General features: G+C 52.5%; 2 protein-coding genes and 1 long non-coding RNA gene across 3 annotated transcripts; all 3 read left to right on the forward strand.

The window, feature by feature from the left end:
- The first annotated feature begins 6,558 nt into the window (after positions 1 to 6,558).
- Positions 6,559 to 64,006, forward strand: GRK3 (G protein-coupled receptor kinase 3). Its single transcript, XM_057413251.1, has 21 exons — positions 6,559 to 6,812; positions 21,347 to 21,423; positions 37,112 to 37,185; positions 40,400 to 40,501; positions 41,957 to 42,031; positions 42,873 to 42,934; positions 43,890 to 43,941; positions 44,187 to 44,278; positions 47,041 to 47,140; positions 50,989 to 51,067; positions 51,940 to 52,070; positions 52,604 to 52,698; positions 53,835 to 53,942; positions 56,001 to 56,067; positions 56,290 to 56,390; positions 57,499 to 57,565; positions 57,995 to 58,090; positions 60,468 to 60,630; positions 61,268 to 61,404; positions 62,310 to 62,423; positions 62,941 to 64,006. Exons 1-21 carry the CDS (start codon positions 6,700 to 6,702, stop codon positions 63,100 to 63,102), a joined length of 2,067 nt encoding a protein of 688 aa, XP_057269234.1. The 5' UTR covers positions 6,559 to 6,699; the 3' UTR covers positions 63,103 to 64,006.
- A 2,858-nt stretch (positions 64,007 to 66,864) lies between these two features.
- On the forward strand, positions 66,865 to 67,585 carry LOC130600746 (uncharacterized). The gene is made up of 2 exons (XR_008972522.1): positions 66,865 to 66,899; positions 66,963 to 67,585. It is a non-coding gene; the product is annotated as an uncharacterized LOC130600746 (long non-coding RNA).
- A 4,550-nt stretch (positions 67,586 to 72,135) lies between these two features.
- MYO18B (myosin XVIIIB) lies at positions 72,136 to 130,828 on the forward strand. Its single transcript, XM_057412412.1, has 42 exons — positions 72,136 to 72,269; positions 72,940 to 73,094; positions 73,544 to 74,503; positions 74,631 to 74,697; positions 74,888 to 75,000; positions 75,121 to 75,291; positions 76,496 to 76,691; positions 77,656 to 77,798; positions 78,729 to 78,829; positions 79,324 to 79,387; positions 80,256 to 80,400; positions 86,336 to 86,506; positions 87,217 to 87,307; positions 89,052 to 89,244; positions 90,325 to 90,405; positions 90,815 to 90,962; positions 91,073 to 91,232; positions 92,318 to 92,501; positions 93,029 to 93,221; positions 93,737 to 93,846; positions 95,575 to 95,640; positions 97,090 to 97,362; positions 98,539 to 98,628; positions 99,292 to 99,411; positions 99,518 to 99,626; positions 100,134 to 100,258; positions 101,037 to 101,191; positions 101,705 to 101,828; positions 102,336 to 102,536; positions 102,644 to 102,754; positions 104,032 to 104,136; positions 107,109 to 107,255; positions 110,435 to 110,548; positions 110,924 to 111,040; positions 111,737 to 111,820; positions 113,055 to 113,192; positions 113,664 to 113,849; positions 121,880 to 122,013; positions 123,020 to 123,061; positions 123,712 to 123,873; positions 128,868 to 130,144; positions 130,614 to 130,828. The coding sequence occupies exons 1-41, from the start codon at positions 72,233 to 72,235 to the stop codon at positions 130,141 to 130,143; spliced, it is 7,362 nt and encodes a 2,453-aa protein (XP_057268395.1). The 5' UTR covers positions 72,136 to 72,232; the 3' UTR covers position 130,144; positions 130,614 to 130,828.
- Positions 130,829 to 139,739: the final 8,911 nt, after the last annotated feature.

Below are 139,739 nucleotides of genomic sequence, written 5' to 3' on the forward strand. Positions count from 1 at the left end.
GCTCCACTGCGCCCACACCAAGCCTGAGCTGCCAGCTGGAGGAAGGGGACATCGACTGCAGCTTCTGGTGTCGGAGCAAGGCAAAGCCTCCCCGCGCTCATCCAGCGCAAGGGATTCGCTGGCTCAGGGGTGGCTCGGCCATGGGGAGCCATGGCTTTGTGCTCTGCCACCCTGCACCTTCCGTCTGACGCTGCTGTGGTCTGTGGTAACATCAGGCACCAGGGCCAGCTCGGGGACCAGACGCGTGCTATTGGATCCGGGTGAATGATCAGCCAGGGCAGTAAACGCCAATCTGTGTGCAAATAGACTTGGAGGACTAAAAGCCAGGGGAGAGAAATGACTAGAAAGCATTTCCCACAGAACCAGACTCGTTTCCAGGGAGCACATGTCAATGGTTTCCTCGCAGGCTGCCGAGGCTGGCTCAGCACACCGGAGCCCCAGCACCCACCGGCTGCCAACTGCTCCCACCAGAGCACCGGGTGCTTTGGCATCGCCCTGGGGTGCTGCCGTGAGCTCCACACCTCCCACTGCCTGCCAGAGCTCCCTCTGAGGCACTCCTGCATATGCTGATCTATGGTGTCCTCCTGATCCCCTCCTACATCGGGCAGCAAACCCACCCGGGAGGCGCGGGAGGGCTTTTATTTCCAGCACTGCATGATTTACCTTGCATCAGACGCGGTGACAGAACCTGATTTAACTTGTGCCATTTCACTATCTGCGTCGTTGTGGGTTCGTTCCTTCCACCCCTCAGAATTTATGGCTAAATTAGTCAATTATTGACTTTTTCTTCCCCCCTTTCTCTCTACCAAGTTACATTCAAGCCAGGCTGTGGAACAGTGAATGCTCAATGGTTCCCTCTTGGCATCTGTTTGTCTAATCAGGCTGTACAGGGAAAGTGCTGCTTTAATGCCAGCTGATATTAGCTCTCACTTCTAGTGCTGAAGGGGGACTCTTCTTAGAGCTTTAAGACATTTGTTGTTACAGTCCTCATTTGGTTTATTTGCCTCAAACTGAAGCAACATCCTCTGTTGCTTTTAAATCAGGGAGCTCTGGAAGATGGGTCGGTTCTGAGCTGGGCAAAGGGAGGCACAGGCACAGGGGCATGGAGAAGGTCCCTGTGAGCCCAGGGACTGCAAGCACAGTGAAGGCTGGAGAATTAAGTGTCAAAGTAAATTGAGGATCCCTTGTTCCCCTCTTGCCCTGAGAGGTTTCATGCAGGGCAGCCTCCCTTGCAGAGGAACACAGGGTGGGTGCTCGTGGCACCAGGTGGTGATGTTTAGGGAGCAGAATAAGGGCTGGCCATAAGCCTTGCTCCCTGGATCTGCCTTCCTCCCACAGCAGGGGTTTGGTACCACCAGTGTTGTGGCTGGGCTGGTTTCAGTGTGGTGATGCAGGGATGGTGATGCTGGTTCTGCAGTCCCAACCCGCCTGGCAGCTGCTCTGCACTGGGGATGCTGTTCCTGCGTGTCTTAAGCTCGCCCCGGCCAGGTGAGAGGCATGTTTCTTCTTTTAGATGTGCGGATGGCGGGAACAAAAGCTGTTTCCTCACCTCGCTCAGGTTTAGAAACGTTCCTGTGTGCAGTGCACAGAGGTCGGAGCCAGCTCTGACAGCAGTGTGAGAGCATCGGGCTGCAGTGAGAGCACACAGCCATGGGAAGGGACCGCTGGCTGCGTGCAGCTGGGAGGCAGAGCCTGCTGGCACTCCTTGTTTGCAAGGGAAAGCTTTGGGGTTTTGCCATGCCTGCGGAGCCAGCAGTGGCTGTTCAGGTGCTAGGATTGATTTCACATCCAGCCACTGCAGGTGGCCTCCGATGAGGGTGTCTTTCAGCACACAAATGTTCCTCTCCAGAATGTTAACTCCCCATTTACAGCTCAGTTAGTAAAGCCATAAATGGTCTTTATTTCCATTCTTCTGAGCAGATCACAGAATCCTGTCCAACCTGGCCTTGAACACTGCCAGGGATGGGGCAGCCACAGCTTCTCTGGGCACCCTGTGCCAGCGCCTCAGCACCCTCACAGGGAAGAGCTTCTGCCTAAGAGCTCAGCTCAGTCTCCCCCCTGGCAGGTTAAAGCCATTCCCCTTGTTCTGTCCCTACATCCCTTGTCCCAAGCCCCTCTCCAGGTTTCCTGCAGCCCCTTCAGGCACTGGAGCTGCTCTCAGGTCTCCCCTTCAGGAGCCTTCTCTTCTCCAGGCTGCCCCAGCCCAGCTCTCTCAGCCTGGCTCCAGAGCAGAGCTGCTCCAGCCCTCGCAGCATCTCTGGCCTCACTCAAGCAGGTCCATGTCCTTCTTGTGTTGGGGGTCCCCATAACAGTGGGATTCAAACACTCTGACACTCAGTTAACTTCTGGTTCTAACATAAGTAAACAAGTGAAAAGAAGGAAATGGTGTGATGCAATTGCAAAGGGAAGGACTTGCACCTCTTGTGCCTGTGTTTTCTCATGCAAGACTTGAGACTCTGCGTGACTTGTTTTTCTCTCTGCCCCCACTGGACGTTATTATCACCAGTCAGACTGTTCAAGTACAAATGTTTGATGGTGATAATATTTGTGAGGATTTAATTGCCGTTTGTTTCCTGGTTCGAACTTGGCCTCACCATCATGTGAGCTAGTTACAAACAGGGCCATGATGGCGATGAACTACATCGTGTGATTTACCTGTCAGAGATGGATGAAGTACCTTCACTAAGAGATTCGGGAGAGAGCTGGAAGGATGTGCAGAGATGCAGAAGAGCCTCTGTGTTTCTCCAGGAGGCCAGAGCTGCAGAGCTCATTCCCCTCCTGAGATTCAGGGTGCCTGATGCATCGGCACTGTGAAGGCAGAGGCTGTCTTCTGGAAAATTGCTCCTTCTGGAATAGTCAGTGAATAAAAGCAGCAGCAGAAATGGCCATTAATTACTCTATTTTCCATATTGCCTCTCACTGCTTATTAGCATAGCATGAGATGGGATGGAACTCCAGCTTCAGTGCGGGTGCTGTAGAGGAATGCCTGGGGGCTTGCCCTGGATGTGCCTCCCACCCCGCTCTGCACTGGGTTCAGAGAGGGTCCAAAGCCTCCCAGAGCCCAGCAAACCCAACAGGCAGAGGGGATCGAGTGAGGCTGTTTCCTTGGGATGCTGGGCTAAAAACACCCCTGTCCCTGCATCCTGCTGGGCGAGCGTGGGAGTGGTGGCTCTGGTCCCTGTCGTGGGGTGAGATGGGAGAAGGCAGCAGGCTGAGGAGGGCTGACACTGCCCGGGTCCCACGGGGAATAGTTTGCATTTATGTATCTCTTGCTGTCCTCTGGGCACTTTATCATTGCTTACTAATGAATCCTCAGACAACCTCATTACGCAGGAGCGGCTGCTCCTGTGCTTTACCTCCAGGTAACCCTGTGCTCCGAGGCAAGAGCAGCTCAGCAGAGGCAGTGCAGGGAAGGGATTTCTGCCCTCTCCTTTTCAGGAGTTGCACCCCAGGTAATGCTGCCAGGAGCAGAGGAAGCAGCAAACGCAACCTCTCTGCTTGGCTGTTACACAAACAAGCCACGGAGAGTCAGATCCCACCGGGATCCATCACTGATAAATGCATTATCCCTACCAGCACTGCTGAGGAGGCGCAAGGAATAGGGTGAGATTCTGGCTGCTGGCTGGCTCTCTCTGTAGACAGCAGCATCCCATGGAGGGAACTGAGCTAAGCACTGCTTAATACTCTTAAGCTATGTGTATTTCTGGTAATAGATCAGAAATACTTAAAAAATAGCATGTAATAATCTTCTCCAGAGAACAAATACTCCTAGGTATATCATTATTGTTAGCCATGCACAGGGGCAGAGCTCTGACCTGTTTGCAGGTCTGCCTCCATCCTCCTGTGCCCCTTTGCACCATTATCTTGCTGGGATGGTGTTGGAATAGGGCACGCTAATAAATCTGCTTCAGACGCGTTACTCTCTGTAGTATCATCTGTCATCCTGCAAAGCAGAGCAGTGCAAAATTAAACATTTAAATCTCGTACAGATGGTAGGAGAAACTGGCTCCTCGCAAGGAAGGAATGCCAGAGGGGAGGCAAGGTTTCTTGGCTCTGCAAACCCGGCGCTCAACCCAGACAGGCCTCCAGACACGCTTGAATTGATTGAACAGGATCAATCAGCATGCACAGAAATGTCAGGAGGTATTTAAATGCATTCACAGTGTGCAGGAGGATCGTGTTCTGCGCTCTGCTAACCCTGGCATCGATGGAAACAGGGCTCCCTTCACCCTGGGGAGCGCTGGTTATAAACACACAAATACCACACACAAACACTGAAACCACCACAAACCAGCACACGCAAAGGCAAACCCCACATACGGAGCAAACGGGAAACCTGGGATACAAACAGTGCCACGGAAAGGGGCCACCTTGCACTGGAGGAATCGCACTTCCCTGTGTCAGATGCCTGCGCTACCTGTTCTGCTCGCTGCAGGATGAGGAAAACAATCAGGGTTGCTTCCACTCCACAATTAAAAGAAGCCCACCCAAGTGACCTTTACAACCTCTGCGTATAGAGCTGCAAGATGTGTGAGTTTTCATACTGCTGGAGCCAACAGGCACTAAGCCCTTGGTGCGACACAGCCCCGTGAATGGTGACAGTGACACCTTTCCCTTAACCCACCACTGGTTTCATTGTAGGTGCCGCTGCCACGATGCTTCGCACTGATGGAAACCCCAAAGCAGAAAGAAGAGAACAAGTTTCTGAATTAGGTTTCTGTATTGGCCATCACCGAACATGACTTCCTAGAAATTGTCACCAAGAACACCTTTGGAGGGTCCATTACAATGATACCCAGATGATAATGGTGCAAACGTGTCAGGGAATAAAAAGCACAGCATCTGGAATCCAGTAAGGCATTTCTGAGGCTCTTATTGTTACCACCACCATCACTGTAAAGTCATTTAAAAGTTTTAGACCACAAAAGGCCCTCCTTGGCGGTGGCACAGGTGGACAGTGATGGGTTGTGTTTGCTCTCCCTTTCCTTGGCGCAGCTGCATCGGGATGATGGTGTTTAGCAATGCTACCAGCAGCGCTACTGCTGCTTCTGCACGTTCCCAGCTCAGGAAATGAAAACCAGTTCTCTCCACGGCAGCAGGGACAGGCCAAGGGAACGGCTTTAACCTGCCAGAGGGGAGACTGAGATGAGCTCTCAGGCAGAAGCTCTTCCCTGTGAGGGTGCTGAGGCGCTGGCACAGGGTGCCCAGAGAAGCTGTGGCTGCCCCATCCCTGGCAGTGCTCAAGGCCAGGTTGGACACAGGGGCTTGGAGCAAGCTGCTCCAGTGGAAGGGGTCCCTGCCCGTGGCAGGGCTTGGAGCTGGAGGAGCTTTAAGGTCCCTTCCACCCAAACCAGGCTGGGGTCCTGTGAGTCCATGGTTTTATAACGCTGAGGTGACCCCAGAGGAGGCGCAGAGGAACCTCCCCGGTGGAGGAGAGACCTTCCCCATGGGACCTGCTCCGGGGGGAAGCGTTGGGTTAAATTCACGTTTCCCACAACGAGCAGGTTCTCAGACGGCTCCTCAGGAGCCGCTCGGTGCCACCCTCCCGGCTGTGTGCTCTACCTTGCTTTAATCAGATCATTAACTTTCATAAAGCTGTAGGAAGGAGGAGTGGCGGCACTTGAAAAGAGCTCAAAACAAGCTGAGTTTCAAACTTCAGACTTGTCATTGACTTAGCCTTTCATTGAGCCCATTATTCATGACATATTTGACGAAATCCAGAGCAGAAAGCAGCTGAAATCTGCATATCTGCTTGGCTGCAGCAGAGCTACTACTACAGCTCCAAGCAGGACCGCGGGGCTCTGCTGGGTGCGGGAGCACCCACAGCGCTTCAATGAGCGCCAGCGGGGCTCCGCACAGGTGCATTTGTTCACATCCCGCTTTTCTTACACGCACCGGGTTTCAATGAGCTCTGAGGACATCCGTCCCAAGGCAACGTGCCCCGAGGGTGCTGGCACCCCAGGGCGGGCCGCGTCCATGGGGCCGCGTCCAGCTCTTGCTCTGCCCTCGCTGCCAGGGGGCTGAGCCATGGGTGGCACCCGCACCCCGGTAAGCAAACAACGGGGTCGGGTCCCTGCGGTTCCCCCCGCTTCCCCCTCGGGGCAGGGGCTCTGCGCTCCGCGCCCGCACCGGGACGCGATTCCCCCCCCCCCCCCCCCAGCCCCAATCCCACCCCGGCTCCGGCCCCGCCGCCGATTCCAGGTCCGGGTTTTCGCAGCCGCCGCCGGGCAGCCCCTGCGGCCGCGCCGCCCGCCCATGGCCGCCGAGCGCCGCGGGCGCACCCGGAGCTGCCCGCCCGGCGCCGCGGGGGCCGCGTAGGCTGCGAGCCGGGGGGGGGGCCGCGCCGGGCGGCCCTGCCGCCGCCATGGGCCCGGCGAGGGCGGGCGAGCACTGAGGGGCCGCTGCGGCGCGGCGGGGGCGGTGCGCGGCCCGGGGGGGGGTTCCCGCCCGCCGTCCCCGGCGGCCGCGGGCTGAGGGCGCGCAGGGCCGGCGGCGAGCCCCGGGCGCGGAGGGCGGGGAGGCGGCCGCTGTCCCCCCCCTCCCCGCCCCGCTCGCACACGCGCAGCCGGGAGGCGCTCGGCGGCACCGGCGGAGGGGGAACGGGAGCGGGAGCCGCCGCCCGCCCGCCGCCAACCCCTGCCTCGGGGGCGGCTGCCCCGGCGGAGCCTCCATCTGCAGCCCGGCGGCGGGAGCGGGAACATGGCGGACCTGGAGGCGGTGCTGGCCGATGTCAGCTACCTGATGGCGATGGAGAAGAGCAAGAGCACCCCGGCGGCCAGGGCCAGCAAGAAGATCACCCTGCCCGAGCCCAGGTACCGGCCGCGGCCCGGCGGCCTCCCCTCCGCGGTGCTGGACATAACGGTCTGGCGGCCTCGGGCGGCCCGAGCGGGGCCGGTGGGTGCGAGGGCTGGGAGCAACTTGTGGGGCGCCTGCGGGCAGGTGGAGGTGCGGAGAGCGCCGCTGCTCCGGGGGAAGCGAGCACCCCGCGGCCGGGCGGGTGTTCGAGCCCAAACTTGATGCTTCATCGAGCGGGTGAGAGGCAGGTGGGGCGGTGAGCTCCGCAGGACGGTGAACCCGAGCGGAGGCGAGCTCGCTGCTGTGTTCCGCAGAGCTGAGTCCCCGGTGCTCTGACCACAGAGCAGGGAGATGCGGGGACAGGCTCGGCGGGAGGGTTTTCCCTTCGCAGGCAGCTCTCGGAGCAGAGCCGGTGTGTGCTCAGCCATGAAGCGGGGCACGGCTCGGGCTCACGGCCGGCTCCATCACTGGGCGTCCTGCCGGGCTGGGGTGGTTTGCTTGGGGCTTGGAGCAAGCCGCTCTAGAGGAAGGGGTCCCTGCCCGTGGCAGGGGTAGGAGCTGGAGGAGCTTTAAGGTCCCTTCAACCCAAACCAGGCTGGGATTCTATGAGAAGCATCTTTTTTTTGCTGAACGACAGCCCTTGGTTATGCACGGGTTATAAAATCACCTGAGCATCGCTTAGTTATTTACTGCTGAAATGAAAAGTAACCTTTCACGGCTCTCCGTGTGTGCATATATATGTATATGGATATATGCAAAATGATGTTTTAGCAGGCAAGCTACAGATTGCAGCAGAAAAAACCAACCCCCCCATGCACTGCAAAGCGTGTAGGCAGTTTGCATGGCTGCTGGTGGCCTAGCCCAGCTCTGCCGCGAGCGGGGGCTCCCTGAAGCCCTCTCGCACTTGGTCACTTGTTTTTCTGCCTTTACGCTTGAATTCTGGGCCGTGTGGAAGGTGAGGGGCACGGGGGTGCTCGGCCTGTGCTGATCCCCCTTACGAGGATGTGAAACCTCGGGCAAATGGGGTTGGCAGTGGTTTTTAGGGTCTGGTTGAGGATGGATTCTTGGGCAGGTGCAGGTGCCTGGTTTTCTCCTGATGTGTGGAGATGCTCATGAAAATAATACCCATAACATTTAGCCTGCTCTTAGCCTGAGCTGCGGTGTGTTTACTGGAGCGCTGGTAGCTTCACATTCCTCAGTGCTGCTGTCCTCGGTGGCAGGGATGTGCAGTGGGGTTCTGCCATGCAGCAGGGACGGGAGCCCTCTGAGGAGGCAGAAGATGGCACGTGGAGGGGTGCAGAGGAGGACGGGTCCTTCCAGCACCCACATGAACAAACAGCAGCACTGTTGGAGCTTGTGGGGAGGCTCAAAAGCTGCTGCTGGTACCGATAGCCATTGCACAGAGCGCAGAGCAAGCCTCGTCGCCCGGCGCAGGCCTGGAGAGCCCGCAGCACAGTGCTCTCCTCCTCCAGGACCCGCATTTGGCCGATGCTTGGTCGTTGCCCTGAGATGCTTCAGCCGTGTTTGGGAAGCAGCAGCCGGGTGCAAGAGGAAGTTTGGCGGCGGAGGAGGAGAGGTGAAGGGTGAGGTGGGTGCAACGCCTCGCTCCCGGAGCTGCGTGTGGAAGAACCTGTTTGCAGCTTACATGCAATACTAAAGGAAAAGGGTTGTTTGCCATCCCCCCCAGACTGTCGTGCTCTGCAGAAGGCGAGGAGCCTTCAGCAAGGGATTGGTTTGTGAGCGGTGCCAGGGTGCTGTGGGACAAACAGGACAGCTCAGGAAATGAATGAGAGGAAGCGTGGACATAAATGAGAGCAGACTTACCTAAGCCTGGGACCACAAACGGCTCTTAGGGTGCTTGAAATGACTGAACTTCTCAGCTTCTAACTGAAACCAGGGATTTCCTCATGCAGTAGGAAATTGTGACCGTTATTCTGGTGTCAGATGTCTTCCTGCTGGCTTCTGGTCAGGGTTTTTTTTTGGTCCCTCTCATTAAAACAGACACAGTGTGTTGGCTATACTTAAATATTCGGTATCACTGGCAAAGTGATTCATTTAAAATTACATAAATCGGCTGGTTAATGCAGGTTGATATAGTAACAGTAAAAAAAAAAACACGGCACACAACGTCCTGCCTTATACGAGTTTGAAATCAAACAACGTTTCCAAAGATGTGTTTTCATTTTGGGGTGCGAGAGCAGCTCCTCGGAGGAGCACGAGCACCGGTTGTAACGCTGCGAGCAGCATCCTGGCGTTCGGCTCCTGGCTGCCAGCGGGACAGACAGCACGAAGGTCACTGGAATATCACATCCACGCCTGACAGTCCACGGCTCTGCCTTGTTGCAGCAGGAATGTGTTCCCCGCTGGTTTATCTCCAGCGGGCAGCCGCTGCCCGGCCACGGCATCCTGTGCGCTGACGTTGCCTCCTGGGGATAGGTCACAAAGGTTTTCCCCCCTGTCCCACTTTGTCTCTTTGCTGGAGCCTGGCACACCTGTAGGCACCGTTTTATATCGTTTTATATCGCTGAGATAAGAGCAAATGAAGTAAATGAGTTTACTGTCATGCAGATTTGAGGGGGCTTCCTGTTTACAAGGAAATAGCTGTAGTGAAGCAGAATGAATTCCAAGGCCGCAGGCCAAGGCTTAGCAGCAAATAAACTATGAGGGTGAAGAGTTTATTGGCCATGGGGCTGATTAGTGCTGAGTTTACATGGAGTATCCTCAGACTGCTTCTGTACCGAACATGTTAAATATCCCAGTTTGGGAAGAAAAAGGCCAGCGAGCACTGATGAGACAAGAAGTGCCCAAGGAAGAGGCTGAGGGTGTTTTTGTTGTTTTAAACCACCAAAACAAAACGACCCTTTTTCCATCCCCTGTCATCTGCTTTTCCTTCCCTTCTTGCGTTTCCTTTCGTTCCAAAGGGCCTTGCCAAGGCCTGGGAAAGCTGCGGTATCCTTGAGTTCTGCGTTGTTCCTTGGGAGCTGCTTTGTGGGTGGATTGGCATGGGTGGACAGAAGGGTGTCAAAGGCAGAATGTCCTGCACAGGTAGGACTGAAACGGAAAAGCAGATGTGTTGAAACATGAGCAAATCTGAAGCCTTGATCATTTTCTGCACAATTGATGTCCAATATTTTTAGTTTTGGGGAAGGAGTAAATTTGCTGCATTCTGGTTTTTAGGCTATTCAGCAGAGTTCTGAAGGTCTTCACTTTTCCATGTAAATTTTAGATTTCCCTTATTTTGATCAAAGGGAGTGGAAGAACACTAGAGAACAGCTCCTTTTATTTGCTAGCAGCTTCCTCTGTCCTGACTAAAGGATTTTCATAATGCGAAATAGAGAAAAATGGTCCAAGAAATCCAGTAACTGAAATCAAAGAGGCTTGCAGTGGGTTCCATCCAGCTCTGCTGTCCTCCTGTATGCTCCGAATCCTGCCCCTTGGGGAAAAAGGAGCATGTTGCTGTCACTTCCTTAAAAGCCATGCTTCTAACATGTTTTTCCTCAGGTATCATCCATCCTCGCTTTACCTTTAGAGTTGAAGTGAAGTACTGGTACCCCACTGCTTCTTCCTGAGGCAGGTTCGTCTGGGGTGTGCTCTTTGCTTTCCTACCTGTCCTCAGACCAACTCGTGTAAAACCAGTCGAGGGTCACTGAATGCATGGAGATTGCTTTTTCTTTCTCACTTCTGTCCTGAACTGTTTGTGCTTTGCTTTCTTCATGTTACAGTGCTGAAAACCCAGGGGCATCTCTAGCTGGGAGTTAAGCATCTCTGTCCTCGATCCTTCTGGTTTTCAGTTTTGTTCTCTCGGCATTGCTGTACTCTTTCTCTGAATTTCAGTTGTTTCTTCATGTTCCCTCCAGCGTTTTCTTGTACCTCTTGAAACTTCTGTAACATCTCTAAGTTACAGGCTAAACCTCTGTCTCTGTCAGCCTCGGTTACTTTGATGGTGTTTCCTCTGGCTTCCTTTAACATTTTCTTGTGGTGCTTATTCATTTAGAGCGCTGTCTCTAGCCAAATCTTCCTGACAATTGGTTGTGTAATTTTCATCCTTGTTGCCATTACACCCGTGTCATCCCTTTGCATCTTTCTAGGTGCTTCCCTGTTGCTCCAAGCATACCCCTCAGTTTTGGGCTTCTGCTTTGGCACTTCACTCACTGAGCATCTCTTGCTTAGTGCCACGGTATCGGGAACTGCTGCAGCTTCTGTTGCCCGATGCGAGGTGAGGGGCACTGCCAGCTTTGGTCTGTGCTGATCATTGCCTTCAGGCCTGCAGAGCTGCTCCCCGAATCCCTCCTTGAAACACCCTGTTTGTTAGGAGGCTCCTGAGGTTTATTGTGTTTAATCTCCCGGTGTTTGCAGTGCTGAGGCAGTGGTTGCTGTGTTTACCCGTGGTGTTTCCCGTCTGCTTCTCTCTGCCCATTTGCATTCACTTCCCTCCGATGGCATGCGGGACCTGCAGCACCTTTTGTGTTGCTGGGCCGTGGCATGGCAGGGTCTCAGCAGTGACATTAACACCAACCCCCTACTTTATATGCAGGTTGTTTAGAGAACGTGGCAGCTCCAGGAAGTCTTGTGCTGTATCACGCTTCTTCCTCACTGTGTGAATGCAAATGGTAGAAATCTTCAAAGTGCTGTTTTCCTGTTTTCAGAACGTAGGCCCAGATTCTGCAAAGGCTTATGCATTTCCTGGGCTTTGCACAGAAACGTGCCAATGAATGCAGAATTAAACAGGAGATGCTATGGAGGATTAAGGATCTAATGCTTAATTCGGCTGAATTTGTGAATTTAGCTCTGTAAGGTGATGCTTCACTGGAGCGTGTTCCATCTGCTTGTGGCAATAATGACTGTAAATTATTTGAATAGAATTTCTTAAGCTTGGCTGTGTAAAACTGCCAAACAGTTGAGGGGTTTGTTTGACATTTACAGGTTTTTTTGGTGAAGTGTTTCTTGGTATTTTTATGCCATTTCCAGGACTTACTAAATATTGAAGTGAAAAATCTGAAGTGAGAAATTAAAACCAGCATGCAGGACCCTTGAACTGTTCAGAATGGTTTCATCGACACGCAGTTTGTGAAATACAGAAGGAAAAAGGATTCTGAGTGAAACGGGTTTAGGAACTCCTTTATTGTCTTGCAGCTGTACTGCAGCTCCTTGGTTGAGGTGGATGTTTAAGTGAAGAACACAGGAGGCTAAGCCTGGTGAGAGCGAGGGATGGCTGAATGTGTGGTGAACACAAGTCAAGGATTCCAGCAAGTGCTGTAGGTGACCCTGGAGTAGGTGTGTGATGGAGACAAGTGGTAGGGACTTTCCAAGGCCAGAGTGTTGCTGTTAAATGGAGCTTCTCAGAGTTCACTGGGCACTGTCATGAAGCTGGTAGTAAACCACTCGTACGGGTGCATTATTCCATGTTACTGTACTTCTGCAATGCAGCTGACATTTCTGAGATGGTGTCTTCTCATTTCAGTGAGACAGCAGAGCATCTGCCCAGTTTTCAAGTGCTAAAAATACCCATGAGGGTGTATTTTTACATATTTGAGACACTTCAGCATGCCTTTTGTCCCCTGCCTCAAGCGGTAGTGCTGTTGGATGCCTGGAGAGCAGCGTGAGCACTGCACTGGCCCATCCTGCTTGTCTCCTGTCTTAGGCTATTTTTGATTTCCTTACTTAATGTAGTAAATTACTATTGACAAGTACGGTCGAGAAGGCAGTTGTTCATTTAGTTTAGTGCAATTGATAGTGAGGTGTGTGTTTCAAAGGTTAGTCTTCCTGTTCAGCAATGATGAAGTGTGTAGACTGAAGCTTACATCTTACCTTGCTTGGCCGAAAAGGGATGCTTGACTCTTCACATGGTAACTGGTTGAGGAGGGGTTAAAGCTTGATTTAGCATTACAAGAAGGACTGAACAGTTGTGGTTTTGTTGTGGAAGAGCTCAGCCCTGCTGGGGTGAGGACAGATGACAGTAGTTAGATTTTTCTTTAGCGATTCAGCCTCCTAAGTGCTGTCAGTAGAAGTGTGTGGTTGGGAAGGTAGTAAAAAGATGGGTTTCTCAAAATAGTTTCGGATACATACGGGAAGCTTGGGGCTGCTGACAACGTGTGCTTGCTTTTTATCTCAGCTTTGTGCTTAGGGAGAATGCAGGCTTTCGGGATGGATGTGGACTATCAGTGCCGGAGCCTGTGGAGCAGGGCTGCGGATGCTGCTCCCTGCGCCAGTTGGGTGTTCTCTCACTTGGGAATTCGGGCTGTTATTTCTTTATCTGTTTATCTGCAGTGACTCGTTAATAAAAGACAGGCCTATGTGGGAAGAGCATGGGAGGACGAAGGTCCCGTGGCAAGGCTAAAATAGATGAGAAGTGAGAGTCTGAAAGGAGAGCTCTGGTGCTACCTGTGCTCTACAGATCAGAAACTACGCCTGTCAGAAAGTAAATGTGTACCTTTGGTCACTCGTAGGACCTTTGGCAGATGCAGGCATTGCAGTTTGATTTTCCAAGCTTTGGATAAGCAGTGAGGCCCTGGACTGTCTTGCTCCTGAGCACACAGTACTCAGCGCATCTCGGTGTGCAGGCAAGAGAGCTCTGGCCTCGAGAGAGATGCTCCAATTAGCTCTCCTGTGGGGATGCTGTGAGACTGAAGCTTATGTTTTGAAACATAGACCTTCCCTCGGGTGTCATTACTTTAATTAAGAAAGAAGGTAAATGAGGTTGATCTGGGAAGGGATCAGTGTGCAGTCTGCTGATGCTGTGCTGGAAACAGGGATGTTTCCAGGGCTGTTTTGAGGGGAAGCTTCTATGGTGTGATGTTGCATTGTAGGTGTGATGCATCTGACCAGCTGCAGCACACGGAGCACTCATGGTGTTCCTGGTGGGAGATGTGGACAAGCAGATTTGCCTTTCCAGTAAAATTAACAGCCACTGCTCCTTGTACAGGTATGACAGCTTTACAGTGCCCAGGCCTTCCCATGTGAAATGCTTTTGGCAGAGCTCTGGAATGATAACATCAGGACATGGATGTGTGCAGGTCTCAGTTTCTTTTCAGGTGAAGTCCTGTGGAATGGCCTGGTTTAATCTTCTTATCAAGAACAACATTATTATTTCTTTTTTTGTAATTAATAGAATTAGAAAAAAGCCAATCAGGAGCCGTCAGGTCTAGGTGCATAAATGGAATAAAGCAATTTAATTGAACTAAATTGAGGTAAAAGCAGCAGTTCCTAGCTTTAGAAAATACAGCTGTTTCCCACAGCAAGAGCTTCACCCCATGCGTGTTAGTTTCTGCAAGAAGATAATCCTAATACTGAGTAAACACCTATATAAATATGCCTTTCATAAATAATGATGTCTGAGAGGGTTGGGATACATATAGACCCCCCCCCCCCCGTTCATGTAGAACCCCCCCAGTCCCCTTCCAGTGTGCCAGGAGTTCATCCTGTCAGCATATGTCATCTCCAGTGGAGAAAGGAACTGGGGAAAGGGCAGGTTTCTCAGGTGGAGCTCTGCAAATCAAAGCCTTTATTAGAGGCAAACGGCAATCCAGCCTGGGCGATGCCATGGGTTGGTGATGCACAAACAAGCACCAGCTCCTGTAGTTTGAACTTCTTTAAAAGACTTCTGGGAAGAGGTGATTCTTAGGCCGCATATTATGTGAAAGGTTTCACTTTTGATCCGTTTTGCATTACTAAACCTTTTAAAGGCACTTCCCTAAAGAAGGAAGGCTTGGCTGCACTGGCGGTGTGCCAGTCTCTCCTTGCTTTGAGTTGGGCTTGTTGACCCTGTCATGCTGGCAGTTCAAAGGCCTTTGGGGCAGGATCTGTGGTCCAGTTTTAGCAAGTTTCTGATGGATTTGGATAGTGCAAATAAACACTGAAGTCTCTGTACAATTGCATCTGGAGATTATAAATTAATAAATAAATCGCAGGCGAAAGAAAACGTTGGCTGTAGTTCGTGGTAGCTCACTTCATGTTTATGGTTGCACACCGCATTTAAAGAAAGATCTAAACATTTTATAGATACGGGAAGATAGATTCAAAAAAAATTGGCACGTCTTCAGTGGTTTGTATTTGTTTAAGAACAAGAACGATGAGTGACAAATTACTTAATTGCAGGAGCGGGGAGATGTGGTTTTGCTCCAATTTCTCCTCCTTGTACTCGCTCAGTCGCAGCGTTCTGGTGGAAGGGCAAGTCCTTGACATTACCAGGCAGTGTAATTATTCCTGAAAAATTCATGTACTTAGAGGCTTTTATGTTAGTTTCAGATTCCAGCAATGATAATGCAGCCGATCCTCAAGGAACATGAGGATAGTGCATATTTTGACATCATCACTATGTAGCTCTTGCTTTTGGCTCTCTACTCGTAAACTTGCTCCATTACTACAGTTTGCGTAAGTGAAGCTGCTTCGTCTCCTGGATGAGATACATGCACTGGAAGGGGGGTGGGGTGGGAATGTGTGGCTGAGCTTTAGTCCCTTCCATCATAAACAGGGTGGAATATGCTGTTAATTGTCCTTGACAGGTACAAGTGCATTAGTTGGCCGCAGTGAGTGACTTGGCAGTGGGCTTGGCATCAGCTTCAGAGGGTGCAGAAGGGCAGAAAATTGGGTAGAAGTACGTGCCAGTTTCTTTCCCTTTCTGTTTTCTATCCCGGTTCTTGTCCTTTGTGACATCCATGCAGGAATGACCAGGAACCACGCTGCAGGTGCCTGTGCTGCTGCGTTGGTGGAGGGAGATAAGTTCGGTTTCCTTCACGTTACCTGTCAGCTGGTGAGACTAAGAGTAGGATGAGTGTGTGCTCTAATTAATGTAGCACCAACCATCACGTTTATTTCTCTATTAAATAATGAAGTCAACTGGATGTTGCATTGCTGTCAAGGGTATTGCAGTAACGGGATAGGATAGTATCGGATGCTCAGCAGTAAAAGAATAGAAGGAACATATACTTTCCATGTCATTTCATTGTTGTCCAAAAATGTTTGGATTTTGATGTTTTTTTTTTCCCACAACTTTCTAATGATTTCTTTCCTCTTCGAATGTGGAATTTTACAAGTAAGGGATACGTAGATGGTCTCATGGTCCCTTCTAGCTTTACATGCTGGGAGTTTATTGTGCCCCATTAATCACTCGAACAAGCGTTGCGATGCATAAAATAACTTTTACAGCATCTGAGAACAAAATAATTTGGGGAAGTATTAACTTCTGCTGAACTTTGAGCTGGGTGCAAGGCTCAGAGGAAGCAAAATGAAATGGCTTGAGTGGTTTGCGATACGTTCACCGTCTCTTTTACCTCTTGCACAGGAGGGAAGCTAATTCTTTTTTACTGGTTGCAGCGAGCGTCTGCCCTTTGCTTTCACCCCTGAAGCGGAGCATTAAGCTGAGCTGGGGGCTGTGATCCAGCGATTGTTGCCGTTTAGTCTCGTTCACGGGGAATTTTCTGTTCAGTTGGAGAGATTCTTCATGCCAGTGATGAATATACTACAAGAAAATAACAGCACCCTCAGTAATCAGCCGCACAGATTTACTCATTATGTTGAGATGTTTCCTTTCTTCTCCCCGTCGCCTTCTGTTATGTGACTTGTTTTCTTTCCTTCTCCACAAAACCTCAGTGAAAGTACTTCTGAGGAGAAGCTGTATTACTGATGATGCATTGGTAGTATTAGACTTCAGGCATCCAGATTTTCTCCTCATTTGAAATTGAGTCTTAAGTGGGCTCGGTTATTTTCTGACTGCAGCAAGCTCAGGTCTTTGGGAGACTTACCTGTGGGCGCAGGCTGGAGTATTTGTGCAGCAAGAGAAGGCAAAGAGGAAAGCAGAGATGGAGGGATGGGATGAGGGGATGTGATGAATACCGTGAGCAAGGTGGGAACAGGATGAGAGAGAGGTTGGGAAAAAGGAAAGAGGGGGTAAGAACAAGAAGGGAGATGACAGATGAGAATAAATGGAAGGTGACTGTCCAGTGTGGAAACGGGATGCTGGAATGGGGAGAGTGGGAAGGTGGTGCCGAAGGTCGGCAGTCAGAGGCAGTGGTGGTTTAGCTGCTGAATATCTTACATTCTCTTGAAATAATTATTAGCATCTAAGCAGTTCTTGGATGTGCCAGGAACCATCAGGAGCTTGTGCTGGATAGAGGATACACACATGCCGAAGGGTGCTACTGCCCTGATGACAAAGACGAGGAAGAAGAGAAACCCAGCTTAATTTTACAGACTGGAGAGCCGAGGCAGAGAATGTTCAGGGCTTGCCCAGGATGGTACAGGAAATGATGGCAGAGTTGTATACCAAACTCTGCGCTCAGGCCGGCCTCCCTAAAGCTGCCATTTCATTCTTGGTTTGTTTTTCTGTTCCCCTTTTTCTGGTTCAGCTTATAGGTGAACATAGTAGTGAGTGTAACTGTGCATTCCTGACGTGGGTATGATTCTTTAGTGCTTGCAATAAGGCCAAACATTTTTCTTCTCAAGCTGTCAGGTGCATCTCTGCAATATCTAATATCCCATAAACCTGAACTGCTAGTGATTTATAAGAAAAAATAATTGCCTTTTATGATAAATAATTAAAAGCTCCTTTAAGATACAGTAAGGCCAATAGTAAATAGCTTCTTGATCGAGTTCCAGTAGTAAGAGTATGTATTCACATACATACCATCCCATTTTTCTTTACCCTTTTCTTTTCCTAGGTGCAAGCTTCTTTCAGAAGAACTCCTGCACAATGCGGTGTATCAGACCTGCAGGGACAGAATCCAGGCAGCTTTGATATAAGAGCACGACTTCTAGGAAATGCCAAAATGAATGCTCTTTATTTTGCCCTCCTCCCTAACTTCTGTTTCTGCTTATGCCCTCATCCTCACCCTGCTCTCCAGGGGACCTCCTGGTTTGCTACTGCTGGTGTAGCTCACCAGGGAGGGAGGGCTGTGGGTGAATGATGCCTGTTCCGTGCACATCCTTTTCTGTCTTAAATAGAACAGAATGTGTTTTCTTCCTGGTTTTCAGACGCTGTGATTTGAAGTAGACATGTTCCGCCTGTACCGACCTTGGCCCCGCGGCAGTCGGCTGTGTCCTGTCAGACCATGTGCCACCACACATGCTGGTAGACAGCGAGAGCTTTTGAATTGCCAAATGTGTTTTAACCTGAAGGCTGCTTTTCAGCATGTTTCTTTGATCAAGTCTGCAAGACCAGGATGCTGGCTGTAGTAGCTACAGCTTCAAGATGCAGCTTAAAGCTCCTTTGAACAGATTCTTCAGCTCATGCTTGTAACAAACCCCTTTCCTGGGGCAGTGGAGGAGCTGACCAGGTTAGAGTGACCTGTGCTGCTCACAGAGTTTATGGTTAGATATCAGTGTCATCTTCCTGCCTGCTCCTGGGCAGGCAGTAAGCTCTGAGCTGCTGGATTGTTCAGCTTTTGCTTTTAGGGCAACTTCTCTCATGGCGCTGCAAGAGATGAGCGCTCCAAGTGCCTGCAGCATCCCGTTGCCCCCCCTCAACGTCAGCATGAGGCAGTACGTGGGTACTGTCTGCAGTGCCAAGGATGGAGGTGACTGCCTTACCTGCAATGAAGAGCTCTCCCAAAACTTGGCTGATGGGTCACCTCTGCATTAGTTGTCTCTGGCTGACCCTGGCATGGTGCAGCTTTCTTCCCTGCCTCGTCGAGGGCAAAGGGCTGCATCATGCTCCCAGATCCCCACTTCAGTTCAGTGCTGGTTAAACCAGCAGTGAAGTATTCAGAGTCCCTGTTGCATTTCTCATCAAATCTTAAACTTGACTTGTGATTTCCCCTAAGTGTCCTTGCTATTTCAGTTGACCTGTGGTATGTGGACAGTGACCTGAGCCTTTCTGATGTTTCTGTTTGCTATTCTCCATTTCAGAAAGGAAGAAGGTACACAGGCAGAAGGTTTTGCCACAGCACAGTCAGATATTTTAGGTGGCTTTTGTTTCCGCTTCTCCTGAGCGGTGCTGTTAAGGTAGATCATGCTGTGAACTGAGGTGAACTTGTGCAAAGAAGTCCACTCTCGCATTAGTGCGTGGTTTGTGCTGAAAGCACATGTGGGTATGGAAAGCTTTTCAGAAATGGTTACCTCTCTGTGAAACGCAGCTTTTAACCCAGATTGCTTGTGTGTAGGGCAACTGATGATTCAGTGTATGGAAGCAGAGAGGGTTCTTCCTTCCTGTTTATGGAATGTGCTAGGCTCCATTTCAGAATTTTCCATCCTGAAGCATACATGGACTGTGCTTCATTTCTTTTGAACACAGAAGGATTTCTACCTTCGACGTCTGTGTGAGAACTGAAGGTGGTGATTCTGGGTAGTCACAATCTAGTCCATGTCCTTTATTCCTGTTTATCCATCTGGATAAGGAGAACTGCTTCTGAAGGGGTGGCAGTCTGTGTTCAGAAGCTGGATTGCAGTGTGGACTCCTGGAGCCTGTGATCATTTCACAGATTTGTTCAGATTCTGTAGCTGCCAAAACATTTTGTTCCTTTGACATGTTATCCATCAGACCAGAAGCGCTGCGTGTCGAGGGAGAGGAGGAGGCGTGCTCCTTTGTTCCTATCACAATCAGAGTGTTTTCCTGGCCGCTTCAGTCACACGTTAAATATTTCATTCTCTCCTCCCGTTGTCCAGACTGAGCTATGTTTGTGTAGTTTCTTGCAGTGCACTTGTTGGAGCAGAGAAAAGCTTTCTTGATGTCAGTATTAAAAGGGCTCATTCTGTTACTAACAGTCTAGCGGTCAGTGGGAACGGGACGTTGCACAAGAGTGCTCCAAGTGCAGGCGCTCTGATGGGCTCAGGTCAACCAGGAGAGAAGTTTGTGGTCTATGGTGATGCACACCATGGTCATCTATGAGCCCTCCGTAAGCATGGAGAGACAAGGGGAAGGGCTGGTTGGGAGAAGCGGGATACAGAGCAGGCCATGCTGCCCATGCTCCCTGGCACATCGGTACAACTGGAGGCATTTTGCCATCAATGTGCTCGCCTTTAAGAGCAGAATTACGTTTTACCATCATTATTTTAAACATGTTAAGCTCAAATGTATATTTTTAAAAGCCTGCCCAAAGAACAGGCAGCCACACTTGGCAGTTCTGCTGCTTATGTGAGAGATTTCCCTTTACTACCTCGCTTTTCCTGAGTGCAGAACCACAGTATCTACTGCTTCCTCTTTGCTTGGAATCAGTATTTTGTTTAGATCGTTAAAATACGCAGAGAGGAGGCATAGTTTGTAATGAGCAGATAAAAAGATTAGCAAGTTCGTCACTGAATAATTTATAACCTTGAACCTGATTAACAACGTTCAGCCCTCCCCGTTCTTGTTTAAGTTGACGTGGTGCTTACCCTCCAAAGTGCTCGCCTGGGATCACAGTGTTCGTGGAGCTGTGTTCCAGGCGGGGCTTTGAGATATACATGAAAACTGTTCATAGAGAGATTCCCTACGCTGGGGTTTAAGCCTTCCAGCTAATTCTTGGCGTTTATTAGAGATGTTTTTCTGGTCAAGTCATGCGGACTTCATGCCTCAGGTCCTCATTTGAAGAGGAGTGCAGATACTTTCCTTCCTCAGAGATGATGGAAGAGATGCTGGTTGATGTCTGGGAGGGTTTTCAGAAGCTCTGGTGATGGGGCCTTGTAGGTATGCACAGGGCTGGGGATGGTCTCAGCCCTTTGCTTTTTCAGGCAGGGCTCTGCTGCTCAGGGTAACCCAAAGCAGTTCCGAGGCCACATTTTACAAGGGTGAGGTGCTCAGTCTTCTGTAGGAACCTGAGTGGTATCGAATAGTCTTGTTTAAGACATGAGCACTTTCTACAGGGCGCTCGTGGTGCTTCTTGGCAAAACAAATAGAACATACGAAAATAGCAATTGTAAAATTGGAACAGAAAAGGTCCAGTGGAATCTTGGCCTCGTGCTGTGACAAGAGGGCTGGTTTACCGAGGCACGATGCTGCTGGGCTGCATGGATTCTCAAATTTATGGACTTGTATTGTTGCCCCTGTGGAATTTTTATGGGCATTATATTGCAATGAATATTGAGGTTACTTGACAAATAAAGGAAATCTTTGTTAATGTGGTTTAAATGGGTGATTGTGACATTATAAATTAGGCAAAGTAGATGTTAAGTGCATTGCAGCCAAGCTAGGGGCCTAATGGAGCTTGTGTTGGCTCATTTTCTGGATGATAGATGGCAGTTGCAGTGCTAACAGCCTGCTCTAGCTCTGAGTGACTTGTACACTTGTTTTACATGGTGCAAGCTAAAACCTGATGCAAGAATACAGAAGTGATGCCCAGAATGTCCCCTGGGAAGTGCTATGACCCCGAGGCAAGGGTCCACCTGATGCTGCCTATGAGTTTCTGCTGCAGTCTCTGTCTGAGGAAGAACACTTCAGTGTTTGGTGCTCCAGCTCCTGCTGGCAGCCCCATACCACCCTTCAGTTCATCCCACAACTATCTAACTGGGATAAAAACTCTCATCCTGCATGAGTCTTTTACACTAACATTTCATTTTAGAGATCTGTTTCTCCAAAGGATGTTAAAGGTCTGGTTTAAAATAAGCAGTTTCAAGTAACTCTTTTTTTCCCCTTCTTTTTCAGTATCCGCAGTGTTATGCAGAAATACCTTGAGGAAAGGGGTGAATTAACCTTTGGCAAGATGTTTCATCAGAAAATTGGTAAGTCATAGTTAAGGTGAAATGTCACTCATGTAAATATTAAGACCTGCTTGCCTGCCACCTCTCTGTAACAACTGCTGGAAACCAGTGTTGGAGATGGTCTGAGGAGCACTGGAGTATGGACAAGACGCAGTAAAACAAAGGTCTTCAATAAAATGAAATGCTGTGGAAGGGAAGAGGATGAAGCAGAGCAATCTGTCAGCTTCATGGGTTGGAAAACTACTGGGAAAATAATTAAATTATTGGAAACATCAAGGAGAAAATTATATTACGTGGTATGGGCTTGTCAGCAATGTAATGTGTCACATCAGTTACACTTTTGTGTTTCCTCTTCAGGGCTAATATGGCCTCTTGATAAGGGAGCAGCAGTAGTAAAGATACTGTATGTGTTACCTTGACTGTCTGACATCATGCTTTTGCTGGCAACAGAGGGAGACGTGGCCTGGCTGAACCTGCTGTGTGATGGGGCAAGCTGCTGGGGAGATGGGCTTGAGGAACAGGTAGTGAGTGCTTCCATGGGCATGTGGAAGGAGTTTGCATCAGAGCATCAGGGATCAGTTACTATGCAGCATTTTAGGTAATGATGTAAATGTTGGGATGAAGAACCTCTGTATGCTGTGTGTGTGACTGTTGACTAGAGGAGGTGGGGGGAATGTGATGCTTTTCAGTCAAAACCAGCAGTGCCCTCTGTGTCTGTGCTGGAATGATCACACAGATCCAGGGTGGAGAACCGCTGCTCAGGTAGACACTGTTAACTGCCTTGGCCATTACACTGAGGTTGTATTGTCTGTGCTGCATCATATGACTAAATATAAAAGCAGGATCATAGCCAGTGAGGCATGTGAAGTAATCCTCTTTTGGCAGAGTATTGTGTCCATCCTGGCCCTGGACTACAAAATATACATGGACCTGCTGGAGAGAGGCCAGGAAAGAGCAGTGGGAATGAGCAGACCTCACTTAGCGGTCTGCTAAACACGACCTACAAGGAGGTATTGAAATAGGGTGTTAATGTAGGCTATAAAAGGGAGAAGTGAGGTTGAACAATCCTCAAAACCAGAAAAGCTGTTGCAGAAATGATGAGGTTGGTCAATTTTCCAGGGGCTTGACATGTGAGTTATTAAAGAATCTGGATACGACTGAAACAGTTTTAGTAGTAGGATGGGTGGTGAAGCAGGAGAACGGATTTCATGAGGGGCTTGTGAAATCCTTGTCCTTTGGCATATGTCTGCTGGGATAATACAGCTGCTCTTGTCTTGCAAAATGGGGACAAAACCATAAAGCAGGCGGGGAAGACTTGAGGAGGTCAATGGATCTATTCCTGTCTGAAGTACACCAAGACTGTAGCTAACAGGGGAAGCAAATGCACCTTGTTGCCCAGGGAGAGTGATGCAATGGGGACATCTTTGGGGTGGTTGAGCTTTAGCTGGGTTCCATGGCTGGTGCAGCAATGTCCAGCCTTCCTGGTTGCCTAGAAATGTGCAGCTCAGTAGGTGGGAGAATATTCCAGAGTGGGAGTTTTGAGTATTGCCAGATTGAAATAAAGAGTATTCACAGATTGTCATTAATGGATTTCATCGCTTTGTGCAGAGAGGGTTGCGGAAACACCAGTCTAAAGGATGCATTCGTAGCAGTCTCAAGGAGCTTTCCATTGTGTTACAGGAGCTGAAGTGTGGCCTGTGTTTTTGTGCATAAAAGCTATCACTTTTTCTTCTGGCCTGAAATTTTGCACTGTAAATACCTTGTTTGCTTGTACTGATGTCTCCCAGCGTGTGCTTCACTTCAGATGTCTGTGCTGAATCATTAGGATTTGCTCTAGCATGGCAGTTGCAAAATAAGTGGAATTTTAAGCAGGCAAACACAGCCTGGCTCTAACTGTTCCGTTGGTGGCAGTGAAGTGGAGTTGTCTTTTTTTTTTATCTCCTTAAACCCAGAGCAGCTTCACTGTCATGGATATTTCTGTTTCTGCAATGGAATACGTTTCATTCACCATTGATTCCAAAGAACAGTGAAGAATGCTGCTGTTATTTAATGAGTTATGGCAATTACAGTTGGGTAACTGTAGCCTTGAAAGGATCCTAGCTTTGTGTTCTTCTGTCCCCCATTCTGGTGGCCATTGAATCTGGCATTTAGGAGCCCCTGGCCGTTTAGAGGCACCATTAACACACCAGTTTGTGTCCCTGGCCTCCAGGTGCACAGCTCGCAGACGTGCAGGGAGGTTTCCTCCCGTCTCCCCATGGTACACTCATAGCAGAGCTTGCCCTTGTTACCTGGCAATGGGGAGGTCGCCTGTGACCACTTGGATGCCATTGAGGTTACTTGTGAAGCTGCTTTCTTCTGAAGTAGGATTTAGACTGGAAGGAAACAAAGATTAAAGAGAAACGCGACTGTTTTTATCAGAAGGCTTTGCATTGCTCTGGAAAATGTTGTATTTCCTTACTGCGGTGGTTCATTTGAATTTGATTGTGTTTTGTAGCTTGTTCTTTGCCATTGAATGGGTTCTGTTTCCAGACGTTAGCATAATTGCTTGTGGTAAAGTACCTTCGGTTTTAGGCAAGCGTGATATGGGAGGCTGTGAAAATAAATCTGGTGAGGTCATTACAAAGTCTAATCGCTTCTTTACTCCCATTGCTGCCTCTTTGCGTGCTGGGGATGCGGCTCAGGCTGGGACCCGGGCCCCAGAGGCAGCTCCTGCTCTGAGGAGTTTCAGTCAGCCAGAGCTGGATGAGTGTCTGGTCCTGAGCTGTAATTCTGCTGCTTCACCCCCTTGCTGCTGGCTCTTCCTGTGCCTTTATTTTCTCAGTTAAAGAGCTGTCTACTATGCAGTGTTTTATCTGTGTATACTAACTATAAAGCTTCATCAAGGCACCTATTCTTTCCTTTGGCAAGCATGTAGATGAGCACTGTTAAGCTGTTTTTTTCCCCAGAGCACAATTCTTTCTTGCAGCCCCAGGTCATTGTTTTCTCTGGTTTTCAGTCTCCTCCTTTCAAATGCAAACCGCAGGGCTTTGATCAGTTGTCTGATATGATTCTTTCTGATGTCCTATGCGGAGCCATTCCTGTTGGATGTTTTCCTATGAGTATGTCTAATTATGGTGCTGTTCTTATCAGGTGCAAGTGCTTATCTTTAATGAGCCCTTAAATCCTTTTAGGATCAGCGTTTTCCAGGCCCCACTCTAAAAGTTTGGCCTAAATTCCCTCCCTGCCACCTTCTCCAGGTGTGCAACTGCAGGGACAGCTTGAGCTTGGAAACCAAAACCTTAGCTCTGCCCTTTGGATTCACCTTAAAAGCAGGAACTCCATCAGCAGGCAGTGGCAGCAGCCTTCCAGGGATGAAACTGGCCTGGAGGCTTCATAAGGTCTGCGTAAACAAGTGTCTGTCCTCTCTTTGTATCTTTGTCTTCGTGAAGGCAAATGGGTTGCTCTCCTCTCTTGAAGATGGGATGACAGCTTGCAGGAGTGATGCTCCAGAATGATCTTGAACTCGAAGAATCTCCTGATGACTCAGAGGACATGAAGATACAGAACCACCCAGAAAAGCGCTCTGGCAGCATTCAGTAGCCCAGCAGCCGGCTGTTCCCACTGAAGCTGCTTCCTCCACAGCAGAAGCTTCATGGGGGAAGTACAGGCTGTCTCGAAGCGGAGTGCGTAACCACCTCTAGCTAGTTTTCATTTTACCACATCCTGTTTGCTACACCACCAGATTATGTGTTTGCTTTAGCAAAAGAGATGTTTTCTGGTATCCCCATATCTATCCCTTACGTGTAGGACCCGCTCTTGGTTCACGATGGGGTTGTCCTCGTGCTGCGGGGTGGGCACGCCTGTGACAGCGCCGCTTCCAGAGGGCAGTTTGGGAATGAGCTGGAATGAGCGTAGCTGTTGGGTGGATCAGGGTCTGCTCAGCCAGTGCAGCTGCCAAGTGTGAACTGGAGTGAATTAGGTCATAGTGTTGCTTTAGAGCAGGATTATCGAGGTTATTAAAGTTAAAGGCTTTGGAGCAAACTTGTTGCTGGTTATAATTCAGTGACTCTTACGTCTGACACTGGACTTACTGACAAATTGCATCTATGTGGTAGGCAGTGAACAAAATCAGCTTAGGTCTTATGGGATGTGACAGTAAAGCATCCTGCAGCTTCAGGTCCTGGCTTGGTTCAGCCTTGGGTTCTCTGGTAACGGCTTGGGAGCTGGTGGGTTGTGGCAGTTTGTCTACACCCCTCTCGGTTTCTCATCGGTTACACAGAGCCGTTGGGTTTGGGTCTTGGGGAAAGACGAGACCAGAAGGTGTTTGAGCTGTTCCAGCAGCTGGTCATGCTGCAGTTTCAGCCTTTCACCTTGCCTAGGAAGTGACTTGTGTGTTTTTTTTTTTTCTCTGAAACTGGATCTGATTTCTGATTTATTTTCTTGAAATCCACTTGCAAAAATGACCAATTAAAACCCATGTAGTTGACGTAACAAGTTACAAATGTGGTTTTTTTTTTTTCCTATTTACCATCTCCTTTTGCTTAGTGAGGAGTGATCGTTCTTGGGTGATTCATTTAACTGTCTTTCATATCCACTTAAATCAGCAGGCTCCAAGTTGGAGGTCTTCCCAGCCAGGGTGAGCATTTTGCCATCTGCATCAGTGCTTCTTCCTACACGCACACGTCTTCTGCGGGGCTCTCGCTTCTTCTCTGCTCCCTTTACACTGCAGCAGCTAAGTATAGCTAATGTATATTCCTTTTAGCTGAGTTTCCAGAGCAGATGAGCCTTGGGTCTCTTTTGTAGTTCCTCCTGCACAGGCAACCTCCATCTGCAGGGAGGGACTTCTCTGCCTGCCCTCTGCAGTTAGAGGGAAACGTGCTCCTGGCCGTTGTGGCTGCTGTTTCCTCCTGCTCTGGCAGTGACAACGTTGAGAAAAGCCCAAACCCCTCCAAACAAGGGTGAGAACAGCTAAAGAGGTGGTTTTTCTTCGGGCAGTGAATCACGCTTTCTGTTGCTTGTTTCTCCACTTCTGGACCCAGCATATTTGATTATTTCAGAATTTTGATGCTAATCACTAAGCAGATCTTGAGTGAAAATCTGTTGAGAAAAACATTCTTGCTCTTCCTCTTTCTGTTGCCAGTGTGGTAGCACAGCGCACTGCGCTCCCCGAGATGCCTAAAAATAACAGGCTGGGAAAAGCACCTCCCTAGAGCATTATTTAAGCTATTGTTTAGTTTAAGCATAAGATCTATGTGCCGTTGGCATTCTGAACTAATTAAATAGGCCCCTGAGGACAGAACAAGGAAAGCAGTAAAACTTCATTGGAAGTAAAGAAAAGCACCTGAGGTTTTTACTATTAAATGAGCGGGGGATGACAAAATTATCAGCAGATCTTGCTCCTAGTCTGCTCGAGATGACTCTGAAGCTGCAGCTTGGACGTGCAAGTGGTGGGGCTGGCCTGGGCGTGCTGGGAGCTGATGGTGGACTGAAATCCTCCCTCCTTCCGGGGAGAGGACTGTGGTGAGCAGGAGGGGCCACCCAAAACCCCATGTGAAGTGTTTAGAACCAGATTGTTTTGAGAGCCAAAGTCACCTGCAGGTTGTACGTTAGCTACTGACCTAGGACTTGAGTGAGGGCAAGTGTCGCAGCCTTGGATTTCTTTCTTAACAGTGTCCATGAGACTTGCAGCACTGCGATAATTTTACTCTGTTTCTGGTATGTTGATGTTGAATAAAGTGCAGTCATGTAATAGGGAAAATAGGTACTTGCTTGGTGGGTTTTCTGTACAAGCAAGAAGGCAGGTTAGTTGTTGAAGTGCTATTCTCCTGAGGTTCTGTTTCTGGCCTAGGGGAAACAGCCACCATACCGAAGTAGGCACCATCCAAATCAGGAAGTAACTAGATGAGCAAAACGCCCCATATTTAAAACACTGCTTGAAGACTGATCTTCTTCTTCCTCGTGTTACTTCTTATTTTCAGTTCAAGTTTAGACTAAAACCTGGATTCTGGAGAGCCTGCGGGAGGGTTTCTGAATCCGTTGAACTCGTGCTTTCTTTGCACTGTTGAGATGATCAGTTAAAAACAGCACAAAGCCCAAACCGCAGGTCGAGGTCGGAAACTGGGCGACTGTAAACTGAAACAGAAATGATTCGTTTAAGATATTTCATAGGATCATAGGATGGGTTGGGTTGGAAAGGACCTTCTGATCATCTAGTTCCAACCCCCACATTCCAGCCAATTTCACAGTGATTCTCCACTTTATCAAACTGGGGTGTGGGCAGTGAAAGAGAGAAAATACATACTGTGTGCAGTCTCCCTTCACCAAAGTAGGGTTAGGTTTGAGATCTGCTTTCTGTGTCATGATTTAACTGTTACTGGATGCTAAATTTCTTTAAACATACTTTATTTTGTGGTAAAGTAAAAGCGATGCTTGCATGAATTACATTGAAGATCATTTAGAGGGATAATGATGAACATTCCCACTGCATATTTTATGTGCAGGCAGCTTTAAGGAGGTGTCTGTCTTGTGTGTCAGGGACAAACAGTATCCAAAGTCACTATAAAAATGTATGTATTCATTTTGGGTTTTCTTCTTGTCATAAATAATTGAGCATTTCTTTGCTGGGATGCATCCTGATATGCTCCCATGCATGCTGGTGCAGAGGGGTTGAAAATACTCAATTGTGTGATTTCCCAGAGGAGCTGCAGATTAATTCTGGGCTTTAAGGTAGAAAAAAAATATATATCCTATCCTCTGGAACTTCATATAATGGATAATGTACTGAATAGCCAGTGGGGAGATTGAGATGAGATATTGGGAAGAAGCTCTTCCCTGTGAGGGTGCCGAGGCGCTGGCACAGGGTGCCCAGAGAAGCTGTGGCTGCCCCATCCCTGGCAGTGTTCAAGGCCAGGTTGGACACAGGGGCTTGGAGCAAGCTGCTCTAGTGGAATGTGTCCCTGCAGGGCTTGGGGCTGGATGAGCTTTAAGGTCCCTTCCAACACAAACCAGTCTGGGATTCTGTGGAACTCATCTTTAATATACTGCAAAGTGACTTCCATACCAAAGATGTTTTTTTCTGCCTTCTTGTTTGAGCTTTCTTAGCCCATTTCTGATGGGATGTTCTCCTCGTATACCAGCAGTGATGGTGTGCAGTCATGATTTCCCCCCTCTCCTCCCCAGCAATTTCTCAGTCAGTCCAAAACGCTTGCACTCCCATGGAGTTTTTATCAGCGTGCCTTGAAACAATTCACCCCCTAATGAAGCCTCTGCACACCACTGTGAAATAGGTAAATATTAGTTTCCCATGTCTGTAATGTGGCATGATAACGACTTTAATGAGATTTACCTGCGTAGCTCTCTGCTCCTAATAAGCAGATTCTGTGGTCCTGCCAGTGCTACTCATTCATCTCAGTGGGATAACTCATTAGTAACAGGAGAAAAGCTCAGGAAGAAGGAAAAAAGTAAGTAGACCCTGAATTACTGAAGCTCTTAAGTCTTCTGCCTTTCAGCTTTTAAGAGACAGAGCAGTTAGCCACAGAGCACGGAAGCTGGAGAGCTCTGGCTGTTGATTTCCTCATCGATTTGTTTGTAGGGCAGATATTTACTATAAACCTTTCAACTGCTCTTATTGTTCTGTACCAGTATCTGTCCTCTAAAAGAATGATGCATAACAGGACTTGCAAGCCCCCTGAGGAATTTGTCCAGATTTCCAAGGTTCTTGCTGCAGAGCATCACTTGGGGATGGTCAGGAGGTGAGCGACACCATCAGAACATGAATCTTCACACTGTGTAGGGGAGCAGAGCAGTAACCTTGTGGGGTTGCTGCTTCTCTCTTTCCTGGCCTCTTTCCCCTGACAGCATCGTGTCCAGCCAGTGCCTCCGTAACGTTCTGCTCTCAGATATGTGCACGTCTGCAGTGATTGGGGTAGAAAATCTGCAGTCAGAGACCTACAAAACAGTTTCTTAATGTTTCTAGATGCCTCTGTCATTAATGTCTTTGATTTAATGGGGAAAGAGGCTGAAGAGAAGTAGAGCCATCTGTTTCTGAACCTCCGGCTCTCAGCAGCTTTCTTCTTAGAGTGCACAGAACGAACCAGAGGAAGGCTTTAAAATTCATGTAGGAGAATCATCTGTGCTCTGTCACTGTTGTTTTAGCGGTTTTGCTCCTCTTTACCTAAGTGCTGTGTGTATTTACTAGCTGAATACTACTGGTTTTGTGTTCTGATTCTAACCACAGTACAACAGACTTCCTAGATGCCGTGGCAGAATGGTTTGGATCGTTGCAGCGGTTCAGGTACTGAACAGTCCTGGCTAAGGTGAATACTGGCATCAGAGACTTGAGAATCCACTTTTGCTGTGAACTTATTCCATGTCTTCAATAAATGATGTTAGTGCCTTGCTCTTCCCCAGGCAACAGGCCCTTCCTCATAAGTAGAAATACACCTCCCAGTGGGCTTTGTGTGCTTAATAATTCATAGTGGTGAGCAGTTCATGGTGTGGAGGGGTCAGAAGAGACAGTGTGCTTTCCAATAGTGAGGGGTGTTGCCTTGCATTATCATAGAATCACAGAACAGTTAGGGTTGGAAAGGACCTTAAGATCCTGCAATTCCACCCCCCCTGCCATGGGCAGGGACACCTCACACTAAACCATGCCACCCAAGGCTTCATCCAGCCTGGCCTTGAACATTGCCAGGGATGGAGCATTCACAACCTCCCTGGGCAACCCCTTCCAGTGCCTCACCACCCTAATTATGTAAGCAATTTGCAAAGGTTGTATAATGGAAAAACACTGATCAAGAAAACGACGACTGGCACGTCCTTCGTGGGGACCAAACATCCTTGTGACGTGGGGAAAGAACCACTGTGACAAATAACAACCGTTGTGACGTTTTTAAGCTGCTCATGCTTGTTAGCGTGCTCCTAGCTTGCTAGTAGCTGCTAATACCACTTGCAAAAGCGGTGGGAGTTTCTTCTATGTACAAGTGAAAAGAGAACAAAACCTCAAGTGCTGTATATTTCTTGATGAGCTTCAGTGAAGGAATTTAATCACGTTCTTTGCAAGAACTGATGGATTGAAATGAAATGCTTCAACTCTGTGTTTCGTTGTCCTTTTAAAATTAGAATAGTTATGTGTGATACCAGTCCATCTTTCAGAGGAAGGTTTTCTGATGTACAACCCTCTTTTTTCATTCACCTTTGGTATGTGAATACATACTTGACTTCCTCATCCCTGGCAGTGCTCAAGGCCAGGTTGGATGGGGCTTGGAGCAACCTGGTCTAGAGGAAGGTGTCCCTGCCCGTGGTAGTGGGTTGGAACTGGATGGGCTTTAAGGTCCCTTCCAGCCTAAACCATTCTGTGGTTCTGTGACTTTAGTGAAATGGAATTCTGGAGACCAGAGTATGAAAGGTATGTCCTAATTTGGTTCAGCTATAAGTTTTCCCTGTTCTTTTATTTTCATGGCTTTAAGTAGCGATTTATTGCATGTTCAGTATTCAGAGGCACATTTCATGAGGATATTAGGGTGATAACCTGGTGGTTTGGGGTTTTTTTTTGAGGTAAAGATCCAGTGGCAATTGCAGCGGGTGAAGCACAGACATGGCATTTTTAATGGTTTACAGCTGCATGTTAAAGACAGAGCACGTTCTCCTTTTCCATAGGAACCCTTTTATCCTGTGAATTGCTGTGCTGCCACTTGACATCCTGACAGCTGCTGGTGCTGTCCTTTGGAAGTGCTGAGCTCCTGGCTGCTGTCAGGACGGGTATTTACAGTGCGCCTTCTTGTTTGAGATGCAGGCTCTCTAATCCACCTCAGGTTATTTGGCTCTGAGCCGCTCTGCGGGGCTACAAGCAGAACAGTGATTGAATGCTCGTGGTAAGACAGTGCATTATCTGCTTAAGATCCTCTCCCTTGCGGGCCTGGGTTGAGGATTAGCACACAATCTGTGAATACTCCTCCATCGTGTCCAGTACGTGTGTGCTGGAGGAGGTGAAGGCACGCACAGCTCCGGGATTTGGGACCAGGGCTGACCACATTGTAACAAGTGTTAGTGATTTCACAGGGGAAAGCTATTGGAAAACATGCGTGGAAATAAGGATTTTCTTTGAAGACACTTGAAACCTTGCAGCCAAAGTTTATTTTCCTATAATGATTTATAGGCATCATTAAACAAGCTACCTGGCAACTTAGTAATGCTGGGCTCAGTTTGAGTCTGTTGTAGGGAAGCTGTTCTGCGCTCCTCCCCACTGTATGCAAGTCCTGTCTTGGAAAAGACAATTTGTTCTTTTGCCCTGCTTCTTATGCACACAGATATGTTTTAATTTGTTGTGATGTATTTTCAAGGAACAGTGAATGTACTTTAGGCTCTATTAGGAAAAATAGGTTAAGGACAAACAGCTCGTAATTGGAAAGCAAAGTAGTGAAATCTGTGGTGCCTTCTGGGCTGGGAGGATTTCTGTGGCTTTGTACCTAGCCCAAGCTGTGATTCCTACGCAGATGAGTTTTCCTGGGTAGTAACAAGTCTCTTTGTTCCTGAACAAGGAAATCGGTGGTTCTCTCAATTCTAGAGCTTTTAGGTGGTCTTAATTATGCTGTGCTATGGCAACTGAGCGCATGTAGCGTACAGAACAAGATCCTGAACTTGGCTGGATGTGCCTTAACAGCTGCAGCCTGATTCAAATCACAGCTTTTACATGGTTTAATAACAGAGTCTACCCCTAATGTTTTGTGTCTGTGACCCTGGTCTGTTACTGCTACCGGTGCTGGCCGCTGTGGAGTGTCGGTTGAGGTTTGCTGTTACTGCATCCTGCAGGTTCCTTGGCAGTCCTGCACAAGAGGCTTTGCTGGAGGCAAGTTGTCTGTGTCCATGTGCTTCTGCTCCTCTGACTTCTTCACGCTGTTGTCTGAATTCAGCCACATAAATATCAGGAGATTCTTGGAGGGTCTCAGGATAGAGATGTTTAAGGGCCCTAAATGAGGAAAGCTCCTTGTGTTGCGTGCTTCGCACCAGCCTGATGTTGGGAAGCTTGTGCTGATGCTTCCTCTGCCTGGAGCTGGAGCCATTCGCTGCAGCCGAGGTCTGAGGAGCCTGGTTCTGGTGCAGATGCCACTGCTTGCTGGGTTGTCGTTATTCTCTATTTATACACAGCACATTTAGATAGGATTTGGAAGCAGCTTGGTATTTTTGTTTTCTAATTTGCTATTTTGCCTACTCGAAAGTGCCTACATCAGCATTTTGGACCACGTTCAGGTCTGCTGTAAATAGCTGCAGCTTCCTCTCAGTCAGTGACATTGTGAATGCTTACATCAGGGCGGAGTGTGTCTGTTTTTAGCTCTGCTGTCTTACCTAGTCGTTTCTGTTTGTTTTAATAAGGTTGTTATTTACTCCCGTTAAAAGGGGTATTTGGATCAGATAGGAATAAAATTCCGGTTAGAGTGAGATAAGTCGTTCTCTGCAAGGTTTGTTTCATTACAGAGTTCCTCATTAATTGTGTTATTATTATCCCGTGCTCTCAATTAATTCACATTGTGGTGGAGATCAAGATGTGGTGTTGTGAGTGCAGGAGTGACCTTGAGCAGGCAGAAGGCCAGCGCTGTCCCCTGGGCTGGCCTCTGGCATGGCTCTGGCTGCTGTCCTGCTGCCCAGTGCTGCAGAGCTGAACCTGCTGATGGGGCAATGACTCCTGCTTAAAGAGCACTGGTAGCAGGGCAGGAAAATGACATGGAGCTGTAAACTGAGAAGGTGGCTTTTGTCCCTGCAAGTGGAAAGGGCAGCATTTCTTTATTAAAGCTGTAAGAGAAGGGTTTGACATTGCAGGGTGGATACAGCCCATGGGTATCGGCCTCGCTGCAGAACAGGCTGTGATTGTATGAAATATTGTTGTGTTCCTTTTTAAAAGACATGGGTTAACCGAAGGCCCTTCCTTGTCCCTTTCCAAGCTGGTGAAACCAACCTTGGCTGGTGGGGGATGAGTTCTGGGAATGGGCTGATGGATTGAGAGGATGCTGGGGTCATCACCTCAGTCTCCCCATCTGTCCAGTTAAAACTGAGCTGCAAACCCCAAGGGGTGTCTTTATCCCTCCTTGAAAGACATTTTGTCTTGGTTATTGGTTAGTGCAATTAATGGCATTTGGCAAACTTATCTGCAGAGGATTGCCCATCAAAAGATAATGGGGAAAAGATACTGTCTGGAGAGTGGGAAAGTTGAGGCTTGGCGCTCGGTCTGTCTCGTACTCCGGTGTGTGCATTATGGGTACCATCCAGCGCTGTGGTGGTACCAGAAAAAGCTTTTAAGAACTATTTTTCTTTTCCCTTAACAAGTAGTGATGTGGTTGTTGCAGAAATTATATAGTATAGAGGAAGAGATCTTTAAAGCAAAAGCTGTCAGCATCTTGATTTCATAAATAATTGCTGGTTCCTTTTATCTGTTACTTAACGCTATCATTTTTCTAATTCCTGCTTTCTGTTCTGGGTCTGATTTTTTGGTGTGTTGTTCAAGGTGCTTATTGTGCTCTGCGTCAGTTCTGCCTGAAACTTCTTCAAACTCCTGTCACTTCTTCACTGCTGCGTCTGTCAATTAGTTCTGCAATTATGTGAGAGCTGCAGTTTCTGGCTAGTAATTTTTCACTCAATCTCAGAGCAGCAATGGGAGAGATTTCCTTTATGCTGCGGTAGAAATGCAGACTCTGGGAGGTGGCAACACAAACACTTCCAGTGCAGAGAGCGTCAGGCTTTCACTGGATTTGTTTGAGATCAGGATGGTGGGAAGAGGTGCCCTGAGCTGATACCTGGGGATGTGGATTGAACAGTCAGGCAAGCTGCAAATGCAAGATGAGGCAGGAGTAGGATGTTTGTATTTGCATTGGTGCTGTAAAAGAGTTTAAGGCAAATCATTCCGGAAAAGGTTAAAATCACAGAATCTCAGGCTGGGTTGTGTTGAAGGGACCTTAAAGCTCCTCCAGCTCCAGCCATGGGCAGGGACCCCTTCCACTGGAGCAGCTTGCTCCAAGCCCCTGTGTCCAACCTGGCCTTGAGCACTGCCAGGGATGGGGCAGCCACAGCTTCTCTGGGCACCCTGTGCCAGCGCCTCAGCACCCTCACAGGGAAGAGCTTCTGCCTAAGAGCTCATCTCAGTCTCCCCTCTGGCAGGTTAAAGCCATTCCCCTTGGCCTGTCCCTACAGGCCCTATGTTTTCATGCTAAGATTTATTTTACTGCAGTATTTTTAATATATATTTTTTTATCAGGCTTTAAAATGCAGCTGTAATAATTCTGCTCATGTTCACTGGAGCTGAGTAGCAGCATTGTCTCATACTTGGTATGGCTGTAACATATTATGACTGTATCAATCATCTCTAAAGGTTCCTAACTTCTCATTTGGGATGTCTTTATCTTCTTGCACAGCAGTGCAGTTTAGAACAGAGCCCTGGAGAGAAGCAGCTTTGCAGCGCGAGCAGCATCAGCCTCCTCTTGTTCCCTGCCGTAATGAAATGAAACAGTTTGGAAAACACTAAAGCAGGGCTCCGGTGTTCACCAGGGCATTGTTGAGGTGGTGTTGGTGTATTTTCACCCTCCTCCCACTGTTGTCTTTGTGGGGTGGGTTTTGTTGTTTGTGGGTTTGTTTGGGGACCAGCCAGTGGCTGGGACCTCGCCAGGGATTTTTCTTTCAGTGCATTCATTGCTGTTTGTGCTGCTCTTTAGTCTCTTAATTACACGACTGTAATCTTCTTTGGTTCATTGTCCAAGGGAAAGTTCAGTCAATTCAGCAGTGTTTTGCTCGGTGCCGCTGCTGCTTGCATCGTGTGTAAAGTAAGGAGTTGGGTGTGTGCCCTCAGTGGCAGGTTTTGCTCTGAGCCAGGTTTGGGCCACGTTCTCCATGCTCTAGAGGTGCCAGGAGCAGCTCTGGGGTTTGGGCAGGAGAAGGGACAGCCTGGGACCTGCTCGGAGCCCTGCTGGAGGGACCCCTCGTGTCCCCACTGGGGACTGGTGGAGCAAGATCCTTCGCATGAGCTGTGGGGATCGCAGGGGCTGCTCTGGTGCTGCGCTCCTGTCCCCTCTGCAGCAAGAGAAACAGCTCATCAAGAGTATGCCCAGCACAGCAGGAACTGAGACAAGGCCTTAGAAGAGAAGGAAGCCCCAGTGTGAGCGCAGATTGCTGCAGGGAGGAGCAAGTTTGGAGGATCTCGGAAGGGAATCTCGTCATGGGATGTCTGTCCTTCTTCAGAGAGCAAACCCCAGTTTGTGTAACCTTTGAAATGCCATTCTAACCAGCTAAATGAGCTGAGCCAAGCATGGGAGCTGTCTGGTCATAATCCCTTTGCTGGTGTTCTGATTGTGACAAAGAAATCCAGAGGACCCCAGGAAAACAAGTGCTTCAATAGGAAGTGTAACTTGGGATCTGGATGTATCTAGAGGGGCTATCAAGAAGCTGATCAGTGTTTTCATTATAAATAAATTAAAGCTTTTGTTTGCCTGATTACCAGTGCTTTATCTGCTGGGACTGATGGGTAGCTGGTGGGTTTCTTCTTATTTAGGTCCTTGATAAAATCAGGTGATAGTGAGATGAAAGGGCATGATGCTCATAACTGACAGTTAATGCCCTCCTGTGCATACTACAATGGAATTACTGGGTAGTATAGTCTGGAATACAGGAGATGTTGTAGGTGGCTGTATTATCTCTTAGTCGAGCATATAGTTTTGCTGTAAATTCAAGTTACAACAACATTTTAATTAAGTCAGGTCTTCTGTACATGTAATCCCTTCTCTGTGTTCTTATAAATGTTAGTGTTAAATATTGTGTGTATTTTAAGTTGAAAAGGGGCATTTTCTGTCTCCACATGTTGCTTTCTGGGAAGGAAAAGGAGCAGGGAAGCGATGGAGCGGCGCCCAGCCAGTGTCAGCCCTTGGCTCAGCCGCTCTGCTGCTTCTTGCTCCCTTTGCTGTTCGAGTTCATGTTTTCCTGGTCTTACCTCCAAAAGATGGCTGTGATTTCCATAAGCAGCAGTACCTCTAAATAAGGAAAGGTATTGCCTGGTGTGGTGGGGTGAGACCTGGTTCATTTACAGCTCTGAGGGGCTGTAAACCCAAAGCATGAGCTGCGGCAGCAGATTCCCATGTAAAGTCAAAGGGTAGCAGGTACCAGCCCCGGAGCACTTAGGGACATCACTTCCATGAGACTCAGCTTGTCACGGTGCATAGAGATGCTTATAATGGAAAATACTCATCAGCAGGCTGCAGAGGTCACGCTTTAAATTACTTGTAAAGGAGCTATAAAGATTCTGATGTAATTTATTGTGCTATAAAACCTATTAGAGGTAACATTAACCAGTAATTTAAAACTGGGAATGCAGAAGAGGTTGTTTTTTATCAATAAAGTGTAGGTAAATCTGTTTCAAAACCAAACCATGTGAACAGTATTTAGTCTTTACTCTGAAAAAAGGAACAAAACCTGATCCTTTGAGAGGAATGGGATATTCCAGTGCAGTATGGAAACATTTCATACAATTCTCAGCAGGTAGAAATTGGAATATGCTTTATGGGAGGTAAGTGAGGCTTATGACCCTTTTCTGTTCTGAACGCTGGTGGTGGGAATTGCTGAGCCTTGGGACCAGGGGTCTCTGCAGGTGTAGATAATCCAGGATGTTACCTGGGGGCTGCATCCCTGTTGACAGGTTACTGCAGTAATGATATGGCATTTTCTGATTTTATTTTTCCCTTTTCTCTTTCCTTTCCAGGATTTTTGCTGTTTAAAGACTATTGCTTGAACGAGATTGATGAAGCTGTCCCTCAACTGAAGTTTTATGAAGAGGTAAGGAGGAAGGCTCTCCCTCTGCTCCTCGGGGATGCTGAGAGGGGAGGAGAGGCATCCAGGGGGAATTTGGAACCTTGTTCTCAGTCACTTCAGCTTCACAGTGGGATGGCTGGTTCATAAGAGACAGTCTTTGATATAGTAATGGTGGCACCTCAAAGGGACAAACCCATCCCTTCAGCCAAGCTCAGGAGAGTTTTAAGACAGCAGTGTAACTATTGACAAGTTGGCAATTTGGTACGGTCATGGTTGATATGGTCAGTTGTGCTCCGTTGTCAGGAGATAATCAGCAGAGGAACCCACAGACACAGTGCCCAAGGCAGGCATCATGCAGAGGGATCTGTAATTTGGGGGAGCATGTTGTATCCTTCCCATCTCTTCTCGGCTGGGGGGCCCCGGCAGTGCGGGGACCCCGAGGAGCCTCCTCGCTCCATTCATTCCGTGCTCTATTTGTGAGGCTCTAAATATAAAAGTGTAGTTAATCCTGTCAGAGGTGCTGGTTTCAGTTCAAACACGCAGACGTGCTGGGAAGAGGCAGCCTCTGCTGCTCACTAGTAATTAGAAAAGCTGCCTGAGATAACCTTTTGTCTGGATTACTCTTAAGCTGATGAGTTGAATTTCTCTTGCTGGCAGCACAGAATAGCTGGAGTTGGTCATTGGTGGGAGAGAACCCAACAACACGCAGCTCCCCCTCCTCACATATTAGATGCTGTCAATAAAGAAGGATCTTTTTCCTATTGTTTCCACCTTTTTATATCCTGAAGGTATCACTGTCATAGGTAATCAAAAAGGCAAGTTGTCAGGGATTGTTTAGCGGGTATTTTTAGCTGCCTCTTTATCTCTGAAACAATTTGGAATTGTATTTTTAGGTTATTAGCAAAGTGTGGCTTAAAAAGAACTTCAGTGCTTTGTCAGGTACTGCTCAAAAAGTCCCATTACAGATATTCCAGGAGGGGTTTGGTGCAGCGTTGTTGGTGTCATACCGGATTTCTCTTTTATTTTGTAATATTTGATTTACTTGCTGCATTTATTACATGTGGAATAATTTGAGTACCTCGCCCCATTAAAAAGCGCTTGATGTAGAAGGGCCCCGTACTCCAGGGATTTCATGTTACTGCAGCTGAAGTCACGATCAGGCATTTAGCTGGGGGAGTGATTCATCCAGCTCGGCTTCGGAAAGAAGGGGAAGAAAAGGAGAAAAAGAAGTACTTCTGGGTGCTTGAAAACCGGCACATTCTGATTCCCATTTTCAAAGCTGTGTCTCTGGAGGGGGGCTGAAGTTGGCCAAGGAAGGGTCGAAATACAGTGACAGGGACAGTTATCTCTGGGTCAGGAGCAATACTGCGGACCTGCTGCTGACAGAGACTGGTGACAGCTCTAAACGCTGACACTTCGGCTCTGCGTAGTGCTGTGGTTTTTTGGCGTGCTACAGCCATGTTCTGTTTAATGAATGTGTAAAATTAGCTGAGAATATGTCAGGCACATGTGTTAAATGTGGTCTGTAGTAGAGGTGTCTCATGGAATCACCTGTGATGAGCAGCATCGGGCAGTGTGCAGGGGGAGAACAGGCTGAGGTGCCCCAGAGTACATCACCAAAGTCACCTCCTGCCCCTTTCTCCAAAGCTTTACAAGACAAAGGGACTGTGGTTAAAAGGTGAGGGCAGGCGAGAATGTGCCTGTGAGGATGTGGTGGAGGGATGCTTTGCGTGCAGAATTAGGTGGTTTGAAAACCAAATATCAAAGGGCAGGAAATTGCATTCAAGTAAGACAATATACCACGTATCAGGCTTTCTCCTGAACTTCTAATTATTTTATGGCATTGCATTAATTAAAAAATGTTTCCTTGGCAAAGATGTATTGAATCATTTTAATTATAACTGGGTACAGAGGGGAAGCAGTCACAGATGGCAGCTCGCGGGGGAACTGTTGCCTTATCATAGGCAGCAAACAAGGGGACTAGAAAAACATGGAGTTCAATTACGGTGTTGCACCTCCCGAGGTAGGCTGGTCTGAGCTGTCACGTGGAGACCTGCTTGAGAGCTGTGAGGAACAGCTCATCCTGTGACAGGAGCAGGCTCAGAACGAAGGGACAAAAGAAGGTGTACTGTGACAGGCAGAACACTGGCTTTTCACATCTTCGCTTTCTGAAGTCCTCGGGGATGTGCTTTGTGTTAACCACAGTGCTGCTCTGCTCTGAAGGTGCAGTGCTCCCTCTGTCCCTGCTTCATGAGGAGATGCTCTGTACATCTTTTGTGCAGGGTTTATTCTGTAGGCTGAAGGTACAGACAGCTCTGATCTGTCCTGTTCCCTCTCGCACAAGCACTGAACGAAATCCAGCTGGGAACTACTGTGCTTTGGTTTTCCTGAGTTGGAGCAGGACCCCAGAGCAGGGCTGCACGCTTCATTTTATTTAGATCCAGGAATCTAAAACGTTCCCCACTTGGATGGGGCTCGGAGCAAGCTGCTCTAATGGAAGGTGTCCCTGCCCGTGGCAGGGGTTGGAGTTCAATGAGCTTTAAGGTCCCTTCAACCCAAACCAGGCTGGGGTTGTATTCTCCAATTCCGTGATGCTGGGCAGGTCTCAGCAAGTCAGAGCTGAATCTGTTCCCTAAAGATCTTGTATGGTTTCTACATTCTGTCAGTCCTGGAAGACCTCTTTCCCTGAATAAACCCCAAAGGACCCTTGGACTCGGTGAGGCTTCTGGAAAAGACCGGTAAGATCACTGGGTCCAACTGTTAATCTGCTCTCAATGAAAATTAGTTTCAGACTTCTTAATTCCTACCAGCAGGAGTGGCAGCAGGGCTGCCCTGCTGGGATTCCCTCCATACATGTCCAGACACTTTTTTGCCGGGGGAAGTGATGACCTGCAAAGGGACTTAGCTGTGATGGGAGCATGAAGGATGGTATCAGGCTGGGTTTGAGGTGCAGTTTTCTGCAGACAAATCCAAGGGGAAAAGACCTGTTCCTCAAAAATAGCAAAGACTTTCTGAATTCTCCTTCGATGTTCTCAGAAGTCTTCTCTTCATTCCCGGAGCCAGTGCAGCATTTTTCAAGACAAAAGAATGTTGCGAGCAAGTGTGCTCCCTAAGCATTAGTTAAGAAAATAACAAAGTAAAATCAACTTCAGCGAAAGCATTTGGCCTTTTTAAACCGAATCAGTGAAAAATCATTAGGAATGTGCTGATCTAGTGGACCTTTTCTCTTGTATTGCAGATAAAAGAATACGAGAAACTGGATTCTGAGGAAGAGCGGCTCGCCCGGAGTCGGCAGATCTATGACACGTACATCATGAAGGAGCTCCTGTCCTGTTCCCATGTGCGTAGCATCCCGATCTCACACTGCTCTTTGCCTTATTTGAGTAGCTTGACAGCAGGGATAATTCAAAATAACTGTTGTTTCATTCAGAGAACAATTATTACTGACGGGATTGTAGCTACCAGTGCTTGTAGTGCTGGGGATTTCTGTTTGAAGCCAGTGGGACTGCGTTTGGCTGAAGTCAGCAGAGAATCCCAGACTGGTTTGGGTTGGAAGGGACCTTAAAGCCCATCCAGCTCCAACCGCTGCCACGGGCAGGGACCCCTTCCACTGGAGCAGCTTGCTCCAAGCCCCTGTGTCCAACCTGGCCTTGAACATTGCCAGGGATGGGGCAACCACAGCTTCTCTGGGCACCCTGTGCCAGCGCCTCAGCACCCTCACAGGGAAGAGCTTCTGCCTGAGAGCTCATCTCAGTCTCCCCTCAGGCAGGTTCAAGCCATTCCCCTTGGCCTGTCCCTACAGGCCCTTGTCCAAAGCCCCTCTCCAGGTTTCCTGTAGCCCCTTAGGCTCCAAGGTCTCCCAGAAGCGTGTCTTTTTGAGTTTATTTTCAGTAATGAGAGCTGTGTACCAGTCATTGTTAAACTTGGTGGTAGGCTAAGGAAATATTTGGAGATTGATCTGGTTTTATTTCTGCAAACAAGATATTTTACAATACGATAGCATGAGTGCCGTTTGTGTGTGTATATACTTGCACACATTAACCAACCTCCCCCAACCCAGCAACAAGCCTGCCTCAAAAACCCAGAGGAATGGAGCTGCCAGGGACCCTTTGGATGTGGAAGTCTGGTGTGTGGGAAAGCTCAGAGTAAAGGTTGAGATGACTGTGTTTAAAACTGGTCACACGCAGCTTGCTGGGGGTTGTGTTATGATTTGTTTGGCCATAAAGCAGGCTTTCATACTACATGGAGACAAGGCACTCTTTAGCCTCAGCGTGGCGAGTTGAAGGCGTGGGGCCACGTTGGGACAGATACTGCTTTGTTACAGCCCATGGAGACACGTGTTCCCTCCAGCTGAGCTCTTGCCCCATTGATCTGTATTTATCAGTTTCATTTACTGTCGCTTTAAAGAAGGATCTGCAGTAGGTTTTAATATATTAATTATGATATTATTAACCTATGATAGGCTCTGTAGTGGTAGAAGGCCCATGTCTGCTGTCTCTGGAGCTGTACCCAGATAGGGCATTTTTCACTGATTTCTTAAAGGAGCATCATGGAGCCCTTCTGTCTTTGCCTTTCCCCTCCTCATCTTCCCCTCTCCTGCCTTCCTGCTTTAGAGCACTTGTTTCACTGTGTCACTCTGCATGTTTCACAATGACATGCTTTGGGGAGGTGTTGCACCCATTCACTCTGAGGAGCGTCTCTGTCTCACATGGGTAAAAGAACAGCAGTCCCGTAGACCTCCCATGAAACTTTTCCATTTCCAGTGTTTGAAATGTTTCTCTTTCTTTTCCAAAAGCCTTTCTCAAAGCAAGCTGTAGATCACGTACAAATGCATTTAGCCAAGAAACAAGTGCCAGCCAGCCTTTTCCAGGTGAGCTCAACACACTCGGAATGGTCTTGTTCCTTTCACTTCTGTGACAGTAAGCGATCTGGTGCGTAGTATTTCAGGAGACAGAATAAACTGTACTGGTGTATGTTCTTCGCTGTAGTAGTGATAAAAATGCTTTTTTAAAGTCAAAAATTACAAATTATTGTCTAAAATATTGTAAGCACTTTTGATGAAAGCAAACTGTATCTTGGTGCATATGGACAGGGTAATTCTTAAATCTATGCAATTTTAAGCCATTAAATGATTTAGAGTAAATCACTTTCCATCAGGAGGGTACACATCCTGTCAGGCTAATCTGAACTGAGAAATAGCCTTAATGTTTCAGTAATGTGAACCCTTTGAAAGCATTTTTTCCTTTGATTTTCAAGTGTATTAATTCCCAGCTGATGTTGGTGTGGAATTCAGCATTTGTACCACCTCACCTGTTCTAGTGTTCCTCTAGAAAAAGATGCTTGTGAATGGAAGGTGCTGATTTCTTGGTAAGGACAGAGAGGAGATGAAGCAAGAGGGCAGCCCTGGGAGTACAGACTCCACAGCGGGGACCGTTTACTCTGTTTAAATACACTGGGGAAGAAGAGCTGTGCTGTGATTGATTTCCCAGACCTGTTGTCCATAGGCAGGTGCTTCACACGGGTTTCATACATTAATCGGATTCCAAAAGCTAAATGAAGCTTCAGTGCTTCATTCAGAGTGCCTCCTTCAAAGAAAACACAGTAAATTCTGTTGTTGTATAGGGCCAACATGAGTTAAATGCAGTGGGTAGTGCTGCATCATCAATTTATTGTATGCTTAAATACTAATTGTGTTTCTTATCCCTCTTCAGCCATATATAGAAGAAATTTGTGATAGTCTCCGAGGAAAAATATTTCAGAAATTTATGGAAAGGTAGGAACACGGCACATTATCCAAGCTTTCCACCTCATGTAGCTGGAAGCCAGGTCTTTAAGCGTTGCTGTAAAGTAAGGCTGAAAATGTTTCATAAACTTCATTTAATTGCTGGTGTATTATCAGCGAGCTTCCGCAAAGGAGTGCCTGCTTCGTATATAGTGATGAATGTCAGGATGCAGGAGTGGAGAAATAGTAAAGCTGATTTTCTCTTGCTCCATACAGCAGCAGTAATGGGCTGCAGTTTGATCTCAGGGGTTTACAAACAGAACTGTATTCTTGGGGGAGATTTTCATGAGTAACCAGCTCTTGAGTGTGACTGAAAGACGTGGTTTGCATCTGGACACCCCGCAGTTAAGCAGGAAAGGTCTAGTAAAGAGCACAAGACAGAGATGATGGTAAAAATCCTTCTGTAGAACTATTATTTCTTACTCTGAAGATAAATACTTCATTATTTGTGTAGAAATAAGAAATTACTTTTTTCTTTGTGACAGCTTGTGGTATTATCAGTGTTTTTCCTATTTTAAGCTAAAATTAGTTTAAAATGTTCCTTGGAGTATATAGAGACCCATTAGCATGAATTGAGCTGCCTCTGCTTTCTTACAGTTATCTTACAATTATCTTCCTCTTTCTGTAATTTAAATGTTTGTTAGTTCCAATTTTAGTTGGTTTTAAAAGTTAAAAACCATATGAAGGAGAGATATGAGGACACAGCGAGCACTTACAGGGATAAGATTATCTGATGTCTTTCTCCTATAAGGATGTAAAATCTGAAGCATGCGCTGCTAGTAATTGCTCTTCTTGGTGGGGGTAGGATTACAGTGTTTTGAAAGGGAGACTGTCATTTGCTAAGTAGCACCACGTACCCTGGTTATTTTACACAGCAGAGTCTTGATGCTTCCTATGATGCTTTACACAGTGTCTCAGACCACTTTTAAACTTTTTTTCCCTACAGTGACAAGTTTACTAGATTCTGTCAATGGAAAAACGTAGAACTAAATATTCATGTAAGTACCTCCAAGTATATTTATCTTGTCAAAGGAAGAACATGTTCCTTTTCGAGTAATTGCTTGCAAGTAGGTTGAAATAGAAACAATAAGGAGCTCCTTCTTCCAAAACAATGCATGTTACATGAATTACACTTGTTAAATATCTTAACACATGAATAGGTTCTTTAGATGTTATTTTTACAGTAAGTTTTTGTAATGCTGCAAATTGAATCTGGTTTTTGTTCTGGTTTTTGCATTTACAGCTGACCATGAATGATTTTAGTGTACATAGAATAATAGGAAGAGGGGGATTTGGTGAAGTGTATGGTTGCAGAAAAGCAGACACTGGAAAAATGTGAGTATTTACCTGCTTTGTTTTAGAGGCAATGCTAAGCTCTGATCTAGTAAGGAAATCCTTCCAGTTGTTTCTTACCAAACCACTGGGAAGCAGCGTCACATTACTCTGTAGTTCTTTGTAATTAAATGTTATCCCAAGAGGTTCCGATTTCTGGCTCATCTTTAAGCTTAGTTTGATATTTGATCCTGTTACATGCCATGCAGTGGGGCTTCAGTCTAGCAGAGCTCTTAAGCACATCCTACATTTAAATGGTCTTTGCAGAGGTAATGGAAAGGGCAGATGTGTTTAAAATGAAGTGTGTGCTTAGCTGTTTTCCTGGCTCGGAGCCTGACGGCCCAGGACCGGGTCCCTGCGGAAGCCATGGTGGTGGTGTGAGGTGGTGCCTCTCGTCTGCTGGAGGTTGCTCCTCTCGCAGTGAAGCCCATCCCATAGCTGGTGCTGATGTAAGGACACGACCTCATTGATGATGTAGGGACAGGACCTCAGTGCTGTGCAACCTGCAGGGTCGGGCCTGAGCAGGTTCTGAACACAGAATTCCAGCTATGTGCGATTGCGTGTTTGTGCCCTGAAGAGCACGTTTCACTGGTGAAAGCAGTGATCCTTATCTACATTTGGTAGAATATAGTTCCAGTGTTGAAGTTCTCCTTAACAGAGCTCCTGGTGGGAACTCCGAGATCAACCCTCTGTGGGTTTTATCCTTTTTCTGGTCTTACCATTCACACACTTCCCTTGATCATCAAATTTCAGTCTCTAGGCATTAATTGCCCCATTATGTTCTCTTTGGAGCATCTGGGCATTGATTTAACAAAGCATTCTCAATATCTCTCTATCTGTTTATTTACATTCCACCCCACCCCTTTCAACTTGCTTTTCTCCTAACAATTTTAGTCCAGGGACCATCCTTACACATTCCTCTTCTAAGTATGCACTGGCATGTTCGATGAGCCAAGTGTCTGCGGTTACAGTTGGCTTCACTGGCAGTGCTGTGTGCTTGGCATCCTTGATAATAATAAACTTCTGAGCTATTAACAAGTGGAAGACTTCTTAATGTTGCTGTCATGCTCAGTATTTTTGCAGTGACTTCAAGTATTTATATTAATATTATTACTAACAGTACTGTCTCTGTTCTTACTTGGGGACTTTTTTGTCCATGTACAGTTTTTGTCCATGTACAGTTAATTTGTCCATGTACAAAACTAAAGATCTTATTTAGCTTGAGCCACAATCAGTAGGCGTCCACCCTGAAGAGGTAGTTGACAGATTCCCAGGCATTTTCATGTCTCAGGAGGTGGATAAACCTTGGGACTAGCAAGTGAAGCAAAGGACAGGTTTTATCAGATATAAATAGAGTGAAGGGAAGTGCAATGTGGGATAAACCAACCTATTTCCAACTTGAAGCAAACCTTTAGATTAGATTCAGTTGCTGGGTAAAGGTTTGGTTTAGTTCTTTCTTAATCCAAACCTGTTTACCCATCCCTAATCCAGATCCCGTCCACTCTAGATGGCTGCCTCTGCTGCACTTTACTGCCTGCAAGGAGCTTGGGAAGCCACCCCTCGAAGGTAAATGCCATCGGTGTTTCACTAACCCACAAAGACACACCTGAGGCTTCTTTCACATCACCTCCTTCAAGGGCATCTAAATAGGGGCCAGAAGCATGATGCAGAAAGCAGTCTAAAGGGGGAGGGATTGCAGTGCTTTGTAAGCATGCAGTTCCAGATGAGGATGAGGTTCCCTGTCTTGGTCAGCCCCGAGCAGCCCCTGTCATTCACTTGATCAGTGGAGTCAAAGCGTAAATCAAGGACAGCATGTGCAGTGTTATTTATAGTCAGCGTCTGCAGACTCCCCAGCAGGAGCACGTGCTGTGAATATATTCCTTGTTTTGGAAACGTAGAATCCGGGATGCTCACGCTCACTCTTCCCCCACTCACCACACATGCATGGCAGGAATGACGTGGCTTGTCGAGGGAGTGCAGGGCGAGGTGATGCGAGGCCCCGTGGCTGTGCAGAGCTGGCAGCGTAGGCAGTTGATGAGCATCGGTGCAGTGCTGTAACACCGTGTTCTCCTCAGTGCAGTTTAACACCAGTGGCCTAAAAACCTGTGGTTGCCCGTGTCTAGAGATCCTCTATGCAGGAGCACACGTCTCCTCCTCAACTGCTGCCTAATAGTGGGCTCACCTGCTGGCTTCACCAAATAGCCAGACTATGTAATACCCTCCTCTTGTTTGATGGTTGTTAGGGTAACGTTCTGCTTTTGAGCAAAATGTTATTAATTTGTATAATACAGATGGTAGAAGATTAAAAAAAAAAGCATTCTTGTGTATATCTGACCTCTGAGTAGAAAGAAAACTTCAAATCGGAGCTCAGCGTGTGTTCAGGATGTTATTTTCCTCACAGAAACTGTTAGAATTACATGTAACTGTAATAGTGTCTGCTACTTAATTCATACTGCAAAGCCCTGCTTGTAGGTGTTAATAAATGGATGTATGATATGTAATACCTCAATCTCCGTGGATGTTTGGACGCAGAATTGTTTGTTACAGCACATTTCTGTGTTAGGAGGCTTCTGCTGAAAACGTCTGAACTCTGAGATGTTGGAGGCTTGCTTGTTTAGTCGTGTCATGATGTTTTTAGTACCAGGTTTAAGTCTTTAAAGAGCTTGCTTACAGGATATTGAAACGTGCATGGCATAACTGGTAGTGAATAACTGTGTAAGGAGGAAGTGTTTTTGGTGCTTTTTCTGAACGGTTAATATTTTCAGGTATGCAATGAAATGTTTAGATAAGAAGAGAATCAAGATGAAGCAAGGAGAAACATTAGCCTTAAATGAAAGAATTATGCTGTCTCTTGTCAGTACAGGAGTAAGTATCATTGATTTGTTATTATTTTATTTCTTCTTTTTCTTCCATATAATATAAAAGCTGTTACATATAATACATATTCCATTAATCCAGTTGTGTGACATGCAAATATTAACTCCTTCTGGAGCCTTCCCCCTGATTCTAGCAGTGTGTCTGAAATGAGAATGGAATGTGCTCCAGGCCCTGCACCAGCTCCATTGCCCTTCTCTGGCCCTGCTCCAGCACCTCAGTGTCTCTCTTGTAGTGAGGGCCCCAGAACCGAACACAGGATTTGAGGTGCAGCCCCACCAGTGCCCAGTGCAGAGGCACAACCACTGCCCTGGCCCTGCTGCCACACTGATGTTAACACAAGCAAGGATGCTCTTGGCCTTTTTGGCACAAGTTCATATTCAGTGGCTGTTGACCAACACCAACCAGGTCCTTTTCCTCAGGGCAGCTTCCCAGCCACTCTTCCCCAAGCCTGGAGCATTGTGTGGGGTTCTTGGGACCCACCTGCAGACCCCAGCCCTGAGCCTTGGTGATCCTCATACAGTTGGCCACAGCCCAGTGATGCGGTTGGGATTTCTCAGTTAGATTTTTAATCAAGTGAACTGTTTCACCAAAGAGAAGTTGTGGCCTCTCCAGAAGTGTCAGGAGTTCCCAGAGCCAGAGGGTGAAGTTCTGTAGTGGAGACTAGACAAGAAATCTGGGCAAATTAGTAATAATTGTCCTATTAACTTCAATTTGTGGTTCTGGTGCTGCAGAACTGACTCTGAATTCTCATGTCTAGCAATTCAAAGAGAAAATTGCTCCTGAGGCTGCTAATGGTGTGGGTAGTTTTCTTACCTGACAGCGCAGAGCTCGTCATTGAGCAGCAGAAAAGCAGGACAACCCGTTTATTTTTTCATTGATTATCAGCTCATTGGAGAGAAACTGGTTTTAGATTCTTGGAAACTTGAAAGCGAGTTTGAAGAGAGGTTTTGTGCAGAATGCTGCCCATTCAGGGACATAGGCACATCAGCCAACACGAGATGCTGGAACATTCTGAATATGCAGAATTCAATAGGTTTGCAAGGGGTAGAACAAGGTAATTCATTTAATTCCTGAAGCTGAGCTGTTAGGTTTGCATGGCCCGTGCTGTGCCCAGGGACAGGATCGATGTGCTGCCCGGAACAAAATGGAACTGGGAAGTTCGTTGCAGTACCATTAGTCATGAAACTGGGAATCCAGATGTCTCTGCAAAGCACATACTAACAGCTATGCAGATCACACATGCCTTTGTGTAACCACATTTGGTAATCCACCTCAGATGCTGGCACTCACAACCACTTCTTCAGCAGGGAGCTGCCAGACTTGAGTCCATCGCGGCTGCCTTGTGAGAGCAGCTTCTCATGGTGATGCTGCAGCTGAGCACAGCTCGGCAGTGAGGTGGGCACCACTAAGGAGACAGGGAGCTGATGGGCTTGGCCACATAGCACCACATGGGGGTTCCCCACCGTGGCATGTGCTTTGTCACTGATGGTTGGTGTAATGCGGACAGGCTGTTGGTGAGGTTTGTGTTTCCTCTCCTGCAAGATACAGGCCCTGGCTTTCTGTCCCATGGAGATGTTCAAGCTGGGTGCTGGGAATAGGTTTTGAAGTTCTTGGGAAATAGCAGAGTATGGAAAATATTTTTCTTTCTGTTAAAAGAAAGAAAAATATTTACTTTCTGTAATAGCCAGTGTTTGCCTGACTTCTGTTCAAACCCAGTGCATCGAGGTCAACTGGGACCATGGCTGCTCATGGGCTGTATAACAGCAGCATGCCAAAAGGTGCTCTGTGTGTGTTAGGAAGTAGGGGCTCTGCACTACTGGGGTTCCAGCCACTCTGCTGTGTCTTCTAGTTCTGTTCTGAGAACACTAGGCAGTCAAGCTCTCTTATTAAGGGTAGTGATTAAATTAGGAAGGCTTACACAAAAATGAATTATGCATCACATTTACACCTGCAGAGCTCCTTTAAAAAATGAGATCCATAAAAGCACAGGTGCACTGGTATAGATGGTGCCCTTTCTTTTTCTGTGTCTGGTGTTTAAATTCTGATCCTTCTGGGTAATTAGGTTGCTCTAAGGCACTAGGAAGCCTGCTTGGGGACACTGCTGAGTTATCCAGCTGATTTAGAAAATCAAGTTAATAATTCTACTGAAGCTTTTGCTCTGAAGTTAAGTTGGCACTACAGAATACGGAGTTTGTAACGAGAGGTAATGTCCTTACAGCCTTGCCTAGAGCCTCCTCGTTTCTAGGACCATTCAGCAGTTATTTTCACACGTTTCAGACATGTGCCTGCCTTCTGCATTGGGGATTGGTATGGGCACAGTAGCAATAAAACACAGATCTGAATGGTGCAGCAGGGTTGGTCCATGTAGCGTGGGAATCACTGGAATTCAGTCAAGTATGGAAAGGTTCACATTGCAACCTTATCTGGTTTTGCCCTGTGGGAGGATGAGCTGGCCTGAGCTGTCCCAGTGGCTGGCAGGGATGGAGTGTGTGGCTGTTCCCTCCCTTCCGGAGCCAGCTCCTCATCCCCGGCTCTGCTCAAGGCCACTGTGTTTTGCTGCTTCTAAATTGGGAAGGAAGCGAGTTCCTGTTAGAGATTCCCAGAGCTTTCACTATCAGTCCTGCAGGAATTAACTCATTGTTTAAGTCATGGTAGGTCACATTCGTGCTTCCTGCCTGCTGACCTGGCTCCTCAGCGGTTAAGCTCATCTTGGCCCATCTTCCCATCAGTGCTTTGGGGTCGGAACGTTGCCTGTTGGTGTTACTGTGCAGCCCAGTCTGCTTCAGTAGCACAGCCAGTCCTTAAGCTTTCACTGTAGGCTAACCAAACAGCCCTGGTCTCATATGGCTTTGGAGAAGGGATTGACCATGTAATAGCCACCCCCTATTAATTAGCATCCAATATATGCCTGCTGAAGAGAGGGTGTTCTGCCAGCTTTCTGCCATGGCCTGTGCATTATAGAGATACCAGCACACTGAACAGATCAGTGGGAGCAGAGGTGTTTTCCCAGCTGTATTTTCAAGGGCTGCTTGTCTTAAACATCCATGTGAATTAAGGCTCAAGTGCATCAAGCAGTGGCAGTATAATCCATCCCTGTGCACGGCCACCCTGCAGTGACACTTAAATCTGGACTCACCACACTTGTTTGCTGGGTTTTGCATAGTCTGGAGCTTGCTGTTCCTGCTTCCTGGGCATCACATACTCATCAGAGCTGTAGCTTCCTTCCTGCTGTATTTTGTTCTCTTTAACCATCTGCTGCGAGTGCTGCTGGGGAGCTGCAGGGCAGCAGCGGGTGGCTGTCCCCCTCCCCGTGCAGCTCTGCAGGGGCTGGCAGCAGTGTGGCTGCATTTAATGTCTAGGTGAGGATAACGCCTTCTTTCCTTGGGGATTTGGTATGGGACGTGACTCATGATTCGTGGTGAGTGCTCCAACAGCTGAACGTTCACCGTGCAGTTGTGAGAAATAGTGTGTACCCTTTACACTTCATGGGAACAGCTTTATTTCTCCCTGAGCTGGCTTGGAGCTTGTCAGCTTTGATGTATCTTCCATGTAAGTCTCGTGCAAGCTCAGGTAAATGGAATATTTGTAGCTGCTGTAGGTGCAAGTCTGTAGAGGATAGTGATGGTCGCTGCACTTTTTAAGCCTTTGGCTCCTCATAGCAAAATCTGAGATCTCTAAAGTGCAAGTGAAACATCAGAGTGTGTAGCTAAGATTGCTTTAGAAAACTATTACGAATATGGGCTGATATCACAGGAAGAACATCCCATGTATTTTTAGCTTCTCTAAGTGGTACGTTGCTTATTGCCCAAATGAACTCTTTGCTCCTTTCCTTCTAGGACTGTCCTTTTATAGTGTGTATGACCTATGCCTTCCACACCCCTGACAAACTCTGTTTCATTCTGGACCTGATGAATGGTAAGCAAGACTCATGCGGATGATGGTGCAGGAGGACTTGTAGAGATCATAAGGAGAATGAGGGAAAAAATAACTCGAGGTGTGAAGCAGTGGCCTGCAAGCACCCAGGGGTACATTGATCTGTACCAGGGGATGTACAGAACAGGCTGGAAAATCTCTGTTACCTTAAAATATTGACATATTTAAGTAAAGGTTCTAAAAGGCCCACCAGGCTGGAAGCTTGGGGAAATGCTGGTCATGTGGAGAAATGTATGAGGACATCAGGGAACAGCTTTCAGAGTAAAAGTAAAAGGGCTGCTGTACAGAGATTTGCAAAGAGTTGATGGGGGAAGCGTTCCTCAGAAGGGAAGAACTCATACCTAGAAGCCTCAACCTACCCCTAGTGAGGACACACAGAGAGAGGAATTGGTGGAGTGAAGAGAGAGAAGGTGCTGCAGTGCCCATATTTGCTGAGGATGCTGAGTGCTTGTGGGACTTGGACTCTTTCCTAGGAATAGTCACAATTTGATGTGGTGGTGGCATGGCTTAGCTCACAGAGTGACGTTGTGTTGGGCCTGCTCTTACACAGTGTTTTACTTGCTGGGTAAATCCTTTACATTGAGACTCAGTTGCTGGATTAGTCACTGAATGCAAATGTATATGAGGTAAATGCGTTCTTAAAACAGAGTTTCAGATTGATGAGATTCATTTATTACCTTTCTCAGGTATTTTGTCCCCATTGGTAATGGCAGAGTGTAGGGCTGGGTCTCTGTGAGCTCCATAGGTTCTGAGAACCTACAAATGCTTCACTGCTCCCCATGGCATCCTGCTCTCTTCCTGTGAGGCAAGGTTTGACTGTTCCTGTAATGGCATCTCAATCCTGCTCATTTCAGGAGGAGATTTGCACTACCACCTCTCCCAGCACGGAGTCTTTTCTGAAAAAGAGATGAGGTTTTATGCTACTGAGATCATCCTGGGTTTAGAACACATGCACAATCGCTTCGTTGTATACAGAGACCTCAAGGTAATGGTGAACAGCAACTGCTTTCACCCCGGTGCTGGACAGCAGCAAGTATACCCACAGGTTCAATTGTCCTGCCCTAAACCTCTTGTGGGGAAGAATACAGATTATTTGTTCATCTTTGGCTGATTTTTCTAATGATTTTCAAAAGAGTTCTGATCTGAGTTGTTACCCAATTTAACCTGCCTGGAAAATGCTTCCTTGGGGTCAGAATGACTCCTGTGCAGTGTTACTCGTCTCACCAGCTTAATGGTGCTATTAAGTTAGAGACTATACCGAAGTGGTGTGGACTTGAGGCCAAATGGGATTTAGTCTGTCATGTGCTTTGGTATTCCTCAGTCTTTCATAATCTGTGGGGTTGGTGGTGCTCCATTAGAATGTTGATTAGAGCTAGAAAGTGGCTGTTGCATTGACATAAAAAGCCCCAAAAAGCAATTACCAGTTACAAGAGAGTATTGATGTTTGAGGATGAGTTACTGTGTTCGGAGAGCTGTAACGTACCAGGCAGTAACCTTTCTGTGCCTCTGGCTTTCCAGCCTGCAAACATCTTGTTGGATGAACACGGGCATGTGAGGATATCAGACCTTGGGCTGGCTTGTGACTTTTCCAAGAAGAAGCCCCATGCCAGTGTGTAAGTATTGCATCTGGGGGCTTTGCTGCACATACAGCTACTGCTGAGTCCTTAAGGAAGAAAGGTAACACTTGTGTGGCACAGGCTTGCTTTGGCACGCAGCTGAGCTGGGTTCAGCTCTAATAAGGGTTTTCAGTCTCCTCTCTCTGTTTTCCTGCACAGTTGTAGCAGCTGATGTGTAGGCATGGCTGGAAGATGACACATCATTTTGAGATGATTCACTGCTCAAAGTTAAAGTACCAGATTGTTTTAATTGTCCTAAATGGATAATTAAATATTCCTAAACTGACTAAAAAACAGGGTTTATTGTGTCTTTCTCTCTCTGGATCTTTGTGAAAATGGAGGCAAATTGTGTTCCTTTCTGCCTCTTGGCGTCAGGTCATAACTGGGATCTGAGTTTCTTGGGTTGTGTGTGGATTCCACATTGTATCTGGCAAGTTTTTATTCTTAGGTCCTCATTAGCCCTGATTTAGTCTCAGAATTTATGCAAAAAGGAAAGCTTCATCCTGTCATACCTTGAAAGATCTGCAGTTCAGTGGGTTCTTGGGAAAATCCCTACGTTCCAGTTACAACAAGGGTAAAAGCAATGCACGGTGACTGCTTTCCACTGGTGAGCCCAGCCATGACTTCTGGTGGGTGCGTTCTCCTGTTACATCCTGCTGTTAGCTGGAAAGAGACACGTGGAACACCTCGGGAGAGCAGGAGGCAGCTCTGCTGGCCTCTGGGCTGGGGGCAGGAGCAGGTCTCAGCCTTCCTGGGCCCAGGGCTGGAGTGATCTGGTGCTGTGTCCTGGGATCCGTGTTCCCTGTGAACTGAATGAACAGAGTAGGCATCCTTCCTACCTCTCTGTTGTGTCCACTCTTAGATGGAAGCTGCTTACTGACTCGTTCTGCTAAATCTCTGCTTCCGTTTGCTTAATCACCTCTGTTGTTCATGTTTGAAGGTATTTCCTCAATAGATACACACAAACAAAACATGCATACGTATGTCTGGCCACAGAAAAAGCAAAATAAAATCAAGTTTAAAACGAATTCTTTTTAAATGAGGCTATCTTATTGAGAAAACACCAGTTTTGAATTGTTTTGTCAGTGTTAGCTCTGGCTGTAATCAAGATTTTGTCCCTTTCTGCTTCTCAGAGGTACCCACGGCTACATGGCTCCCGAGGTGCTCCAGAAGGGAACGGCGTACGATAGCAGCGCAGACTGGTTCTCGTTGGGCTGCATGCTTTTCAAACTCCTGAGGGGGTGAGTGAGGTTTCATTGTCTGTCCCTTGAAGTGCTAATGTGTAACGTATTGCACAGCATCTGAAGTGGTATCTTACTGCCATCTCTGCAATGTGGACCATGTCTGCACGCAAGGCTAAACCAGGCTTTTTGCTTCCCAACCAAACAAGGAACAAGCCCTGCTTCCTTTAGTAGCTGCAGGTGTGGGGCAGGGAGGAAAGCAGATGCTCTATCCACTCTTTTGACTTCTACTGATACACAGTTTACTCATCTCTTGGCAACTGTTAGTTTTTTAAATGGTAGGATGTTATTCATTGCTTAAATACACCAGCAGCCCTGTTAAGTGATGGGCTTCATTTTATGCTTAAGACCTGCTGTTGTGATGTTCCCTTTTTACATGTAGTTTTTCCTCCTGTAGTTATGTCTGGAGGCTTCCACTTGTTGAATCTGGCCTGTTACCATATTGGTGTACAAAAATACATGATAATTACAGCCTTGTCAACCATTACCTTCTCACTAAAGTGGCTGCATGAATTTATTGAGATTATGGGATTTATCTGAATCAGTAAGCGCTGGTTGGCAGGTGTTTGATGGAAGTAGCATCCTCACTATTAATGGTGAAACAGAAGAAATGTTTTAAGCTTTTCAGAGTGCTTCTCTGTAAAGACTGATCATTAGTTAGATCACCCTGTGTTCTTGCACCTAATTAATTATAAGCTCTTACCTCTATCCCAGGCACTGCACAAAAGGTGTGTGGCTTCTGGATAGAGCTACAGAGCTGTATCAGTTTAACAGTAATTGTTCACAAACTAGACTGAATCTAAGTGTGCAAATAAAGAAAGCAAAAGTGTTTAAATTGCCAGGAAAAGAAGTATTTCTAAGTACAGACAGCATCAGGCAGCTGGCAGCAGTTCTGTGTCTATAATCACCCACTGAAGTAGGTAGCAGGACACATGATGGTTGGGGTTTGCTGGGAGCAGAGGGGAGAGCATCCTTCATTTGGGACCACTGTGGGTTCCTCATCTTTCCTTCTGAGACCTCCTTTTGAGTCGCTTGGGCCCAGAGGGTTAAACCCACTGACTGCTGTGGTTCTTCCTTCACAGGATTAAAGTCGTGTGATGAAACAACTAGCACCTAGGGACAAGCAGTGCCATCTACTACAGGCACTCAGGCTTACAGGGTGGGGCGATCTCAGTCCTTACGGGCTGCAGTTCCTCCTGACAGAGATGTGTGGGGTGGTATCGGTGGGCGGACAGAAGCCAAAGCATTATTCACTGTGAGCTCTCCTTCCTCATCTGTTCTGAAGGCAATTAAACATCTCACATCTCAAACAAGCTGGGCACATGGTGCCGTTTCTTGGTGTTCAGTGAATTTAGTCTGGCACAAAATCTGCCCATAAGTCCCCAGTGAGTCATTTGCTTCCCTGATCTGCTCAGAGCCTCACCATCACAGTACCTGGGGCTGGTACTCTTGCCTTCTTACTTGTCATGCTTAAATCCAGAAGAATGGAATACCTGGTCCATCCATCGGATCCATTCATGAGAAGCATTTTTGATGATAAAAGGGAAATAACTCTTTGAATAGCAGATCCCCAGTTGAAACAAGCTGGTACCCAATGCCATGTGGCAAGACAAAATGGTTTCTGATACAATAAGGTATTGATAAGTAAATTACATCTTAATTTTGAAAACCACCATTCCCTCAAGGTTTTGAAGAAAACTGAGAAACAGGGACTATATCCTAAATCTAATGAAAAAGTCTCATACTAAAATGTTTCTGCTTGTGATTGTTTAAATCTGTAAATATTAGAAGGTTTTCTGTAGCTAAAAGGAAAAGTTCAAACTCAGAACTATGAAGCAGGAAAAGGACAGAGCTGATAATTTACCAGGTAAATTGGAGCTAGTAGCCACCGCATGCCAGTGTTGGAAATGCTCAGTGTGTTACTAGTTGTTCCATGTCCTGCAGGACAGGATTAGTGAGGTGGAAGAGTGGGACTAAGGGGATGCTATGCTCTTTCCTGCTGCGATAACCTGATGTGTTATGGCTTTCCACTGACTGTGCATTCTCTTATTTCTACAGTCACAGTCCTTTCAGACAGCACAAAACCAAAGATAAGCATGAGATCGACCGGATGACGCTCACCGTGGTAAGACCCTGGTGAGGGTGGCACTTACATTGTTCTGGGTTAGTAAATTCCCATCTCCTTAAAAACTGGAGCTCTGGAGCCTGCTTTCTGCTAAAGCTGTATTTGCACGTGAAAGAGTTGCTTACAAGCACTGTCAAAGAAAAGCTACTGTCCTGTGTGGGGAAAGCAGGTCACACCACTTGCATAATGAAACGTCTCTTCTTGTGCTTCTGTTCTTCATAGAATGTGGAGCTCCCAGATTCATTTTCTCCTGAACTGAAGTCCCTTTTGGAAGGGCTCCTGCAGCGGGATGTTAGCAAGAGGCTGGGGTGCCAAGGAAGAAGGTAGGTGTTGTCTTCTTGGATTGCTGCCCTGAAAAATTTCCACTTCTCTGTAAATGAGTGGATTCGTTTCATGTCAAAATCTGCTTCCTGTTGTGATGACTTTAATTTTGGAAGGAGAACATTCAGAAGTGCAGTGCATGGAGTAACGTTTCAGCTTCCTTTGGTTTGGACAAGTTCTTGGGCAATTTGTGTTCCTGAAGGCTTCCCCGAGCTCCCTGCAGTCATGCTCACACTGGGTGGTGGTGGTTGTACTGTTCATCCCGGTGTTGTTTTCATGCTTTTGCCTGATCCGTTTTGGCAGGAAGTCACATTACTTGACTCAGACTTACTGATAGCTTAACATTTATCGCTTATCTTGTATCTGTAATGATATACTGCATGCAGAAAAACCCAAACCCCCAAGCACAGAAAGCTGTGAACACTTGTTTCCTTTTGGGTTCCTCTTTCGTTCTGGGACTGTAAGGAAAGGGGCATTTTTTGTCTGTTGGCTACAAAACCTGACTTGCTGCAGCCGAAGCTTACCTTGCTCATAGCTGCTCACTGAACCTGGTGTTATCACCTACTCAGAAAGCCAGGGTGAGGCCGGAGAGAAAACAATGGGAGGAGTAAACAACTGTTGAGAACCCATTGGCAAGGTGTGGTAACAGCTAATTGAGAGTCACACCTGAGGCTGGGCTGGCTCTGATTCCTGAGGGATAGGCAGTTTTTATCATGGAGCCCTCTGAGGGTGACCTGAGATTGCTTTTCAGCCTGGGGCCTATCCAGAGGAGTTGCTTATTTTGCCATAAAATATGTACAATATGAAATGGTGTGGAGTAAGCTTGTTATGTGGAAGTAGTATATGGGATCTGACAGATGGGTGTTGTTTGAAATGACAGACTAGCACAGCAAACCAGTAGGGATTGCTTGCCAGCCCTACAGCACTGTTTCCACATGAAAGTCTTCTGTTATTTGCTTAGGAAAACTTGCTTTTTTTCCTTGAAAAAGAAAAAAGAAAACGTTTTCCTGATGTTTTCAAGTGATAGAAATGTGACCTCTGAAGGCTATTCCTCAAATACATTTGAAAAGTCCTATCTCTTTGTTAACCTCAGTTACTTTTCTTTTGCAGTGCACAAGAAGTAAAAGAACATGCGTTCTTCAAGGGCATTGATTGGCAGCAAGTCTATTTACAAAAGGTAAAGGACTGGGATAGTAACCTTAGATTGTTTGGTAAAGCAATAAAGGAAAATAAGCCCAAACAGGTCATGGCCAGAAAACTTTAGGGTTCCAGTCTTGTACTCACTTGCATGAGTATGTAGAGGGTGGTTGAGGCAAACTGCTGTATGCTCATTAGTACAAGTCTTCCTCGTCAGTACTGAATTCTTCAGGGTTAAATGACTGCATGGTGCTTACTGCTTTGCTGGCTCTAAACTGTGTTTTTTTTTCCCTGAATTTTTGGAGGAGCATTTGTTAAAGGGGAACAACTTTGGGCTGAAGGTGAATTTCAAGGGACATGTTTTTGCAGTCGAGTGTAGTCTGTGCAAAAAATAAAAAGGCTTGGATATATTATTGATTTCAGTAACATCCATGAATTTGTCTTTAATTCTGCTGCTTTTAATTCCTAGTATCCTCCACCATTGATTCCTCCCCGGGGAGAAGTAAATGCAGCGGATGCTTTTGATATTGGGTCATTTGATGAAGAGGACACTAAGGGCATTAAGGTACATAGCTTTAACTGATGGGTACAGAATGGCTGCCGTGCTTAACTTGCCATGTGCATGCCATTCCTTTGCTCCCGGGCTACTGAGTGTGCAAGGGATTACTTTCAACCTTGGGAACTTAATCCATGCTGTTATGAAAGGGGTGGCTCAGGCTGCTTGGCTGCTTTGTTGTTGCATGCTAATCCCTTACATTTTACTTTTTAGATTGACTGAAATCTACCTTCCTATCAAAAGTTTCATAGGATAAAGCAAATATTCCAAATGGTCAGATGGCTTTTGGGAAATCCTCAGATTTTCAAGAATTCTTAATGGTTTATTGTTTTAAAACTTGTAATTTGTTCCTGGTAGCTCGGAGAAGTGGAACTAAACCTTATTTTAAGTGTTACTTCGTGGTCAGAGTGCACACTGGGAAGCTCTTCAAAATGGATAGCTATGTGTCAATGGTAGCACCTTTACAAGTTACAAAAGTGATAAAAAGAAACCTTCAGGTTCTGATAGTATCCAAACCCGTTCTTCACTTAAAATAGTTTAAGTGAGGAATGGGAAGTTAAAGCTGCTGGCCTGTTGCTAACACACATGGAGGGGGTGTGATGTTTTCATCCTGCTCCCAGGGCTTCCTGGGCCCTTGGAGACAAGAAGTGAATCAGTGCTTGTCTTGGGTCTGTCCTGGTCTTTATTCTTGCAATGCATTTCTTGAGTAGATCACACTTCATTCTCGTTAGCACAGAAGTGAGTCAGGAGGGAAACTAATTGCTCTAAACTTTATGATCAAAACCACATGTTAAGTACTCAGCGTGCCGAAAAGGAACTTGTCTGTCAGTGTCACCTGCTGTAATTGCAGAAGTTGGCACAGAAAAGGTTTTACGTGTTTAAAGAGCAGCTCAGAGAACCCAAGATGTTCTTTGTCCCAGAACACCCCACGTTGTCAATGTTAGGCTAACAGGATTCCAGTTTCCTGCCATTCTGGAATGCAGTAATTCAGAGGACCATTTTGCAATGAGAAGCTGGGTGGTCCTTTCCTTTCTCGTGGGGATCAGATACGCTCAGCAAGGCCTGACACTCGTGTAGCCAGCTCACTTCCAGGTAATCTTTGTTCAGGCCGCCCATAAGAGAAGTTTATTCTTAGGCATGAGTCAGTGAGGGGTATCATGTACGGCTTCTTTGCTCTGCGCTCCCGCTGGGACGTCACAGCCTTTTAGAAGGGACTGAATAATTCCTGCCTCTGAGTCAGCTGCAGCCGGAGCTCCCACTGAGGTGTCAGGAGCCGCCTCTGCCCGTGAGGATGCCAGTTCTGAGTGCCTTGTCTCCTCCCTTGCCAGTGAGGGTGATATTTATACTGCAGTGTCCTGTGACACAGAGAAGAACATGTGTTCTTTGAGGTTACGAGCGGGAAAGCCAACAGTGGATGCCCACAGCTTTCCTCTCTTACTCAGATGCTGTCAGGAGTCCCTGTAAACCACGTGCACCCAATTGCAGCGAGGTCTTCTGACTTGAGATCCAGCGTGGATTTTCCTGCTGTGGTCACGGAATCCCAGACTGGTTTGGGTTGGAAAGGACCTTAAGATCATTCAGTTCAAACCCTTTGGCATGGGCAGGGACCCCTTCCACTGGAGCAGCTTGCTCCAAGCCCCTGTGTCCAACCTGGCCTTGAGCACTGCCAGGGATGGGGCAGCCACAGCTTCTCTGGGCACCCTGTGCCAGCGCCTCAGCACCCTCCCAGGGAAGAGCTTCTGCCTGAGAGCTCATCTCACTCTCCCCTCGGGCAGGTTAAAGCCATTCCCCTTGTCCTACCTACGTGTCCCTCCTGAAGGTCCAGTAATTTTAGTTTCCTCCAGTGCAATTCAATTCATGTACTGTAGTTAAGGATTAGGGGAGAAAAGAATTCATGTAACAGGGAAACTGAGGTGTGAGCATGCACTGCTGACTGTTGAAGCTTTATGATTAAGAACGCAGAATTTGGCTGTGGAAGCATGGAAGGCACTCTGGTGTACAAGGTATCTTTTCATCCATTCACGGGATATTTGTGCTGAGAGACTTTTTATGCAGCCAAGTTAAGAACAGCGCTTACATTTAAGGGATTAGATAAAGGTAAAGCCTAGAGAGCATGATGGGGCAATGTTGAGTGAGGCTTTTAGAGCTATCGGACCAAACAAGTTTTGAATAGGTGGCCTATTCTGTGTCTGAATGAATATCTTTGTGTTTATACGTTAATATCTTTGCTTAAGTGGGTATTCGTGTTTTGTTTGTACCTGTTTGTTTTGTTAACATTAATCTTTTAAAATAATGCTGTTAATGTGGGTTACTATTAACTATTGAGGATAAGAATAGTAATAAGTTATTAAAATGTTGGTGTTTTATGTTGTTTTTCTCTTGCAAGTTGCTTGATAGTGACCAGGAATTATATAAGAACTTCCCTCTGGTAATATCGGAGCGTTGGCAGCAAGAAGTAGCAGAAACTGTTTATGATGCAGTAAATGCAGACACAGATAAAATTGAGGCCAGAAAAAGGGCTAAAAATAAGCAGCTTGGCCACGAGGAAGGTAATCTGTCAAATGCACTTGTCTCCATCTTTTGCTGCGAGGTAGTAATTCGTGTGTTTGAAGTTTCACACGGCAGACTCTCATATTACTGTCATTCACCAGTAATTGTTAGAATTCATTTAGTCAGTGTTGTGTTTCTTAAGATGGTTCTTAATGTTTTGAAATGCTGTATGATGACATAATGTTTTGGAAAACCTTTTGTACTCTCTTTTAAAGAATATCATGTACAGTCTTTCATCGCTTTTGTTGGTGGTGTGTGCTCAGAAAAGACTATGTGGGATTTGATGTCATGACAGAGAAGCTGAGAAAGCAAACGGGAGGTCCTTTACAGCAAACCTCGCTTGTTTGCAGGAGGGTGTTCAGCACAAACTGAGCTTTGGGTAGCAGTACATAATTCTTTTAATAGCTGATGCTGAAGAACTGAATTCTGCTTCTGATTACTCCACAGCAGCAGGCTGTGTAATCAGGGCAGAATGGGCTCTGTGTCTGTCTGTGCACATGAAGCACTACTGCAGAGCTGTCGAGGGCATGTGGAGTCACCCTGTGTTCAGGGCCATGCCCTTTCTTAACCCAGCATGTTTGCAGGATGCTTTTGGCAGCACTTTGTTCTGCATACTAATGCTTCCTCTTGTTGCAGACTATGCCCTGGGGAAGGACTGTATCATGCATGGATACATGCTGAAACTGGGGAACCCCTTCTTGACTCAGTGGCAACGTCGTTACTTTTACCTCTTCCCAAACCGACTTGAATGGCGAGGAGAAGGAGAGTCACGGGTAAGTGGGGTCCTCTGCAGAGCAGCAGCAGGAAAGGCAGGGGGATGCTGGGGCAGATCTGATGAGCTCCTGCTCGGGCACATACCTCCTGTGGATTTGTCTGAGTCAGTGACCGGTGGATTTGGGTGGCTTATCTGGAGTATCACTTTAGTTAATGGGTAGCTACAGTGCACTGAGGGAACAGCAGACTTGAGAAACCTGTTTACTTTGTTTTGTCCTGCTTTGAAAGGAATTTGGTAGTTCATGGTGTTGTTTTTCATTTAGGACCTCTGGACTATTTATACAAAAAAACATAAACTGGTAAGGTCATAAAGGCTATAGCATTTTGTTTCAAAGCAAATGCTATAGGAACTTTAGTTTAGTCCAGCTGTGATGATGTGCTAGGCAGATCCTGTGTGTAGTTAGTTCAGAAAGGTTTTGGAGTTTCAAAACATTGTTGTCCATCGGGAAAGCTTTTCTGCACACTGTTTATGTTTGCCTCTTTGCAAGTATAGAGTGCTTCAATATTCATTCCCTTTCAGCTCGTTGAAATAGTCAAAATGCTCTTTATTTATAACAGCACTAATACGTGGAAAATAGCATTATTTGCAACTCTCTTGAGGGAAAATAGTGACTATCTGGTTGTAGACACACCTATTTGTAGATTCTTATTTTGTGCTGTCATTCCTTAGCTTGTATTTTGTTGCATCTGTTGGAGCAACCAAGCCCCTTGCTAAATCCCTCTCTTACCTTATAGTCTATCTTTAGCTGATGATCCCACTCTTCAGAAATAAATGTTTGCGTAATGATTGTTCATGTTCATAACTCGATTTACGTGGGTAGTCCAGAGAAATTAGGTAGTGGTTTTGTTTGATGGGCAGGAAGGGTTTTTCAGTCATCTCTCTGCTTTTTTGCAAATGCTACAGCAAAGCCTTCTGACAATGGAACAAATAGTGTCTGTTGAAGAAACACAAATTAAAGATAAGAAATGCATCTTACTGAGGATTAAAGGAGGAAAACAGTTTGTCCTGCAGTGTGAGGTGAGACCCTTGTTTTTCAGTAACTGTTAATCAGGTTGATTTTGCGTATGATAAAACGATTGAAGTTTTTCAGGTCCTCCCATTACGTATTAGCTAAGGGTACTTTATGAAGCTAAGCAGAACTGGGAAGTTCTTATCCCCCCCGAGTTTTGAAAGCAGGAAACCATGCAGTTCCTGTCCTGGACTTCAATGGTTAAATAGTTTAATAGTAAATAGCTAAAAACCTCAAATCTTCTCGGCCTCCGTGGGCTTGGAAGGCCTTGTTGGCACGTGTCGGTTGGTGGTAGCTGATGTGTTTGCAAGGGAGGAAGTACACCAGTGCTCAGCACGTTTGGACCGCCCGTAGTTGCTGCTGCCTTGCCTGGCTTTGGAGAAGCGAGGGCTGCACGTTTCAGTGCCCAAAGCTCCTCATCCCTGCAGAGAACTAAACTAAGTTGCTTTTAAAGGGCTAGCTAAGAGAGAAGACGCTATTGGCAGTTTGCTGTGAAGTGCCAAACGACTTCTGTATCTCTTTCAGAGCGACCCAGAATTTGTTCAGTGGAAAAAGGAGCTGACAGAAGCTTTTACTGAGGCACAGAGGTTGCTGCGCCGGGCTCCCAAGTTTCTCAATAAATCTCGCTCCACAGTTGTAGAGCTTTCCAAACCACCGCTCAGCCACAGGAATAGCAATGGTCTGTAGGAGGAACAGCAACCCAGGTTCACTTAGGGCAAGCTGCTTCGTGAACATGCCGAGTTTCACAGAATCCTTACGAATTACTTTGTGCAATCCTGCCCGCGGGATGTGCTTAGAAGAGGAAGAACTTGATGTTTACAGCGTGGGATATGTCAGAACTCTGTGTCTGGAGGTTGGGAGGACTGGAACCGTGGCAAGTGAATTCATGCTCCTAGCAGCGGTGGAGATTGCCGAGCGTAGAGGCTGCATGTTGCTCCCATGCATTCCCCACCCTGGCGGTGTCGGAACCGTGGTCCGTTGCCTGGAACTACTGATGGAAGGAAGATCCTGTTCTCTCTGCAATACTCTCCAAGCCTGGAGACTGGGCTGGTGACTGCTGGCTGGGAGCACAGGTCTGCGCGGGACCGACGAGCCCCTCTGCTGCAGGAGGAGCTGCAGACTTGCTGTGTTGGATAACCTTCAGTCTGTTGTGTTGCCATGTTCTTTCCGACCATTACTGCTGACTTTGTAATAACCTTTCTCCATACTGCTGACGATCAACAGTGTGACTCTTATGCACTTCAAAGTACTGAATTCTAACTGTCCTGTGGTTTAAATGTTATTGCTACTTCATGGAAGCATTGAACTCAAATTATTCACATGGTTTGTTGTACTCACTAATAGTAGCTACCACCGTTTTGCTTCTTCTACGTATATGCAGTACTATAACTGACACCCTAGAGTAATAATTGGTGAAGAGGAATTTATGGTAGCTTCATCTAGTGCTCTGTTGTATAAATTTGACTATTTTAGCACAGTTTTTAAAGAGCAGATTCCTTTCGACAAGTTTACAGTGAACATAAAGACAGTTCTTTTCCATTTCAGGTCAACTGCACTTTTTAAAGATTAAACAGAAATTACTCAAATCCAATGCATACTAGTGCATGTACTGGGTTAAAGTGTCTGGGTACCTCGGTACGTAGTCGGGATCACTCCTCAGTTATGGGACTTGTGGATCCCTCTCTGTTGTACACAAAACCATGAAGCAAGCGTGTTCTCATAGCGTAGGTAGCCCGGGCCATCGCTGTAGCTCAGCTCAGGAGCTTTGTGCACCCATCAAACGGCTCAGCTTGCAAAAGGACTTTCAATTGTCTTTTCTAGTGAGTTCAAACTGTCCACGTTGAAAACAGTCTGAAAATACTGGGATGGAACTGAAAAACGAGCTGATCAAATGCCAGGTTTCTATTAATTCTGCTCGAGACGTCAGTCCTGTCATGTGGAAACTCTTGCTGAAGTACAGATATAATCTCTTAGCTGTTAGACAACTTCGGGCACGTCAGGTCAGCTTTCCCTGGCTGTGCTGGTGTTCTGTAAGAGGGAGGTCAGGGCTGAATTTGAGCTTTTCTTCCGATTCAGTGAACACCGGAACGTGTTCTGCCTGGCTGTGATGGTACAAGTCTCCTAGTCCCTAAAGATGATGGGAGCTGTACCTGCATGGGATGGGACAGCAGTTGCACAGGCAGCGTGCTTTGTGCCCTGGTGTGTACTGGCTGGTGTCACTAACAGATTGCCATGGAGTCTGGGCCTGTTTCCATGTAGAAAAGTACAAATTAGCAAAACCAGGAGAAATGTGTTAAAAGCACGAGTTCATCCTGAGCACACTTGTGATAAAATTGGATGGATTTGCTTCTGGAAGTCGCTTAACCCCCAGAGCCTGTGCTTCGACCATCCTGTGCAGTGTGAATGGAAAATGCACTTTGGAAAATACCCCCTGTCAATCAGGTGATAGCTTTTAATGATCCCCCCATTTATTTTTCATATTATTCAGTATAAAGAGTACCAGCTTCTGCCATCCTTACTGGTAAGTGATGCTTAGCACCTCAGCATCCTCTGTAAGGAGCAGGGGTGGTGCCTATGACAGTGGAATAGGAAAAGTCTCATCTCACTGGTGCTGACTCCGCACTGGGTGGTGTTAAGCTTTTCCTACAATACCATGCAATGGGCTTATTTCCCTTCTTGATTTGGAAAAACGCCCTCAGATTGTGATGAAAACCGCTCTTAGTTCTCATGTAGCGTGTTTGTATGTCCCTAGTTCACGATCGCTTCCGTTCTTCTCTTTCAGTTGTTTTCCATGGTTGCTTTTTACTCTAAATCCTTGTTGGAAGCGTTTTGCAGCTCCTGATGTGTCCGTGAGGAGGGCAGGGACACATCTGCAGTTGGGAAAATGTGCCTCGAACCCATAGGTTTTATATGAAATGAAGGCTGTGTGTTGACTGAGGGAAATAGGCACTTCTTGAAGTGTAATGGAGTTGGGATGCCCTGGAGCACACTCGTTCATGGGGTCCTTCTTGCTTCGTGCAGGCTCAGGGCAGCCCCGCTCGCGGTGTCAGTTCTTCAGTCAACTGATTCGTTGACCGCTTAGAAAAGCTTTATGTTGGTGACTGTTGTGCTGTAGGGAGGGGAGAGGTTGCATCAGATCCCAGTAACAAGTGGGGTTCTGCATGGAAGGGAGGGAGAGCTGGAATTCCACATCTCAAAGCCAGTGTTAGGCACTGCTGCGGGCGGCTCGGTCCTGGGTTGGGGACCGGATTCTCTGAGGTTTCTTGCACAAGATGCTCTTACTTGATGGGAAGGGCTTTGGCTGCGTGTGTGGAAAATGTCATTGAACACAGAGCACCTGGGGCATGGTGTGGTCTTTGGTTCATTTTGAGCACAACTCTAGGACTGGGATTGGGGGGCTGGGGGGTTTGTTTCTTTCCTTTTGGGTTTGGGTGGGGGGGAGTTCTGGGGGTTTTTCCTCCATGATTCAGGGAAGTGAAGAGAAAAGAAACGAGAGCGTCAGGCAGCAGCAGTGAATGACTGAACACAGACTTTTACACAAGGTATCTGAATGTGCTGGCGAACGTGGCAGCTGTGCTGATGTTCTGCTTCATGTTCAGAGCGTGTTCAGGGATTGTTTCTTATATTCCAAACCAGAGAATTCCAAACCAGAGAATTCGGTGCCGTATTCAGCACTCCCCAGCCACAGCCACACGCCTCCAGTGCGCAGGGATTATTTTCCAGGTATTCCTTGGGTCTGATGTATGAGCTGACGAATGACTGGATCCTGAATAGGAAGCGCCTGAGTGATGTGATGGGAGAAGGATGTGTAATTCCTGCCGGCGCTGGGCTGGGGAGTCACAGCGACTGCTCGAGGAGCTGTGACTGTTCCATGTCCTTTCCCCTTTCCCTTCCTTGAGGTAGGGTGATATTTTTGTCAGATGGGAGTTGCTGTAAATATGGGGAGGGGGGGAATAAAGGAAATCGATCCCAGCCTGGTTTGTGTTGGAAGGGACCTTAAAGCTCCTCCAGCCCCAGCCCCTGCCCCGGGCAGGGACCCCTTCCACTGGAGCAGCTTGCTCCAAGCCCCTGTGTCCAACCTGGCCTTGAGCACTGCCAGGGAAGGGGCAGCCACAGCTTTGGGTTGGTTGTGCTCTGAATACAGCGCAGGAGTTTGGTGGCAGTGCTCAGGTAACAGGAGACGCGTTTGGTGCTGAAAGCAAAGCTGTTTCTCTCAGTTGTGACCTGCACAAGCTGAGGTTGTTGGAGCAGCTCAAGGTGTGATGGTGCACAGCAGCAAGGGTGCGATCAGGCCCCAGTGCATGTGGTGAGGTTTGCAGTGCATTAGCTCGTGGGAAGAAGGATACTCGGAGCTTGGTGCGTGGCTCTTTCCCTGCCAGCTGCTCGCTTTAGGCCTCAGTTCTCCCTGGCCGTACCCGCACCGCAGCCACTCGCAGTCGCACAGGGGGTTCGCTGTCCCCACCCAGCACGTGGCAGGGATGCAGGTGTTCCAATCCGGGATGCAGGTGTTCCAATCCGGGATGCAGGTGTTCCAATCCGGGATGCAGGTGTTCCAATCCGGGATGCTCCCGCTCCAGGTGTGCCTGGGATGGAGGAAGGATTACTTTGAAGTGTACAGTAGCAAGTAAATAATTCTAGTTGTGTTGATTAATGTAAGGAATGCGTCAATTCCACGAATGAGAGAAAAAAAAAAAACCCTGAGAAGTGTATTTTGAGAAAGCATAGTATTAATTTTAATATTGTAAAGAAAAGAAAGGAAAATATCTAAAGTCTACAGAGCCCAGATGTATATCCAGATGTCTGAGGAATTTCCAGGTGATCCCTTTTGTTTTCTGTTGATTTCTATTCCATGGTGTACATATTGTGTGGACTGAACATCGGCTGCTTTAATCCTGTTGTTCAACTGTATTTTCTTTTGTGTTAACCTGATCCCCCCCGGACTCAGCTTTATTTTGTTGATGTAAAGGTCGCTGTGCTCTGTAGCTATAAACCCAGAATTCTATTTTAACAAGAGAAAAAAGCATTTTATATTATTTATTAAATACGTGTTTCTCCGACTTCTGACATTCCGCAGAATCTCTGCTCCGGACAGGTATGGAACCAGCAGCTCCTTTCGAGCAGGATCAGCTTTATTCTGGTTTTCGTAATAAAGGCACCCCAGTTTCCCTCATCTGTGCAGCCTCTGTTCCCAGCACGGTGATTCCAGGCGCCGTCGGGACCCTGTCCAAGTGCAGACCCCCCCTCGATTTGCTGGGTTTCAGTTTCCCCGTTATCCCTCGGCATTCCGGAGAGGAAGCTGGTGTTCACGTGAGTCTGCGAGGGGCGAGAGTCAATGACCTTAAATGGGGGCAAGGAGTTGGGTTGGTGTTTGAAAGAGCTCAGGCATCAGCTCAGAGGTTTCGGAGCTCCTTGGTCGCGGCTCGCTCCAGCAGTGGCTGTCATCGGGCCGGTCTGTGTAGGGCAGCGGTGGCCGCTTGGCAGCGGTGACGGCAGAATGGGGTCACCGGAAGGGGTTTTTGCTGGTGCTGAATGACCTTGGTTCAGGGTGATGACTTGGCTGGAGCTGTGAAGACAATGGAGGTGTCCTGGCAGATGCCTGCCTGTAGAACCCCAGCCTGGTTTGGGTTGAAGGGACCTTAAAGCTCCTCCAGCTCCAACCCCTGCCCCGGGCAGGGACCCCTTCCACTGGAGCAGCTTGCTCCAAGCCCCTGTGTCCAACCTGGCCTTGAGCACTGCCAGGGATGGGGCAGCCACAGCTTCTCTGGGCACCCTGTGCCAGCGCCTCAGCACCCTCACAGGGAAGAGCTTCCATGCTTGGTGCAGGGCTGTGCCCGAGGATATTGGGAAGGGAACCCGGTGCTCCCTGAGGCTTGCCCGGGGCAGGGGCTGGCAGGAGCTGCAGCCACCACTGAGCAGGCTGTAGGTGACCAAACCTGGCAGCTCCTTCCGGAGCAGGGGACAGAAATAGCACCAAATTCATGGGATAACTCATTGGCTAAAAATACCCCAGTGCAGCCGCGGCCCCTGCAGCTTGAGGAGTAATCGCGGCATTGAAGCGCCTGCCTTTGATTGCCACCATGGTGGAGCCCGAGGTGCGTGTCCAGTGCTGCTTAACCCAGGGTGAGGTTTGGCTGCTGCCAGCCCTGCCACTGAAGCTGCCTCTCGCTGGGACGTGTCCCAGTGCAGGGATGGGGCTGGCTGCTTTTCCACCATCCCTTTCCCTCCCCATTTTCCATTTCCCCTCCTCGCTCCTGCCCTGTGGTGGTGTATTCCTGAGCTGAGGAGCGGACTGCAGCGCTGAGCACCGGCAGGGATGCTGATGCCAGTGGGGTTGTGGTGTCTTGGGTGATTGGGATCCCGATGCTTCAGACCCCACGTGTGCCCACGCAGGGCTTCATTGGAAAACCTGGGAGTGGGCGCTGTGTGCTGGTCGGTGCAGGGTCAGGATTTATCCAGGTTTGGGTGAGTTGGTGTGTTGCCAGACTGGAGCAGGAGACAAGGGTGCGGGCTTACCTGGACGCAGGGCTGGGAGGAGGCTTTCCCAGCTGTATCAGGCAACTTTTCCTTAAGGAAAAGGAGGGAGGAGAGAGCAGGCGAGGTGGCAACTAAAAATGAGTCTGAAAAACAGAATAAAGCGAGAGCATCCTGAGAGAGGTGTTTTATGAGCACTGTTTCAGTGACTGCATTCAGTCCTTGACAAACTAAAAGGAGCAGATTCACATGAGTAGCTACGAGTCGTTTAAAGAGCTATATTGAAAGAGAACCTGTTTTCAGTGTGTAATTTAATGGTCAGACAAGCCAGTGTGTGTAAATACCTTTAGATATTGTATCTACGAGAATCACTTTGTTTTATGTACTTGGCTCTGTTCATATTTATTGTGCAGAGGAGGGGGTGCCCCGTGTTCGCTGCTGCACGCGCAGGGTTCTCCTCCCAGGGGTGAGCTCCAGGTCCCCGCGGATTTGTGATGTGCTACTCCTGGTTCATCCCACCGTTCTTCTGTTTTGGAAGGATTCTCTTGGCACAGCTAAGCTGCTTCTGTGTGTTGGTCAGTGCAACTGCTCTCATACCACGAGAACCCCAATAAAAACCGTCCTTTGCGTGTGTGCTGCCGCCTGGTTCTTTCGGTCTCACCGGTCCCTGCCCGGCTGGATGGATCCCCGCATCCCTGCATCGCCACCTGCCCTTTGCTCACCAGAGGAACTGTGGTTGTTGGTGCTTTCTCCGCTCGTGGCTGCAGATGGGACAGTGCCTGCTGTGGTGAGGAGGGGGCTGAGGGATGATCTCTGGCCTGGTGTGATGGAGCAGCACAAACCCTGGCCCTGGCAGGGCCCATGAGGTGTGTTTTGGGTGATGAACAGCAGCTTTCCAAGAGCTCATGCCCAGCCATGAGCCCTGCAGGGGCTCCCGCATGGCTGTGGTGCCATCAGGGACCATGGGAGGGATGATCTGAAACTGCACGGCCTCAGCCTCCTGTGGGGGACCTGCAGACCAGCAGTTACCTCCTTTCCTAACAGCTTTCCCAGCTGTGGGTGCTGATGCCTGAGCACATCCATGGAGCTCTGGAGGGGGATGCTGGGTTTTGCCTTTGCAGGTTGGCTTTGGCCTGAGCCCCAGGCCGGGTGGTGGGTGCTGGTGGTGGGTGGCACATGGATCCTGATGGTCACTGTGGGGTTACCTGGTGGCACTTCCATGTGCCCTATCCCTGGCAGAGCTCAGTGGGGAGGTGAGGCTGGGAATGGTGATGCCAGGGACGCCGGGTGCCTGCCTGCTCCCTGCCCGTGCTGCTGAGGGCGCTGCTCTTAGCGCTGCGGTGACTTCTTTCCATTGACTGGAGGCTATTTTGGGCCCTCCTCTCGGGTCCCTCCCCAGCTCATCCTCCCCTTATCGGGATGTGAGGGGCCGGGTGCTCCCGGAGTCCAGTGCCTGTGCCCTGACCCGTGTTCCAAGGGGACATCCCGGGGTCCCCTCCTGCAGCAGCAGAGCAGCCAGGGCTGGCTCATGTCACAGAACCACAAATTGATTTGGGTCGAAGGCATCTTAAACCTCATCCAGTTCCAACCCCTGCCACGGCTTAACCCGCTCCAGCAAAGATCTGAAGTTAATGGGATTACTCATGTTTAAAATGGAATCCACTCCGGGAGGGTTGGTGCAGCCACCTGCACCCATCCCGGGGTCCGCCCCATCCCATGGGACCAGCAGGTCGGGAAGGGAAGGGAAGGGGAAGAAGCCTTGCCAGGAAAAGCTTTCTCCAGCCCCAGGCCATTGCTGGCAGAGCCCTGCAGTGGCCCTGGCCCCGTCCTGCCCGTGGGCCACGCTGTTCCCAAGGGCACTCACAGCACGTCAGGAAGAGAAGAACCTGACTCTATTAGAACCATAGAATCACGGTTGGTTTGGGTTGGAAGAGGTCTTAAAGCCCATCCAGCTCCAACCCCTGCCCCGGGCAGGGACCCCTTCCACTGGAGCAGCTTGCTCTGAGCCCTGTGTCCATCCTTGAGCACCGCCGGGGATGGGGCAGCCGCGTCAGCCCAGAGCAGGTCCCCGCTGCTGCCGGCTGCGGACCCGCGATGGGGGGGACCCGGGTGCACCCCCGGGAGTGCGCGGGGGGCTCAGGGGCGGGAGGCCCCGCGTTCCCCTCCGCCGTCCAGGGGTATTTTTAGCCGTGCCACGTGGGGCAGCCCAGCTGCCGCGGGGGGAGGCGCCGCTCCCGTCCCGTCCCGTCCCGTCCGGCCGCGCTCCCCTCGCTCGGTCCCGGTGCCGCCGCCGCCGCCGCCGCCAGGTACTGGGTGCTCGGGGGCTCGGGTGCGGGTCGGGGTGCGCGGGGGCCGGGGGGGTGCGCGGGCACGGGGCCGCGGCCCCTCCGCGTTCGCGGCTATTTTTAGGGGGGAGCGGACGGCGATAGCGGCGGCTCCAGCCGCTGTTCCGTGCCGGGGAGGGCTGCGGTGGGAGCGGGGATGGGGACGGGGACGGGGACGGTGCCTCCTGCCCTGTGCGGGGGGGGGGTGGTTCGGGACCTCGGATCTTGGCCGCCACCGCGATGGCAGCGGGTCCTGGGTGCCAGCAGGAGCAAGCCCCCAGCCGGCTCCCGCGTGGGGACCAGCCCCGCATGGGGCCGCATCCCTGAGCGGGGGAGCCGGGGTGGTGCCGGTGCCGGTCCCCAGCCCTCACTCGTGCCGTGCCGTGTGCTTGGCCCAGGCACGTGCCCTCTCCGTGCCTCAGTTTCCCCCTGCGTGGAGCAGGACTGAGGATCCGGCCCCGGGTGTTGTTGGGCTCCAGCCACGCTGTTTGGGGCCGGTTCTACCCCATGGACCACCGAGCCCTGTCCGGGGGCACAGCGGCGGGGCAGTGCCTGTCCCCGCTGGGAGCCAGGGCTTGTGGCACGGGGGGCCGCTGCCCCAGGAGCAGATGACATTCCTGAGCCGGCTCCTGGCGCTCCTGCCCTTTACTGTACAAGGCGATGCGGGCGCTGGAGCGAGCGGCTGGGCCGGGCGAGCCCCGACCCGCTCGGGGCATGAATGATCTCGACAGGTGAAGCCGGGGTCAGCCCAAAGCGGGGCACGGGCTGGCTCCTGCAGCCGCCCAGTGCAGGGCAGCGGGGCCCCAGCACTGCCCCGGTGCCACCAGCACCTTGTGCCATCACCTCCCTGGGCCACGGCAGGGGCTGGATGTGGCTGCTGATGGCTGTGCCCTCCCCGGCACACCAAAGCCCCGTTCCTTCAGTGCACAGCTCTGAGCGTGGCCCCTTGGCCAGCGGTAGCCCCTGGCTAACTCTGCTCTCTCTCTGCCCGTGGGTCCCGTAGCGCCCCATCGCTCGCCGACATGGCCATCTCCTCACGTCTGGCGCTCTGGGAGCAGAAGGAAAGTCCCGTTCTGGGGTGGTACCAGCGGTGTTTGGGGCTGGATGCTCGCAGGGTGCTGGGTGGGGGACACACTGCAGCCACCCCCCAGCATGGCTCCAGGGTTGGTGTCCCTGCAGCTCCAGGGCGCATCACTCATGCTGTGTCCAGCCCTGCAGCCCTGGGCACCTTTGCAGCCTCAGTGGTCTGGTTTGAGTGTTTCTGCTGTGGTTTGGGGCAGGGCTCTGCAGGTTTGGTGCTGGGGGAGCCTCTGCTGTGGGGGCTGCAGGAAACGGGGTTCAGCTTGGACCGGGCATGGAGGGATCCGCATGTGGCCGCAGCGATGCTGGGAGCTGCTTCTGGACTCACTGCAGCTGGGATGGTTCCTGCCATGGCTGTGCTGGAGCTGCTGGTGCTGGGCAGAGCTGGCAGCGCAGCCAGACCTGCTGTGTGGAAACCTGGTGCTTCCCTGCAGGGCTTCTGAGTGCTTCTGCTGCTGCTCACCACAGCCCGGTGCTCACGGCTGGCTCACGGCATTACCAGCATCCTGCATCCTGCACCTGCGGCCGCTGCGCTGGCCCTGCCTTGAGCTGGTGCTCGGCTCTGTGCCCGTGCTGCTGCCCACGGGGTTGGCTTTGCCGGGGCTCCCATCCCTGTCCGTGCCCATAACCAGCCTCTGCTCCTGCAAACAGATCCGGGACGAGGACCGGGGGCCACCCCCTGCTGCTCCCCCCCTGCTTCTGTCCGTCATCCCCGGGGGGTTCATCAAGCAGCTCGTGAGGGAGACCGAGAAGGAGGCCAAGGCGGCCAAGCTGAGGAAGGAAAAGGCGAGCAGCAAAGAGGAGGTGAGAGGAGCCCTGGCATCAAGGGGTGTCCCTGTCTGTGCCCAGCCAGAGCAGGGCCTTGGGGACTGGGGGCTGCGGGGCCGAAGCCTGAGGTGGTTTTGGGGTTGGATGGCAGGGCCTCAAGCGTAAATCAACCTGGGGCTCTTGACTGGCTTAATTAGAAGGTGAGTGATTAAGCAGAGCACGAGGCTCCCTGGTTCACCTGGAAGGGGTGTCCCTGGGCACGGCACCAAGCGGTGACCCGGGAAGTGGCCAAGCGGGAGGGAGGAGGATGGGGATGGTGCCGACTGCACCCGTGCAGCCAGGTCCATGCAGCCACCTGCAGCCATCGGCTCTGCCTGGAGCGAGCAGGGCAGGGCTGGGGCTCTGTGCTTGGCGCGAGCATCCCTCGTGGGGCTGGGTCCTTCGCCCTGTCCCTGCTGGACCCCCCTCCCCTCCTTCCCTTGCAGCCCGTGGCAGCGGACGGCGGGGCCGGAGCCGGGGTCACCGCAGCAGCTGGAGCAGAGGGGACCAAGGACGGGCGGGCGCTGCCCAACGGGCTGCAGGCAGCGGGGCAGGGGGGCAAGGGGGTGATTCCCCCCTCACCCAAGGAGCTGCCACCCGGGAGGGCTGTGCCAGGGCCCAGCGCCAGCAAAGCCCCATCCCCAGCACCCAGCCCCACAGCAGCGTCCCTGAAGCCAGCAGAGACCCCACGGCTGGAGGTTCCCATAGCGCAGCCATCGTGCCCCAAGAGGAGCCCCAAGGACCCCGGCAGCCCCCAGCCTCTGACCCCCCCACCGGCTGCCCCCAAACCGGCAGAGACCCCTCACCCTGAGGCTCCTAAAGCAGCGCAGCCGCTGTGCCTCAAGAAGAGCCCCAAAGACCCCTGCCCAAGGGGCAGCCCCCAGGCTCTGACCCCCACATCGGCTGCCCCAAAGCTGGTGGAGACCCCTCGCCCTGAGGCTCTAAAGGCAGTGAAGCCGCTGTGCCCTGAGAAGAGCTCCAGGGACCCCTGCCCAGGGGCCAGCCCCCAGCCTCCAGCCCCTGCACCCAGCAAGGGCCCCCAGTGCCCCAGCAAAGCCCCAGCAAAGGTGGGGGACAGGGGCAAGGTCCCTGAGAGCACCAGGAAGGAGAAGGGGGCACCCCCGAGCCCCGCAGAGCCTCCAGCCAAGGCAGGAGCCCAGAGGGAGCTGGGACCGGGCAGGAAAGAGCCGGAGAAGATGAAGAAAGACGTTGGAGATGGGAGGAAGGAGCCAAGGGAAATCAAAAAGCCTGGAAAAACTGCAAACAAGTCAGAGGGGCCCAAGGAGGAGCCAGGAGGGGCCCAGGACAAGTCCGAAGAGGTGGGGAAGGTGAAGGAAGAGCTGGGAGAGGGGAAAGAGGTGCCAGGAGAGAGCAAAGAGACAGGCGAGAGCACGGACAGGGACCAGGTAAGGTACCAAGGGCCTGCTGGGCCAGGCAGGCAGCAGGGCTCCTGCTGCTGTCAGGGGGCAGATGCAGTTTGTCCAGTGCGGTTTCCACTGGGTCCTGCAGGATTCCCTTCTCTCCTCCCTGCAGGCTCCCGGGGATGCCTGGTACGAAGCGGGGAAGGTCTGGCTTGTTCAGGAGGATGGATTCACGCTCGGTAACTGCCTTCCTCTGCCCTCGCTTTTCAGCACCGAACCTAAGCGGTGTCCCCAGCCCAGCTGTGACCGGGAGCAGGATGCGCCCCGGGCGCTGCTCCGTGTCCCGTTGGAGACGGCCCCTCTGCAGCCCCCACGATGCATCCCCCTTCATTGTACCGCGCCGGGGGGCTCACGGGCCTCTCCTTGCAGCCACGCAGCTGAAGCCGGACGTGGGGACCCCGGAGCTGCCGGCGGGGAGGGTGCGGGTGCGCCGGGAGGCGGACGGCAGCGTCACCGAGGTGGACGAGGACCGCGTGCAGAGGGTGAGGGATCGGCCCCAGGGCTCGGGCACGGCCCCGGCTGGCACTGCCCGAGGGGCCCGGCGCTGCCCGAGGCCCGGTGGCGTTGCTCGACGTGGGGGGGCTCCGTCTCTCTTCCTGCAGAGCAACCCCCCCAGCCTGGACCTGGCCGAGGACCTGGCGGCGCTCCTCAGCCTCAACCCCTGCAGCGCCATGAACACGCTGCAGCAGCGCTACCGCGCCCGCCTGCCCTGCACGTTCGCCGGGCCCAGCCTCGTGTCCATCCGGGACAGCGGCACCGGCACCGCGGGCAGGGTGAGCGCGGCCACCGCACCCCGAGGGGCAGAGGCGGGGGGCGCCGGGCGCGGCGGGGCCGGCAGGGGGCACCGTGCGACCGCCGCTGCCGGGGCCGGGGATGCGCGGGGCGGGGATGCGCTGAGGATGCTCGGGGTAAGGGATGCTCAGAGAGAGGATGCTCAGAGAGGGGATGCGCTGAGGACATTGGGGATGCTCAGAGGGAAATGCGTTGAGGACACTGGGGACTGGGGATGCTCAGAGAGGGGATGCGCTGAGGACATTGGGGATGCTCAGAGAGGGGATGCGCTGAGGACATTGGGGATGCTCAGAGGACTGGGGACTGGGGATGCTCAGAGAGGGGATTGAGGACACTGGGGACTCAGAGGGGATGCTCAGAGAGGGGATGCGCTGAGGACATTGGGGATGCTCAGAGAGGGGATGCTCAGAGAGGGGATGCGCTGAGGACACTGGGGATGCTCAGAGAGGGGATGCTCAGAGAGGGGATGCGCTGAGGACATTGGGGATGCTCAGAGGGAAATGCGTTGAGGACACTGGGGACTGGGGATGCTCAGAGAGGGGATGCGCTGAGGACACTGGGGATGCTCAGAGGGAAATATGTTGAGAATACTCGGGATTGGGGATGCTCAGAGAGGGGATGCTCAGAGAGGGGATGCGCTGAGGACATTGGGGATGCTCAGAGGAAAATGTGTTGAGAATACTGGGGATTGGGGATGCTCAGAGAGGGGATGTGCTGAGGGCACTGGGGACTGGGGATGCTCAGAGAGGGGATGCGTTGAGGACATTTGAAACAGGTGATGCTTGGGCTGGAGGATGCTCTGAGGACGCTTGAGACCAGAGATGCTCCAGGCCAGAGAAGCTCTGAGGACACTCGGGACAAGGGATGCCCAGGGTGGGAGAGTGCTCTGGGGATACCTGGGCCTGGGGATGCTCTGAAGACACTCAGGATCAGGGATGCTCAGAACCATTGCTCAGGGGCAAGATGGAGTGGGTTTTGCTGCAGGTTCCTTGGGTCAACTCCCAACCATCTCTCTGGTACTAGTGTGGCAAGGCCAAGCTGGCCAGGCTGGGAAGCATTTCCCTTTCCTCTGGGAATCTCGTGGGGTTTTGCACCCTGGGGAGAAACCATCCCCCTGAGTGTGGATGCTGTCAGGATTTCCTGTGTGAGAAGCCTGCTTTGGGCTGTGCTGTCCCCCTCCCGCAGGCACTCAAGGGGAAGCGGGACATGCCCCCCCACATCTGCTCGGTGGCACAGCGAGCCTACAGGAACCTGCTGCTGCAGCGGCAGGACCAGGCCATCGTGCCCCTGGGGCGCAGCGGGGCTGGCAGGACCTCGTGCTGCCGGAAAGCTCTGGAGTTCCTGGTGGGCTCCGCGGGCAGCGTGGATGGCAGAGTCTCAGGTACGAGCTCCACGTCCCACTTTGGGATGCTGGGCACAGGCTGCGGGATGCTGGGCAGAGGCTGCAGGATGCTGGGCACAGGCTGCGGGATGCTGGGCACAGGCTGCGGGATGCTGCGCACAGGCTGCGGGATGCTGGGCACAGGCTGCGGGATGCTGGGCAGAGGCTGCAGGATGCTGGGCACAGGCTGCGGGATGCTGGGCACAGGCTGCGGGATGCTGGGCACAGGCTGCGGGATGCTGCGCACAGGCTGCGGGATGCTGGGCACAGGCTGCGGGATGCTGGGCACAGGCTGCAGGGCACAGGCTGCGGGATGCTGGGCACAGGCTGCGGGATGCTGGGCACAGGCTGCAGGCTGTGGAGCACAGCAGGCACCGGGGGGATGCCGTTTTCATCTGCTGGCCTCTGTCTGACCCGCTCCTGGTGTGATTCATGCCCTTGGGGTGGCTCCCGAGCAGCCGGTGCGAGTGCAGCCTGAGCTGGCAGGACTGCGGGTGCTGCTGCATCCCAGACCCAACACGTTTACTACCTTGGTAAAGAGCAGGGCAGGCACCAGGAGGGAATTGGGGGCGTGCTTGGGGCAGCGCTTTTCCCACCCGATCAAGTTCCCGGTGACGCGAGGGGAAGCACTGTTGAGCAGTCGGTAGCATTAGAAGGCAGGTTCAGGTTTCAGAGGACAGGGTACACCGTGCTCTTGCAGCAAGGGGTGGCGAAAGGCCTGGAGCAGTGTGCTGCGTTGGGCAGGCTGGCACATCCCCATCCCACCATGTTCCCGTGCTCCCATGGTGCAGGATGCTGACCCCATGCCTGGCTGGTCCTATGCAGGCAGGGGGAGAAGCCTCCATCAGCACCTCTTTGCAGCCTGAGCAGCAGCATGGTCTGGCTGTCTCCTGGTGAGCACCACAGCAACGCAGCGCTGCAGCCATCGGGATGGCTCACGGGGCTGCCGGTGCTGGTTTTGCAGTGGAGAAGATCCAGGCGATGTTCACAGTGCTGGGAGCCTTTGGGTCGGTGACCACGGGCCACAGCAGCAGCTCCACGCGCTTCTCCATGGTCCTGTCGCTGGATTTCAGTGCCACCGGCCAGATCACGGCTGCTCACCTCCAGGTACCCCATGGACCTTGTTGCCTGGTGAGATGGGAGGGCTGTGGCTGAACCCGGCATCCCTGGGATGGGGCAGGCAGTGATGCTCGTCTCTGCTGCTCCTCCTGGACCAGAGCTGCCCCAAACTGCAGCTGAGCAGGAGCCCTGTCAGCAGTGGGGGGGGTGCTCACAGCACATCACCCGTCCCCAGGCAGGGAGAGGAGAACAGGGCTGGAACGAAACGTTGCTGAGGAGATGCATAATTCAGCGTTTCAATAGCAGCACCTTCCACATCAGCCTCCAGCTGGAGCCTCCGAGGGCTTTCATCACCATCAGGGCTGGCTGTGATGCTGAGGCACTTGAATCATTGCTGCTGGGGCCTCGGCTGATGCAGGAAGGGGTTTGAGCTGGTGTCTGCTGTGGGGAGCACCAGGGCTTCCCATGTGGGGAACGCTGGGTCTTCCCACTGCTGCATCTCTGCATTTGCTCTTTGGAGCACTGGTACCACCCTGAGGTGCTGGTGAGAGGAAGGGACAATCATAGAGGGAAGTCCAGCTCTGCAAGGACTTGTTCCTGGTGTCAGTGCTGGCGTGGAACAACCTTGACAAGGCTGGAGGCTGATCCAGCCTCCCCTCAAGCTCAGGCAATGGCTTAGCTGGAGACTGCAGCATCTTTGCGAAGTCCATCACACTGCCCAGACCTCCAGAGGTGGGGAGAGACTGTGGGTGTTGCATCCATGCGATGCCCCTTGATGCACGCCTGGGGCACGGTCCAGCTCTCGCTTGCACACCCTGCAGTGCACAGCATTCAAAGCCAGTCACGGCCCTGCAAGGGGAAATCCAGCCCTTCCTTGCCAGCTCCAGGCAGCATCTCCATGTCCCTGGGTGCCGCTGTCCCCCCTCCTCCTGCCTGCCCTGGGGCTGCCCCTGAGCCCTGCCTCCGCTCCCTCCCCAGACCATGCTGCTGGAGCGGGGCCGTGTCGCTCAGCAGCCCCCCGGAGAGAGCAGCTTCAACGTCTTCCCCCTGATGCTGGCGGGGCTGGATGCGGCGCAGAGGTGGGTGCGAGGGTCCCGGGGGGCTCTGCTCCGTGCCTGGGTGCTCAGCGGATGCGTTCCCCACTGCCGAGGGGCTCCCCATGGTCTATAACCAAGTTGGCTCCAGCAGCGTGGTTTTTGAGACCCCCTGATAAAGAGCATGTGAGAGTGATCCCGTTAGCGATGCTGCAGGGGTTTTACACACGTATATTAGAGATTTTCTGGGAAACGGATGTTTTCTACTGCTTTTTATGCCCTTTCACCTGAACCAAAATTGGACTGATCAAATAGAGGTCCCTTTCCCTGCTTGTTCCTGGTTTTCCCCCAAAGCTGCATGTCCTCAGGTTACCCTGGGCAAAAAAGGGTCCTGGCTCCAACCCCTGTGTAGGCAGAGCCATGGCAGCATTCCCATCAAGGCTCCTGGGATGCTGCAGTAAAGGAGCAGGCAGGGGTTTGGGGAGTGCTGGGGCAGACAAGGAGGGAGCTTGACTCTTGTCTCCTGTAACTGCTTCCAGGACAACGCTGCACTTGCACCAGGTGTCTGAGAACAATTCCTTTGGGATCAAGCCGTTCACAAAGGTGAGGGGAAGCGCTGGAGCCGCACACTGCCTGCAGCGGGATGCTGCAAGTGTGTGCTCTTCGTCCCCCCCCCCGGGTAGAGAATGTGCTGGGTCCTCGGCTGATGGGTGCCTCCGGATGGTGCCTCTGCACCGGGCACATGGAGGAGAGAACGTTGGGGTGTGAGAATGCATCTGCCCCATGGGAGCTGCTGGGACTGGGGCTACCACTGCCTGGGGTCTGCACTTGGGCTTGGACCCCTCCATCCACCCCAGGGATAGATCCTGTGATCCAGGACCAAGAGCCCCTGATGTTTCCCTGCAGTGGCAGCTCCTGGGTGGGGGAGCGCACCCTTTGGAGAGCCCGGGATGTGATTTTCAGGGGCTAAAAGAGCCAACACTGATCCCCATCCCCTCGCTAGTCTGAGCTGTTTGCAGAGATCAGGCCGATCGTGCCAAAGCCCCACGATGCATGGCAGCAATTTGCAGTTACATCACTTGGTGATGGATTCAATGTTCAGTCTTCACCAGGGAGCTCCAAAGCAGTTGGCTGTTGGAGCAGCAGCTCTGTGCAGAGCACAGGGAGGTACCGCGGTACCCCGATCCTGTGGGTTCCCCATCCCAGCATGGAGGGTTTCCTGCTGGGATGCAGAGGGTCAGCAGGAGCCGGGCAGCACCGGCCCTGGGCCGCATCTCTTCAGTGCGGGGAGTGCATGGTCCGCAAAGGGGCCAGGCTGAGCACTGCCCCTGCCTCTGCTGCTCCACTGAAGCCTCACTGTCCTGCTCACCACAGTTTCCTCCTGCCCCATTGCGTTCCCCCCGTATCCCCTGCTCCTGCGATGCTCTGGCAGAGGCAGTGACATCCCCCCCCCCGTCTCTCCCCCCTGCAGCCCGAGGAGAAGCAGAAAGCCTCGGCAGCATTCGCCCAGCTCCGGGCGGCCATGGGCACATTGGGCATCACCACGGAGGAGCAGGCGGCCGTGTGGCGCGTCTTAGCCGGCATCTACCACCTGGGAGCCGCCGGCGCCTGCAAAGGTGAGCGGGCTCCTTCCCTTGTACCTTGTCTAAGTGCTGGGGCTCGAGGAGGGAGCAGGTCCCCCGGATGTTCAGTGCTGGGGTGCATGGTGAGGCGTGCGGGAGCGATGCTCAGCCGGAGGCTGCTGCAGGGTCATGGGGGCTGTGAGCTCTTTGCTGCCCATGGAGGAGCTGGGTGATGCTCAGTGCTGGTGTCCTGCCCATGGCAGGGGTTGGAACTGGATGACCTTTAACGTCCCTTGCACCCAAACCAGTCTGTGAATTGATGAACTCATTTGTTTGCACGTTGTCCCCAGTGATACTACGAAGGGACAGCTTCAGGTAGCAATAATTCTATCATCTCCTGGGTGCCTAATGCAGTAACTGAATTATAATAGGATGAGTCTGGATGAAGATTGTATTTATAAAGACTTTGTTAATACAGGTTGTATAGAAACTGCCTTATCCCTTATAAATTATTTTAAGATGTGCTCAAACCCATTGTAGAGGCAGCCACATTGATTTACACACTTCAATTTATGAAGGCTGCATAAAGGCTGCTATAAACTAAACCGTAGACATTTATAAATGTCTCTGCAACATGTCATAACACATCTTATGGTAATTTATGCCATTAATCATATATTAATTATTTTAAAAGGATGAACGCTGTTGTCACTTAACGTGAGTTCTCTTTCTCCTCCTCTGGTGTTCTCTTTCTCCATCTCCATCTCCCCTAACTCCCTTCCAGCCTGCACAGTATGACCCTGCTGTCTCAGGCTGCAGTGTGGGATGAGGCTCTTGGCAAAGGGATCAAAGGGTTTCCAGGAGAGCAGGTTTTGGGACGTGTGTGTCAGCTCCAAGGCAGAGGGGTACGGTCACTGTTGGCTGCAGAGGGTTTGCTGAGCTGCTTTGCATTGCCGTCCCGAATGTTCCATCCCCATCATCCCATCGCTCAGCCGGGGGGCGACCCGGGGGCTGCGTTCAACAAACCTTGTCGCAATTGCTCCAGCACAAACATGGGTGTTAATAGCGGGCCCAGGCAGGGCTGTGGCTTTCAAGCACTCGGGTACAGGATTAACAACCAGAGCATGTCGCAGCATCACTCGCTCTGGTATTGATTCCCCCATCGTGTTTCAACAAAAGGGGAGAAATGAAAGGAAATACGGATAAAAAATGGATCAAAGCTGCGTAGAGCAAAAGTCTCAGTGGGGGCGATGACTCTTTTAATGTGGTCAAACCTCTCTCCTGATAGCCATCTCTTCCCTTCCCCTCTCATGCGCTTTGAAGCTGTATGTTCCAAATCCTCTCCTTGAAATCTCACCCAAGGGAGCCTCGGCGCTGGGGCTTCACTGGCATTGAGCAGCGCAGCCGGGCGCCGCGGCCACACCGCAGCTGATGCTCATGGCTGCCCCCTCATTGCAGATTGGGTTTGTGCAGGAATGAAGCAGGAGGGGAGCAGCATCACTTCCCTCTGCCTGAGGTGGAAAACACATCTGCGGGCAGCAAAACACGGAGAAGAAAAGGTTGTGTTTCAAAGGCCGGCTCCATCCCGCTGTCAGTGACTGCCGGTGCCTTTGAGTTGTGTTTGAGCCGGGTTTTTGTGCGGATGCAGCCAGGGGCCAGCGGGGCATCCCGGTCCCCATCCACCTGAGTGCTCCCAGCCCTTTGTGGCTGCAGAACATGGCATATTTCAGTCATTCTTTGCCTCTTTAACCAGGAGGGAGGGTCTGGGTGCAGTGGGGGGGCAGCATTCAGCTCGCTCTCAAGCTATCCGTTCTGCTGACTGTTGTAACAATAGAGCATCACAGCTCCCTGCGGGCTTCCCACCGTGTGCCTTTCAGAGAGGGCATTGGGTTTCCAGTGCTGGCAAGTCATTAGAGCCCTCCCAGTGCTGCGGCCGGTGTGTGCCAAGTGTGGTTACCCCAAACCCCACCACGCGCCGACAGCCACAAACCCAGCATCCTGAGCCCCTTGCTACAGGGAAACCATGAGGGCGGATGAGCAGGAGAGGGATGGAGCAGGAGGGGCTGAGCCTGGGTCCTGTGTGCTGGTGCGCAGCGCCCTGCTGTCTCACCCCCCCTTGAACACCCTGTGAGCTCGGGGAATGGGAGCTTTCCAGAAGGCTGGAAGCCGTTTAGCCAGGTGTTGGAATGGGAACGTCCATCACGATGTGAGAGTGACAGCAGGATCCAACGGGCATGAATTATGCAGCTTCCTGAGCATCGATGTCTATCAGGAGTGGACTCGGTGACTTATCGCTTTCTTGCCAGAGCTGAGAAAAAAGCCTTGGACCTGCATTATTTCTGCTGCTTGGCAGCCTCCGAGCTGTAATGACCTTTCCTTAACTGTATGGAAACGACACTTTGTCCTCAAAGGATCCCAAACCATTCCATGGGTCTGTGAGCGGAGGGAGCAGGATGCCAATGGGGAGCCTCTGCCCCTCTGCCTTCCTTCACAGAGCGCCTGCCCCGGCGCTGGCACCCGGCCGTGGCCTTGGCTGTGGTTAAATCACTGCCGTGCCCCAGCTCGGTGCTGCGGGTGAGTGAAAGGCCACCTCGCTCCTGCGGGAAGGGCTCCTCTGCTTCCCTGCATCCTTCATCCGAGCGCCTCTTGGAAAGGATTGCACCGGGGCTGCCCTCTCGATCTTGCTCATTTTTCTCTCCCCGTTAAAGCCTTTTGCTTTTCTGCACGTGGCTTTTCCTGCTGTAGAGGGAAGCGCAGCTGCTGTTGCGGTCTTGGCAGGATCGTGGCTCTTTGTCCTTGAGCTCAGGAGCAACAGTTTTGTCCTGATGGAGCCTGATGGCTTCCTGGGAAAAACCCAGCCCAAGGTGATGCAGCCTCCAGGGCCTGGCTCACAGCGCAGTGACCAGCCAGCCACAGCCCTGGTTGCTAATGGCTGGACCTGATGATCTTAAAGGTCTTTTCCCTCCTAGCTGATTCTATGATTCTAAGCCCTGTACGCTGTGGGATGTCCTTAGGATTCCTTTTCCCCAGGCCGGAGGATTTAGGCAGGGTGATGTGTGTCCCGGGGCAGAGGATCCCAGTTTGGAGCATGAACTGGGCAGAGCTCCGGGTTCTGCTACCCAGGTCTGCAAAATGAGGAGGTTTTCTGGGAATTGTGCTTTGCAGGGAGCAGGGAAGAGATCCAGGCCTGTGGGCAGTGGTATGCTGGGGGGGTCTGCGCCCCAGCGCATCTCTGCTCAGCATGGGAGCTGCTTTTCCCTTGTGCCCTGGCCGTGGTGCAGGGTTCAGAGCCAGGGAAGCAGGAGCAGAACACACTGGGAATAGCCAGGTTCTGGCTGGAGCCTGGCTGGCTGCTGGGGGGGGCTGGGAAGCACGTGGAGATCCCGTTAATGGTGCATCTCCTTCGTGTGGTCACAGCACAGCCCTGGTCCAGGCGGGCTGTCTCCTGCGTGCAGTGCTATCTGTTCAGTGCTCTGACATCTTTATTGCAAGCAGCCGGGGAAATGCAGCCAGAATGGCAGATTTCTTTAATCATGCTATTACACAGCTCTTCCCTTTGTTATATATAGGCTTTAATATGTCGTACATCAGGCAATGGGTCAGCAGAGAATAGACTGGAGAATTTAGTGCAGGACAAATGGATTAACCATTCAAGCCAGGAGGAGCCTCCTCTGTCTCCCTATCCCCTCCCAGGGTAATAAAGAGGAACAAATGGGCTCTTTTATTTGTCCCATTAGCAGGGCAAATGTTTTAATGGTAAAATCAGTGGAAGTGAATGGGCAGGCTGAGCAAGCCTGCCTGTTGACTCAGCTCTCACCAGCTACTTACAGCGAGGGGGCAATCTGGGGAGCACCAAAGGGCTCCCAGTGGGGACTGGGACATGTGCTGCTCAGGCAGTGGTTTGGTTTGTGGAGGTGTGAAGCAGGGAGCTGCATCCCTCTGCCCGGAGCAGCAGGATGTGTTCCGTGATGGAGCAGCCTGGTGGGGTGAATGGCTTCTCCACTTGCAACTGCTCCATTGGGAAGAGTTTGCACTGGGGCTGGGGTGAATGGAGCCCCTCAGCTGTCTCGGGGGTGCCAGAGTGGCCAGCATAGGATACTGGAGTGGCAGGCATGGGATGCTGCATTGGCCAGTGCGATGCTGGAGTAGCCAGTGTGGGATGCTGGAGCGTGCAGCACAGGATGCTGCTGTGGGAGCCGGGCAGTGGGGCAGGTCTGGGGCAGCCCTGGCCCTGCAGCCCCTCTGCTTCCCAGGACATCTCCTGTCTGTCAGGAAGGAGCCTGTGTCCAACCAGCTCAGAGGAAAACAAGTGAAATCGAAGTAAATCAAAGCCTGGATTGTTGAGGCGGTTCCTGTGCCTGCTCCAGCACAGTCCTTGATGTTGGAGGCCTTCAGTCAGAATAAGAAATAATGGGGAAAGATCAAAGGGGAAGGGGGGGGTGACTCTCTCAGGTGTGCTGTGAACCCCCAGGCCCTGCCGTGTGCTTTAGCTGCTTTGTGCATCACCTCAGCCTGAAGCAGGGGACCCTGGTCCCCCATGGGGCTGGCCAGGATGTGGCCATTTCTTGCTCTCCATCCCAAAGCCCTGCCACCAGCCACCAGCTGTGTTCTAAGGGATCATCCTGTACGTGATCCCCTGGCTGGATCCTCATCCACCACCACCCACAAGCCCTGGGGTCTTGCCTGCTCCGCCTCTGCTCATTCCTTGCTGGATTTGTGAAGGGGTTTATCCTGCAGATTGTTTCCCTGTTGACTTTAATCATGAAGCTGGAATCGCTGCTGCTGCTGCTGCATGTAAATATTGCGTGCAGGCTCCGTTTGTGAGGCTGCTCTCGGGCACAGCAAACATCACCAGAGGTGGGGAAGGTGATCCCGGAGTCTGAGGGATTGGTTCCTAATCCCGTCAGCTTCCATCAACACATCTGCTGGTTTGCTCCATTGGTGCTCTTGGAAAGCACAACGTTGCTGATGCCTTGCTGGCAGCAGCAGCCTGGGCGTGTTGTGCCCACATGGGTCCAGACTTGCTCTGAGTTGCCACAAAACATCTCCTTGGAGCTGCCCCTTCTCTGCCCTGTCTCACTGGGCAGGAGGGATGCTCGGAGCACCTGGGGAGCACTACAGTGGGCAAAATAAGCTCAAAAGCATCTATTGGAGATATTTAAAGTCTTGAACCCCATTCTGACCAAAAAAAAAGGGTCTTCTTGTCCCTTGGGCAATCCTTTAGCACAAAGCTGTCAGCCTTTGTGGAGTCAGCCAGCCTTTAATATGGTAATTACCCTGTGAAGCTGAGAAAAGCCTTACAACTGTTGCTAGCATAAGTGTGCTTGTAGGGAGGGCAGCCCCGTGTACAGCACATGGGAGCGGAGCCGAGCAGGCCACTGGGACTGAGTGCTGAGAGGTACTGGAATTGTCCCAAAGGAAAAAGGGCAGCAGGAGCAAGTAGATGGGCTTTAGGGAGGGAAAAGCTTTTGGGTTCAGTGTGATGTGATGCAGCTGGGGAGTGAGGAGATTCCTCCCAACCATGCCTTCGAACCGGAAGGGTTGATTTGTAGCTGGTTTGGACCCTGGTCTCAGTCAAGCATCCAAGTGCTGCTGGGTCCTTGCTCTGGAACGCCCCGTTAGGGATCACAGAACCCCAGCCTGGTTCGGGTTGGAAGGGACCTCAAAGCTCCTCCAGCTCCAACCCCTGCCCCGGGCAGGGACCCCTTCCACTGGAGCAGCTTGCTCCAAGCCCCTGTGTCCAACCTGGCCTTGAGCACTGCCAGGGATGGGGCAGCCACAGCTTCTCTGTGCCAGCGCCTCAGCACCCCTGCATGAGAGGATGTGAGGAAAGGGCTGATCCAGCATCCTCGGGGGCCGGAGGGAAGCTGGGGCACGCTGGTCCCGCACCTCCACCCACCCTCGTGGCCTGACCTGGGGGTTGCCCACGGGAGCAGGGGGGTGCCTGCAGCCGGCCCTGCTGAGCCCATCCTGCCCCGTTCCCCCGCAGCGGGCAGGAAGCAGTTCATGAAGTTCGAGTGCGCGAGCAGCGCGGCGGCGGCGCTGGGCTGCGACCTGGAGGAGCTGAGCACGGCCACCTTCAAGCACCACCTCAAGCACATCCTGGAGCAGGTCACGGCGCGGGGCCGCCGACTGCCCCCGGCGCAGGAGAGCCCGGCAGGTACCGGCGCTGCAGCCGCTGTCCTGGGCTTGCGGGTGATGGGGACCGGCGGCGCTCCCTGCGCAGGAGGAGGGTGGCTGCGGGAGGGGAAGCGCCCCTCGCTTTGCAGGCAGCGGGGTCCATCTCAGTGCGTTCGTGTTATTTTGTTAACTGCGAAAACCAGGGGAGCTCCGATAGTGCCCCCTGGCACGTAAGTAATGTGGCTGGGTCCTCCTGGGAAAGGCAGGGAAAACCCCAAACCAGGAGGGCAGCACGCTGCGCTCATTTCCCCCCTGCCCACAGATGAAGCTGTGCTGGTGTTGTGCTGTGGGCACCCATGTCCTGAACGATCCCCAGCTGGACAAACTGCTCCTGAGCTGCTCTAAACCTCGAGTTAATACATGAATCTAATTCCGAGGCAGATCCAGCATGTGGGATATGCCCAGCTTTAAGGGGAGCCTTTCCACACCCAACTCATCCTCAGCAGCAGAGTTACAGCCAGCCCCCTGCCAGTTATTCTGATGAAAGCAAGAACTGGCCTTTAACATGGCAATAGATTTCTCTCCTCGGTGCACGTTAGGCAGGAGGCATGGGGGGAGCTGGAAGCAGGTGGGTGACATGCAGTGACTGTGTGAGGGAGTGATGCTGTGCTTGGGGCTGCTACCGGCCGGGCTCTGTGTGCTGCCAACAGATGATGTGTCTTTGTCTCCTCTCCCCTCTGCCTGTGCCAGGGCCGAAGATGACGGGTGTGGAGTGTGTGGAGGGGATGGCTTCGGGTCTCTATGAGGAGCTCTTTGGTGCAATCGTCTCGCTGATCAACAGGTACTGAGCTGCCGGGTGCTGCGAGTGATGGCTCCTTTGTCAGAGCCTTCGCTGGGGGTCTCCAGGGAGAGGCACGGAGCTGGCAACTGCTGCCTGCTGAGGAAGGAAGTGATCTGGAGATGTCCGTATGGGACATGCGCTGTGCTCGGACCTTCTGAGGGCTGAGAGCCAGCACTGGGCACAAAAGGGCCCTTCGGAGCATCAGTGTCTGCAGCCGGGTGTTGCACAGGGCAGCACGTGTCCTGGTCCTCCCCAGCATGGGCAGCCTGGCACAGAGACCTGGCCCCTCTCCTGCTGCAGCTTCTAAGCTGTGCCATGGGCAGACACACCAAGTAGGGCAACACAGTGCTGAGAGGAGCAGCCCGGCTTCCTATTAATAATAGATGTGACTTTGCAGACTGAAATCAAGGTTACCAGTACAGGCAGAGCAGCAAACCAGTCCAGGAACCCCACAGAGAGCCTTGCAGGTGTGTCCTGGGAGTCGCTCCATCACAGGGGATGACTGAGGTGTCAGGGCGAGGCTCTGGTACCCAAGTAGCTGCCGAGGTGCCCTGGGAGCTGCAGCTGCATCCTAGTGCTGGTGTGGCCAAGCAGACAGCACCTTCCTCTGCCCCAGGGGCTTATTTCCATCTGGAGAGCCAGGATGGGAAGTTCATCTTCTGGGGGCTGATATATGTGCTCAGGTGCTGCAAATCCAAAGTTGGCTACTGGGATAAACGGAATAAGGTAACACGCGGGCGAGGATCAGCCCTCCAAACTGTTCCATTTTCTCAGTTCTGATGTGCAGCTCAGTTTGTTGAAGTCAGCATCCACATAAAGGCTGGTGCCCAAAATACTCCGTGTTGTTGCTGTGTGTTTTAACCTGCAGTTATTTAACCTGCCAAATATTTTTATTGTAATTCCTAGCAACCACACTCCAAAGGGAAATTGCTGATGGGACTCAAAGGGCTGACAGAGAAGCAAAATGCTGCTGGTTCTCCTAAATAACAGCATTAGCTCAGGATGTGCCCCGGGTCCCTTCTTCTCTTTAAAGGTAGCTTTGCTTTGCCCAGCTTTATTTTCCATCTCAGCCCACCAAAGCCTGTTAAACCACTGCAATAACAATCCAGGCACGTTCCATGAAAACCCTGTTCCTCGGTGAGATGACGGTGATGGTGAGCCTGAATGTTTCAACCCCAGCTGCAGGAGGATGCTGCAATGGAAATCTGTAGGCAGCACTTCATAAATATACATCTGTTTCTTCATTCCACCCTGTGTTTCATGGAAGCATCCTCACTGCCCAGTGCCACCGAGGAGAAATCCTTTAATCTCGCCCTGCTGCAGGGCTGCTGGGGATGGAGCAGCAGGATGTGATGGTGATTCAGAACGTGCATTAAAACACTCCTGGAGGTTTCCCAGGGTCGGACTCCCCTGCTGCCCTCTCATCCCACGCCACTGTTAAGGGTTCATTAGGCCAGGTCAGGAGAAGTCCGTGCCTTGTGCTTCCATCCAGGCTGGGAGGAGATGCTCGGCTTGAATAGATGAAAGATGAGGGAGAAGGGAGAAGCAAAGGGACAGTGTGGGTGCTGTCTGGCAGGAGACATGGGAAGAAGGGGAGATGGGGAGTGCTGGCCACTGCTACATGGGACGGTGCCCACCCAGGGATGCTGCACATCAGGAGGAGGAGGAGGCAGCGTCACCTCCACAGGGAGAGCTGGGGCATGGCCGTGGATAAAACCTATGATGCGAGTGCCTCTTTCCACAGGTCCTTCTCCTCCCCACACCTCTCCATGGCCTCCATCGCCGTGGTGGACACCCCCGGCTTCCAGAACCCGCGGCATCAGCGCCGCGAGCGCGCGGCGACCTTCGAGGAGCTCTGCCACAACTACGTGCACGAGCGGCTGCAGGCCCTCTTCTATGAGAAAACCTTCGTTTCGGAGATGGAGACGTACAGAGAGGTGAGGAGCAGGGGCTGGGGCTGCTTCCCCCCACGGGACGGGGCTCTGACCCAGCGGGTCCCCGTGCTCTGCCACGGCGTGGCCAAATAACTCAGTGCCTTTAGTGAGGGGGTGTAGAAATGAGGGGTCTGCTTGGAGCAGGCGCCTTGAGCCGGGTCTCTCCTCTCCTCACTGCCCCAGTCATGGATCCTTGGGGTATTCCTGACATTCCCGAGGTGCCAGGCTGTCTTGTCACCTCTCTGGAAATGCTTCCTCCAGCTCAGGCACTTTGTGCCCTTCTGGTGCAGCTGAGTTTTCCCTCAGGTGATGAATAATAGAGGATAGGAAGGAAGATGATAAATTATTGCAGAAATAAGCTGCTGAAAAACCTACCAGGAGAGATGAGCTTATTAAGCTTGCAGGAGTCACTCTAATACCTCTAGCCCTGGGAAAAGAGTTGAATTCCCATGGCTTAATATTCACACAACACTTGCACCAAGTAAGTATCTGTGTGCTCTTCGCTGGTGGTGGATATACAGGTACTGGCTGAGCTTGAAATGGCAGGGGGCTCAGCAGGCTCCGCTTTGATGCTGCCTGCCCTGGTGCAAGCACATTCCCTTTGAGCCATGGGACTGCCGCTGTGAGCCCGAGCCCCAGTGACCCATTTCCTCCCCGAGCTGGCTCACACATGGGGTGATGCTGGCATGTGTCCTGGTAGGCAGAAACCGCAGCCCCTCTGCTGCTTTCTCCACTCGCATGCTGAGGCTGCAGACCTGAACCTCAGTGTTATCATGCAGAGACACTGAAGCTCTGGCTCTTGCTGAGCATCCCTGCTTCACACAGGAGCAAGGGCTCACCCTGCCCATCCCAGGGGCTCCCCGTGCCCCAGGGCACATGTAGGGGTGCCGGGATGGTGTGTGGGTGGTGGGAGACCCTGCAGTGGGGGCACCCACTGCAGGCCTTGGTTGAGGAATAGAACCCCACAGAGCTGAGTGGGAGCAGCATCCTTGCCACCTTCCTCCCCCTCCATGCCGACCTATCTCCTCTTGGCTTCCCGATGCCAGACTGTGACTAAAGCAGCTTTTAAATAATGTTTTCCAGGAAAATGTTGAGGTGTCTTTTGATCTTCCAGAGCGCTCTCCTCTGGACACGCTGTCCATCATCGACCTGAGCTCCTCACAGGTAACCTGTTCCCATGGGAGCTGCTTGCTCCGGTAGCACTTGGAGCATCCTCCTGCTCTGAGGAGGGAGGGATTCAGAGGCAGAGCAGGGCCTCGTGGTGTGTTTGGCACAGAGCAGCCTGTGGGGCTGCAGGGGAGGGTGCAGCATCACCCTAAAATACAAGCACCCATCCTGTCCAAGGCCGGCACCCCGGGCACATCTCCCAGCCTGGCTGCAGAGCGGGATGACTGGTCCCTTTGGGATGCTGTGTGGCTGCGGAGGTCTCAAGGGTGAAGGTGTCCGGAGCTGGATGGGGCCAGGAGGGTTTCCCAACCCTGTTCTGACTGTTCTGGGGCCGGGGACACAGGACAGCGGTGGTGGGGAGCAGGCTGGCACGGCTGCCCCATTCCCAAACCCAATCCCTCTGCAGCCACAGGCGCTGCCGGGCAGCCCGGGATCCGACCGCAGGGGGCTGCTGTGGATCCTGGATGAGGAGGCACTGACCCCTGGTTCTGGGGATGGAGCCGCCTTCGACCGCCTGTGCTCCTACTTCACTGCAGAGGGACCCGACCAGGAGGGTAAGCTGGGACCAGCTCTGCCCCCGTCCTTTGGCATCACAGTGTAGCTGTGGGAGCTGAAGAGCCCGTGTAGCCGGTTAAACAGCTTTTGTCCTGGGGTGCTGCTGCAGGGGACAGCCACATGCGGAGGTGCGAGCAGGGGCTGCACTTTGAGATCAACCACAGGCTGGGCACAGACCCCGTGCGCTACGACCTGACGGGCTGGGTCAGCAAAGCCAAGTTCAACCTCTCGGCACAGAACGCCCTGCAGGTGCTGCAGCAGTCCACAGTGTAAGTACGAGCGAGGTGCCGTGGTGCTGTCATCCCTGTGGGAGCGGGATTGGGATCCCATGGCAGTGGAGTGGGATGGGGATGATGCCAGTGAGAGTTGAGACTGCAAAGCTGCCTGAGCTCTGGGAGGCCACTCGTGGTGGGGAAGAAGAGGGTGTGTGGGGCATCTCAGCAGACAGGAGGGGCCCTGCAGCCTCGGTGCTGCCCGTCCCCACACCTCCTGTCCAATGCACAGTGCAGTGATGGAGCCGATCTGGCTTTAGATGGGCACGGAGCTGATGGGATCCTGTCTGCCGGGCAGCCCCAGGCACATGCTGACACCAGTGCAAGGAAGCCATAAACCCCCACAGCTTCAGCCCAGCTTTGTGGGAATCCTGAGAGCCTAGCTGAGGTGTGGGGAGCAGATGTCAAGTGATTTGACTCGCAGCCATCAAGCCCTGGGGCTGACTGACAGCAGGATGTACACACTGTGATCACAGCAGATGCTGCGGGCGAGCTGGTGAAGAGCACCGCAGTGAACAGCTTCCCATCAGAGCTGTCTGGCTTCTTCCAGTCAGTGCATCCGTGACATTGGCCTTTCGGTGGGGGTCTCCTCCTGCAGGCGTGGGCAGTGGGGGAATGGGGGGCACCAGGTGAACCCCACGATGTCCTCGGCTCCACAGTGCCATAGGGTGGGCATTCAGTTGTGAAGCATCGCTGCCCAAGGTCGGGTCCCTGTGCAGCAATGGGGCAGGTTTCCCCCACCTCCTCAAGGAACTTTGTACACTAAATTGGACTTGAAATGTAATGGAGCTGCTGCCAATGTCTGTGCACACGGCAGGACTTTGACCTTGTGCTTAAACATTCCCAGCTCCTTTTGGTTCAGGCTTCCATTCAGGGAAGTTTCAACAGAGGTGGGCAGCTCAGCGCCCAAACCAGAGAGGAGCAGAGGGGTGGGAGGTGTCCCGGCACCCTGCTCTGCTCCGTGGCTGGGTGCCCTGCGGCTGCACTGATGCTGAAGTTGGGATGCTGGGGGCTGCATCCCCATGGAAGGGGCTTTGAAGCCGAGGACCCCCAGCACTGACCCCGCTGCTCATTGCTCGCAGCGAGGCCGTGCGGGAGCTGCTGGAGCCGCGGGTGCGGGCGCCGCTGGGCTGCCGGGCCGTGGCGGGGCTGGAGGGACGCTCGCAGGCAGCCCTGCACCGCAGCGCCTGCGTCAGGAAGAGCTTCGCCAGCAGCTTCGCGGCCGTGAGGAAGCGGTCGGTGTGCGCCCAGCTCAAGCTGCAGGCGGTGAGTGCGCGGGGAGCCCGGGGCCAGCACCGCGGGGCTGGGTCCTGCAGCGCCCCGAGCCCGGGGTGCTGCTGTGGCCACGCCGGAGCATCCCAGGCAAAGGGGTCATGGAGCAGATCGCACACGCACCTCGCTGCCCACCGCTTGATCCTCTTAAGCGCTCTGGCAACTGGGGCAGCCTCCGTGCTGGGTGCGTGCCAAGCTCCTGCTGACCTCAGCCGTAATCAGGTGCCTAAACGCTCTCGAGGAGCGAAGCACAGTCTCTGCTGACTCCTGCTTTGAGGGGCTGGGTGTCTCTGGCAAACCCTCACCCAGCGACCCTCAACCCTGTAGCTCATCAACTGAGAACGTGGGGTTTCAGTAGGAAGGGTCGCACTCAGCCTCTGTGACCTCTGTGCTGGGCTCGCATCGCGGACCCAAGTTGTTCCTGACACGCACTGAGCTCTGCGGGTTCTGAGGAGGACTGCGAGGGGTGCGGGGGGTCCCCACCACGGCTCCGTCCCCGCTCACCCCTGCTTGCCCGGCAGGACGCGCTCACGAGCCTCCTCCGCCGGTCCCGGCTGCACTTCGTGCACTGCCTGCTCCCGGGAGCGGGGCCCCAGGGGCCGCTGCCTCGTCCCCCCGCGCCGCCCGACGCAGCCCCGCAGCTGGATGTGCCGACCCTGCGGACACAGCTGGAGGGGGCCCAGCTCCTGGATGCCCTGCGCCTGCACCGCATCGGTAGGCCCGGCCCCCCGCCGCTTCGGGGTGTGCGTGCTGCCCATCCACACCCGGCTTTGCTCCTCATCTGCCTCTCTCCAGCCCCACTTCAGAAAGCCCTCGAGGTTTTCTCGCTGCTTTCTGCAGGGGTTCCCAGCCCTTCTCTTGCCTGCATGTTCCCTCTGGAGCATCCATGCGTCAAGCTAGACCTGCGCCTACCACGGTCACAGTCACTGCCAGGGGCAGAGGGACCCATGCAGGCAGCCCGGGGGCATCTACTGCATGACAGGAGGTTCTAGGGTGGTGTCTGGCCACCTCAAGTGCACCTCTGCTGCTTCCCTGCTCCTGCTACCCTGCCCTCACTATAGCTCCCTGGTCCCCATCACCCTCAATGCCTCTTGGTGTGCACAGGACATGCCCCTGGGGTGAGGTACCCCTCACCTCAGCCCCCCACTGCCAGTTCCCTCCCCGGTGTTTGGTGAGAGCCCCGTGCCCCGAGGCTGGTGCAGCCCCCAGTGATGTCTGTGTGTCCCCAGGGTATGCGGATCGCCTGCTCCTCACCCAGTTCCGAAGGCGCTTCCAGGTCTTGGCTCCGGATGTCATGAAGAAGCACACCTCTGCCTACGAGGTGCCGGATGAGAGCAAGGTACGTGCTGGGTGGCATGGGGAATGTGGCCTGGGAGCCCCTCACCGGGCTGTACCGGTGCTGGAGCTCCTCCAGCCTTTCCCAGTGCTGTAAGGGCTTTCTTTGCAAGGAGGAGCAACTCCTGCAGCTCCCTGCAGGTAGCCACTGTGCTGGCATTGCCTGTGCCCTGCATGAGCCCCGCTGTCCTCTCTGCAAAGAGGCGATGCCAGCATCTCCCTGCCCTGGGACAGGAACTGCTTCCCAGGCCCTGCCTTACTCAGGCATCTGTTGTTGCTGGGATGCAGGGGTCCCAGCATGGCAGCACCCATCTCTTGCCCTGGCTCCTCAAAAACTGGCTGGCTGGGGACAAGCCAGGCAGCATTCTGAGGGACTCATCAGAGCAGGGCAATGCAGGTTCTTGGCGATGGGGCATCATCTGCCTTCAGGCCCTTGTAAAGGAGCAGCCCAGGGTGGCTCCTCACCTCATCCCACAAAGCCTGAAACTGAGGGGAGCTCAGGAATGAAGATGGGGATTTGCCAGTTTTATTTGTTTCATAATAAATGTATAGCAGAAACTTGGGAGACCCCCCCCCGTGTCCCTGGAGCAGGCTGTGAGAGGCACTGAGAGCCGGGAAGAGGCGGGAGGAGATGAATTAAACATGGGCACGTGCTCTGTTGTGCGAGCTGCCAGCCAGGGTGTGCGGATTCAGTTAAGACCTCGGGATTTAATAAGACAAGTTTGACAGCCAGAAAAGGTCAATGTTGTTATTAAACGCGGTAAGGAGGCAGAGGGTGCCTTGTCAGCACTGTGTAAGCTGGGGATTTGGAAAATCCCGGCCTCCCTGGAGCTCACTGCCATGCGCTGTTAGCGGGAGGCTGCTTCCCAGTGAGTGCATTCACTCGGCCACTGCAGCACGAGAGATGCTTGTGTGGAGTGAGGGTGGTGGTGCAGCAATGACTGACCCTGTGCTCATGCTGGCCCTGCTGTTGGGGATGGGATGGGATGGGATGGGATGGGATGGGATGGGGCGGTCCTGCACTGTTCCAGCCGTGTCTCAGTAGCAGGCACTTCCTCACCTCTGGCACACTGTTTCATGCATGGTGCTGCTCCATATCCCCATGCACTCGCATGCTCCATCCCCATCTTGCCCCACTGCATGCAGCGCTGCAGGCTGCGGTGCAGTTCTGCTGCAGCAAGGTGCTCCAGGGGCCACAGTGCAATGATTCTTCATGGAGGAGACGTGTGTGGCCTCCAGAGGCTGTTGTTTGAGTGAAGCATTAGCGGAGGGGTTTCGTTTGAATTTCGGGAGCTCTGGGGTTTCCACATCATCAATTTGTCCAGATAGCGTTGGCTGCCCTGGGGAAATGTGCGGTGTTCCTGGCTGCTGCATGCATGCGCTGGGCCAAAGCTCAGGGTAATTGAGTTCAGGCTTCTTTTCCCACTTGCCTCCCCGCAGGGGCTCAGCTCTGCACCGCTTGGCTCCAGGGGGAACTTGGTGCTTTCTCTCCTGCTTGCAGCTCCACAGGCAGAGCTGTTGGCTGGGTGGGCTCTCACCTTCCCCTCAGTAGCCTCCAGCCACAGCCACCCATGGATGGGGGCTCTCTACCCTTCTCACAGCAGGACTCGGGGCTGGGTGCACCCTTACTTGGGTGCCTACAAGGACCAGGGGTCTGTGCCCTATTTCAGCAGGCTCCTCTCAGGGTGTCAGTGTTTTCTGAGCAGTTCAGTGATGTGCTCCTCCTCCACAGGCCATACAGGAGCTCTTCCAGGCGCTGGATCTGGAGAAGAGCAGCGTTGCCATCGGGCGCAGCCAGGTACGATGGCTCCTGGCTCTGCTTCCCCCTTGCTCTCTGTGTGTACAGGCAGAGCCAGTGCCATGCCGGGCACTTCCAGCTGCCCAAAGCTTCCCAAGGCAGGGAGAACCCCTTTCTTCTGCTGTGCCCAGGGGGCTGGGAAACCAAGCCTCACCAAGCATCAAAGCAGAAGGGCCCTAATTCACGTTTGAGAGCATTCAAAACGTGACTGTGAAGTGTGGTGAGGTGTGTACCTTGTTATCGAAATCCAGCCCTCGTGGCACTGATCTTCCTCTTCGCCTTTGATATCTCCTGGGAGTTAATGAGGATTGGGCACCCGTGGTTTTGGTGGGCTGGGGTTAACGCTGCACAGCCGGGCAGCTGAGGCATCGCAGCAGCAGCATTTGGACTTAAATGTGATAATCTCAAAGCAAACTGAGTTTTGCTTGCGTGCTTACCCGCGGCTCCCGGAGTCTATGGAGAAAGGATTCATGGCACGGTTCTGTGGCACAAAATAACTTTCTTTTATCCTGCACAGTGCAGTTTGCAATTACCTCTTCTATGGAACCCTTGTACTTAATCAATAGCGCAATAGCAGCTCCAGTCACATCTTGTTATGGAGAGTTAGTTTTGCCGTTGCTTTGAGCATTGATTTTGCACTAGCTTCTAAAGTTACTGTCTTCTGAAGTTAATACAGACGTTAATGAGGCAATCAGGTATGTGCTGGAGCAATCATAGCATTATCTCTGGAAAGGGAGTTTCCTTGGGATTGTTCTTTGATTCAATTTAGCATCTTTCAAATGCAGCTCTAAGCGTGCCACTGGCTTCACAAGTGTAATTCAGTGTTTGTTATAGCTGTATTATGTAAATGGGGCACAGTAGTGGGGACGGATCAGTCCCATGTGCCGAGAGCTTCACCAGGCAATGACAGGGATCTTACACTGAGAGATCGATATGGGCTGAATTCAATGGCAGCAAATCTGTATCACAGAACCCCAGCCTGGTTTGGGTTGGAAGGGCCCTTAAAGCCCATCCAGCTCCAACCCCTGCCCCGGGCAGGGACCCCTTCCACTGGAGCAGCTTGCTCCAAGCCCCTGTGTCCAACCTGGCCTTGAACACTGCCAGGGATGGGGCAGCCACAGCTTCTCTGGGCACCCTGTGCCAGCGCCTCAGCACCCTCACAGGGAAGAGCTTCTGCCTGAGAGCTCATCTCAGTCTCCCCTCTGGCAGGTTCAAGCCATTCCCCTTGGCCTGTCCCTACATCCCTTGTCCCAAGCCCCTCTCCAGCTTTCCTGCAGCCCCTTTAGGCACTGGAGCTGCTCTAAGGCTGGTGCAGAGTCTCATGCACTTGTCCAAGGACCTTCAGTCTCCTGCAGGTCTCTGGGGGGCTGCAGGTGTTCGCTATAAACACATCCCACTGGCCTCGGGCAGGTTTCAGACCCATCCTGAATGTCCGTTTCTTGCCATCAGGTTTTCCTGAAGCCGGGAGTCATCTCCCGACTGGAGAAGCAGCGGGACAAGCTGATAGCCCAGAAGATGATCCTGCTCCAGGCTGCGTGCAAGGGCTTCCTCAGCCGCCAGAACTTCAAGAGGCTGAAGATCCAGCGCCTGGCCACCCGCTGCATCCAGAAGAACCTGGTGGTGTTCCAGGCCATCAGGCACTGGCCCTGGTGGCAGCTCCTGAGCCGTGTGCGGCCCCTGCTCAGTGTTAACCTCACAGAGGAGCAGCTCCAGGCCAAAGAAGTATGCATTGAAGGATGGGATGGGATGGGATGGGATGGGGTGGGATGGGATGGGATGGGATGGGATGGGATGGGATCCTTTAGGGGCTCTGTCTGGCAGGTTGGACAGAAGTCACTCCCGTCAGAGCAGAGATGTTTTACTGACCATCAGAAGCTGTCATCTGTTCTTGGCACTGCATTTTTTGCCCTGAGTAATGCATTTTGCTGTGGAGAGAGAAATAACTCTCCTTTAGGGGGAGAGTAACAAATGCACCATGTCCCCTTAGCCAAAGCCCTGTTCTAGGGCCGTGGCCGCCCCACTGCCCTCCCTATGCCCCCTGCAAGGTTCTGGGTCTGCTGAGCCAAGCCGTTTGTAGATGGATGCCCCATGTCAGTCTGTAGGATGACAGATGCTGGGCAGCCGAGCACACCCCTGGGGCAAGGGACTGCTCTGTACTGTCCCCAGCGCTGTGCTGGCTTTCCCCTGTGCTGCCACTGGAGACGAGGGTGGTTAATGGGCATCTGCTGACCCCGGACAGGCCCCTTCTGCACCCAGACCTGCACTCAATTCTTTGTCTTCCTGGCGTCCTGCTCCTCCTTTTGCCTCAGTGAGGTTTTAACAAGGTGTTTTCAGGCTGGTTCAGATGAAGTAAAAGCTGCCCAAGGCTCTGTTTCTCCCTCCAAACCCGCCTGGGATCCATCAGGCCCCAGCACCCGTTAACCTCTGTCTTTATCAGAGCTCCGCACGTTCTGCTTCTGCTCAGGGCTGAGCAGGAACTCAAAGCAGGACGAGGCAGCACCGCGCGGCTCTCGCTGCTCTTACAGCCGGGCTGCCTGGAAAGGGATCACAGCAAACAAGGTGCCTTTGCCCCCGCGCTGTGACGGCCGGCCAGGGCCCCGGAATGCTCCTCGAGCAGGATGCCAGCGCTTGGCTGCTCATCCCGGCCTTTGAGGGCTGCTGCTTGCTCATGAAGCGTGCCCAGTGCGCGCAGCAGAGCCGGCGGTCCCTCCGACGGAATTCCTGTCAGGAGCTGCAGTCCCGGCACTTTGCAGTGAGCAGCCTTCAAAGCTGCCTGGTGAATTGTATTAATAAGGCAGCCGTGTCTCTCCTGCTTCTTCTGAACAGGAAACGAGGTTTTCATCAGTAAGCTGGGGATGCTGGAGCTCTCCATGTGTGCTGTTTTGCAATCTTCCCTAGGAGGAGCTGGCAGCGCTGAGAAGGAAGCTGGAAAAATCCGAGCAGGAATGCAGCGAGCTCAGGCAGAACGCAGAGAAGCTGGAGAGCAAGGTAGAGCCCCAAACACTGCTGTAGAGCCCCCAGACACATCTGTAACAGCCCTGCGTTGCCCAACTGCAGCACTCAGGACCAGCATCATTGCGGGGTCCATGCTGGGTGGGATCCTGCCTGCCTCAGCAGTGAGTGCTTGCACCCAGAGAGCAGCCCAGATGCCTTGGGAGCGGGCTGTTCCCAGGGGTGTCCCCAGGGAAAGCCTCATGTCCCCTGCAGCAAGGGCAGATGTCACCCTGTGCTGCCACCGGTGCAGTGCATGAGGCTGGAGTGTGGCGATGCGAGTGTCACCCCTTCTGCTGCTGAAAGGCTGCAATTAGAACGGGAAATTACACACTGATGTAGCCCATGATGCTCTCAGGACTGCAGGCTCGCTGACCTGTGCAGGCACCACAAGTGACTTGGCTCCATGGGATCAATGCTAACACCGAGGAGGTGGCATGCAGAAGTGTCCTGCACATCCCCTGCAGGGATGCAGCCACAGGCTCCTGCAGCGGTTGCTCTTTGCTGGGTGCTGTCAATGGGAGCCTGGGGTTCTGCTGACACTGGTTGGTGCTGATGTGCACTTACCATGTCCCCTAAGCACAGGCAGTGTGAGCAGTCGGGACCCTCGGGTCGATGCCTGCACAGCACTACCCAGTCTGACTCCCTGTTCCCCCCCAGATCATCGACCTGAACACGGAGCTCTCGGACGAGCAGTACAAGGGCGATGTCGCCTGCCAGGTCCTGGATGGGGAGCGGGCAGAGAGGCTGCGGGGAGCCCGGGAGCTGCAGGAGCTGCAGGTAGGAGAGCCCTGACATGCTGGGCCATGCCGGTGGTGATGCTGCCTTCAGACCTGAGTGCCTCGGAGCCGGGTAAAGCTGCTCCCTCCTTCCCCACGTCCCCCAGAGCAAACACGACCAAGTGCAGAAGAAACTGGAGGCAGTGGAAAAGCAGCTGGAGGAGGCCCAGCAGCTGGTTCAGTTGCGTGAGATGAAGATAAGTGGCTCTGGAGGAGGTAGGGGTGTCCCTTCGGGGTGATGCATGCTCTGGGCATCCAGTCTGACCTGTCCCTGCAGGGCACGAAAGCCTTTTGGTTTGCCCCCTCAAGCAGTGCTGCTTTCACAGCGTGGTGTTGTCATTCTGCAATGCTTACCCAGCAGGGAGCTGGCAAGGGCAGGAGCATGCACAGCTCTGGCTGTTGCATGGAGCTGGGATGCAGGCAGGGATTCTGCCTAAGGGCACTGCCGGCACTGACTGGCACTACCTGGCAGTGTGGTTGAAGCATGTTGTGGAGTGATGAGGAGGATGGGGTGGGATGGGGTGGGATGAGCACGCGTGCTTTGCTGAAGGTGGGGGTACCTGTGCTGCGTGAGCTGGAGCAGAGCTGCACCCCTACGAGCTTGGTGCTGGCATCTGTGCCATGCAGGAGCCACGGTGCTGTTGTGTATTCACCGATCCTGCCCTGGCATGGCTGGTTGGGCCCGAGCACCCCCCAGCCCCTCTTGTGTGTCTCTGCTGGCAGAGGACGAGTGGCAAGTGCGCTTCGAGTGCGCGCAGACGGAGATCTCCTTCCTGCGGAAGCGGCTGGTGCAGCTGGAGCAGCGCCTCGAGTCTGAGCGGGGCACCAGGACCGGGCTGGAGCAGAAGGCAAGTGCTGCCGGCCATGGCGCAGGGATGCTGCTGGAGCTGGGGCTCCTCTCCCTGCTCCCTGGGCAGGCTGAGGCTCAGAAACGCAGCCGCTTGGGGCTGATGCTTTCACTGGCCACTGGTTTGAGAATAAATATCCCAAAATTCCTTCAAGCTTATAAAACCAGTTTTGTGCCAGAACGTGGCAAAATTCTACCATGGTTAAGCGTGAGCATGAGCACAGGGTGGGGAGGGCCTCAGTGGTGGTCTTGGTGCTGAGCTGTGTTTTGGGTACCGTGCTCACACCATCCCTCATGCATAGAGCTGCTAAGGTAAAGAGATGGCAGTTCCCGAGCTCTGCCATGAGGAGGGAAAGAGCCACTGTGCCTCCCTGAGCCGTTCCTGGGAGCCAGGTCACTTCCCATGAGGATAAACCAAATAAATTGGTATTATTCATGGTACATTAACAAGTAATAAGAAAAGCAGGCCGGTCGTTGGAGTTTGGGTAAAGCAAAACAGCCCATTTGCTTCCCAATAGTTGGTTTGGAATTACAGGCTCCATTAATGCAAGATTTTGCTTATTTAAAGTCATTCCTTAATGGCTCCATTCTCTGGCCAGCAAGAGCTCTGTGTGTATCCGTATCCCAAACACGATCTGATTCCTTGAGGGATCCAGCGCTGGTTTTTAGGAGCAGGGCTGGGATGCTGCAGGTGTGTGGGGGCGGTCTTGGTTCGTGGTGGGTCTGGGGTGACCCATCCCTGGCTCCATGCTGTGGGGTCTCACCCGCTGTGCCCGCAGCTCGGCGCGGCGCAGGCAGCATGCGAGGCGGCCAAGAGGGCATCGCAGCAGCTGCGGCGGCGGTGCCGGCGCCTGGCCTGCGAGCTGGAGGATGCGCGGGTGCTCGCCGAGAGCCAGCAGAGCCGCAGCCACGAGCTGGAGAAGAGACAGAAAAGGTAAGGCTGGGCGGGGGGGGAGGAAGGGGGGGCTGCTGCTGTTTCTGCTTTGGCTGGTGGAGGGTGCACGGAGCATGAGGGGGGGTTTGCATCGCGTGGCTGGGTGACTGTAACCTCCTTCCATAATGGAAATCGCTCTCAGTGTGATGCTCTGGGGAGGGATGCTGGGGCTTGGGGCATCCTTGGGCTGGGGTACCCCGTGTGTCCTTGGTGTGCATGTGCTTGTGCTGGGAGCACCGCTGGCAAACGCGGTTGTGCAACAGAGGAGCGTAAGAAATGACCCCCGGTGCTTTAGTGCTGCTGTTCAAAGGAAATGGGTTTTCTGCCCCAAAATTGGATACCAAGCAGGCAGAGAAAACATGGGAAAACACCAACTGCATTATAGTTCCTTTTAATTTACCCTTCATTTCTCATGTTCCCTGCTGTCCTGTGCTGAGATGCTGACGGAGGGCTGGGGGTTGCTCTGACGCAGAGATACAAAGGCGCTGAGGTGAGCTGTGTTTCCCCACCCAGGTTCGACCTGCAGTTAGCCCAGGCCCTGGGAGAGTCTGCCTTTGAGAAGAGCCTCCGTGAGAAAGTGTCGCAGGAGAACAGCAGCATCCGCTGGGAGATGGGCAAACTCCAGCAGCGCTTGGAGGTAAGAGGGGAATATCCCACTTTGTGGCATTATATCCAGTTTTGGGAAGAGCTCTCAGAGCCGAGCCATTATCTCTGTAATTATAGCTGAGGCAATCAGGCACAAGCCCAGCAACTTCATTCCAGTTTCTTTCAGTGCAGTTCTAGGATGCTCCTAATGTATTTAAATGCCATCATGCTCTGCCAGGAGAAAGGCTATCATTGTACATGAGTGATAACCACCCATGCTGAGCGCATTACCAGCCCCTCATTTCCACCGAAGCCACTTGTGCTCTTCTCCACGCCTCTACCCACAGCCTCACCTGAAAGAGGCCACAGGGACGTGGTGTGCTGGGGCTGCGGGGGCTGCAACGCTGCTGCAGCCACCCCAGGGCTTGTGATGGGGATGGGGCTGCTGGTGCAGGCAGGGTCTGAGGATGGTCCTGAGGATGCAGCTGGGAATGGTCTGGGTGTCAGGAGCAGGGTGCAAGCGCAAAGCCCCTGACCCCCTGCTCTGCCCCCCGAGCAGCAGAAGGAGGCAGAGGTGTCCGGCCTGACGCAGAAGGTGTCGGTGCTGGCCGGCCGCGTGGAGGAGCTCAGCACCCCCAGCACCATGGATGCCCGGGCAGTGCCTGCACTCCGGAAGCAGCTCTGGGACATGGAGGCCAGCGCTGCCGAGCAGAGGAAGGAGCTGGAGCAGCAAACGGCCGCTGTTGATCACCTGGAGCAGGTACCGTGGCTGGGGATGCTCACCGCTGCTCGCGTGCTAAGCCTGCAGCATCCCCATCCCTCCGGGGCTGTCTGCAACCGCCGGGCAATCCCCTGTGGGTCCTACAGCAACACCAGCGCCTGGAGCTGGAGATAGAGCGGATGAAGCAGATCCACCACAAGGAGCTGGAGGACAAGGACGAGGAGCTGGAGGATGTGCGGCAGTCCTGCCAGAGGAGGGTAGGTCGGCGATGGGGTGGGGATGATGCTGGCTGCACAGGGGTCCTTCCTCCTCGCTGCTTCCCCAGCGTGAGCCCCAGCCTCAGCCCCAGGGTGCAGAATGAGGGTCTGGGGCAGACGTAGGTCCCCATGTGCTGGAGGGGCTGCAGGGATGGTGCACAAGAGCCATGTGCGATGCAGCACATGAGATGCTGCTCCTGGTAGCACCAGCATCATGCTGAAGGCACAGCTCCAGCCAGACAGGGCTTTGTGTCGGGTGCTAATGAACAGAAAATACCACTTCAACAAGGCCATGAGGTCGGTGGCATGTGAACAGGAACTCCAGTTTCTGCAGAACCCCCGGGGTGTTTGATGTGGGGTGTGTGGTAGCAGCCAATTCGCATCAGGCCTGGGGCATACCTGGCTGGCCATAGTGAATTAACATTGCCGAGGCTCAGTGAAGCAGCCAGTGGGGCTTTGCATGTGCTATTTTAGGAAGGCAGGACAAGTGGAAAGGCAAATGAGGCAACCTCTGCTCCTCCTGCTCCTGTCAGCACAGACTCATGCCCAAAGCCATAAAGCCCTGTGTGCTACGGGGGCTGCCACGGTGCAGACACCGTTTCCCCCTGTGCTCCCCTTCTGCTGGATGCTGGAAGCTCTGGGCTGGTTGTGGGGATGCATTGCTGAGGGATCCTCCCCCGGGTCCTCCCTGTCCTTCCGCACCTCTCTGCCTGTCCAATTGCCCTGTGCAGAGTGGCAGCATCGCTAGAGATGCTGTGCCTTGCGGCTCTCTCAGCCAGCAGAGCCATTCATCCCTTCTCTCCCTCGCCCTGCATGGCCTGACTATTATTTTCCAAATGAGTACATGGCAGAGGGACACCAGAGAGCAATTGATCCTTAGCAGCCTGCTCCCGCTCCCCTTCTGAGCCCTGTTTCTGAGCAGTGGCAGGGATTGGAGCCAACTCCTCTTCTGGGTGGTTCAAGGCCCTGTGCTACTGCTCCAGAGCTGCAGGGGCACCCCTCGGGGACCTCTGAGTGTGGATTAGCTTAAATAGCCCAGCACATCCCCAGAAATCCTTTAGGTTTCTGGACTGCTTCCCCTTGCTCCCCTGGCTGTTGCACTGCCTGAGGGCAGCAGATGCTCCAGGGGATGTGGCCCATCCCTGGTCCCCATCCCTGGCTGCAGCGATGGGAGGTTTCAGTGTGCACCATCCTGGGGCTGCTGTGGCTGAGCCACACGGTGCCTTGGCGGGGGATGCTGGGCTCTGAGCAGGGCTGTGGTTGTCTCCCATGCACAGCTCCGGCAGCTGGAGATGCAGCTGGAACAGGAGCACGAGGAGAAGCAGATGGTGCTGCATGAGAAGCAGGACCTGGAAGGGCTCATCAGCACCTTGTGTGAGCAGGTAAGAGCACAGAGCCCACCCCAGGGGCTGCTGGTGGGGTGAAGCTCACTCTGCTCTCCTGGCTGCTACCTCCTGGCTGCTAAACCCATGCCCTGGCTCAAACCCCATAACAAAAGGGGTGTGAATGTGAGTGTGTGGATGGGCAGCAGCTTGGCTCTTCACGCACAGCCGGCAGCGATGCCCTTCCAAACGCTGCCCATCCGAGCAGTGGCACGTGCTGCAGCACGCACTGGGTGCTGGGAGGGCTCTGGGGCTGCAGGCATCGTGCAGGACCCAGCCAGCCCCATGGAGGGGAGCTGAGGGTTCTCTAAGCTGGGGGAGTCATCTGCTTTTCGCTGGTATTTTCATGCGAGCCAAACGGCTGGAGCGGCTCCAGCTGCCCAGAAAGGCAGTTCATCCCATTCCCCTCTTTGCAGAGGAATTCTGCCCCAGCCGCATTTGTTGAACAAATCCTTTTTCACTCTCTAATGTGTCTGTGGCAGTGATTGAAGTGCATGTAATGGGAAAAACACACACAGCTGCTCCCTGTTAAATTAGAAGGCGAGGGGCTGAAAGCTGCCTCATTGAGCAGCATTTATCGGGCTGGGCATCACTTAGCATCACCCAGCAGCCAGGCCCAGGGGCTGCCTCATGCACAGCTCCTGCTGAAGGAGCTCTGGAGACCAAGTGAGGTCCTGCCTGGCCCTTCCCTGGGGTCAAGGGGCTGCTGGGGCTGAGGGTGGCATCAGAGCAGTGTGCTCAGAGTCCATGTGAGTGCTGGTGCACCCCAGGGCTCCCTGGCGCTGATGCCCCCATCACACTGCACCCCCCTGCACACAGCAGAGGAGGAGCCGGTTACCTGGTCATCAGGCACCGTGTCCTCCAGGCACTGGCACAAGCTGGGTTTCACCAGCTCACCAACCCTGGCACTTGCATGTGTTCATCAACGGGATGACTCCGGGAGCGTTGGAATGCTGGGCATATTTCACATAGACACAAAATGGTCCGATGAGGCTTATCCATAACATCGGCCCTGCTCCTGGCTTATAAAATGTTGTGGGAGCTGTCAGTATAAATCTCGCTGTATAAAAGCAGGGTATGATTACAAGTGCCTCTCAGTCCAGCACGTCCCTCCTGCTCAGTGGAGGAGAACTAAGATGGATGAGGAGAGGGCTCTCGAGGAAAGACACCTTCTCCTCACCAGGACTGGCCCCACTGAGCGCAGTGGACGTGGCAGGGGAGAAAGGGACGGAACGGTGCAGCTAGTGCTTGTGAGCAGTTATTGAATGAAATCCCAGCTTTTTAACCTAAAAAGCACCAGGCTGCAATGGTGGGAGGTGGGGGCAGCTGCCACTGATGACACAAAATCCATCAGGGTAGACCCTGAGCTACAGGGAAATGATGCTGAGCCCATCCATAGGGATGGCAGGGATAGCAGCAGCCTGCTGCGCTGTAGGCTTGCTGTAAACGCTGTGTGATTTGCAGAGGATGCTGTGCTTCAGAGCAGTTTATTAGAACAGGGGAAAGAAACTCAGCAAACTAATTAAGGAGATGGAACTGGGATGGTCTCTGGCTCCAGCACCAGAACAGGGTTACGGGGTCAGAGCCGCACGATGAATTTTAGCCACTGAACAGAAAATGGGAGAAGAGCTTTGAAACAAGAGATGTGGCAAACAGGCTCGATGGAGAAGCTCTTGTACCTCAATTGGCCTGAAATCCAGCACTGAAACCATGTCCCTGTTTATTTGCTGTCTCTCGTTCTCTCATCCTCGTAACCATGGTTGCTCTCAGCTCCAGTGGGGAGTGGAAAGGGTTTTTTTCCAGGGTGCTTCCCACTTCCCTTCTTTAAAAGGCGTCAGAGTAACGTGGGGACACCACATGCCTGGGGTGAGCATCCCGATCACCCAGCAGTGGTGCTGCAGCAAGAGCAGCAGCATCAGATACATCCCTCTGCAGCTGCCTGGGGGCTCCAGATGCTTTGCAGTAGAGGTGTGTAAATAACTCCTATTGGAGCTCTCCTCGCTGGCATTTGGTGTTTTCTTCCCTTTCCCCCTTGTGCTGGCTTTCCCTTACCCTGGGCTCTGTTTTCCCCGAAGGAGCAGAGAGGGTTTTCTGGCTGTTTTTGCTTTCACACCATGACTTCCCCGTGCCAGCTCTCAGTGCAGACACTGGACACTGCCCCTCTCTGGCCCTGCTGCTTGCATCATGGGGGTGACATGCTCGGTGGTAAGAGGAGAGGGTGCTCCAGATCTGGCAACCACAGTGCCTGCCTGTCCCCCCTGATCTCATGGCCAGGCTGTTCATTGATCCCATGGGTGGTCACAGGGCTGGCACGTTGCTGATGGACGCTAGGGGAAATGCTTTCAGAAGAACAGCTTTCTGGTCGGGAAAAATGTGGTGTTTTGGTGGAATCTGTTAGTTTTAGTGTTTACAAAGTTTATTTTCTCCCTTTCACCAACTATTAAATCATTTTAATGATGACATTCATAATTTAATTAAGTAAAATAAATACTATTAATGAAAAGATTAACTAGGATTTAAAGAATCAAATTAAAGATGGAAGTGGGGGGATTTAGATTAGATCTTAGGCAGAAGCTCTTCCCTGGGAGGGTGCTGAGGCGCTGGCACAGGGTGCCCAGAGAAGCTGTGGCTGCCCCATCCCTGGCAGTGCTCAAGGCCAGGTTGAACACAGGGGCTTGGAGCAAGCTGCTCCAGTGGAAGGGGTCCCTGCCCGTGGCAGGGGTTGGAGCTGGATGGGCTTTGAGGTCCCTTCAACCCAAACCAGGCTGGGGTTCCATGGTTTGATAGATGGAAAATGGTAATATCTGCACATGGATATTTGCTACCTTCTCGCATCATCCTCAGCATTGCCAACGTGTTTCCCTGTTCTCAGACTGTGTGGGGACACCTCGGCAATGGCTGGCCAGGTCCAGCGGAGGCTGCGGGGTGGGATGGGGCAGCAGCGCTCAGGACAACCCTTTCTCCCTCCCCAGATCGGCCACCGGGACTTCGATGTGGAGAAGCGGCTGCGGCGGGACCTGCGCCGGACGCGGGCTCTGCTCGCTGACGTGCAGCTGCTGGTGGCAGCGCCCGCAGAGCCCGGCGCCAGCGCCCAGGACGTGGAGCGGCTGCGCAGGCAGGTGGGTGCTGCCCGCATCCCCTGCCCTGGAGCATCACCTCTCAGTGGGACCCTGCGAGAGGCATTCCCGCACCTCCTGGGTTTGAGGGTGGTGAGGGGACCCCGCGCTGTGCCAGGCCGTGGTGAGAAGTGCCTCTTGCACTGGTGAGGGCCTCCTTGTGAGGAGCACTTCTCTGTCATGAAGCCAACAGTGGTTAAGTATCTTTTTGCCTCCTTCTTTTTCCCCGCATCCCTATTAATTACCTTCTGTTGAGTGTTTTCTGTTTGTGTAATAAGGAGCGGTGCCTCGTTCGGGAGGTGTTGCCATAGGGATGCTGTAAAGCAGGAGCAGGGATTGCCGTGGATTTGCTGTAGTTTAAGTGCAGACAGCCCAGGTTCACAGCCCTGTGCCACACTTTGCCCCCCACGCCAGGGATGGCCTCAGCCCTGGGGCGAGCTCAGGGTCCCATGGGACAGGAGTGGCATGGGGCTGTCCCTCCACAGGCTGGTCCTGCATGTGCATCCCATTATGCCGGGACTGAGTGAACAGTGCCAGTCCTTCCAACCCACCCAGTAATTAATCTGTACTGTACATTTCCCCTGGAAACAAACTAATGGGGAAGCCTGAGCAATTCCAACAACACACATATGTAATTGTGGTAATAGTTCTGCATAAATAACATCTGTGAGCAGCAGCTGTTCCCACCTGTGCTGAGGGAGAAGGGGAAGGTGAGCTCGGCCTGGTGCAGTGTCCATGCCCATGCCCATGCTCACATCTATGCCCATGCCTGTGCTACTGGCCCAGACAGCCAGGGCAGGGGATGGCGTGGCTGGGCTGGGCATGGGCAGTGGGAATGGCCATTTCTGGCACTGCTGTGCTCTCTCTTGAACATTATTGAGCTAATGGCGCAGTGCTGCACTTAGCAGCAAACCCCTCAGTACTTCCTGAATCCTGCTTTGGGGCTGGAGGTGATGCACAGCCCCTGCTTTGCTCCTCCCCACCCATGGGGCAGTGCCCTACGCTCAGTGATGGAGCTCACAGCAGTGGGCTGGAGCTGAGGGACCCTTCCACAGGCTGATCTGAGGGACCAGGCAGTGATTGCATTGCTGGAGCATGGCCATACCCTTGGTATCCAGCCCCACCTTGTTGTGGGAATACTGCCTTGTTCTCTGAGCATCCTGGTCCCTGCAGCCAGGCAGGCTCCTGCGGGACATCAGCGCTTTCTCTTCCTGTGGTGCCTTATGGCCCACGCCAGCTCCCTCCCAGCCTCTGCCCGGCTACCTCCTGTTTTGGAAGAGAGCAGAGAGCCCAAATGTTGGGGATGCTGACATTTTACTGCACCACCGGCACCGAGGCTCTGCCTGCGTTAAAATGCCGCAGGATTCTTTATTGCGTCCTTTAAATCGAGCCCATTCCTAATGGCATTCATGACGACTCTCTCAAAAGCCCATGCATCCTCGCACCAGCCCACAAACCTCCCCAGGAGCGAGGGCTTTGCTGAAATGCTACATTCCCGTTAATCAAAATCCATATGGCTGCGAGTGTAGCATTGTTTCTTAATAAGGCTGAAGCATCCATTTTACGCAGGTATTTAACAGATGGTGCAGCACAAACTCCTGTTGTTCTGAAATTCATACATTATGCATTTTGGGAGGGGAGGGGATTTCAGTTTATTCCTCCCAAGTGGGAAAATTCCATTACACGAAGTGCAATGGAGGCTGGGATTTAATGAGAGCTGCTGGGATGTGTTTCCCTTGGATCTGGAGTTTCAGTGTGATCGTGGCAAGGGAAATGCCACGGTTGGTGTGGATGGGGTTGATCCTGGAGGAGCCTGGCGCTGGGCAGGTGGAAAAGCCCTTGGCCACAACACCAGCAGTCGGTGTGCTTGGCACCTTTAACACCTCCCAGCAGCCATCACTTGGTTCATTTTGGTCATGCCTGAGCCTTATGCAAACCCAAGGGCTATTTCTCAGCACCTGGGAGGAAGGGGAGCACAGCACATGGCTCTGCAGGTGTATGAATAGACCCGACCATCAGCACAGGCTGAGTCTGGGCACGGCACAGCCTTTCTGTAGCATTCAAAGTGCCAAATGCCGCCGTGCCAGAGCTTTGTCTTTCCCACAGTGAGTAGCTTCTGGCAGGCTCAAAGCTGGAGACACGAAGATGTTGGGGTTTATTTCTTCCCATCTGTTCCTTGGGTCATGCAGGGGTGACCGGAGGGCTCAGGGATGGAGGTGGTGGTCCCAGGAGGTGGAGGTTTTCTCACCGAAGAGGTTAAAGATAGTGAGAAGGGGATGCAGTGCAGGAAAGGCTATCGCTGAGGCCCGGGGATGGAGAGGGAAGAGGTGCCGTGCCAGGAGTATAAAAAGAGCCATTGACTTTAAGGGACTTCCATTTCCCCTGCAGATTGGGCACTGAGGAAGCAAACTACCCGCTCAACTTCGAGTAGGTCTCAATCGCCCCAAGCAATCGAGGGAGATGAGCCGAGGATTGCTCCTGTTGTAGTGCTTCATAATCCCCCCTGGTTTTAAAGGGAGGGAGTTAAAATCCACAAGTAAACCCGGAGAAAATAGCCTAAAAGGCTCCAACTCTCCTTCTTGGGAGCCTTTGGTTTGCTGGGAGCCGTGGCGTGCAGCGGCTCCCATTCCCTTGGGAGCTCTGCATCCTCTGCAAGGAAACCGGGACCGGGTGTGGGAAATGAGCAGCCAGCGGAGGGGTTTAGGCTTCTTTATGGTAAGGAAGAGAAAGAAAGGGTACCGAGAGAGAAGGAACTGGCTGTTCAGGTACAGCCGCCTCCGTCCCGGCACTGTGCGCTTGGGGGATGATGCTGCATCTCCCAGATGTTTCGCAGCCCATTTAAGACCATTGTAAGTCTTAACGGCTGAGCTATAAAAACCGGGAGCAGAATTAGCATTTCTAAATGGGGGATTTCGTGTGTATTTGCAAATGCGATTTATGCCACGTGAAAAACCCATTTGCGAGCTCGGAACCATGAATTGCTCTAATCAGGAATTACACGTAATTCCCATAATTTTGCAAATTAATGATCCCGGCTCTCCCTGGGCCGCGGCAGCGAGAGGTGCAATAGCAGGGGAGATGCGCTGGGGGCGAAGAGCAAAGAAGCCGGGGGGTAAGGGGAATGCGGGGATCTGAGCGTGCATTCTGCTCCTTTCACTGCTTTCTCTCCCGATCTCTCCCAGTTGGAAGAGAGCGAAGCGAGGTGCGCAGAGGCCCAGAGGACCCAGCAGGCAGCGGCGCAGCAGCTGGAGAGCTTGCACATGGAGCTGGAGACCCTGAGCAGAAGCAAGGCCCTGGTGTGTGCATGGAGATGCAGGTTTATTAAATCACCAGGCAGGGTGTTGGGGTGAGAGCAGGTTGGACACAGAGGCCTGGAGCAAGCTGCTCTGGAGGAAGGTGTCCCTGCCTGTGGCAGGGGTTGGAGCTGGAGGAGCTTTAAGGTCCATCCCAAACCATTCCATGATTTATTAAATCACCCACCCATCAACAGCCCCAGGGTGGTTTAATGGGTGGATGCAATGACTGCAAGGGTGCAAGGGCACAGGGCACCTTTTGCCTCTCCTGGTAAAGCACAGGGTTGGAGGCTGGTGTATCCCAGAGGATCCCGTGGTCTGCGCAGTGCTGGGATGCACTAGTGGGATGCTGAAGTGGCCCCATGGATCCTCCCGCAGGTGGATGAGCAGCTCAACCAGCTGCAGCATGAGAAAGCCGACCTCCTGAAGCGCATCGATATGGACCAGGAGGACCTGAACGAGCTCATGGCAAAGCACAAGGCTCTGATTGCCCAGGTAGGAGCCGGGACAGCATCGCAGTCCTTGGGAGGGTGCCTAGAAACCCCACAGCCTGGCTGGGAGCAGCTCCCATTGGGGCACAGCGGGATGGGGACCCTGACACGGGATGCTGTGATGAGAGGAAGGGATGGGTCATGGCTCCAGCTCCTCCCACCCACAGCTTTGATTCTTCTTTCAAGGGGTGTCTTTAGTTTCAGTGTACAATCCTACACAATCCTATAGCTTCTCCCCTGGATCCTTTTCTATTCTTTCTTTATTGATGTCTCATGCAGAGCTCAGAAAGTGCTGACAGCCAGCCTGGGGCTTTCCGAGCAATATCCCGGCTAAGGCAGGCTCTCCCAAAGGATTGTACCCTGGAGCTGAGGGACCCCAAGGCTCCCAGAGGAGCAGGGGGAGGATGGTGAGGCTGACAGTTCACAGTCAGTGAATTGTACAGAGCCAGGAGCCTGCACCTGAAAGGACCCTGAGGACAGAAATGACCTGGACAACGTGGTTTCTGTCCCCATCTGTCCAACACGGGGAAGCTGCACTGAGTCAGGACAGTGAAGCTCCTCCAGCCCAGTGCAGGAGGGGCTCTTTGGGTGGTAGGAGGTGCAGGCAGGAGCCAGCCTTCAGCCCCGAGCTCCCTGTGGTGTGGGTCCTGTGCTCCAAACCCCCACCTCTGACCCACTGCTGCGCTTCCTCCTCCCGCAGTCGGCAGCAGATATTGCTCAGATCCGGGAGCTGCAGACGCATGTGGAGGATGTGAAGAAGGAAAAGCAGAGCCTTCAGGAGAAGGTAAAGCCTCTGTAACACCCAGAGCTGAGGAGCGAGAGCCACCCGGTGTCCTCTGGTGCCTGTGCCCAGCGCAGATGCTGTGCTCTTGTCTGACATCAGACCAAGTCTCTACCCAGGGGTACAAAGCCACAAGGGGAACGGCTTTAACCTGCCAGAGGGGAGACAGAGATGAGCTCTGAGGCAGAAGCTCTTCCCTGTGAGGGTGCTGAGGCGCTGGCACAGGGTGCCCAGAGAAGCTGTGGCTGCCCCATCCCTGGCAGTGCTCAAGGCCAGGTTGGACACAGGGGCTTGGAGCAAGCTGCTCCAGTGGAAGGGGTCCCTGCCTGGGGCAGGGGTTGGAGCTGGATGGGCTTTAAGACCTCTTCCAACCCAAACCAACCGTGATTCTATGGTTCTAATAGAGTCAGGTTCTTCTCTTCCTGACGTGCCTTGAGTGCCCTTGGGAACAGCGTGGCCCACGGGCAGGACGGGGCCAGGGCCACTGCAGGGCTCTGCCAGCAATGGCCTGGGGCTGGAGAAAGCTTTTCCTGGCAAGGCTTCTCCCCCTTCCCTTCCCTTCCAGAGCTGCTGGTCCCATGGGGTGGGGCGGACCCCGGGATGGGGCTGACCCCGGGATGGGTGCAGGTGGCTGCACCGACCCTCCCGGAGTGGATTCCATTTTAAACATGAGTAATCCCATTAACTTCAGATCTTTGCTGGAGCGGGTTAAGCCGCCCAGCATCGAGCAGGACTCACTCCCTCTGACGCAGAGCAGGTGGTGCTTTAGAGATAGGCCAGATAAAAGAAAACAAATCCCTGTAGGTTTAGGTCAAATACAGAATCTGAACCAAGTTTTTAGCAGCATCGCTAAGGGGCAGTTTGCTTTGGAGAGTTCAGTGTAAGCCCTGAAGGAACAGCTTGGCCCAGGCAGATTTCCTCATAGGAGTAAATTGCACAGTTTTAAGCCTCCTGTTCTCAAAGAGTTTGTGAGAAGAGGAAATCAAAAGAGCCCCAGACACGTGTAGTGTGGCCACCACCAGCACACTCTTCACTCAAAACCACACGTTCCCGTCCTGCCTTTACTGTAGGTACCAGCAGCAGGAATCCTTCAGGAAGCCCAAGGCGATGCTTTTCACAATGCCCCATCAGTCAGCTCAGGGGCCATGAGGACCCCGGCATGGATGCGAGGGACGGGTGGGGATGTGGGGAGGGAGGGCGTCAGGGCAGGAGGTGCTGAGGCTGCCCCTGCCCCTAGCTGCAGGCAGCGCAGGCGAGAGCAGCGCGCATGGAGCAGTGCCCGGCCGAGCGCTCCATCGTCAGCCGGCAGGAAGCCCGGATCCGGGACCTGGAGAGCCAGCTGGACTTCCAGGCCGTGCAGATGAAGCGCTTCGAGGTACCACCTCCTCACTGCTGCCGGAGGGGATGCGGAGCTCCGGGGCGGGGATGCTGCCACCTCGGCTTTGGGAAAAGGCACTTAGGGAGGGAGAGGTTGGGTCTTTGGCCAGCTCTGCTGTGCTTTTGGACAGCCCATAGAGCTCCTGCCCCTGCCATTATCTACATGCTTCACTGTGGCATCTACTGAAAGCCAACAGTGGGACCAAGTGCTATAAGCACCCAGAAGAATAGACAGTCCCTGCCTCTGGGTATGGAGCATGGGGCTGACTGCTCAGCACGACCATCACAGCACCCCTCCAACAGGCTCTGGTGCCGTCCAGATGACAGGATGTCAGGCTCAGTTTCAATACCTCACTGCCCCCATGGATCAGCACATCTGCAGGCACCCCGGGGTCACTGGGGTCTGCACCATCGCTTGCTAACTCCTCACCTCCACCTCCCTGGCTTCACTTCACACTCTTCTCCCCAGGTGCTGGTGCTTCGCTTGCGAGACAGCATCATAAAGATGGGTGAGGAGCTGGAGAAGGCGGCGGAGTCAGAGGCACGGGAGAAGGAGAGCACCAGGTACTACCAGAGGAGGATGGAGGAGATGAAGGCTGACATGGACGAGCTGGTGCAGAGGGAGCTGGAGTCCAGCCGCCGGCGCGTGGAGCTGGTAAGGGAGTGCTGCGGTGCCAGCAGCTTGAACCTGCCAGAGGGGAGACTGAGCTGAGCTCTCAGGCAGAAGCTCTTCCCTGTGAGGGTGCTGAGGCGCTGGCACAGGGTGCCCAGAGAAGCTGTGGCTGCCCCATCCCTGGCAGTGCTCAAGGCCAGGTTGGACACAGGGGCTTGGAGCAAGCTGCTCCAGTGGAAGGGGTCCCTGCCTGTGGCAGGGGTTGCAGCTGAGTGAGCTTTAAGGTCCCTTCCAACACAAACCAGTCTGTGACTCCCTGATTCACCTCTCTATGGCTGGGCTGGCAGCGGCCGCAGTCCCTCTGCTCTGTGTGTTGGTCCAGGAAGGAGATTTCTTTGGTTGCACTGCTCCAAGAAATGCTGAGGAGTTGCTCAGGTCATTCTTGCACCTCCCTGTGCTGCTTTTCCTTATGTTGGGCACTACGGCAGTGGTGCTGCAAGTTCCCTGGCATGGGGGAAATGCCCTCCTGCCAGCCCCCAGTGTGCCCAAGCCTGTCGTGCAGTGCATCTGTTGGGCTCCTCATGGTGTTCCAGGCTCCTTGTGGTGCTCCTGGCTTTGCCAAGCAACCCCTGGGGGCACAGTGGTTCATCTGAGGGTGCCAACAGGCAGCGAACCTGCTCTGCACACACAAAGCCCCAACTGGATCTGGAGTACAGCAGAAATAGATTCACCTTCATTTTGCAGTCCTTTGCCAGCATCTCTTTTCCTGTTGGTTGTTCCCAGTAAACAAAAGGGAAGCCGTGCTTCCAAGCAGTAATTGAAAGACATTGCATTTCTGCTGGCAGCAGAGCCACATTAGAAGCAGTTATTTTATCAATAATCTTTAATTTAACAATCAAGGAGATTTCAGCATTTATTTCACCCGATGCTGCCAGCCTTCCTGACGGGAATGGTGCTTTAGTGTGAACGATTCCACATCCCCCGCCTGCTGTGCCACGAACAGGCTTTGTCCTCGCTCTGCCAGCCTGAATCCTCAAGTGCTCGCACGCAGCTCCGGCTGCCGGTCACCCTCCTGGGCACGAGACAAAGCTCCTCGCTGCATGGGAGCCATGCAGGCATTGATGCTCTGCAGAGCCAGGAGATGTGCCGATGCAGGGCCACAACATCCCACCCAGGGGCTGCATCCTGCTGCTCTCCCTCTGGGTACCACCGCACACAGCTTCAGCTGCTGTGATAAGTGTGTGCTTATTGCAGCTTTGTTGGAATGGGATGTTTTGGAACACGGATGCGCTGTTTGTTAGGATACGGGTGGCTTCTTTCAACTGCATTTTTGTGTTTGTGCAGGTATTTTTAGAAGCTTTTGGAATGCTTCCTGTGGGGATGTGAATGGCGGGTGGAGCAAGACACGGGTCTCCTTCACACGCTTCTGTTCTCACAAATGATGTTTGCAAAGGAGCCTGAAAGGGATTTTAGAGGCACCTCCCTGGAATAAGACACAAAACCCTCATAAACAGACAAACTCATAAGCAAACACAGAGGGGTCTGGGCTTATCCAGACACCCAGACATTTGGGGTTATCTGGGATCTGCTGCAGGAAGAGGGAGCCAGACCCATCACACCCCAGGTTTATCCCCATGGCTGTTTGTGGTGGATGCTCCATGAGCCCACCACGGGAGCCAGGGCTGCCTCAGCATTCCCAGGAGCACAGCAATTCCACAGACTGTGTGTGCTCTTAACTGCTTAAATAAAACATCTTGGGAGAGCTGTGATGGCAGAGCCCAGCCCGGCTTGTCGAGAGGCTGGCAGAGAACATCAATAGTTAATAGAAAGCCACTTCCATCTCTGCTCCTGACAAATCCCCCATCCTTCCATTATAAATTCTGCATGAATTATTCACTTAACATTACTTAAGTCATGGTCTGCACCTAACAGGGGGGTTTTAATTCATTTAAATACACAGCGGTGACGTTGTGGAGCTGTCACTCACTGTCAGGCTTTAAGAGAGGCATCGGAGGGACAAAGTCATTGTACAGATTGGGTTGGAAATGCCGTCGCGTTCCCTGGGTTCCCAGGAGCTGGTGCTGTGCATGAGGTGTTGTGTTCCCACTGCTCGTGTTCATCAGTGCTGGTGGCACTGCACAGCCCAGCCCCACCATCCCTGCACCTTCAGCCAGGCTCAGGGCAGCTGTCTTCATCCCTCCCTCATTTCAACCCAGCTTCGGGCAGCGGGGCAGCAGCCTCCTGCCATTCGTAGGCAGCAGGGAGATCCAGCATGAGGCAGGGCCAGGCACATGGCTCGGCTCTGCTTTATGACTTTTGTGAGCATGGGTTTTGAGCACTTTGCAAGCCCGGTGCCATCGCAGCGAGGGAGGAAAGTTTCCTATCGGTGAGGGTAGGGCTTGGCCCTGCCTGTCTCTGTCTTTGCTCTGGTTGCATGTCCTGGGTTTCCTCTGTGGAGCTGTAGCTGCTCTTCCAGTAAGCTCTGGATCCCAGCCTGCAATAGCAGCTCCTCGGCTCCCTGCTGCTGTGCTGACACCCAGAGCCTGCCAGGCCAGACCCAGGCGCCTGGGCAGAGGCTGAGTCACAGCCAGAAGCAGGAGATGGATTTCCAAGTTGGAGTCAGTCCTGGGCAGCCTCAAAGCAAGCCCCGGTCTCTGCTCACTGTGAATGTGCATCAGCTTGTGCCTGTGCTCATAGAAACATCTCCTGGTGAAGCTGCCCACTGCAGCGCAGGGAAGGATGGAGCAGGGGCTGGGAGCAGGCATGGGGCAGGGGTGTGGAGGGTGATGAGCTGGGACCAGCCACTGGCTGGGAATTCCCTCTTGAAGCTGTTTGAGGACAGGATGGTGCTGGGTGCTGAGCATGGCTGCTGGTGTCAGTGCTCAGGAGATGATTGGATGCTCAGGAGCCAGGTTGGATGGGGCTTGGAGCAAGCTGCTCTAGTGGAAGGTGTCCCTGCCCGTGGCAGGGCCTGGAACTGGATGAGCTTTAAGGTCCCTTCAACCCAAACCATTCTGTGATGCTGGAGAGGGATAGATGGTCCATCACGAGCACCAGGGGAGCAAGGCTGTTTGCAAGATGCCTCAGCTCAGCTCCTTCTGGTGTCCAGAGCCACCACTAAAAGCCCTGGACAGGAACAGGAATGCCATGAGGACCCTGTCCTGGACCTTGCCTTTACAGGGCTGTTTCCGCAGAGCTTCTGGCAGAGCATCCTTCTCCTTACCCGGGGGTTTGCTGCAGCAGAGCGCGGAGATGTGAGCTGCTAACAAGCCAGGATGGACGCATTCCACATTTTAGACACTAATTCTTCCAGCAGGTGCCAAGAAATAACCAAAAAGCTTCAAAGAAGCTCATGTTTCTGTAAGAGGGGACCTGCAGCTGCGCTGCTCATGGCTGAACTGCCTGAAGAGCTCGGGTTTCATGGGAGGAATCAAGCGGCTGCCTGGTGTTGGGATGGGAGCTGTGGGATGGAGCTCAGCAGCAGCAGGAGCCCCGGGGTCCCTCGTGCCCTGGAGAGTCGGGTGCTTCCCACCTTGTGTTGGGATGCCCATGGAAAAGCAGGGGCTGATCCTGCTGGGATGAAGTCCCAGTTTCAGTCTCATGCTGGAGAGGGGGTCAGACTCATTGCATCCCCTCCAGCCACCCTGCACCCCCCCGGGGCCCCGCTGTGCACCACAGGGGCTTGGCGGGCACTGTGCTAAACCCCTCTTTCTTTATGGAAGCTGGGAGGTTCATCAGTGCAATAATTAACTTTTTTTCACCGCAAACTCAAGTGCAGGTGTGAAGTTTTTTTCCACACTTTTGGTTTTCCTCGTGAAGGTGGGAATCACAGTGTAAATAACCCTTTTTTTTCCCTGGTTTTTATGCTGGCAAACCCCCTTTGTAGAGCAGCCCCGTTACCGCCTCGCACCCAGCGTGCTGCAGCACATCACAGCCTCAGCGCTCTCATCTCAGTTTTGTTTTCATTTACAAGCTTTAAAGGCTTTTCCGGCGCTTTCAATGAACTTGAGAAGCGAAGCGGGAGCTGTTTGCGCCTCCCGCCGGGAATGCCGCGCTCCCAGCCGGGCAAACCCGCAGCTCCCAGCAGGGTCCCAGCCGAGCCCTCTGATGTCTCCGCATCCCTCGGCCCAGCCGCCCCCTCCCGGCTCTTCCTGGGCTGCTCTTTTCTTTACGATCTAATGGCTTTGACGAAGCGGAACGACGACGAGCATCACAGGAGCCGGTCCTGGAGGTGATGGGGGAGCCGCAGACGTGCTAATTGCCAGTGGGGCAGGGCGTGATTCCCGGTGTGTGATCCCTTTGCCACTCCAGCGCTGGGTTCTTTAGGGGACCATCAGCACTTTGGCTGCCCGCACCCGTTACCGGCTCTGCCGCTCGCCCCGCCGCACTCGAGACTTCAAGCGCCTGGATTTTGTCACGTCAAACTTCCCGAGAAGCCGGCAGTTAATTGCTTAATTAAACGTAATGACGATTGATGAAGGGTGCAGGTGCACTGCAGTGACTCCAAGAGGCGCAATCCAAGTGGGACTAATTAGATCCCACTTCACTCGAGGTGGAGGGGAGCTGTTGGGGTTGTGTTGTGACAGCAGAGCTGCAAACAGCAATAAAAGGCGGCTGCTCTGCGGTGCCTGCCCTGGCATCCTTCACAGCCCCCCAGGTTGTCTCACTGCTGCTTTGCTTCAGCGCTTTTTAACTGATTTTCGTAGGTTCCTGAGGCAAAATCAGTTGAAAAAGAAGCTCTTGAGACAAAGAGGGTTTAGAAGGTGTCCCTGCCCCCTTTCCCCCTCCCTTTTCTGCTCAGAGGAAACAAAAAGCCAGCCATGCTGGGCAGTTCATCCTGAGTGAGGATGCACATGCTCAGACCAGTTACTGTATTAAAAGGGAAATGCTTCTGGCATTTACATTTAGATTGAAACGGGTGTCAAAGATGTCTGGTAGCTCCTGGGATAACAGCGCCTGATGCTGCAACAATTCTTGTCAGTTTGTATTATAAAGATAGGGTTGGGTTTTTTTTTGCATTTGAGATGTAATTACATTGACATAATTATTCTCTTCCTTTAGACAATTGTATGGTGCAGAATCAAACATAAAGTATCTGTGCACGAGAGCTGGGATGGAGCATTGAGACAGGTGGGATGTGGGGTTTGCAGCCTGCTCCCCACCACAGCACTGCCATCATGAGCACAGCATGATGGACGTGGCTGCTCTGTGGCTCCGTACACACGAGCCTTTCTCTTTTGCACTGATTTGAGCCCAAAATGCTGAGCAGCACATTTACTCAGAGCATTTCCCCTTGCTCTGCCTCTGGCCAAGCTCTGGCTCTGTCCTCCTCCTCCTTCTCCTCTTCCTCTCTGGCTGCAGCATCCTCTGGAGCCCCTACTGAAAGGCAGGGCACAGAAATGGAGCAGTATCACTTCTCTTTCCCCCATCTTCTTGCTGCAGATTTATATCACCAGAGTTCACTTTACAGCAGTGCCCCAAGAGCTGAAATTCCCTTTCTGAGCAGGCTCATGCAAGTCTCCTGGCAGGGACCGACCCTGGGTCAGCCTCTGAAGGAGGCTGGTGTCTCCCTCTGTATCCAGCCAGCCCGGGTACATGGGATGATGTACCTCTGCTAGAAGGAGTCTGGTTTGGTGGCATCGCTGTGCTTGAGCTGTATCAACTCCCATTAAGAAACTGGTATTTCCAGGCTTACATTGATATCGTCGCTTGGGTGGCTTGTGGGCAGGGGACGCCACGGTTACCTGCAGTGCCGTGCAGCCCCCAAACTGCCCTGATGCCCTGGGCAGCCCCTGCCATGCAGTGTGGGTGCCATGGACCATGGGAGGGAGCTGAGCTGAAGCCCTGGCTCAGCAGCATCATCCCCTCGGTGGTCCTGCTTCTTTTGCTGGGCCCATGGCTGTGATGCAGCAGGGCTGGGGGTGGACTCCCCCCCAGGCTCTGGACATGCTGTTTGCTGCTCTTGCAGCTGTATCCAGGGGAAGCAGGGTCAGGGTGAAGGAGGGCAGCACGCTGCTGTGTCCTCCCCATCACTCACTGCCAGGTTAATGACAGCAGAAGGGAAGAAAGGGATTAAATGCAGCCACTGAGCTACACTTAATTTGCGCAGTGTCCTGGAGCTGAGGAACCGGTTCAGTAGAGGCTCTTATCGGCCTGTTTGAATGGTTGAGCTCTGTATCTGGTGGCTGGTTTACTGCCTGGTCCTGCATTATACAGGCACAAAACCAACCAGAGCTCGGGGCTCTCTTCGCCTCTCTTCACCCTTTCACCGTGTCCCTCCTCCCAAGCCTGTTTGCAGGGTCAGACCCAGTGTGGGGAGCATCTCCACGCGCCTTGGAGCAGTTTCCATGATGAAGCAGGTCCTTTCCACCCCCTGCATTTGCCCAAGCCAGGAGGGAAGCAAAGGGCTGGGAGTTTCCAATGGCTTTTGACAGCGTTCTGGTTTTTACCAGTACCAGTGTGTTTGCAGACCCAGCTGATGCTGCACAGCCCGAACCGGGCTGTTCCTTTGCGTGTTTCCATGAACTGGAATGCTCCTCCCCACGGGCCCGTGTGCCTGCTGATTCCAGGGCTCCCATTATTTACCCTGACAGGCTGCCGGCCCTGGCGCCACGGCCTGTCACAGCCTGCACTGCAAATCATCTCTCACCTTGTCACCGCCGAGATGGCAATTTTACAGCTGGCAGCTCCAATCACGGTGAATGTGCAGCCCCGTCTCCCTGTGCCGTGTGATGCTCTGGAAACGGCACCGAGAAAAGACCTGGCAGTGCTGGGTCAGCATTCCCGGTGTGCCGCGAGCGATGCTGGCTCCGTGGGCTGTGTGGGTTGTGCTGTTTGTTCAGCTCTTCCTCCTTGTAGTTTAAATTATGAATGGAGTCTCTGGTTTTTCTTAGCAGCTCTGGTGTTTCTGGAAAGGGCTTTGTTTCCAAGCAGGAATGTGAGATGTGTGAGCGGGGAGCAGCCCTGAAGGGCTTGGGAGCATCCCTGAGGTCTGTGCTTGCTCCATACCTGGCAGGGATGTGGTGCTCTCACACAACGGGTTAATGTTTAATAGCAGAGTTAGTTACTTATTTAGTGCATTAGTGTTAAAGTTTAATTTACCCATGTCGCTCCATGGATGTGATGCTGTGCTCAGTCCCTATCCACTCACCACCGCAGCACTGGGCATCCCCAGCTGCAGGAACTGATGTGGAGCTGAAGCCAGCTCAGTCCTGTTGCTCTCTTCAAAGATGATTTCATTACTCACCCAGGTTTTATGCTCTTTGTTGCCTGAGCCATGTATTTGCTTCCCCTTCACTGCTCTGCCTGGCTCAGGAAGGCATCACTGCTAATTATCTCCGGGAAGGCTGTTTGTACATCCCCGGATGCCCTGGTGCAGCCGTGCGCCTGAAGCCGAGGTCACCCTCCCCTCCCCGGCGTTCAGTTCAGTTTCCTCAGTAATTGCTGATGGCTCCTCGTGTTCTTGCCCTCTGCCTGTGGCTTTTGGCTCGTCCCTGAGCCTTTCCCTGTTGTGTGGGGTGTTGCTTGATCATGGAAGGGTTCAGCTTTGGTTGCTCCTCTTGTGAAAGCAATGTGCATTTACAAGCTGCTGCAGGCACAGCAGGGTGCAGGGGCAGGTTGCAAGCCCTGGCAGGGCACAGGGAGCCCTAGTGCAGGGAGAGCTTTCACAGACCCCTCACTGGCCTGCTCCAGGATTTGGGGTGCTGTGTCAGGTACCAGCAGTACCGTGGTGCTGTATCAAGGTACCAGCAGTACCATGGTGCTGTGTTGGGTACCAGCACTAACATGGTGCTGTATCAGGGTACCAGCAGTGCCATGGTGCTGTATCAAGGTACCAGCACTAACATGGTGCTGTATCAGGGTACCAGCAGTACCATGGTGCTGTATCAGGGTACCAGCAGTGCCATGGTGCTCTATCAGGGTACCAGCAGTACCATGGTGCTGTGTCAGGTACCAGCAGTACCATGGTGCTGTATCAGGGTACCAGCAGTGCCATGGTGCTGTATCAGGGTACCAGCAGTGCCATGGTGCTCTATCAGGGTACCAGCACTAACATGGTGCCATCCATGCAGGAGCAGCAGCTGGCGGAGCTGGCAGCGGTGCGGCAGGCCCTGCAGGCTGACCTGGGCACTGCCATCCGCCGCATCGCACATCTGCAGGCGGCCCTGGAGGAGCGGCGGTCCAGCGACGACAGCGATGCTGAGAGGTGAGGAGAGGAGCACAGGGAGCTGTGGGGGGCTGTGGGGCAGGCTCAGGTGTGCTGTGCTGCAGAAGGATGCTGCACCACGCAGAGGCGATGCTGGGGTGGCTGTAGCTGCATCCTCGCGTGTTTGTGCTGCAGCAGCATGTGTTTATGAGCAAGGAACTTGGTGTTAATGGAAGGTTTCGTGAAAAAGCATCACCCTTAAAAACATGCTGCCTGGCCCAGCTTAAAGTCAGCGGAAGGAGTGGGAGTACCCCCGTTTGCAGAGCAGGCTCCAGTCGCTCACACAGCATGCTGCTGTGCATCAGCGCATCCCCAGTGCTGGGTTTATTGATGATCTTGCACTTTGATCAGCTGCAGGAGCTGGGGGCTGGAGGAGCTGGTGAAGCAGCACAGAATGGGTAGAGGATTTTACTAGGAAAAAAGGGGGGGGGGAATTCCAGCCATTTTTCCAGGTATTATTTCCACACCTCTCAGTTTCCCCTCTGCCTCATTGCTAAAGGGAAATAGACACATAGATACAAAACAAATAGATGTATTTTAGAAAGATAGCAGAGATGTGCTCATCACTTGAGCAGGGATTCTTTATGCGCTCATTAAGCCAGGGCAGGGTGAGAGAGGAACCACGAGCTCAGGGATTCACCCTCCATCAAAGAAAGTGATTTCCAGCCCAGCCAGCTTGCTAACAGGGGGGTTGAGGGGCTGCCTGCAGGGACCCCCGGGGTTTTGCTGCCTGCCCTCCTCCAGCCGGGCATCCCAGAGGTGTTCTGAGTGCAGACACTGCCGCAGAGTGATTGCTGTGCGGGGGTGCATGCACGGGGGGCCCTTTGCAGCCTGCAGTGTGGGGAGCAGGGGGAGGTCTTCAGCCATGCAGCGTTACTGGCGCAGGCAAAACCCTGCTCTCGAGTGCTGGCATTGTTAGGCTGGGGAGGTTTCCATCTCATCAGGCTCGGTGGCTCTGGGGAGGCCCTGTGAGTGCTGGAGCTGACTCTGCTCTTGTCCCTTGCAGTGTGCAGACAACGCAGGAGTCCCTTTGCTCCAGAAGAGAGACGTGAGTGAAGGGCAGGAGCCTGTGCCTGGTTGTGTGCTGGGTTGTGGGCCCCAAGCCGAGGGCAGGGCTGGATGGGGTTCTGGATGTGCTTGTTTCATGTCCCAGTGCCCATCAACACCCTCACTTTCCCTTTGAGCTCTGATAAACCAACGGGATGCTCTCACTGCTCCAGTCTGCACTTGGGGGACTATGGGGCTGATTTATGGCTTTGAAGGAAAACTGAGATCTTAATGGATTTCACCCACTGCAGCTGGTCTGGGGGCTCTGGGTGGGTGGGCAGGGGTAGCTCTGACCCCAGGAGTGCATAGGGCACAATGGGGTTCCCAGGGTCTCACTGGCTCTGTCACTGCTGCTCCGGTCCCAGGCACTGCAGGCAGCAGTGGGGTTTTCCTGCCTACAGTCTACAGGCAGGGCGCTTATAAAAGCACGAAGGAAACATCAGTGGCAGCCACAATGGCCAGGTTAGCTGGAAACGTTCGGTTTACCCCATCTGTGCCGGTGCCGCAGGGTAGAGCCCAGCAGCTGCAGCTGCCATTGCTGCAGCCGTGAAGGAGTTCCCACTCTGTGCTCTTCTCACATGCTGCAGGACCCTTCCCTGGTGCTTCCTGCCTGCACTTGCAGAGCTCATGGGGCCCCTCCTCTCCCCACAGGGACGCCTGCTCCAGCATTGGGTCCACACTCGGTCTGGAGCCCGCAGAGAGCATCAGGCCCTGGCCGGGTTCATCCCCGGGCTGGTCCTCCCCTGCGGGTGGCAGCGTGGCCGGGAGCATTTCGGCACAGTCCATCGGCAGCCGCAGCACCCAGAGCCCCAGGTAAGGGACCCAAAGCCCGCACTGGGCTGCACCCCACAGGGCACCCGCCACAACCACTGCCATGCCTGTGGTTCATGAGAGGATGCTGCAGACTGGCTCGAGGATGCGGGCGCTTCACCTCTTCTCCTTTTGGGATGCGCAGAAGGGAGGGTCCTGTGGTATTTAAGGTCAAAACCCCAAATCAAGGAAGGTAGTCGCTGCCACGCCAGGATCAGTGAAACACCAGATGAAAGTCGCTACATCAAAACCATGCTTCAAGCAGTATAATATCCCTTGATGTATTCCCTAGAGATAACTTAAAGAGGCGAGGCAGCCTATTTGAGGGTGTGTGTGCCATATGCTTGCCTTTCGCTGCTGAGGAAACAGGCTGCATTTATACAGTTCTAATATAAAATATGTTAATTTCTGACTGTAATGCTAATGGGCTGCGAGGGAGCTGGAGAGTGGCCCAGGCACTCCTATGGCCAAACTGCCTCAGCTCGGCCCCGGTGGAGCTCCAGGCACCCTCCAGCCTGCAGACAAACCCTGGTTTTACAGCCATCCCCAGCACTGCAGGGGCACAGGGAAGCTGGTTCGTTGTGTTTGTCCCGTGGTGCCCAGGGATGGTGTATTGGGACATAGGTCACTATTTTCCCATCTCCCCCATTCCTCCAGCACCAGGGCAGGGGCTGGACTGACGCTTGGCACAGCTCACTAGCATCCTGCTCACGTGCAGGTCTGTAGATAGATGCTCCAAGCTGATAGTCTGGGGGGCTGCAGATTGCCATTGCACTGCAGACACTGGTATTAAGCTCCCTGCTCTGGTTCTGGTGTGAACTGTCCCCACCACATCCACCATTTGGACAGTTAAATAGCTGGTGCCAGAACTGACTGAGGAGCAATTCCCCTGGGAGCAGACCCCTGGGCTGTGCTGGAGGAGCTGGAATTGTCAGTGTCCATTGCAGATACAAAGCAGAGATTAAGAGCAGCCAGGCAGGGACCTGCTGGGAAGTGATGGGTGGGAGCCCTGAGAGCTCTCTGGGACCTCACAGCCCACACCAGCAGCCATCAGTAAAGCAATCCCTAAGTACTACCAGGCTGCTTCAAGCCCTGTCTGACCTGGCCTTGAACACTGCCAGGGATGGGGCTGTGCAGCTGGACCAAAGACTCCCAGGCAGTACTTAGGAATTGCTCTACTGATGGGTTCCGGGGTGGGCTGTGAGGTCCCTGTGCTCTAGTGGAAGGTGTCCCAGCCCATGGCAGGGGCTGGAACTCGATGAGCTTTAAGGTCCCTTCCAATCCAGACCAGGCTGGGATTCTGTGATTCTATATAGGCTGGGCTGGCCATGGCCACTGTGAGAGGTAATGTGTACCTAGACCTGAAAGCCTGGTGGCAATCTGTCTCTGTCCTGGGGGTGATGAAGAGGCGACTTGCAGATGCTGGTGTGGTGGCTGTGTTTGGCTTCAGCTAATCTAAGATGGAAATATTGGAGAGGAGGCTGCATGAAATGCAAACAAACAGACAGGGAGACGGGTAAAGTAATAAAAATGAGACCAGGGAAACAAGCTCTTCCTTATTAAGATTCCTTTGTCTTACACAAGCACCCAGAAATGAAAAATGAATCTTCCCAGCACTACATATGGGGTATTTGCTGAACAAACAGCTGCCAGGAGCTAGAGGAAAGCATAGCAGGCTGTTATCATCAGTGTGACTTACAGGAATGAGAGATCTGATTAATGTTTCCTTTGACTCTCTGCTATTTAAATGTGTGTACAAGGCGCTGGCCAGCAGGGCTAAGCCTCCAAAATACAACACATTGCAGAGCTGGAACAAACTCTCTCTTTTATTATTTATTAGGAAGCCAATGCAAAACTTCATGCATTTTCTCTGCCTCTCACCGGGCAAGCTGAGGTTGCACTGTAACACAGGGGCTGACCTTGAGGCGCAGGCAGGGAGCAGACCTGCAGCACAGGGCCCTGCCTCTCGGCTCCTGCATCCCGCAGCATCATCCCAGCATCCTTCCCCTTCTTGAGCTCACAAACTGAGGACCCCAGGGCCCAAGGTTGGTGGGGATCCAACACATCTATTTTTGAACAGGATGGTGTCAAAGGCAGGTTCTGATACAGGGAAACTGGGAGTACTTGTGTAGATGACAGCGTGACAAGAGAATCCTCCTCTGACAGAAATGAGGCCAGTCTCTCTCCCTGAAATGGAGTTGTCTCAGCTTTATTTATGAGCTCCCAGGAAAAGCATCCGAGCCAGACTTCCATCCCTGGTCATGTGTTGCATCGCATGTGTGGATTTTATTGTATAAATTATTTCAACTAGCATAATTGTAATCATGTTAATTGCTATGTAATCTGCACTAATTATTGTTGTATGTCATTTGCTTTGGTGTGAATGGCATATTGTGGAACTCCGTTTGGCTTACAGATGCCTTCCGAGTCAGCTCGGATGCTGTGGGATGGGATGGGACCATCTCACGTTGTGCCCTGCCTTGTGAATAGGCTTGAGGATGGCCGAGAGAAGATCAGCCACGGTTTTGGGGTGGGTTTTCTTTGGACAAGGTACTGGTACAGTGGTGTAGGGTGCAGTCCCGGTGTCACAGCTTGACTGGTGATAGGGGACAGCAGCCTGTTGGGATGCGGCGGCACCAGTTCCATCCTCTGGGCTTGTTCCATCAGAAACCTGTTGATGGGAGAAACGACTTTGTGGTCCTCAGGCTCCTTATACAGAAATGAAGGTGTGATTTCGGTGTGCCTGTGGCAGGGCTGACGCCGGGGTGGGCTGCAGCTTGGAGCCACCATTGGAGGGTCTATAGAAGCAGGTTTTGGCTTCCTAGAAGGAGAAGCAACGACAGGTTTTGCTGGAAGGACCCGAGCTCTTTAGATGCTAGAAGGCAAGAGGAGAAGCATCAAAAGCAGTGAAATCCCTGCAGCGTTTCCCCATCACACGGTGCCTTTTGCTGCTCATCTAAACCCCAGGGAGGATTTGCATTTTCATTTAAAATCCAATCAGAGCCGCATGCTCTCACCAGGCAGCTGATGCTGCTCCGAGCTAACACACCGTGACCTTGGCACCGACCCACCAGTGCCAGCGCCGCATGCACCAACCATGGACCGATGAGCTGTGATCGCAGAGACGCGGCTTCCTTGGGGGGGAATTGGCCCTTTCCATAGCGGGTTTTGCTTAATGAATGCAGCTAATAGGAACTGTGGGGAGAGACAAGGGTGGTTTTGGGCTCCAGCTCTTCTGCTGAGCACCAGGGCATGGAGAGCACAGGCAGGAGATGCTCCAAGAGGTCCCTGTGTGGACCCTGGGGGCTGCATTGTCAGATGCATAAGACCCATGGGAGCTGTAGGAACAATCCCATGTTTGCAGCTTTTCTCCTATTTCAGGCTCTAAAGGTTTTCATAAAAATAGTAACTGTTCATCATGCTGAACAGGACAATAAATAGCAGCGTCTGAGCTCTCCATGTTCACAGTCCATTAGTGTTTCTCACCTCTCCAGCTCACTTTTATCTCAGTCCTAACAACCAAAGGCAAATAGGAGAGCTGGCTGTTTAATTTATGAAAGCTGGCCGTGCAGCAGGCAGCTTACAGTATTATTTGTAAACACAGAGAGTGTTCAGAGCCATTGCTGTGCAAATTGCCCAGGAAGGATTACACCAGCTATTTGGGTAAGATGCGATTTAGGATCCTAAGAACCAGCATTATCGAGATGTCTCCCACTATTAATCAGCTGCGATGCTTCCCGGGGTAGGCCTGGAGCTCGCTGGGTTCCAGGGAGGTGGAATCTCTGGTTAATTCATTTTGCAGTGAATAATCCCAGACTTTGGACTGGTTTCATGGGCTGTGGGCACAGGAGCACCAGAGCAAGGTGGGCACCGCCGTGCTGGCTGTGCCAGCTGGTGCCGGGGAGCTGAGGCTGCTCCATTCCCCATCCCCACTGCACTCACTCCCTTCTCCCAGCCCTGGGATCTGTGCTCAGCCCATCTCGGCATGTAAATTATTTCACGGGTCAGCAGAGGCTGGGCCGAGCAGGTCCGGCAGTGGCTGGATTATCCGCTCTCACCCCGTTCCCATGGCAACGCCAGCATTCCCGGGGCAGGATGCTTCATTACTGCGATGTAGAACTTGACCACTGCTCCCACACCTCGAAGCCTGCTGGCCTCTCACAGATGTGTTTATATTTGGATCCTGATGCTTTACTCTGCGTTTTCCCTCCTCCCTCCTTTCTCAGGCAAACTCATATCCCAGCAGCCGGTTCCCAGTCCCCCTGGGCTGAGCAATGCCAGGGTATCAGTGAGTGGGGATAATCCTGCAGGGCCAGCAAGAGGATTCCCTTTCGCTTTTCCTTTCCCTTTCTCTTTCCTTTTCACTTTATTCTTTCCCTTTTATCTTTTTGTCCTTTCCCTTTTCCCCTTTTCCTTTTCCCTTTCTCTTTCCCCTTCCCATGCTTTGGGGACAGTGTCCTGCTGTGATGGTGACCCCTGTGGCCTTTGGTGAGCTCACAGGGTTCCTGCACCAGCCCTTGTTTGCCGGTGAGGTCCCATCCCCATACCTCACTTCTGTCAGTCCCAATTCAAGGGGCAGCCCCTGCCCAGGTGTTACCTGGCTCCTGCACCCCACAGCACCAGCAGCCTGGGTGAAAGATGCCCTGCAGTGCCATTGGGATGCATTCAGGGTGCTCCTTGAACTGCTTTCATGAAGTTTTAGTGAATAATCTTTGGCTTTGGCAGAACTGAAATAAATCCCACATCTTGCTGCAATCTGTCAAGGAAAAAGGACGTTTGAGGTATGCGTTTGGCAGAGCTGAGCTCGACCGCGCCAGCTTGGCTGACCTGGAGTTATTTAAGATAAAATTTTGGGCATTGCCCAATGCTTGATGCAGCAGTGGGAGTTCATCCCGGGGCTGCCATGCCAGGAGCGGCTTTTCTCTGCGCAGCCCTGTCCTTGCTGAATGACACTGGAAATCCCATGGTTTAAACTAATGCCAGTATCTCTTGTTTAGGCTGAGCAGAGACACCAAGGAACCCGCACCGAGCCGGCCGGCGTCTTCCCGGAGCTCTGCCATGCCGGTGGATGCTGCGGATGCAGGGAGGGTGGCGAGCCCCCTGCTCGGGGCGAGGAGACGGGAATATGGAAAACCTGCGGCGGATGAGGAGCAGCTGGGGAGCCTCAGGAAGCCTGGGGACAGGATGGGAGAGACGTCCCCATCGGTGCTGCGGCGGGGGGGGTCCCCTGCCCCGGACGGGAGGTTCCCCAGCCCGCTGTCTCCCATGGTGCCGAGGAGGAGGAGGAAGGGGGGGCTCTCCCCAGGGGCAGCGCCGGTGCCCAGCTCCTCGGCCGCCCTCTCCGAGTACGTGGAGGAGCTGCGGCGGCAGCGGGGAGCGGAGCGGGAGCCGGGGCAGCCGGCGCTGGGTGACACCTCTCCCCTGCCCGTTTACCGCACCGTGGGTGCCGTGGCGCTGCGGCGCTGCAGGGCTTTCCCTGCAGCAATGGATGGTTCCATGGGGAAGCTGGATGGGAACGAGCCGGGGGAAGAAGGCGAAGGAGCAGGCGCTGGCCTCGTGCGCTCCTGCAGCCTGCGGAGCATGGCCTCGGAGCCGGCGCGCTCGCCGGGGCTGAAAAGGGCATCCAAGTTCGGCTCCTACGACTCCCTCCTGCAGAGCCTGGATGGGCCCAGCTCTCCGGCGGCGGGGATGGAGGTGCTGGGAACGCTGCGGCCGAGCTCCTGGAGGAGCTACTTGGAGCCGTCGCTGGAGGATGTGGAGGTGGGAACGGGCTCTCCCTCCAGTGACAGGCTGGGCGAGGGGAAGGGGAGCGACCCCTTCACCTGGAGGATCCCCACCCTCAACTACGAGCGCAGAACCAACGTCGACTTCGACGACTTCCTCCCTGCCATTCGCAAGTCCCGCTCCACCAGCAGCCTGGCCAAGCCCGGGAGGGACAGAAGGGATGGACACCGGCCCCTCACTGTGCGCTTCGAGGATGAGGCCATAGCGGGCACCTCAGCGTCCTCCGAGGTGAAGGGAGCCACCAAGCGCAGCCCGGCCCTGCAGGAGGACCCTGGGAACGTCTCTGACTCCTCCTCATCCTCTGGCTCCCACCAATCCTCCCGGAGCGCCGACAGCATCAAGCGCCGGCCGCAGCCGCAGAGAGGGGATGGAGAGGGATGCAGCAGCAAAGCCAGCACCCAGAGCAGCGCGGCAAGCCGCCGGGCCGAGGCAGAAGGGAAGGAGGATGATGTCAACAGCATCATGAGGAAGTACCTGGGAAAAGACTAAGGTAACCCCAGAGCTGGTCACACCACGGGGTCCGAGTCCACCGGGGTCCCCAAAAATAGTGTCCCCCCTGGGTACTACCATGCCAGCAGGCAGACAGGTCCTCCCAGACTCCCATCCCAATGCCCACGCTTGTTTGGTTAATGTGAAATTGGCTTTGGCTGGGTGCTGGAGGTCACCCCCATGGTTCACAAGGGCTTCCCCCAGTTAGAAACTGCCTTGTCCAGGCCTTGGTTCCAACCCCTGTATTTGCAACTGACACTGCAAGAATTGGGGTTTATTACTGCGATGCAGGTTTGAAAGCGAAGTCCCTAATGAATGCGCCACAAGTGTAATTAAGTGTTTAAAATAGATTAGGGAAACATTTTGTAAACCCATTGCCTTTAGCCTAACTCGCTGGGTGTCAAGCTGTGCCCAAATTGACTAAGGCAACACAAGACGGGCGCACGTGTTAATGAAACATTTCTTTCCAGGGAGCACAATTTGCATAATGAAACGTCCCCATTGCTCCAGACTTGTTTCAAGACGCTGCAGCAACGGCCTCGGAGCTGCGCTGAGCAAGGAGCTGTGACCCTGCAAACTGCTTCCCTGCTCCTGTGCAAGAGCCCCTGGTAGGAAACTCGTCACTTACACAGAGACTGAAGGCGGCTCCCTGGAAACCATGGGATGCTTTCACAGACTGAGACGGTTTCTTTCTGCTCCTTCCCCCTTCCCCATCACCTCCGCTTTGCTCAGGGCCAGCCGAGGGGACAAGGGACTTTCTTGTTCTCCTGCAGTTCTTTGACTCAGGAGTTGGTGCTGTCATTGAAGCCCAGCGGCTGCCATAGGTGCCTGACAACATGGGATAAACCTGCTCTAGAGCTGGAAGAACACCAAACCCCCTCCTTTGTAACCCAGGAGGCCTCATCCCGTGTAGCACTGCTCTGAAATCAGCAGAAGGATGCATTTGGGTCTTGGTGTGACACCCCCTACGCTCTGGAGCTTTAATAATTCCATAGATGTCTGAAGGCAGGTCCGTACGTGCTTTCACAGCTGGTTGGGATGTCCGGGCACCTGCCACTGGGCTGCAGGGGCTGTGGGCGGGTGAATGGGAGCCTGCCTTCAGATGTCTGCTTGGGTTTTACACAATAAAATACTTGCTTCTTTGACACAAGCCTCTTCTTGTCCTTCCTCTCCCTGCAGGGAGCCAAGCGCTCCCACTGCCACCTCCATCTCCCTGCACTCACTAAAGCTCTTTTCCCTTCCTGCCCAAACGTGCTCAGTTATCAGAGGCCTGTGGCATGAGCAAATCTCTCCTTTCCATCAGTGGAAACCTGCTGTAGTGGAAGGTGTCCCTACCCAGGGCAGGGCTTGGAACTGGGTGAGCTTTAAGGCCCCTTCCAACCCAAAGCAGTCTCTAATTCTATGACTGTAAGTAATTTGCTGACCTGGGAAGCACGCACCAGTCCCACATCCCCGCTGGAGCCTCCGGGGCAGCCACAGTGCAGCGGGGCTCAGGAAGGCAAACTGGGCACTTGTCAGCATTTCAGTTTGCCTCTGGGATCCGTCCCATTCGTTTCTAATTTAAACCAAAGCCTCGCAGCGAGAAGCATTTTCCTTGTCACAGACGAGCGCCAGAGCCCGGCTGGGGCTCACATCAGCACTTTGCTCGGGTGCCGGGAGGCTGTCAGCAATTCCCAGCAATTCTTGGATCCCCGGCGGCTCCGTGCTGCAGACAGCGGGGCAGACACAAGGTGACATTCCCTGGTCTCCCTTTTGCCACGTGTGACTCATGCCAGAAGGCAGCAACTGAAGAAATTACCTCTAATTGGTTTAAAATTGGCCGTTCTGATCATTCTCTGCTATTTCTGGAAACCCAAAGCAACACTTTGTATAGCTCTCGTGTGCTTCCGAAATGAAGCTGGGACCGGTTGGGTGATGCTCCTGGAGCCTCCAGAGGCACAAAACAGCTGGGAAAAAGGTGCTGTGCAACCACAACCAGGTCTGTGCTGTGGGAGAGGTGGGAAACACGGGGTACAGGGCAGTAAGATACCAAGCGGGACAGGGATCAGGGGGTGAAGGCAGGTGATGACCAGGAAGAGCATCACAGCATGACTTCTGCACACAGCATCACAGCTCTGTCACTCTAATCCATCCCTGTGGGACGTGGCAGGGGGGATCTGCAGGTAATGAGGCCCTCGGCTGGTGGCGTGGTGGGGAGGGACACCCTGAAGGGCGCTCAGTACCCATGCCAAGCATCCAGCCCCGCTCAGCATCATCCCCACCTCCCACCCCCGAAGGCTGACAGACCTGCAGGCGCTGGCAGGCCGAGGTGCTGCTCTGCAGCTGGGTTTTAATCTCGTCTCAAAACACTACATAAATTGCTCATTATTTGGTGGCTGTAGCAAAATGATTCCTTTGACACTGAGCCTTTGATGTGGAATTACTACAGCGGTGGGTTTGCTTAACATGAAGCTGTTACTATTTAGGCTTGCAGCAGGAATGCAGATTGGTGGGTAATACACTGACTTCTATTCTTTTCGCCTTTTCCTTTGCAGGACACGAAGGAAATTGCTCTGTCACTAGGAATGGCTTTGCACATCCTTTAACAGCAAACGTGGGGAAAATGATGCTGGGGCTGGAGCTTTTCAGGCTGAGTCCAGAGAACTGTTTGCCCTTGAAGCAGCAGGAGAGCAACGCTGATGGGTGGTGAGACCAAGCCATCCATCACCTCTGGACAGCAATAAATACGGTGGGTATATGGCGCAGGGTGGGAAACGCCTGTTCCCTGCCCACTCTGAATGAACTGGAGACAAGTAACCGATGGCCAGGTCAGTTGAGTTCAGGACCGTGGCAGTTTATAGCCTGGGGTGGGAGGACAGCAGTTGTTCTCTTTGCCCCTGAGTTTTAGCTGCATTTACCTGCCTCAGCACAAGAGCTTTGCTGTGTGCCCCTGTGAGGGATGGTGCCCACAGGGAGGAAGGATGCTGTGCCCTGTGCCAAGCTGCTGACATACAAACAGTGCCAGCCCAGTTTGGGGTCCTGCGAGGGAGATTTTTCCCTTTGGGCATGTCATGTCACCCGCAGAGAGGGGAGAGTGCTGCCAGGTCAGAGCCTCTCCCCCCCCATTGGCATCCTTTACGTGGGTGCATCGCAGGGTCTGGTGGTGTGAGGGTATCACCCATCACCCCCCATCACCCGGCTGCCTCCTCTCCAAGGAAGGCAGGCACTGGGAAGGGGAATACCTCCCCATCAGAGGGAGAAGCACCAAGCAGCTGAGGCTGCCAAGTTTGTATCTGTTGTAATTACAGCATGGATGAGCCTTTGGAGAGCCTTCGTCAAAGACATGATCTCTGTGCGGAGCTCCTTCCTTTGCAAGATGCTCATCATCGCACTGAGAGTGCCCAGTTCATTAGCAGGTAGATAAGCCTGTTTTCAAACAAATAAGCTGGTTTTCCCAGTGCCTGCATTTGGGAACGCTCTGCTTTGATTCCTTCTTCTGCTCAGTGGGACAACACACACACAATGGTGCACATCCTCACCGCATCCCTCCTACGGATAGGACCTGCCAGAGCAGCTGGGGCTGCTCCCACAGGCTGGTGGCTCCAGCAGCCAAGAAGGGATTGAGGAGCCTCCCCTCTGCCTGCACAAGCAGGGCCAGGCAGCGTTCTGCTCCCGCCCCACGTGTGATAGGATTCAATTTCATGCCTGTTGGATGCAGGGAGTTAACACCCTATCGCTGCCATGCACGGAGCTAAATGTGTCCGTTCCAAAAGGGAGATGTAATTGAAGTCATTCTCCCTGTGGGTGGCTCAGCAGGCGTGGGAGCTCCTCTTGCTCTCCTCAGTGGTTGCCATTGTGGCTGGTCTCGCAGCCAAGCCCCAAGCACGCTTTCACTGCAGTGATTCACTGGCGTCCTTCAAACAGGCTTGGGCCGGGGAGTTCCCTCTACAACGAGGTGAGACAAATCCTCCTTGGCACAGCAGAGCTGGGCTCGCCAGGTCTGATCGCCTTGGCCAACCTCCCTCCTCCCTGTGTGGATGGAGAGCAGGGCCAGTGCCCCGTGAGGGACCACAGGGGTGACCCCAAGACCTGGGTCCCTTGAGGCTGCATGGTTCTGGGTTACCGGCTGGGCTTAAGCCATTACATCATATCATATCATAATAGGATTATATTATATTTATGTCATATCATATTACATTACATTATATTACATTACATCACATCACCTTACGTGTATTCCATATATCTATGCATTATAGAGGTGCTTGCTATGTCATCAAGTTAATGGCTATTAGGGAAAACCCAGCATAATTGTCCTCATTCTATTTTCTACTTGTCACTAAAGGGACTTCTGTTTTCCTTTTGTGCTGGCACAGGGTGCCCAGAGGAGCTGTGGCTGCCCCATCCCCAGCAGTGCTCAAGGCCAGGTTGGACACAGGGGCTTGGAGCAAGCTGCTCCAGTGGAAGGGGTCCCTGCCCGTGGCAGGAGTTGGAGCTGGAGGAGCTTTAGGTTCCCTTCCAACCCAACACGATGGCCGTGGCTCTTGGGGAATTACTGCTTCTCCACAGCTCTCAGTCAAGCTGCTCATCTGAGCTGTAAGCGATGAATTTCTCCGAACTGAAGACCTGAAAGAGCAGCGAAAGCTGAGTTCCAGTGAGAGGTCCCTGTGCTCGTGCAGCACGTTGCAAACTCCACAGCAGGAACCTTTCCCCAGTAACCTGGGCCGCAGGGGGGTGTCTAAAGGGAATAAGAAAAGCCCAGCAGAAGGAAATCACCGGTGTGAGCTTCATCTGCATTCCTATCGCAGAGCTTCAGCGCTGCCAAAACGAACTGAACCCACCCAGGGAGCGCTCAGAGGAGCAAGTGCAAGCCCCAGCACTGGGCAAACTGTTGATGCTGAAAACGCTTTTCAACATGAATATTGATGTTCTCATTGGCAGGCTGGGGGGGCCGTGACACAGGGATTTTGCCTTGGGAAAGAGCCCCTCGGAGGTGGCTGTAACCCTGTGCTGTGAGAGGAGCTATCACGTTGCTGCTGACGTGCTAAAACCAGCTCAAAGTCTTGGGGCTGCATTGAAGACAAAGACGGGGGGGGGGGGGGTGGTACCTGTCCATTTTAATTACTTCCCAGCAGCACAGCCTTTGTCAGCAGGCATCCCACAGCACAAACCCACTCTGCTTTGCCAAAGTGGGATTTCAGTGGGAAGCTGTATGCAGAGTACAGGACAGCCCCAGCCGTTCCCAAGGCTCCTGTCCCGGGGAAGAGGGACCAGCAGCAGGGTTTGCTGCTATCACAGGTTTAGGATGCTCTAGGCAGGATGCTCGCAGGGACTGTGGTGGCTCATGCGAGCACAGGGAGTGTGGGCAGGGATCCAGGGAAACAGGGCTCCGTGCTGAAAACGTGAACATGTGCTTTAGGGGAAGTGCCAAGAAAGCAACATTTGGAGGTTAAAGAATGGCAGAAAACAGACAGATTTCTGCATGTGAGATTCAGAAATGACGACTGCGAGTTCCGCAGCGCGCAGGCTGTGCTGCTTGTAACTAATGGCTGTTTGCAGGGGCTCTGGGATCCTCCTCTGAATGGTGTCAAGTGTAATTGCTGTGATGGACGGGGCATGACAAAGGAGGGGATGAAGGTGTGCGGGAAGGGGAGCAGTGGCCAGGGCAAAAACGGGCAGAGATAGGGGGGAAAATCAAAGGTGTGCACCCAGACAAGGCCTCGAGGGCTTTGCTTGGAGAACCCAAGCATGGGGAAGGTGAGGGGGGTCTTCAGCGCTGCATCAGGGCAAAGGTGCCTCTGAGCCCAAAACGCCCTGCAAATTGAATTATTTATTCCTATGCAATGTGCTCACAGTTGCAAAAGGGATTCACTTAACTGGAAGTGCAGCCAGCATGTTGGTAACCCCATCGAGGGGCGAGGCGTGCACACACGGGCGAGAAGGGTTTAATCTCCGAGCGACCGCTTGATGTTAGGGAGAGCATTTAGCTTCCAATGGCGCTGAGCAAATAACACTGCGATCCCACGAGCAAGGAGCTATTTTTGTCCTTTTGCACAAGCCCTAGGTTTAAATTTGACATGGTAATTGTGAATTATGTTCCTTCATTACCATAGCTACGGAAGGCTTTGACCAGCTACTGGATCACCTTACTAATGGCTGTCGCAGGGATGCGGCGCAGCAGCGATCGCTGGCACGGGGCTGCAGTGACATCACTGAGCACCAGCTTCATGGGGTACATTAGGGATGCAGGGTCAACATGGAAAATACCCTGTGTTTGTGCTTAAACCGCTTGGATTGTAGGAGGTTGCAGCTTTGTGTGATGAACCTGGCTAACGAGGGGGGCTGATGGTCACCTGCCACTGCTCTGCTGGCTCTTGTAGATCCCAGGGTGCTCCTGTGATGAACATTGCACCCAGCACCAGCTTAGAGGGTGAGAAAGGCTTCTGAGCACCTATTATTTATCAGCCCAGGGTGCTCCCCTCTCATAGGGGGTGTTCTTAGGAAGGAGCCCCAGGACCTGTAATGATTTCCCAGCTTGGAAGGTTCTGGAAACCCAAGGAAGCATGAAAAGGGGCAAGGAACTGCTGGTTCAGGCACCAAAGATGCTGCAGTGAGGCCATGCCCAGCCCTGCACATACTCAGGGGTCACAGGACCCAAGGAAATATTTGCTTATAGAGCATCAGCCCAACATGGTCATGGAGCTGCATCTCCTTGATAGCAGTATGGTACTGTCCTGGGACACAGAGCTGGGAGCAGCACCCTCCTGGGTGCACTGGAGTGTGGGCAATGGCTGTGGCAAACCGGGTCCTGTGCTGGTCCACACCAGGTGTAACAGCAGAGCATCCTCGTTCCCACCTGCCAATTAATCCTTTGCCTTGTTCATACCTGGGAGCAGCTTGTCTGGGCTCCTCCAGCCTGTCTGCTTCCCCATGAATAATACAGCCCAGCGGGGAGGCTGCTCAGGAATTATGCAGTGATTGCAATTAGTGTGGCAGGTGGAGCAAGGGGAAATGTGGGGCACGGAGGGGATGTCCTCTGCGAGTGGGAGGGGAGGATGGAGCCCGTGAGCTTTGCTCTGGCCCAGACTGGTGCATCCACAGTGCGTTCTGCTGCCTATTAATAGCACCCAGTTCCATGTCAAGGACAAGGCCATTAGTGCTGGAGGAAGCATTTCTGCCCAGCCCTGCAGTGATGCTACTGAGTGGTTACCTGCCAGAAACCTCCTCTCCTTCCTTCAGCCATCTGACAGCAGAAGCCCTGGATGCTTGGCACAGAACTGCATCACCTCCTGCTTGGAAATGCCCCAAATGCCCCATCCTGCTCCTTGGGCTGTGCTCAGCCTCCCACATCGAGGTTTGTCCCTGCCAGGACAGGGCTGTGGGATGGACACGGCCCCAGGTATGGTCCCAGGGGCACAGTCAAGAGATCCTGGCTCTAGAGACATCCCTGTGCGGGTGCCACGGGGAAGGGGGAAGCAGCTCTTCACAAGGATGCTCAGCTGGCATCTGCTGAGAGGAAGAGGGACAAGTTCCAAACCCAAAGCAGCAGGAGGCTGAAATGCTCTGCACTGCTCTGGTCATAAATCTCCCATGTGAGCTGCAAAAGCTACCGGGCCGTTCCCAAGCTGGTGTGAGCAGGGATTGCACTGAGGAACGTGCCCTGCACCCAGGGACAGCCCCATGGAGCAGTGCCCCGAGGCTGCACCCGTGTTCTGTGCCTACGGGACCCCCCCCAGAGGACACAGTGACAGAGAGCACAGGAGCCTGCTGGTGAACAGAGCCAGAACCCACTTGTTCCCATACACAGGGCAGAGTATTAATACATTCCTGCCTATTTTGGAGCGTGCTCCTGGGGAGGAAAGCCATTATTTAAACATTAATTCCTTGTGTGGGCTCTCCTGCAATAAAGCAGGAGTGCGGAGGTGTTGAAGGAATTACGCTGCTATTTAATCACGGAGTAATTACAGGACCACAGCTCTACGGAGCGGCTCTGATTGACTTCCCTGCCCAGCCCAGCCTCAGTGCACGCAAGGGCTGAGCCGTTTGACACCAAACACACACAGGGATGACTTCACGTTGGGCATGGCCTCTGCATCAATGCTGCAGCATCCTGTGAGCTCCCTGGGCTGCTGCACGCTGCCGGAACCACACCACTGCCAGCACTAATGCAGGATGGTCAGCAGGAGCTCACAGGTTCCATATCTGTGTGTGTATATATATATATATATATATATATATATATATATATATATATGCAGATACACAGGGTCCTGCAAAACGAGCCCCAGCTTGGACAGGGCTTTAGCCCCATCACACAGAACGGGTACCCCAGGGGCAGCCCATGGCACTGATTTGCACCTTATTTTGCCATAAACGTTCCACCATTCCCATCAAGACGCTGAGCTGAAGGCCAGAGGGCTTCGGCAGGGTCTGGGCTGACCTTCAAGCACGGGTTATTGAACTCCTCCGTTTGTGTTTGAGTTTAAAGGGAAAAACATCCCATCTTCATCTGAGAAGTGCCACTTCCCCTCCACGGTTTGTTCAGTGCTGAATTACCCTCACTATTCGAAATGTCCTTTGTTCTCATTTAAATGAGTCTGGCTCCAGCTTCCAGCCATTAGTCCTGTTATGCTTTCCCTGTCAGATTAAAGGGCCCTTTCAAAGCCGCTTTATCCCAGGGAAGGTTTTTCCACAGCGAATTCAAGGCATCCCTGCATCCTCGTTTCCCTCCGTCACACAGGCCCCGCTCCCCCCTCGCCTCTCAGAGGGGTTTTTTCCAGACCTCAGAGAATTTTCCCACCTCTTTTATTCCCCCTCTCCCATTTGCTCCAATTCCTCTTTAATTAAGCACGGCTCCCAGACCTGCCTGGAACATTCCCTTCTGTCCCATGAGGATGGAAGGAGCGGAGCAGAGCCACTGCCAGCCCCACACCAGGGCCGTTTGCTCCAGCACAGCACATTGGAAGCACATCACGACCTGCAGCCCTATAAGCGCCTGTTGAGCTGCTTTTCTCTTCCAGCCTCTAAATTCCTTTCACATTCGCTGTTTTCTGGGAAGCAGCCTCTCACTTTGTGAGCAGAGCCTGTATTTTCTGCCTCTGGTTTGTAACATCCCCTTGAGTTGTACTAAACTGCATTTTTCCTTGGATTTTACCACATAACCCAAATCTCCGGCCCCCGATGGACACCAGCATTCCCAGGAAACGTTGCTCTTGAGCTGCTTTCCAGCATCACTTGAGCCTTGCAGGAAGGTAGCTATGTCCAAGGCAGTTTCTTTAATCCCGCAGCAGCAGCAGCACCTCTGCCAGCAATAATAGGCTTAGCATCAGGCCCTATGACTTAAGCTCCTTAACAGGAGTAATGCTGGGTTTGTGGGGAGATGAGGGCAATCTCCCACATAGGGATCCCTGCTCCCAGCCCTGTCAGCACAGGCAGCCCGGGAAGCACCGGGAGAACTCCCTCCCATCCCAGCGCATCCATGGAGCCAAGCTCTTCATCCCGTATTGCACCGGCTTTGGTGTCAGCGCCCAGTGAACCCCAGAGAGCTCGGAGGAGGTTACTCACACCTTGCTCCTTGTGCTGTGCGAGTGGCTGTGAACAGACCCAGCATCACTCCT

The sequence above is a fragment of the Pezoporus wallicus genome, unplaced genomic scaffold (genome assembly GCF_028554395.1).
Source record: "Pezoporus wallicus isolate ANWC-B61680 ecotype Strahan unplaced genomic scaffold, APGP_CSIRO_Pwel_v1 contig_13850, whole genome shotgun sequence".
NCBI lineage: Eukaryota > Metazoa > Chordata > Aves > Psittaciformes > Psittacidae > Pezoporus > Pezoporus wallicus.

Excerpts from the sequence above, each read along its gene's own strand:
- MYO18B (XM_057412412.1), top strand. The coding sequence starts at position 72,233 with ATGGCCATCTCCTCACGTCTGGCGCTCTGGGAGCAGA. Across the intron at positions 95,641-97,089 it reads TTGCCATCGGGCGCAGCCAG|GTTTTCCTGAAGCCGGGAGT; the intron begins GTACGATGGCTC and ends TCTTGCCATCAG. Across the intron at positions 123,062-123,711 it reads CTTTGCTCCAGAAGAGAGAC|GGACGCCTGCTCCAGCATTG; the intron begins GTGAGTGAAGGG and ends CTCTCCCCACAG.
- GRK3 (XM_057413251.1), top strand. The coding sequence starts at position 6,700 with ATGGCGGACCTGGAGGCGGTGCTGGCCGATGTCAGCTACCTGATGGCG. Across the intron at positions 43,942-44,186 it reads ACGTAGAACTAAATATTCAT|CTGACCATGAATGATTTTAG; the intron begins GTAAGTACCTCC and ends TTGCATTTACAG. Across the intron at positions 51,068-51,939 it reads CATTCTGGACCTGATGAATG|GAGGAGATTTGCACTACCAC; the intron begins GTAAGCAAGACT and ends TGCTCATTTCAG.